Source organism: Erythrolamprus reginae, chromosome 13 (genome assembly GCF_031021105.1).
Source record: "Erythrolamprus reginae isolate rEryReg1 chromosome 13, rEryReg1.hap1, whole genome shotgun sequence".
NCBI lineage: Eukaryota > Metazoa > Chordata > Lepidosauria > Squamata > Dipsadidae > Erythrolamprus > Erythrolamprus reginae.
The window spans coordinates 11,849,452-11,965,062 of record NC_091962.1 but is presented as its reverse complement, the minus strand read 5'-3'; the positions used below and the strand labels follow the sequence as shown (position 1 = coordinate 11,965,062).

Here is a 115,611-nt window from a genome sequence, read left to right as displayed (position 1 = left end):
TTCCTCAACTGCTTCTGGCTGCTTAATTACAATTTTACAATTTTAAATTATACAATTTTACTGACTGCAAAAAAAGGGGGGGAGGTTTACAAGTGGCCGTTGGTGGACTTGTGCTGCAGGTTAAACCTGAAACACGAACCCCCGTGGGCCACCAGGAAGCAACACAATTCGCACAACCAAATTAACCCGGGTTTACAATCAAACCCGGGTAAAAAACCCAGGTAAACAATCCTATTCCCATGACTTGGATAGGTTTGCAATGGAAAATACTCCTTGTGGGTTCACCCAAAGCTGCCATTTTCCTCCTTCAAAAACTAACCAGGATGAAAAACTGAGATTCAAATGTTTAAATAGCAAATAGAGAATTTTTTTAAAGCAGTTGTATGCAGTGAGCGCCCTCTACTGGCAGGTCTGCAAACTCCAGGTTTTTGTGGACTAAAAAACATATTTATTTGTCTATTGTATATTGTAGCCAGACAACTAATCTTATGAAAGAAATCCATTTTACTAAAACCAAGTATGTAAGTTTGAAATTAACAGCATAATTTTTATATAAATTGAAATAGGGTGGGAGAGACTTTTATGTGCAAAATAAATGAATATGCATCAATTTTTCCAGTTCAATTTTCATATCATTATGTTCAGAAATGTTCAAGCTACCAATCCCACACCAATTTAGTAAAATATAATGCATTTTGCAGGCAAAATTATCAATAAAGCTAAAAAAAAATTCAGAAAAACGGGGGGGGGAGGCACATTTATGTGCAAAATAAACCAATAAGGATTAATTTTTTTCAGTTCAAGTTTCATTCCATGGTGTGCAGAAATGTTCAAACTTGTTTCCAGGTGAAAAAAGCTTTCAAAAAGACCAAATATAAGTACCTAAAATGATCAATTTGCAGTCCGGGTCAAATAGACCTGGGAACATAAGATTAGGGAGTTTTCTCAAATCAAACAGCAGGGTTAAATATGTATACTATTTGCAGAAGGAAGGGGTGGTTTAACCTGATCCCCGACAACTCCCCGTCCCAAAATGTAATGCATTTGGAATCTGAACACCGTTTGCCCACTATAGAGGAGAATTGCACTCTGCATATGCTCAGGAGTCTGCTAGTTAAAAATCCCTCAGGTTTCTTCTGCCTTTCCAATGGCAAACTTGCCAAGTAGGGAGCCTGATTCAGCCAAACAAGGAAAAGAAAAAAATCGCCAGTTGGCGATCGTTCTGCGCATGCTCAGGAGCCACTGGATAATTGTAAAACCCTGGAATAGTTTCCTGGGTGAGAATATTTAATGTTTAGAATGGGTGGCATCTGTGCCTTTGGATTGAAGATTTTCGTGCGCAGCGTCTAACACAAAAAATGGATTTATTTATTTATTTGTTTATTTATTTATTATTTAGATTTGTATGCCGCCCCTCTCCGCAGACTCGGGGCGGCTCACAACAAAGTGAAAAACAATTTACGACAAATCTAAATTACTGTTTAAAAATATTTTTAAAACCCCATTTTCTAAACAAACATACATCCAGACATACCATTCATAAATTGTATGTGCCCGGGGGAGATGTCTCAGTTCCCCCATGCCTGACGACAAAGGTGGGTCTTAAGGAGCTTACGGAAGGCAAGGAGAGTAGGGGCGGTTCTAATCTCCGGAGGGAGTTGGTTCCAGAGGGCCGGGGCTGCCACAGAGAAGGCTCTTCCCCTGGGGCCCGCCAACCGACATTGTTTAGTTGACGGGACCCGGAGAAGGCCCACTCTGTGGGACCTAATCGGTCGCTGGGATTCGTGCGGCAGCAGGCGGTCTCGGAGATATTCTGGTCCAATGCCATGAAGGGCTTTAAAGGTCATAACCAACACTTTGAATTGTGACCGGAAATTGATCGGCAACCAATGCAGATTTGCACTTGTATTACAGCTAGTCCTCAAGATACATAAGTCGAGTACATGTAGAGTATTAAAAAAAACCTTTTGTGTGATTTTGCGCTGCGTTTCTTTTACAATAAGCACAAAAACCGTTCGTGGATTTTTTTTTAAAGCGATTTAATCTTGGAAGATATACAGAAGGAAAATTCAATCGTCAACATTCCTCATTTCCCCACAAAGACATCTTTAACTCTGATCCAAACTTCAAACTTTCGCCAACCAACAAAACAATCGACCATTTCGTCATCCACAAAATCTGAACACATTTTTCTTTCAACAAAACAATCGACCATTTCGTCATCCGCAAATCTGAACACATTTTTCTATCTCAAACACGGGACAAATGGGTCGATTTCCCGCCGTCTTTCCAAGCGTTCTCAATTATCTTTCGCCACCCGTTAAAACTTGACTTTATCTTCTCGTTTTCGACGTTCCGCTCCAGAAGGAAGAAAATGGGGCGACCCTATATAATAAAGTTAGCTACTGCGTGTTGTGAGGACGAGGGAAGGTTTTACCTTACCCCAATTTAAGAAGGTTATCAGAAGGCGGTGGGGATGAGAGCCTAAGAGATAATGATTTAGAAGATAGCATGGAAAGTACAGTGGTACCTCTACTTATGAACTTGATTCGTTCCGTGACCAGGTTCTTAAGTAGAAAGGTTTGTAAGAAGAAGCAATTTTTCCCATGGGAACCCATGTAAAAGCAAATAAGGCATGCGATTGGGGAAACCACAGGGAGGGTGGAGGCCCCGTTTACTCCCAGGAGATTCCTAGAGAGGCCCCACGGAGGCTTCTCCCCGCCTTTTCAGGCCCCGTTTCCTCCTAGGAGATTCCTAGACAGGCCCCATGGAGGCTTCTCCCCACTTTTTCCGGCCCTGCTTCCTCCCTGGAGTTTCCTAGAGAGGCCCCACGGAGGCTTCTCCCTGCCTTTTCCGGTTACAGTTTCGGAGGCTCGGTTTTGTAAGTGGAAATCTTTTTGAGAAGAGGCAAAAAAAAAGTCTAGAAAAGTTTGTAAGTAGAGGAGGTTTTAGGTAGAGGTACCACTGTTTCTAAGGATGTTCCCAACACTTACTGGCTTGCAAGCTTGTTACTTGTTACTCTCTCAGAATAAAACATTTTTTAAGCCCTTAACCAGGGGATAAAATAATGTGCGGAACCTGGCCAGACTAAAGACGCTAGCCAAATAAATACGTGGTAAGCACATTCTTTTCCCTGTTTTCCTCCCAAAAAACTAAGGCGCGTCTTATATTCCGGTGTGTCTTATACTCTGAAAAAATACGGTACTTTGGAAGTGAAGGCGGTGAGCAGGGAGCCCCTGAAAAGCTCCGGGCGAACAGAAATTTAGTTTCTTTGCCTCTCCGAATAAACTACGTTGTGCGATCTTACAACCCTCCTGCATTGCGTTGTTATTTTCTCCCTACAAACCGCTTCATCTCGGGGCGTTCAGCAGCACTTCCAGCCAACAGGGGCAAGAGGTGATGAATCGGCGGGTGTAGGAAGGACCCCAACCTTTCCCGAAACTGATCCGGATCGTGTGCCCATCGTGAGGCCCCTCGGCGGTGCCCGGGTGACCGGATGCTAGATGCCCGGCCCTCTCGTAGTCAAAGACCTTGATGGAGTAACCGGGTGGGATTTTGTGAACCGACGGGGCGAAGCTTCCGGCCGGCCCGAGAGTAGGGGAACAGACAAAAAGGGGGTGCTCGCTTCGGTTGTAGGCCCAAACGCCGCTAGCTTCTTGGCTGAGTAGCAAACCCCGTCCGATTTTAGCCTGCGTTCTCCGGACGGCCTGGCTGCGGTTTCGGGATGCCAGTAGGCCCAGGCAGAACCCGTTGCCGTTGGGGAGGTTGGAGAAGACGCAGATGTGGTTTTCGTGGACCGGGTAGAGTCTCCCCACCCGGAGGCGATACTCCCAGTAAGCCAGTTTGCACCAGTAGCCGTCTCTCAAGGAGCAGCGGGAAAGGGTCGTGTCTGCGGAAGAGAAAAGTAAAGAAAATTGTGTTTTATAATGTTTTTATAATGATGCGCGCAGATCCGAGTACGGCGGCTTTTTGCAACCGACAGATTGTGATTTTGTCCATGTTTCGTGTTTTCAAGTGCCGGCTGTGGTCTTTTGGCACAGCACCCAGTGTGTTGATTGCTACTGGGACCCCCTGTACTGGTTGATGCCGGAGTCGTCGTAGTTCGATGTTAAGATCCTGTTATTGCTTTGGAACACAAGACGCCATGTTGTCGTGACTGTTTTATCATAGAAACATAGAAGTCTGACGGCAGAAAAAGACCTCACGGTCCATCTAGTCTGCCCTTATACTATTTCCTTTATTTTATCTTACAATGGATATATGTTTATCCCATGCATGTTTAAATTCAGTGACTGTGGATTGACCAACCACGTCTGCTGGAAGCTTGTTCCAAGCATCTACTACTCTTTCAGTGAAATAATATTTTCTCACGTTGCTTTTGATCTTTCCCCCAACTAACTTCAGATTGTGTCCCCTTGTTCTTATGTTCACTTTCCTATTAAAAACACTTCCCTCTTGAACCTTATTTAACCCTCTAACATATTTAAATGTTTCGATCATGTCCCCCCTTTTCCTTCTGTCCTCCAGACTATACAGATGGAGTCAATGACGTCTTTCCTGATACGTTTTATGCTTAAGACCTTCCACTATTTTTGTAGCCCGTCTTTGGACCCCTTCAATTTTGTCAATATCTTTTTGTAAGTGAGGCCTCCAGAACTGGACACAGTATTATTCCAAATGTGGTCTCACCAGCACTCTATATAAGGGGATCACAATCTCCCTCTTCCTGCTTGTTATACCTCTAGCTATGTAGCCAAGCATCCTCGTGGTTTTTTAATGAGGGTTTTATTGTTTTAGATTATATAATCAACTTCTTTTTTATTGTTTTTGTATTTATACTGTTTATTGTAAGGCACCCTGAGTCCTTCAGGATTGGGTGGTATACAAGTCAAATAATAATGATAATGATAATGATAATATACAAAATGCGACATACAAATCTTGTTTCCTGTAATAATAATAATAATAATAATAATAATAATAATGTGATACAAAATCCGACATACAAATCTTGTTTAATGTGTATTACTTTTTTGTGAATGATAATAATAATAATAATAATATACAAAATCCGACATACAAATCTTATTTCCTGTAATAATAATTTATTATTTTATTTATTATTATTTATTATTTAGATTTGTATGCCGCCCCTCTCCGCATAATAATAATAATAATCATAATAATACTCTTTAAAGGTCTTCTCTGGTCTCTTTCCAGAGCCTCAACATCTACTTTATATCGTAGCGGCCAAAACCAGGCATCATATTTATTGGGGGCCCCTGGGGAGAGGCACCCTCGAGACATGCGGCCAAGTTTCGAGGCGCCACGTAGCCGTGGGACTTTCTTGGTGGGGGAGCCCCCTCTCTGGTTGAGGGGGAGCAAGAAAAACAGACCAGGCGCCCAGGAACTGCTTGGAGGCGCCTGGATGGCCAGGCGCCAACATTCAACCCCGGTTTGTACGTCAAGAGAGTCTATTGAGTGTCTCTCTCTCTTTTTCTATCCGGGCGCCACTTCCTCTGGCTAGAAATAAACAAGCCGTCGGCCCGTCTATGAGAAGGGAAGAGGAAAGTCGCCTCCGACGTGGCCTTCCGGGTGGTTTCCTTTCCGTCTCTGGGACAATCCACCAGAGGGGGAACGCCCAGACAAACAGACGCTGCCTTTAAGTTTTCTCTCCTGTGTCGTTCCCCCCCCCCAGCATGGTTGTGGGTTGGGGAGAGGATGGAGTGGGGAGGGGAGGAAGCTGGGGTCCCTTTGGAAATAGAAAAATAAAATTTGAACGGGGGGTTGTTTGGATCCCGCCTAACGGGCCTGTGTGGATAATAATAATAAGGGAATAAGAGAGTTGGAAGGGACCTTGGAGGTCTAGTCCAACCCCCCTCCTTCCTTTTTCCTTCCTTCCTTCCTTTCTCCTTCCTTTCTCTGTCTCTCTTTTTCTTTCAACAGAATAAGAGTTGGAAGGGACCTTGGAGGTCTTCTAGTCCAACCCTTCTTTCTTTCTTTCTTTCTTTCTTTCTTTCTTTCTTTCTTTCTTTCTTTCTCTTTCTTCCTCCATTCTTCCCTCTTTCTCTCTCTCTCTTTATTTTTTCAGAATAACAGAGTTGGAAGGGACCTTGGAGGTCTTCTAGCCCAGCCTTTCTTTCTTTCTTTCTTTCTTTCTTTCTTTCTTTCTTTCTCTCTTTCTCTCTTTTTCCCTCCATTCTTCCCTCTTTCTCTCTCTCTCTTTCTTTTTTCAGAATAACAGAGTTGGAAGGGACCTTGGAGGTCTTCTAAGCTAACCCTCCTTTCTTTCTCTCTCTTTCTTTCTTTCTTTCATTCATTCTTTTTCTTTCTCTTTTTTTCTCCGTTCTTCCCTCTTTCTCTCTCTCTTTTTTCAGAATAACAGAGTTGGAAGGGACCTTGGAAGTCTTCTAGCCCAGCCCTTCTTTCTTTCTTTCTTTCTTTCTTTCTTTCTTTCTTTCTTTCTTTCTCTCTCTCTTTTTCCCTCCATTCTTCCCTCTTTCTCTCTCTCTCTTTCTTTTTTCAGAATAACAGAGTTGGAAGGGACCTTGGAGGTCTTCTAGTCCAACCCTCCTCTCTCTCTCTCTCTTTCTTTCTTTCCCTCTCTCTCTTTCAGAATAACAAAATTGGAAGCGACCTTGGAGGTCTTCTAGCCCAACCCCCTCCTCAAGCAGGAGATCCTACATTATTTCTGACAAATAATGGAGCACCCACCACTTCCAGTGGCAAGTGGTCCCGCTGTTTAATTGTCCTTGCTGTCGGGAAAAGGTGAGAACCCCTCCAGCACCCTTTGTGTGTCTGCTGTGACTTAAAACCACCCCACTGCATGACCAAAAGCGCCCCCCGCCCTACACACCCACACACACACACACACAAATCACAAAACCTCCCATCCTTGTTACCTACCTTGCCATCCTTTGCAGTTGTTTTCTAAAATGTTGTTGCACTTCAGGGGTGTAGAAAAAGCCGAGAGTTTGCAATACGGCGGTGGGGGGGTCTCTGTGAAAAGGCAGATGGAGAAACCCCGTCAGAAGCTTTGACAGGCAGGTGGTTGTAAGTGTGGGAAATGGTCGCAAGTCTCTTTCTTTCTCTCTCTCTCTCTCTCATACACACACATATATATACACGCACACATAAATACACATAAATACACATCGGAAATATATAAAGAGAGACAGAGAGAGAGAGATTAGATGCAAATTTTATTTATTTGGTTTTTTTTTATAATAAGGGTTTTTTAGTTGTTTTTATTAATTGGATTGTTCATGTTGTTTTACCACTGTTGTTAGCCGCCCCGAGTCTGCGGAGAGGGGCGGCATACAAGTCCAATAAATAATAATAATAATAATAATAATAATAATAATAATAATAATAATAATAATAATAATAGAGATATAGATAGATAGATAGGTAGGTAGGTAGGTAGGTAGGTAGGTAGGTAGGCAGGCAGGCAGGCAGGCAGGCAGGCAGGCAGATAGATAGGTGATAGATAGATAGATAGATAGATAGATAGATAGATAGATAGATAGATAGATTAGATACATAGAGAGGATAAATAGATAGGTAGAGATATAGATGACAAAAGATAGATGGATGGGTAGATAGATATTAGATCGAGATACATGATAAATAGAAAGACAGACAGACAGATATTAGATGGTTAATAGAGATAGATAGATAGATTGATAGATTGATAGATAGATAGATAGATGTAGATAGATAGATAGATAGGTAGGTAGGTAGGTAGGTATGTTAGTAGATATTAGATGGATAATAGAGATAGATAATAAATAGAAAGACAGATATTAGATGGATAATAGAGATAGACAGACAGACAGACAGACAGACAGACAGGTGGTAGATATAGATGATAAATAGATGGATGGGTAGATAGATATAAGATGGATAATAGAGATACTGTAGATGATAAATAGATAGATGGATGGATAATGCAGGCAGACAAGACAGATAGATAGACAGACAGAGAGGTGATCGATAGATAAAGATAGATGATAAATAGATAGATGGATGGGTAGATAGATATTAGATGGATAGTAGAGATAGATGTAGAAATAGAGATAGACAGACAGACAGATGGGTTGATACGAGATAGATATACAGATAAATCCATTTGCTGATCTTTTATTTAAACTAAATTTGTACATCAACGGTTTGATGACCTCTCTAGATGCCATGCATTAAATAATTTAAAAAACCCCCAAACAACCCAATGGCCTTTTCCCACAGTGGCTGCCTAATGAGGCCTCCCTAGACCCAATCCACACAACTGGGGCTCACTCGTGCCCCAATTCCGAGCGAAGGCTCCCCTCCGCTTGATTCCTAGCACTGTGGGGATGGGGGGGGGCATTACTGCCAGATTCCCTTGCCCTTCCACCCCCCCTATACTCACCGGGGAGAGCCATCCGGCTAAGGTGGTGTGGGTTGCAGCACTGGGCATTCTCGCAGAAGCACAACCTCTTGAGCTCGTGGGGCTGGCGGAGGTCCGGCCAACGGTACAGGCGGCAGAGCAGGAGCGAAGCCGACGGGCCGGCTTTGACCCCGCGGGGCTCGACCCAAAGGCAGCCCGATTCCCCAGCCCCCTGTCCCTCCACCGCCTGCAGCAGGAGCTCCAGTTCTTTATCCTTCAGCTTCTTGAAGAGGGCGTGGGCTGCCGGTTTGAGGGCGCCCTGGTGGTCCTCCGAGCCGGCCGGCCCGCAGCGCGATCTCCAGAGCCGTTGCACCAAGCTGGCTCGCCGAGACCGGAACATCAGGCTGAAGGGGGGTGGAGAGAGAGAGAGAAGGAACGTCAAACAGATTAAACAGAGTCGGAAAGGACCTCGGAAGTCATCTAGACCAACCCCTCCCTGCCTCCCCCCCAGGCGTCTATAAATTAGAAAAATAAAAATTAGATAAATTAGACAGATTATCTATCTATCTATCTATCTATCTATCTATCTATCTATCATCTTTCTTTCTTTCTATTAGCTCTTTTATCTCCTGCCTGTCTGTCTGTCTATCCATTCCCCCTCTCATCTTTCTTTTTTTCTTTCTTTCTTTCTTTCTATTATCTCTCTTTTATCTCCTGCCTGTCTGTCTGTCTATCCATCCCCCCTCTCATCTTTCTTTTTCTTTCTTTTATCTTTCTTTTATCTATCTGTCTTCTGTCTATCTGTATGTCTGCCTATCTATCCATCCATTACTCTCTCATCTCATCTTTCTTTCTTTCTACTATCTTTCTAATATATCCTATCTATCCGTCTATCTATCTATCTCTCCCCCTATCTCTATCATTTTTCTTTCTTTCTCTTATTTTTCTATATTTTATCTCCTATCTATCTATCTATCTATCTATCTATCTATCTATCTATCTATCTATCTATCTATCTATCTAGAAACAAAGAAACATAGAAGTCTGACGGCAGAAAAAGACCTCCTGGTCCATCTAGTCTGCCCTTATACTATTTCCTGTGTTTTATCTTAGGATGGATATATGTTTATCCCAGGCATGTTTAAATTCAGTTACTGTGGATTTACTGAATTTAAACAAGCCTGGGATAAACATGTATCCATCCTAAGATAAAACACAGGAAATAGTATAAGGGCAGACTAGATGGACCAGGAGGTCTTTTTCTGCCATCAGTCTTCTATGTTTCTAGATAGATAGATAGATAGATAGATAGATAGATAGATAGATAGATAGATAGATAGATAGATAGATAGATAGATAGATAGATAGATAGATAACAATAGATAGATAGATAGATAGATAGATAGATAGATAGATAGATAGATAGATAGGAGATAAAATATAGAAAGAATATCTATCTATCTATCCACCCCTCTTTCTCTCTATCTGTCACGCTGAGAATTGCCAGCCAACAGAGATTCAAAGTAAAATTCCATCCATCCCAACACTATCATCTCATTCTTTTTTCTTCCTCTCTTTCTTCCTATTATCTTTCTTTCTTTTATCTTCTATCTATCCACCCATCCATCCATTATCTTTCTGTCTATCTTCCGTCTACCTACCTACGTGCTTACCACCTGTCTGTCTTAATGAGATAACTGTAGCTAGCTGCAGTTCAGCAGTTCAAATCTCACCACCGGCTCCAGGTTGACTCAGCCTTCCGCCCTTCCGAGGTGGGTCAAATGAGGACCCAGATTGTTGGAGGGGGGACGGGGGGGGGCGAGAGGCTGACTCTGTAAAACTGCTTAGAGAGTCTAAATGCTCTGTTGCTGTTTGCTATTTGCGAAGTTAAGAGCGGTAGAATGAAAGGGCTGGCCGGGTTTGAGCACCCCAACCTCCCAAGAAACACTCACTGTGTAAGAGGAGAGGGCTTAGGTGTCCTCTGGATGCTGCCCCACGGGCTGGAGAACCACCGATTTCCTGCCCCGATCTTTTCTTTGCTGGCTGTTCCCTCCTCCTCCTTCCCTAAGCCGGCCTTTGGGGCAGGGAGAGGAAACGGGGAGGGGGTTGTTGGAGTAACCTTGCCCCGGGCGTGGGTGGGTGGGACGGTGACTTGGGTTGGTCAGGTAGAAACATAGAAACATAGAAGATTGACGGCAGAAAAAGACCTCCTGGTCCATCTAGTCTGCCCTTATACTACTTCCTGTATTTGATCTCAGGATGGATCTATGTTTATCCCAGGCATGTTTACATTCAGTGACTGTGGATTGACCAACCACGTCTGCTGGAAGTTTGTTCCAAGCATCTACGACTCTTTCAGTGAAATCATATTTTCTCACGTTGCTTTTGATCTTTCCCCCCAACTCACTTCAGATTGTGTCCCCCTTGTTCTTGGGTTCACTTTCCTATGAAAAACACTTCCCTCCTGTGTTGTAATCATAGGTTCAAGTTTGTTCCAAGCATCTACTACTTTCAGTCAAATCATATTTTCTCACGTTGCTTTTGATCTTTCCCCCCAACTCACTTCAGATTGTGCCCCCCTTGTTCTTGGGTTCACTTTCCTATGAAAAACACTTCCCTCCTGTGTTGTAATCATAGGTTCAAGTTTGTTCCAAGCATCTACTACTCTTTCAGTCAAATCATATTTTCTCACGTTGCTTTTGATCTTTCCCCCCAACTCACTTCAGATTGTGTCCCCCTTGTTCTTGGGTTCACTTTCCTATGAAAAACACTTCCCTCCTGTGTTGTAATCATAGGTTCAAGTTTGTTCCAAGCATCTACTACTCTTTCAGTCAAATCATATTTTCTCACATTGCTTTTGATCTTTCCCCCCAACTCACTTCAGATTGTGTCCCCCTTGTTCTTGGGTTCACTTTCCTATGAAAAACACTTCCCTCCTGTGTTGTAATCATAGGTTCAAGTTTGTTCCAAGCATCTACTACTTTCAGTCAAATCATATTTTCTCACGTTGCTTTTGATCTTTTCCCCCAACTCACTTCAGATTGTGTCCCCCTTGTTCTTGGGTTCACTTTCCTATGAAAAACACTTCCCCCCTGTGTTGTAATCATAGGTTCAAGTTTGTTCCAAGCATCTACTACTTTCAGTCAAATCATATTTTCTCACGTTGCTTTTGATCTTTCCCCCCAACTCACTTCAGATTGTGTCCCCCTTGTTCTTGGGTTCACTTTCCTATGAAAAACACTTCCCTCCTGTGTTGTAATCATAGGTTCAAGTTTGTTCCAAGCATCTACTACTTTCAGTCAAATCATATTTTCTCACGTTGCTTTTGATCTTTCCCCCAACTAACTTCAGATTGTGCCCCCTTGTTCTTGGGTTCACTTTCCTATTAAAAACACTTCCCTCCTGGACCTTATTTAACCCTTTCACATATTTCAATGTTTCGATCATGTCCCCCCTTTCCCTTCTGTCCTCTAGACTCTACAGACTGAGTTCATGAAGTCTTTCCTGATACGTTTTATGCTTCAGACCTTCCACCATTCTTGTAGCCCGTCTTTGGACCCCTTCAATTTTGTCCATATCTTTTTGTGGGTGAGGTCTCCAGAACTGGACACAGTATTATTCCAAATGGGGTCTCACCAGCGCTCTATATAGCAGGATCAGAATTGGAGGAGGCCAATTTGAGGTTTGGCACCCCAAACAAATGGGGGGCGTTTTCCCCCGACTTTGGTCAGACGGGGCCAACCGGACCCTCAATTCCTTGGGGTGAAGGGATGGAACAGTTAGCAGAGGGAAGGGTCTTCCAAGGGGCAAGGGTATGTTGGGGGCCCCTCCTCTCCTTCCCTTTGCACCCCCAGACTTTGAAGTTGCAATTTCCTGGTGCTGGGTTCGAGTCCATCCTTGCTCCGCTGAGCTGATGCCAGGGCTGGATGAAAGGAATATCCCTCCTCCTTTCTGGATTTTGCACCGAGAAACAAACTGGGTTGTTCCCCTAAAGTTTCCCCCTTCCTCCACCCCCCCCCCCGCGGATCCCCCCATGTCTTAATTCTGGGGTACAGGACTGAGTTCGCTGCAGCAAGTCTTTCACAAAAGGAACAAGCAAGCAAACCTTATGTTCCCCGGCTTGTTAGCAAGCCTAAGTTTTCTCTTTATCCTGGTTGGGGTCACACTTCGCCGCTCCGACGCTCCCCACCCCTCCCAGGAAGGGGAAGAATCAAAGCCCGCACCCCATATTGGGCAACCCCAAAAGATGCACCCCCATTTCCTCTTATTAGAGATATGGATGGATGGGGGTGGCGCAGACCTCCTGTTCCATACCTTTCCAACCTCTTTTGGAACCCCTGAAGTCAGCCGAGCCAGGTTTCTAGTCCTCAAGGTCCCCCCGTTTCTGCGTTGACACCCCGTTCCCAGTAGAACCAAAGGATCTTTTGCGGGTGGGGGGTGGGGGCAGCACCTGCCGCGGTTTTCCCCCTTTCCGCAGGGAGACGTGGATTCCAACCGAGTTTGCAAGGGGTTTTCTCTCTTCTCAACGTGGGAACTTCTAGAGGGGGCGGGTGTCTCTCCTGTCAAATGGGGAAAGGGGGGGGGGGGGGCTTTCAAAAGAAACTGTCCCTTTAAGAAGCCAGGGCGTTCGCTCCGCGGCTGCGACCCCGCGCTATCTCGCCGACTTCCTCTTCCAAACTTCCCCCAAGAGATAACGAGAGATTGCGCTGGCGCCGCGCGCCTTCTGGATCTCAGGACTTCAGCCAGTGGCGCTTGGCGCCGACGAGCCAAGGCTGGGAAGTCGCTTCCCACCCCCACAGCCACGTCCTGCTAGCAAGAATCACCCCCCCCCTCCCCATTGCCAAAGCCAACATCTCAAAGAGAATGTGTCTTTTCCCTCCTGCGTGCGCCCAAGCTCACCAAAGCGCACGGCGCGCGCCCGGAGCATCCCAAGGTATGCCAGCCCTCCAGATTTGATCTGAAACCCACCACCACCAACGTTACAGAGAAAGCTGCCTCTCGGGGGGGCAGGAGGGGAGAGAAAAGTGGGAATTCCCCCCCCCACCCTTGTGCCAAAAAAAAGCAGCATTTCAAAAGGGAATACCCTTCCCCTGCGAGCGCTCCAGAGCTCTCCAAAACGCGCCTAGAGTCTCCAAAGGAGATGCCTCCCACCCACCCAGATCTGATCTGAGCCCCCCCCCCTCCGGAAAAATCTGGCTCCTGGGGGGCAAGAGGGGAAGAAAGTAGGAGGTTCCCCCCCCTATTGCCAAAACCAGCGTTTCAATCGCCCCTTTATTCCCCCCCCCCCTGCATGAGCTGTGCGCCCCAGCTCTCCAAAACGCACGAAAACAGAAAAGTGTGGGGGCTGGAGAAGTGGGAAAGTGAGGGAGGGGCTCCCCGGCTTGGCTCCGTCCTTAGCAGCCGGGGGGGTGGGAAGGGGAGTGTGCTGCCCCCCCCTGGCGCCGGCCCCAGTCGGGCTGCGCTTTGGTGGAGGCCGACAGGATCTTATCGAGGGAAGCAGGAAACTGCTTGCAAAAAAGAATAATTAAAAAAAACACACACAACACAACGGACACGAGAGGAGCCGGGACGCCGGAGCCAGGAATGGGGAAGCGGCTTTGCAAATGGGGCCGGGATATGGGATGATTTGGGAAGGAGGGGCGGGTGTGTGTGGAGGGAGAGAGGGAACAACCCCCGCAGAAAACCTCGAAAGGAAGCCCAGCATCCTGTTTCCAACAGCCGCAAGCCGCCCTACCCCGAGTCGCCTAAGGATTGCCTGGGCTTCCTCACCCTGGTAGACTGCTCTTGGACAGGGAGGCTCTGTCTGCTCTCATATCTCCCAATATCATATATATACTGTATGTTTTGTTTTGTTTTTTGCTGAAAATTAAGGGAGACTAGGATAGATCTATTTTTGCCTTATTTTGGCCTCATCAGCTAGCCATACCCACTGGGACTTGAACCTGCAACCTTTGCCTTGTAAGAATTATCCTCTAGGCTACAGTATCCAATCCCTTCAGCTCTGCACCAGGGAAGGGTTACATATTTTTGTGTCGAATCACCCTGGTGTATTGAAGGAACATCACAGCTCCTTATTTGCCTCATATAAATATATATATGTTTTCGTAGATTTTCACGGGTATATGTATGTAGATTGTTCTGAGTTCGGGTTTTGCCCCGTGTAAAACCCGAACTCAGAACAATCTACATACATATACCCGTGCAAATCTATGAAAACATATATATATAATATATATATATATAAAAAAATTAGGCTCTTGTCCAGTGAGTCCTTCCTTCCCATTGGTTAGAATTTGAACTGTTAAAAGTTTTTAAGCAGTCCGAGACTGTGAATCAAATTGACGATTAAACAAACAAACAACAAACATTTTTAAATGTTCAGTTCACTGAGTTTCATGTTTAATGAATAAAAGAGACCATAATAATCTTTTTGACTTGTTTCAATCGCAATAAAATGAGGACAAAAGAAGGCCGGTGAGAATTGGGTGGAAAAAACCCCCTATTTTTTAAAAAATTCCAATGCAGAAAAATCGAGAATATCAGAAAGAAAATACAAGATTGTATTTTGGCGCCAATATTTAAATGGGCGTCATGATCCGTTCGAAAGACGCCAATCCAAGGATGGTCCTCACCTGTGCATTCCATTTTATGAGACTCATAAAACCTGCCGTGAAAAGTTACTTGGTTTTTTTTCTTCTTATTCTGGGCTTTGCTTATAAACCAGCATTGCTGGCTAGGGGCGTGATCTGTGACTCAACAGCGCGAGATGCGTTCTTCTTTTTCATCTTCCAACTCGTGAGCCGGCCGGTAGGACTCCTGTCCTTGGGCGTTTGTGTAACGCAACGCTTGGTTTTTTTGCGTGTTGGTCATGCATCCCAGCGAGGTGTAACTGCCGAAACATGAAGCCAGCATGAAAACCAAATGAACAAAAAACCCACGTTTTCAATCCGGTGGAGCTCAGGAGGCTGGGAGTTCGATCCTAGATAGAGGATCTCTCTCTGGGCACAATGAGAATATTATCCATGGAACAAAACTCCATATTGGCGACAGGGACAGCAATGGGCCAGTAAAAACACTCCGCTAGCTCCATTCAGTGGCCCGAATTCTATCCCGCAGGGAATTATGGGATATTTAAGTGACGATGATTTATCCTTCAAATAATATCTAATAATGTCACTTCTCTCTCTCTTACCCTCAAATTTTAAACCTGTCTGGCCTTTTAAAAGCTTTCTGGAATACGATGGTGAACCTTTTTCTGGTTCGTGTGTGAAAAGGGTGTGTGAGTGAGTGCTAGCGTACCCACACCCATTCCTCCCCCATTTATGGTCACAGCCCCCCACTCGCGCAGGTCTCACCGAAGCCCAGGAGTGTGAAAAATGGCCCAACGGGCAAAACGGAAGTTTGGAAAAATGGATTTCCTGTTTGCCTCTTGGGTTGATTTTTGTACTCCAGAGCCTTCCGGGAAGCTTCCTGAATCTCGGAATGCAAAAAACGGCCCAACGGGCAACCCGGAAGTTCAGAAAAACAGACTTCCGGTTTGCCAATTGGGTTGATTTTTGTACTCCAGAGCCTTCCGGGAAGCTTCCTGAATCTCGGAATGCAAAAAACGGCCGGATGGGCAAACCAGAAGTTCGGAAAAATAGACTTCTGGTTTGCCTGTTGGGTTGTTTTTTGCACTTTGGAGTTTTCAGGGAAGCTTCCTGAAGCCCTGGAGTGCGAAAAACGGCCCAACATGCAAACCGGAAGTTTGGAAAAACGGACTTCCGGTTTGCTGGTTGGGCCGTTTTTCGCACTCCGGGCCTTCACGAAGCTTCCCCGAAGCCTCTGGAGGGCAAAAATGGCCTTCTCGAAGGCAGAAAATCAGCTGGCCAGCGCTGGCATAGAGCGATGCCTCGCGTGCCTTCCAATACGGCTCCACATGCGCGTCACAGGTTCGCCATCGCTGTCCTAGTGCAAATACACCGAATTAGATAACAATTCATGAGTTAGATAATTAGAACTAGATAAATTCGATAAAAATTCATTGTCGCACTCACCCCTTGTCGTACAGGATGCAGTAAGGGATATAAAGGTTGCGAAGGAAACACCATATATCGTGGTAAGTCCAGTCCTAAGCGCCAATCAAGAAAGGGGGGGAGAGAGGAGAATTTTGTACGCTCTGGTTAGTAGTGTTGATCCAATTTAACATTGATGGGGTTCTGTTTAATTTCCAACTTTGAGCATAGGACAACCTAGACGCTGTTATTATATGCAGGATTAAGTTATCTATCTTCTTTAGTTAGTTTTTGTTTAAATATTCCCAATAAAAATTTTAGCAGGTTTAAGTGGAATTTGTTTGGTAGCAATTTGTTCCAAGCGGGTTTTTTTTTATTTTAATGCAAAAACTTTTTGCGCTTGGACACGTCCACCATAAAATGTAACTAGCCAATTTTAATGGAATTGTGCAAAAAAAAAAAAAAATTCTACGGAAAAAGCTCACCAACAGAGGGCTGACCCGCATGTACTGCGGCCATTCGGGATCCGTGATACAAAAGGGCTTCAGGCCGCAGGAGTAGGGGTCCGTCCGGCGGGTGCCCATCAAAACGGCCTCCACATCTGGCTGCTGACACTTTAGGATTCCCAAAGCTTCCTTGATATTCCCTTGGACCACGTGGATACGAAGGTTGTACCTGTCGGAAAAACCATGGGAAGAGTCAAAAGGAGGAATCATCAAATTCCGTCTTTCGAACCCGCTCCCTGCATTGAGCTTGGCTGTCGACGAGTGGGATTAATGGACCATTTTTTTAAAATGGGGTCAAATAATAAGAACAACAACAAGGATAATAAATAATAATAATAATAACAACAGCAAAACAATAAAACAACAATAACTATTATTATCGTTATTATCGTTACTATTGTTGTTGTTGTTGTTGTTATTATTATTATTATTATTATTATTATTATTATTATTACAACAACAACAGAGTTGGAAGGGACTTTGGAGGTCTTCTAGTCCAACCCCGTGCTTAGGCAAGAAACCCTACACTACTTCAGACAGATGGTTATCCAACATCTTCTTTAAAACTTCCAGTGTTGGAGCATTCACAATTTCTCGTGGCAGGCTGTTCCACTGATTAACTGTTCTGAGACTGTCAGGAAATTTCTCCTTAGTTTTAAGTTGCTTCTCTCCTTGTTTAGTTTCCACCCATTGCTCCTTGTTCTACCCTCAGGTGCTTTGGAGAATAGATTGACTCCTCCTTCTTTGGGGCAACCCCTGAGATGTGGGAAGGCTGCTATCCTGTCTCCCCTGGTCCTTCTTTTCATTAAACTAGACATAAACCCAGTTCCTGCAACCGTTCTTCGTATGTTTTAGCCTCCAGTCCCCTAGTCCTCTTTGTGGCTCTTCTCTGCACTTTTTCTAGAGTCTCAACATCCTTTTTGCATGATGGTGACCAAAACTGAAAGCAGGATTTCAGGTGTGACCTTATAAAGTAGTATTAACCCTTCATCTGATCTTGATTCTCTCCCTCTGTTGATGCGTTAGCTTTTTTGACAGCTGCTACATACAGCTGGTTCCTATTTAAATGCTTGTCCAGTAGGACTCCAAGACCCCTCTCACAGTTACTCCTGTTGAGCAAAGTACCACCTATATTGCCCTCCCTAAAGCTCATAGGTAATAAAGTGAGGGCAAATCAAGTGAAATATTTCTTCACCCAGAGGGTCCTTGGTTTATCAAATTCACTTCCAGAAGAGGTCATGACAGCTGTCAGCCTTGATAGCTTCAAGGCAGGATTAGACAGATTCATGGATGCCAAGCATATAGATGGTTATTGAAACGGATGTCCATGTGCCACCTCTATGTTGGTTGAGGCAGGCAGGGTTCCCTTGGGTCCCATTTGTTGGGGGTCAAGGGAAAGGGAGGGTCTTGCCTTCTCCTTCTGCTCAAGATCCCCCTGGACAATTGGTGGGCCACTGTGGGACACAGAATGCTGGACTCAATGGGCTTTGGCCTGATTCAGCAGGGCTCTTCTTAGGTTCTTATATTATATTTGTGCATTTTATTTTTCTTGCCTAAATGTGGAACCTGACTTTTTGGCAAGAAAAGCAAAAAGCACAGGTACAGTATATGTGGACATTGGACCAAATCTTGGACACTGCATGGGTGAGTCCTCCTAACCATTTTTCCCCACCCAGAAGGGATTTTTGCCATTGCTTCCTTCTTAGGGTTGAGAGAAAGTGGCTGGCACAAATCAATTTTGCATTGATTTTCACCCCACGGCTTTGGGATGGAAATCAAGGCGGCGGCAGCATTGCCAAAGGGATAGAATTGGTGCCTACCTCCGAACTGTATCTTGAATAAATTCTTCCATCTCCGGGAAGGGGAGAACGGTACGTATGTACAGCGCTTGGAGCTGGCCCAACTTTTCTGGGTAGCGCCTGCGGAGAAGTGAAAAAAATGTTGTTTTAAAAAGGAAAAATGAGGAACAGTCTTTTCCGAGAGCCAGCTTGGCTTTTCAAGGGGCCTCTAATCCGAGAAAAACTCATTTGGACGGTCGCTAAATTATTATTATTATTTTTATTTTTACTTATTTACTTACTTATTTACTTACTTATTTACTTACTTATTTACTTACTTACTTACTTACTTACTTACTTACTTACTTACTTACTTACTTACTTACTTACTTACTTACTTACTTATTTATCAGATTTGTATGCCACCCATCTCCGAAGATTATTATATGTCAATACAACACAGCAAACGAGATTTCGTATTTCATCACTAGTCGGGCGCTTCCCAAGCACCTAGGACTGCGTGATGTAGCGGCAAATTATGTTTGCCGATCCCAGTAAAGCGGCCTTTTGCAATTGACAGATGGAGATTTTGTCAATTCCGATGGTTTTCAAATGTCCGCTGAGTATTATTATTATTATTATTATTATTATTATTATTTATTAGATTTGTATGCCGTCCCTCTCCGAAGAATCAAGAGTGTTAAAAGTTAACTTCCAGGTTATCTTTTAACTTCCCCTTTTAACTTCAGTGACTGAACTAGGCAGCTTTGCAAGGCACTATTAGGTCTTGACATCAACAATGAGGACTAGAAACATACATCTCATTCTTAAAGCATATCGAAATTTTAATTAATTTTTTTTAAAAGTGCAACTATAGGGGGGAGCTGGTTTTGCATCGGTGTGTGATGTTGCCAAAGCAGTACCTCTGCACGGCGGCGTAAGAAAGGTGCAACAAAGCCGTGCAGTCTTTCCCGCCGTTGAACCCAACGCAGATCTGGGAGAGACTGTAGTTATCCAAGCCTTCTTCGATGGTCCTCAGCGACGCTGCCACCTTCTGGCCAAGAGGAGAGCCTGCAGGGTAGGAGGAAAGGAGGCATCATTGGGTGAGCAAAGTCTTGGATTGATGAACTTAATTTAATCAGTAAACCACTACTAATAACTGGCTTAGAAGGGGAGACACACACAGACAAATCTAAAACAATCTTTCCTTGCAAAAAAACCCTCAGCTGCTAATTAATTAATCATAATTAACAGCTGGCCATAAGTTCAGAAAGTTTCAAATAACAGAAATTAGTCTTTGATAGCTCATCAAGTTTGGCAAAAAAAGCCCAGAAATTGTCCTCAATAGTGCCAGAGCAGTAATAGTTTTAGGTTGGAAGGATGCAACAAAATGGACAATACAAAATTGGTACCGGTACATTATTTATTATTATTATTTATTAAATTTGTACGCCGCCCCTCTCCGTAGACTCGGGGTGGAACACATTCAGTTTGAAATTATGAAAGTGAAAGAATTGGTGGGAAGATAGGACAGGGTTAGAGGTTTTGTGGTTAGGCCAAGGTATAAAGAGTAAACTGGAATCACTCTATAATTTGCAAATATTGTAATGTGCTTGGTTTCAAATGATATAGGAAAAGCAAGTAGGATGCTTGGCTGCATAGCTAAAGGTATAACAAGCAGGAAGAGGGAGATTGTGGTCCCCTTATATAGAGCGCTGGTGAGACCACATTTGGAATACTGTGTTCAGTTCTGGAGACCTCACCTACAAAAAGATATTGACAAAATTGAACGGGTCCAAAGACAAGAATAGTGGAAGGTCTTAAGCATAAAACATATCAGGAAAGACTGAATGAACTCAATCTGTATAGTCTGGAGGATGGAAGGGAAAGGGGGGACATGATTGAAACATTTAAATATGCTAAAGGGTTAAATAAGGTCCAGGAGGGAAGTGTTTTTATTTGGAAAGTGAACACAAGAACAAGGGGACACAATTTGAAGTTAGTTGGGGGAAAGATCAAAAGCAACGTGAGAAAATATTATTTGACTGAAAGAGTAGTAGATCCTTGGAACAAACATCCAGCAGACGTGGTTGGTAAATCCACAGTAACTGAATTTAAACATGCCTGGGAGAGACATAGATACATCCTAAGATAAAACACAGGAAATAGTATAAGGGCAGATGGACCATGAGGTCTTTTTCTGCCGTCAGTCTTCTATATTTCTATATAAAAGGGGTACACCTTCATTTTGGTGGAAGGGTCTCAATGAATAACGTTGGGTGGTAGAAGCACACATCACTGTGCCCTGTATTTCATGTAGGGTGTATCTGCTATTATTTAAAAATTAATACAATTTATTTCTTTAAAAAGAAATTGTCCTCCATAAACAAACCGAAGCAGATAAGCTGAGATTTTCCAGAAATGGGGCAAATTTCAAACTTAGTTTCCTGCAGAGATTAAGTTGCCTCTGTTGTTCTTAAGTAAACTAGGGGAGTGGCCAATTAGCCCCAGGTTTTACTCTCGAGGAGACCTACTCTAGAGTAACCATGCCTGCCTTTTGGCAGCTCTGCTGTGCTCCACTGGCGGGCCATAATAGGAGGGGTTGGCGGCCAACGGGCAACAAAAGGTGGATAGGGCTACTTATCAAACTTGAGATAATCCATACGGCGGACAAGGCTACCTACCGGACTCAGACAATCCGTAGACATCCGTAGCGGCCTGGGAGACGGGATCGGCTATCAGAGGCACCACTAGCCCCTGGGGTAACTTCTCCATCAGGAAAGTGTGCGCCTCATTGAGATGGGCCTCCGAATCTGAGTCCAAGATCAGCTTCACGCGGTGGTAATTGCTGACCCAATCCGGGTACGAGCCAATGTTGGTGCGAGGCCAGAACCGGGCGTTGGCTTCATTAAGCACCGACGCGATCCGCGTTTCTTCGACGTTCACGTAGATCTCCCGGGTGTAAAACTGAGTTTTCTCGTTGCGGAATAGATGTTCGAGGCCGTCCAAGGCCCGTCTCATCAACGAGGGGATTCCAGGGAAAATGTAGACATTATGGACGCTGATCAACGGATACGGGAAGGTACATCCCGTCTTCTCGTCCACCCCGTAGTTGAGAAGAGACGATTTGGGGACGCGCGCCAGCTTCATCTTAGGGCTTTCGGGGCTGGATTCCTGGCCGAAAAATTTCTTGACAAGTTCCACCATCTCCGGGTGGGGTTCGATTTTCTCCCCGAAGGCTTTGGCGACCGCTTCGAAGGTGACGTCGTCGTGCGTGGGGCCGATGCCGCCCGACGTCAAGACATAAGTGAACCTCTTGGCGAAAGATTTTACCTCAGTGGCTATGGCCTCTACCTCATCCGGCACAATGGAGATCTTGCCTACCTTCACCCCTAGTGAGCGGAGTTTACGGCACATAAAAAAAGAGTTGGTATCTTGTGTGTATCCCTGAAAAAAGACCCCCCAAAAATATTATTAGAAGGATAATCATCATTGGTTAACTACCTTATAATTCCTTGCGGGGTGGAGTATGGGCAACCAAACGAACTAGCAGAGTGTTTTTACTGGCCCACTGCTCTTCCCAGTCGCCAATACGGAGTTTTCTTCAGCAGATATATTCTCAATATACACTGCTCAAAAAAATAAAGGGAACCTTTAAAGAGCACATCCTAGATCTGAATGAATTAAATACTCTCATTGAATACTTTGTTCTGTACAAAGTTGAAAGTGCTGACAACAAAATGAAATTGACTGTCAATCAACTGACTGTCAATTGCTTCCTAAGTGGAATGTTTGATTTCACAGAAGTTTGATTTACTTGGAGTTATATTCTGTTGTTTAAGTCTTCCCTTTATTTTTTTTTGAGCAGTATATATTCAGCAGATATATTCTTAGTATATATTCAGCAGATATGTTCTTAGTATACCATATTCAGCAGATAAGTTCTCACCGCCCTGAGTCTGTAAGGAGTTGGGCGGCTTATAAATTTGATAAATAAATAAATTTGACAAATAAAATTTGATTTTAAAAAAAAAGGGTGCCCAGAGACAGAAATATCAACCTCTTCTTAAGATCGAAGTTAAGATCTCAGTTCTTAAATTTCCAGAATACTGTACAATATAGTGGTACCTCTACTTAAAAACGCTTCTACTTAAGAAATTTTCTAGATAAGAAACGGGTTTTCAAGATTTTTTTGCCTCTGCTTAAGAACCACTTTCTACTTAAGAACCCAAGCTCAGAAAAATGTCCCAGGAAATTTGAGAGCGGCACGAAGGCCCAGTCAGTTTCCTGACATTCCCCCTTTCATCCTGGCCATCTCGGGCTTTTCTGGGCTGCCAGAGGAGCCTTTCGGTGGCGCTTAAGGAGGCTTTGGCAGCCCAGAGAGAACGAAGCGTTTTCCTTTCTCTGGGCGCTTGGAGAGGGAATAAACCTCTGCCAGCGCCCAGAGAAAAGAAATGCTCCCTTCGCTCTGGGCAGCGACTGTCCTCCTCCTCTTCTTCCTCCTCCTCCTCCCACCCAAATTCCGAGCTTTTATTTCTTTCCTAATGGTTTTGCACGCATTACAGTGATCCCTCGAGTTTCGCGATCTCGATCTTCGCGAAACGCTATATCGCGATTTAAAAAAATATATTAATTTTTTTAAAAAACCACTTCCGCATTTGGCTTCAGGACTCAGCTGGGAAGCGGCGCGGCTGTTTTAAAAGGCCACAGCCGGCCTGGGGGGCTTCCCAGCAACCCCCGAACCCCCAACCTGGGTCTTCCCGGCCGCCCACGCAAAGGGGAAACCTCGGCTCCTCGCTGATGCCCGCCGCTCGCCCGCCCGCCAGCAAGAGGGGGAAGACCCAGGGAAGGTTCCTTCGGCCGCCCAGCAGCTGATCTGCTCGGTAGCGCAGCAGCAGCGAGGAGCTGAATCGGGGTTTCCCCTTTGCGTGGGCGGCGGGGAACGCAAACTCCACCATCTACGCATGCGCGGCCATAGAAAAAAAGGGTGCGCATGCGCAGATGGTGTTTTTACTTCCGCAACCCTACATCGCGAAAAATCGATTATCGCGAGGGGTCTTGGAATGGAACCCTCGCGATAATAGAGGGATCACTGTATTTGCTTTTACATTGATTCCTATGGGAAAAATTGCTTCTACTTACAAACTTTTCTACTTAAGAACCTGGTCACGGAACGAATGAAGTTCTTAAGTAGAGGGACCACTGCATATATTTTCACAAGAGTTTCATTGAAGACTTCAGTTAGGTGCAGTGGTTAACTATGGCTAGCTGGTGGGTCACCTTCCCTGTGCCCAAAACTCACTCTGCCCCCAACAGGTTATGGGCCCAGTAACTAAGCCCAGTTTCCAGACTAGCCAAGATTAAACCCAGTTACTAGATTAGGACCAGAACCGTTGTGCAAAGAGTTCACGTACCTTTAAGATTTCGTCTCCGATGACGATGATGCCAGCGGTCACGGCTGAGCATTGTGGGCTCCCGCTTCTATCTTTCGGAGCCTCTCCATCCACCTGAGTCGCCATGGTCCGTAGATACCGCCTGGGCCCCCCGGCTTGTACAACGTTCCTGCGGAGCCAAAATTCGCAGCGCAGGAGCGGCCGGCCCTTGGAAGCTGCCAGTTCTGAATGTAGCTTCGGCTGAGTTTTTCGAAGTGGCGTTACCTGCCAAAAAAAACCCCTTGGAAATTAATACATCCATTACAAGCCTTTTTGGTGGCAGGTATTTTATTTTCACCACGACATTCTTGCCAGGTTGTTATTATTATAAATAAAGGGGAATATTTGTAACTCGGGGTTGAATACCCTCTGTGCTTGATGGTTTCTTTTAAAAAAATATATATTTATTTTTACACAAATACAAATATTGTTCGGATTTGTCATTTACAGATCATCAACCATTCTATTACGTTCCTTATTAACCCATCTATATAGAATATTAACACATATTAATACAATATTAACGCATATTAATACAATATTAACACATCTATATATGATGTTAAAGGGTTAAATAATTGTATTATTTGTACTACCAAATATCCCTTCTCTTCTCATTTATTACCTTTAATGATGTTTATTGTCATTTATCTTTTAGTCATTGGTAGACACATAAAAAGTACGAATTACCATTTCATTATATATATGTATGTATATATGTATGTATGTATGTATGTATGTATGTATGTATGTATGTATGTAGATTGTTCTGAGTTCGGGTTTTGCCCCGTGTAATGTTGGCTTATTCAGAGAAGGAGACAGGGTGATTTTAATGATAATTATGTGGTGTGCCTTCCTGCTCAAAACCCCTCTTTCATTTCCCTCCTGAACCTTATTTAACCCTTTAACATTTAAATATGTGAAAAAGTTCAATAAGGTTCAGCAGGGAAGTGTTTTTAATAGGAAAGTGAACCCAAGAACAAGGGGGCACAATCGGAGGTTAGTTGGGGGAGAGATCAGAAGCAACGTGAGAAAATATTATTTGACTGAAAGAGTAACAAACTTCCAGCAGACGTGGTTGGTAAATCCACAGGAACTGAATTGAAACATGCCTGGGATAAACATAAATCCATCCTAAGATAAAATACAGGGAATAGTATAAGGGCAGAGTAGATGGACCTGGAGGTCTTTTTCTGCCGTCCATCTTCTATGTTTCTGTTTCTTTTTAAAAATTAATTTATTTTAATAATAAAAGACAAAACAAAACAAAAATAAACATACAAACATACTTACAAGTACCAAGTGTATTTTATCCTGTATTTTATTTTAGGATTATCCCAGGCATGTTTACATTCAGTTCCTGTGGATTGACCAACCACGTCTGCTGGAACTTTCATTGCTTGTGTTTCACGACCGAACTAAGTAACATCATAAGGCTAAAAGAGAGGTAGGGTTGTGGAGAAGAGGAGGAGGAGGAAGGTGGTCTCTGAGCATGGCACTTTCCTTGCAGTTTAATGACCTAGGTAACATCATCAGGGCTAAAAAAGAGTGGAATTTTCTCTGTATGAGACGCACAACGATACCTCGATCGGTCATGAAACATTTGCAAGCTGGAAGACCCACAGCCTTCCTCCTCCTTCCTCCTTTTCATAAACCCCACCTCCAGTCTATCACTAATGTCGTAACCTAGTTTGGTCCTGAAAGGTCTGGAAGAAAACTACCAAGCTTAGAGAGCACCAAGGATCCAGAGTCTTCCTCCTTCCTCCTCTATCTCTTTTCATCACCTCCTCCTCCTCCAACCTGCAGACCCTACCTCTAGTTTAGCTCTGATGTCGTTATCTAATTTGGTCACAAAACGTCTGCTAAGTGCACTGGTGTGCCTTTCGTCCCCTGTCCAATTGCCTTTCCTTTCTTTAACCTATCTTATATATTCTCTTCCTTTCATATATCCTCTCCTCTAAGTTCACCTTCACCCTCTTTTATATTATCACCTGTCTATTTTCTTCCTATGTATTTATGTATTGGACAAATGAATAAATAAAAATAAATAAATAACAATCCACCCCCCAAAAGCAACAAAGGCATTGTTATTGTTGTTGTTATAAACAAACTTTGGAATATTTGTTTGTTTCTGGCTGGCCGATACTATTTTATTTATGATTGTTTTCCTTGCTTTGGAAGTGCTAAATAAGGTATATGGGCACTCTCTGCCCTGTAAAATTAAAATGAAAAATGAAATTAAAGGGACTGGCTGCCATCACTTTCATTGATTGATTGGATTCATCCATTCAAAAATCAGCCTTCAAATTGTGGAGTAATAATAATAATAATAATAACAACAACAATAACAACAATAATAATAAATATAACAACAACAACAACAATAATAATAATAATTATTATTATTATTATTATTATTATTATTATTTATTAGATTTGTATGCCGCCCCTCTCCGAGGACTCGGAGGATTGGGTCCTTTCCAGAATAAATATGCATTTATTTATCTACTCCAGCTACATTGAGACATCAAACAAAGATTGAGCCATCCAGGGACTATTTCCCAAGACCACGATTTATCCTATGATAGTTTAAGGCTTGAAAAGAGAGAAGCCCTCGCTTCCGAGGCTCTCTGGCACTCTGCCCATGCTCAAGAGCCCCTTCCCCCAAATCTACAGGGTGGGAGATACCATGTGAAGCAAGACCCGGGGGATTCCCACGCACCCCCCGACTTACCCAAGCCTTGATCCAAGCAACTGATCGGGAGGCCTCGCCTACCGCTCGCCCATTGGCTGCTCGTTCCTGCCCACCCCGCTCGCCTCGCTTGCTATTGGTCCAGCGAGAAAGGGGCGGGGAGCGGAAGAAGCGCGGATTGGGTAAGAGGCGTGGGCGGTGTTGCAAGAGAGCCACGCTCTAGGTCCCGGGAAACTACATTTCCCATCATGCCCCCTGGCGCTTCCTTGAGAGTTTGGATTTATACACTGCTCAAAAAATAAAGGGAACCCTTAAACAACACAATGTAACTCCAAGTAAATCAAACTTCTGTGAAATCCAACTGTCCACTTAGGAAGCAACACTGATGGACAGTCAATTTCACCTGCTGTTGTGCAAATGGAATAGTTGTGCAAATGAAATATTCAGTGAGAATATTTCGTTCATTCAGATCTAGGATGGGTTATTCGAGTGTTCCCTTTATTCTTTTGAGCAGTATACAGTACAGTATATACATTTGGCTGAGTGACCCAAGGCACCCACTTATTTATTTTGTCCAATACACAATAATACACAATGAAGGTAATAGAGGACACCTTGGAGGAAATAGAATTAGTCTTCAGAGAGGGGCGGCATACAAATCTAATAAATTATTATTATTATTAATTAGAGAAAGAATAGAAGAGAGAATAACAATATTGGAAACTTGTCATTTCTGCTTTAAGCTGGCTTGCCAGAGAGAAATCCCTTGGGCGTCCAATCACACTTGGCTACTAAGAAAAGAATGGGAAGGATGAAGAAGGGAAGAAGGAATGAAAAATGGAAGGTAGGGAAGTAAATGAAGGGAAGGGAAAGGAAGAAAAGAGGGAAAGATGGAAGGGAAGGAAGGAAATAAATGAAGGGAAAGGAAAGAGAAAGAAGTAAATGAAGAAAGGAAATAAAAGGTGGAAGGGAAGGAAACAAATGAAGGGAAGAAAGGTAAAGAAGTAAATGGATGAATGGAAGTGAAAAATGGAAGGGAAGGGAAGAGGGAAAGAAGGAAATGAAGGAAATGAAGGGAAGTGAAAGATGGAAGGAAATAAAGGGAAGAGAAGGAAAGAAATAAATGAAGGGAAGGGAAAGATGAAAAGAAGGGAGGAAAATAAATGGATGAAGGGAAAAGGGAAGGAAATAAATGAATGAAGGGAAAGATGGAAGGAAATAAAGGGAAGAGAAGGAAAGAAATAAATGAAGGGAAGGGAAAGATGAAAAGAAGGGAGGAAAATAAATGGATGAAGGGAAAAGGGAAGGAAATAAATGAATGAAGGGAAAGATGGAAAGGAAATAAATGAAGAGAAGGGAAAGGAAGGCAAGAGGGAAAGAAGTAAATGGATGAAGAAGGAAAAGGAAGGGAAGAAGGAAGGGAAGTAGATGGATGAAGGAGGGAAGGAAAAGATGAAAGGAAGGAAATGGATTGAGGGAAATGAAGGAAAGATGGAAGGGAAGGAAGCAAATGGATGAGGAAAAAGCTCCTCTTCCCTCCCCAACCATCTTTCCTTTTACGCTCCGCTATTTTTAGCAATTTTAAATCGGCCAAGAAGGCTGGACTTTCCCCCTGCATTGCATATATGAGGCTTTACATAAACACCCCATATTAAGAAACACAACCCTACATTGTTTAAATTGGAAATTCCCCCTACAAATCATTTTCGAAAGCCCCAGGTCGATGAGCAACAATAAACGGACACAAATCCCATATAAACAATCTTTATTTGGATCAGGTTGATCGGTCAGCCGGTCAAAGAAAATCAAACAATTCATTAAGTTTAGGTTACGTGTTTTGAGTTCAGCTCTTTACACTGCTTTTAAAACCATCCCTATCCCCAGGTAACATAATAAACACAATTAAACTGCAGTTAAAACAATATTTTAGGAAAATCTGTTTCCATCTAAACACAAGTAAAAGAAAGCAATTTCATTAATATTTTAAAAAATAAAAGAAAACAAAACAAAACAAACAAACAAACAAACAGAAATATGCCTAAAAACAACAAGAAGAATATTTCTTGATACAATAATTATAATTATATGGACTCATAAACAGCAGTTACAACATGGATGTAACTACATAAAGTTGCTGCACATGTCCATTGAACCCAAAACTTAAATATTGCCTATTATTATTATTTTTAAAGAGAATCTCTTGGCCAAAATTTAAAATCCTGTCTGGGTTTCATCCTGGTTGAATTTTAATTTTTTCTACCAGTGCTCCTCAAATGTTTAAACCCAGTGTAGGTCCATCGACCCTTTAATCTTTTTTCTCCTAATTTTTGGTTAATCTGTGACACGATTCCTCTTTCCACCAACTTAATTCCAATGTCCAAGTGACCTATTATTTAAGCAGCATAGAAAACTGTGAGCGAATTGGGGGTAACACGGAGCGGTCCAGAAACGATCCTTGACGCGGTGACCCTTTATTAATCCAGCCCCCAAAAACAATCGTATCAAAAGCAATCCTATTAAAAGCTCTTAAAACAGGAATTGAAATATAAGATTAAAAAGGAAAGGCACGTTTTAAGAACAACGGAGCAGAAGAAAGTTCTGCAAGATCAGAGATTTTAAAAAACCAGAACCGGCCACGTTTTAGACCCCTCGGGGCAGTCCAAGCTTTCAGCCAGTATAAAAAAAGTATATTTTTAAAAAGTCAAGTTGTCGTAGTTTTTGAAGATGGCTTCGGCCAGATAAAATATCAGAGGCAAAAACCAGTTTTTCTCGGGTCCTTGTTTACGTCGAGCGGTGTTTTCTGGGAACAGCATATTAAAATATTTCTTGGATTTTTACTCAAAGAACCAACTGTTCTCCAAAAAAAAGGTGCTTCTATCGAAAACACAGAAGACGACGGACGGGTTGTCATTTTTCTACTTTCTTCGGCAGTGGTCTTCGGAAGAGGAGGATGTGTGGCTCTGGAAGGGGAAAGAAACAATGAAAAAGACCCCGAGAACTTGGATTTTTCCCACCACAAGGAAAGCAGTAATCAAATCCCTCCGATCAGTTTTTATGTGTGCAATAGGGTTGATATTCCTGGAGGGGTCTGTAATATGGTAAATGATTTAGCTTTACTAGATAAATGGTCAAAGCAATGGAAACTGCAGTTTAATGTTTCCAAATGTAAAATAATGCACTTGGGGGAAAGGAATCCTCAATTTGAGTATTGCATTGGCAGTTCTGTGTTAGCAAAAACTTCAGAAGAGAAGGATTGAGGGGTTGTGATTTCTGACAGTCTCAAAATGGGTGAGCAGTGCGGTCGGGCAGTAGGAAAGGCAAGTAGGATGTTTGGCTGCATAGCTAGAGGTATAACAAGCAGGAAGAGAGAGATTGTGATCCCACTATATAGAGCGCTGGTTAGACCACATTTGGAATAATACTGTGTTCAGTTCTGGAGACCTCACCTACAAAAAGATATTGACAAAATTGAACGGGGCCAAAGACGGGCTACAAAAATGGTGGAAGGTCTTAAGCATAAAACGTATCAGGAAAGACTTCATGAACTCAATCGGTAGAGTCTGGAGGACAGAAGGGAAAGGGGACATGATCGAAACATTTAAATATGTTAAAGGGTTAAATAACGTTCAGGAGGGGAGTGTTTTTAATAGGAAAGTGAACACAAGAACAAGGGGACACAATCTGAAGTTAGTTGGGGGAAAGATCAAAAGCAACGTGAGAAAATATTATTTTACTGAAAGAGTAGTAGATCCTTGGAACAAACTTCCAGCAGACGTGGTTGGTAAATCCACAATAACTGAATCTAAACATGCCTGGGATAAACATAGATCTATCCTAAGATAAAAATACAGGAAATAGTATAAGGGCAGACTAGATGGACCATGAGGTCTTTTTCTGCCGTCAGTCTTCTATGTTTCTATGTGAGGGGGGGAAGGTTCAGAAAATAACCAGATCCTGACTGACAGAGTGATCTAGGATTGCGTCATTGCTGGGCAAAGCCGAGTTTGGAAGAACGTATTTCTATTTATTTGCACGCCCTGCCTGTTTTATTTTCAAAAATAAATCAAGACTGCAAGCACATCTTTTTAACCTTATTAGGAGAACAACGGATACTGATGCTTGAAGTTGACATTTTGCATTGAGACCTTAAAGACAGGTTTGGCTCTAACCTGGTTCGTGGATCATGTAATGGACCCATCCCTGGCTCTGTTGGACGCCCAAGTTCCGCCATTCCGATTCGGACATGAGATGGGTCTTGGGCACCAGCTTGGCAATGTCTTTGGGCAGCATGACGTGCCTGCAAGAAAGGCAGCAAGAGGTCAATAAGGTTAGAACAGAAATAAAAAGGTTGGAAGGGACCTTGGAGGTCTTCTAGTCCAACCCCCTGCTTAGGCAGGAAACCCTACACCACTTCAGACAGATGGTTATCCAACATCTGCTTTAAAATAGAATACATCCGGAACCGCCTTCTACCGCACGAATCCCAGCGGCCGATAAGGTCCCACAGAGTTGGCCTTCTCCGGGTCCCGTCGACCAAACAATGTTGTTTGGCGGGCCCCAGGGGAAGAGCCTTCTCTGTGGCGGCCCCGGCCCTCTGGAATCAACTCCCCCCAGAGATTAGAACGGCCCCCACCCTCCTTGTCTTTCGCAAATTACTCAAGACCCACCTTTGTCGCCAGGCATGGGGGAGTTAGGATGTTCCTTCCCCTAGGCCATTACAAGTTATGTATGGTATGTTTATGTGTGTGTTTGGTTTTTATAATAAGGGCTTTTAGTTGTTTTATTAAATTGGATTGTTACATGTTGTTTTTTATCATTGTTGTTAGCCGCCCCGAGTCTGCGGAGAGGGGCGGCATACAAATCCAATTAATAATAATAATAATAATAATAATAATAATAATAATTCACCACTTCTGGTGGCAAGCTGTTCCACTAGTTAATTGTTCTAACTCTCAGGAAATTTCTCCATAGTTCAAAGTTGCTTCTCTCCTTGTTTAGTTTCCACCCATTGCTTCTTGTTCAGACCTCAGGTGCTTTGGAGAATAGGTTGAGTCTCTCTTCTTTGGGGCAACCCCTGAGATATTGGAAGACTGCTATCATGTCTCCCCTGGTCCTTCTTTTCATTAAACTTTCCATAAACCCAGTTCCTGCAATCGTTCTTCATATGTTTTAGCCTCCAGTCCCCTAGTCCTCCTTGTTGCTCTTCTCTGCACTTTTTAAAGAGTCTCAACATCGTTTTTATATCGTGGCGACCAAATAAAGATCAGACCAACCTACAAAATCCCACTGAGGATCATAGAGGAAAAGAAGCAAAGCCCGCCTACAGAGTGATGGGAGTTGTAGTAGTCCCACCAAATTTTTCCAGCACCTCTTGGTGGGAAACCTTTTGGGGGGTCTCTTGGGGGCCCTTTCCCCAATCTTGTCCAATCTCAGTCAGACTTGCTATCAAGGGCTCTCCTGCCCCATTCCCATCAGTCCCAGACAAAGACTGGGAACCATGGGAGGTAGACTCCATGGGAAGTAAGAGTCCGAACACACAATGGCTGTATTTTATTTCTTGTTTTTAATTTGGAGGGAAAAAAGGATTTTTCAGTCTCCTAGAACAGTGTTTCCCAACCTTGGCAACTTGAAGATATCTGGACTTCAACTCCCAGAATTCCCCAGCCATGGTTGGGAAACACTGTCCCAGAAGACTTTCCAAAGAGTTGAAGCAAGGAGGGTATAGTGATCCATCGATAAGCCAATAAAAAGTTGAGATTACCCCCCCCCTCCACCCCAAAAAAGGCAGGATTAAAAGGAGATAAAATACCTGAATCCTCTTAATTCATTTAAATGTATCCATGGCCCAATTATAGGAAATTGTGGTAGCTATTGAAAATTAGGATTTCTCCCCCACCTCTTTTTTCTTAAAAAAAGGCTAAAAATACAATGCCTAATTTTTTAAAATGCATTTTATTCATCTTTTTTTTTCTATTATAAAAACATTTTTTTTTGCTTCTTTGGGGAGCGTTTTTAATTTTCTTGAATAACAAGTTGTTTTAAAATGAATAAAAATAAACCAAAAAAAGGCCAAAATATAAACAAATGCTAGAAATAATAAGAAGTCATAGAGGTCCCTTCTGGAGCCCCGCCCCTTCCCCCCCAAACCCCGCCCCCTCACGTGTGGTCGTCGCGAAAACCACTAGCCCCGCCTCCCCCGTGCCTGCCCGTCACGCAGGGCCCCGCCCCCTCTCACCGGTACTCGAATTCCTCATCGTCGTATTTATCCGAATAGTAAATCTGCTTGTGCGTCATGATCGGGAAGACGTCGGCAGGGCGGCCGGCGGCGTCTGGCTCGTTCTCTCCGGCCGCTGCTCGGCGTTTCCCGGCGGCGTCCGAATCCCCGCGCTCGCCGGCGCCAGTTAGAAGACGACGGGAAAGGGGAGGAGCCGGCTTTCGCTGCGCATGCGCCCTTTTCTCGGCCTCGCGCGGGTTTTTCCCTCGCCTACATTCCCCCCCAACCGCCGCTTTTCAAAAGCTTCCGCCTTCGATGCTGATTGGGCCACAGGGGGGAGGATTGGTGGAACCTGATTGGCTGGGCTCGGAATTACCTCAAAGCATTGTGTCTGTCAAACTACAACTCCCATCAGTCCCCTTCTCACAACATTCGTCAGAAGGCGGGATTACAAGTCCCATTCTTCCAGTTTAGACCGCATGTTCCATCATTTTGGCTGACAGCTTTGTCTACCAACAATGCATTTTGGTTATAATAAATACTTTATTATCATTTATTTATTTATTTATTGGATTTGTATGGCGCCCCTGTCCGAGGACTTATTGTATGTATATACACAGTATATAGAAGATGACAAACAGGAGACGGTCAATAATGTTCATATTTTTTAAAGTTTTATCTTTCTTAAAAAAATACTCCCCTAATATTATTTTCTCACTCGGTTTAAAATGAACCCATTTGTTGAATTATGGACCGTACGTCAATCAAATTGGAAAAAAAAGAGGTTCGGGGTAGGCGACTCATTTTTAACCAATGAGAAGCTTCTCCCCCTGGTGTTTCTGCGTGCTAATTGGTCTTCCCCGCGCGGGGATCCCGCGCGTGCCAGCAGCCAATGAAAACTTTCAGACCATTGATGTCTCACCCAATCGGGTTCAGAGCTGTTTTGGAGGGAAAGTATAAAAGGATCGACGCTTTCAGTTAGTCCGCCGAAGGCAGAGCTGTGAAGTCATTTCTGAGGGAACTTTTTGAAGACTATAATCTTTAATATTTTTAATACAGTATCTTTAATATTTTTTATTATCTTTAATATTTTTTACCCTCTCCCCCGATAGTCTCCTTTATCCACTCGTATAATCCGGGACATGCAAAACTGGCTCTTCTAGGATTTGTGGACTTCAACTCCCAGAATTCCTGAGCAAGCACGGTTGGCTCCGGAATCCTGGGAGTTGAAGTCTACGGGTCCCACTTTTATAATCCCTGTGGAAATAAAAACTCCAGGTGACTTTCAACTGACGCGGGGAGGAGTGGCGAGAGCAAGTCCCAAGGCAAGAGCGGCACTACCGGAAGTGTGGAAAGGCTGCCAAAAGGGAGGGGAGGCGGTGGCCTGGCAAGCCTCGCCTTCAAGGCGGGACCCAACCCGGAAATGATTGTTGGAGGCGGGGAAAAGCGGGCGGGGCAGCAGCCTTCGAAGAGCCTGAGAAGTTTTACTCGGAGAGGCGCCGTCGGAGCAGCCGCTTTTGCGACCCCCCACCCAAATGGTGCGCCCCCCCCCGGTAAGAACGGCTTTCACTTCCTCTCCTCTTTCTATCATTTGCGGCTGCTCTTTCCTCGTTCGCTGCCGTCTCTATGGTACGCCCTCGGGTGGGCTTGGTTTGCGAGGGTTGCACAACAGCCCTGCGAGGGAGGCCGCGGGGATCGATCTCGCTTGGACTTTCGTGGCTCAACCCTGCAGGGTCGGTTTGATTCGCGGCTGTTTTCAATTATTTGCAAAAAAACCCGCTCTGGCTCCTGCGGCTGGAGGCTCTGCGTGTCGGGTTTGCGGGGTGTTTTTGGCCTTTTAAGGCAAAGAGAGAGTCGGGCCAGACCCGAGTGTCGAAAGAGCTGGTGGTTTTCCCGAAAAGTCGGAGTGGATGAGTGGGAATCCGCTCCCTTCGCCTTCCGAGGAAGCGGGTTTTGTCATCGAAGCGGGGTTACTAATCTCTTACTCAGAGAATGACGAGGCCAGGCTCCTCTAAGTCTCCCCCCCCCACCTTTCCTCCTATGTCTGCACGGTGGGGCCACCACCAGGGCTGGAATGTGGGATTGGGAGGAAGGCCAAGTTGGCTCTTCTGGGACAGTGTTTCCCAACCATAGCAACTTGAAGATATTTGGACTTCAACTCCCAGAATTCCCCAGCCAGCGAATGCTGGCTGAGGAATTCTGGGAGTTGAAGTCCAGATATCTTCAAGTTGCCAAGGTTGGGAAACACTGTTCTAGGACATGTGGACTTCAACTCCCAGAATCCCTGAGTGAGCATGCATTGGCTGAGGGATTCTGGGAGTTGAAGTCCACAAGTCATACTACCCCTGTAAATAACAGCTGGAAAACGCCTTGGAGGTCATCTAGTCCAACCCCCTGTTCAAGCAGGACGCAGGATCATAGAATCGAGAATTGGAAGGGACACTGGAGGTCATCTAGTCCAACCCCTCCCCCCCCTTCAAAAGCAGGAGATGCTTACAAGCACCAAAGTCAACAGAGTTGGAAGGAGGCCTTGGAGGTCATCTAGTCCAACCCCCCCCCCCCTCTGTTCAAAAGCAGGAGGTCCTTACAAGAATCAAAATCAAGAGTTGGAAGGAGGCGTTGGAGGTCATCTAGTCCAACCCCCTGTTCAAGCAGGGCACCCTTGCAGGATCATAGAATCACAAGAGCTTGGAAAGGACCAAAGAAAGAAAGATAGAAAAGCGGGTGGGGAGGAGTCTGCGATTTAAAAACATTATTATTATTATTATTATTGTTATTATTATTATTACTATTATTATTATTACTATTATTATTACTATTATTATTACTATTATTAAATTAGATTTGTATGCTACCCTTCTCTGAAGACTCGGGGCAGCTCACAGCATATATAATATAAAACAGTAAATACAAAGACAAATCTAATTAATTAAAAACTACATAAACTTTTTAGCCTTAAGAAGAACCGCTGCTGGGTGTGTCTGTCTTTTTTTCCCGGCGTTGCGAAGTTTGGGGCCCAGATTAATTTCTTGTTTTTTATGAAATGGATTTGCTGCGGGCTTCGATATTGCAAAATTGGCAAGGATGATGGGAAGCGATCGATTGTTGATGAAATGGGATTTGCTGCCAGTCTCTATATTGCAAAGCTTTGGAGCCAGGATGAATATTTATTTGTTGGTTTGTTGGTTTGAGTTGGAAGGGACCTTGGCGGTCATCTAGTCCAACCCCTTGCCCAAGCAGGAGACCCTACACCACTTGGGACAAATGGCAGTCCCATCTCCCCTTGAAAGTCCCATCTCCTTCATTAAAGTTGATTTGCTTATCCAAAGTGACACGCTTTTTTTTAAAAAAAGGTACCAGCATATATATATATATACTTGAAAAACAAAACAAAACCACTATTTTTGCCTTTCTCCGTTGCCTCAAAACCTCTGCAAATCTTAGACCCAGATCCATCATGTACACTGCTAAAAAAAAATAAAGGGAACACTTAACACAGTATAACTCCAAGTAAATCAAAACTTCTGTGAAATCAAACTGTCCACTTACGAAGCAACACTGATTGACAGTCAATTTCATTTTGTTGTCAGCACAATCAACTTTGTACAGGACAAAGTATTCAACGAGAATATTTCATTCATTCTGATCTAGGGTGGGTTCTTTGAGTGTTATTTTTCCATTTAGCCAACAATTCCTGCAAGGATTTCTCTCTGTTTAAGGAACCAATTCTTGCCTCTTTCCGCCACCGCTAACTGAAGCTTCTGTCCAAATGTTTGGTTGAGCCAGGCCATCTTTGCAGGCTCTGCTTCAAGGGTGTATGTGTGGATGTTTTGGGTGGGCGAGGGTCTCGCTATGGTGCGGCGCCAGCTTCACTTGTCGTAAGCCAGCTTTTGTGGCTTAGTTGCCAAACTGAGACCTTGATTCATCTCTTTGCCTCCACCAACTGAGGATTAAAGACCTTGGTATACTAACAACAAAAGATCTAAGTGCCGAAGCCCACTGCAACAACATAGCCAAGAAGGCTTCAAGAGTTGTAAACCGAATCCTACGTAGCTTCTGCTCTGGCAATCTCACACTACTCACCAGAGCTTACAAAACTTTCGCCAGACCCATCCTCGAATACAGCTCATCTGTTTGGAACCCATATCGCATCTCAGACATCAACACCCTTGAAAATGTCCAGAGATACTTCACCAGAAGAGCCCTTCACTCCTCCACTCGAAACAGAGACTAGACTTTCAATCCTGGGCCTAGAAAGATTAAAACTAAGACGCCTTAAACAAGATCTAAGTATTGCCCACAAGATCATATGCTGCAACGTCCTGCCTGTCGGCGACTACTTCAGCTTCAACCACAACAACACAAGAGCACACAACAGATTTAAACTTAATATTAACCGCTCCAAACTTGACTGTAAAAAATATGACTTCAGTAACCGAGTTGTCGAAGCGTGGAACTCATTACCGGACTCCATAGTGTCATCCCCAAACCCCCAACACTTTACCCTTAGATTATCTACGGTTGACCTATCCAGATTCCTAAGAGGTCAGTAAGGGGCGAGTACAAGTGCACTAGAGTGCCTTCCGTCCCCTGTCCTATTGCTCTCCTATATCTCCTATACCTTTCTTCTATTCCTATATATCTCTTCTTCTATTCTTTCATTGATATGTTCTATTACTATACCTTCTTTTCTATTATTTCTTAGATATATTTTACTATGAGTATCTCCTCTATAACCTTCATCATGTATTTTACTAAAACCCTCATTGTGTATTGGACAAAATAAATAAATAATTTTTTTAAAAAAAGATTCCAGTGCAGAGATTTTTCCCAACCCAAGTTCAGACTTTCTGCACAAAGGGAGAAAAAAAATACCTCCCGCTGTCATATTTTTTGCTCTCCAGCTGCCCCTTAAAATAAACCAATCAATAAAAATGAGAGGGTGACGAATGCAGCCCCCAAATTGGGCCCTTCTTCCCCGCCTTGGGCTGCAAACTGAGTTTCCTTTATTCCCTCCTCCTTTTTTAAGAAGGAGGGAATCTACATTCTCAAATTTCATCTGTTTGGGGGGGGGGGGAACTGGAGTGGCCCAGCAGAAAAAGGGACTTCAGCCTCCTCTTTTGCAGGTCAGTTTTTTCTTTTTTCTAAGTTTAGTTTCTTTAAGGAAAAAGAGGAAGCCTTAAAAAGCACAGGAAAGTTAAAATATATTTTTATTTTCTTTCTCACACTTCGTAGTTGGCACGCAAAAGGGTTGGGCTTTCTCAACTTTGAAATTTTTACCGGGAGGGTAAATTTGGCTTGTCGCTCAATCTATTTACTCCCCCCCCCTTCCTCACATTTCTGGGCCAAAGACCAGCAGGATGGGAACCCCCTCCTGGCTTTTAAAAATTCCTGGGCCTGGGGTGGATTTTTAAAAAAAAAATTCCAGCAGAGTGTTGGAAGAAGAAGAAAAAGTGCCACGTTTCTCCTGGCTTGCCCGATCTAGGAAATGCAATGTTGATTTCCATCCCAAAGTATGTGTATATATATATATACACATATATATACACACACACGTATATATACATACATATATACTGTATAGTATATAATATATATATATTATATTTATTTATTTATTAATCAGATTTGTATGCCGCCCCTCTCCGCAGACTCGGGGCGGCTAACAGCAATAATAATACAACGTAAACAAATCTAATATTTAAGTTAATTTAGAAACCAATCATACATACTGACATACCATGCATAAATTTTATAAGCCTAGGGGGAAGGGAAAGTCTCAGTTCCCCCATGCCTGACGACAGACGTGGGTTTTAAGGAGCTTACGAAAGGCGAGGAGGGTGGGGGCAACTCTGATATCTGGGGGGAGTTGGTTCCAGAGGGTCGGGGCCGCCACAGAGAAGGCTCTTCCCCTGTGCCCCGCCAAACGACATTGTTTAGTCGACGGGACCCGGAGAAGTCCAACTCTGTGGGACCTAACTGGTCGCTGGGATTCGTGCGGCAGAAGGCGGTCCCGGAGATATTCTGGTCCGGTGCCATGAAGGGCTTTATAGGTCATAACCAACACTTTGAATTGTGACCGGAAACTGATCGGCAACCAAGGCAGACTGCGGAATGTTTGTGTGACATGGGCGTATTTAGGAAATTTATATATATTATATATATAAACTTTTTTTCTCTCCCTCTCCCATCTTATTTGTAAGTAAATATGCCCGTTTTTTTCTGGGCAGTGGTCAGATAGAGTGTGCCTGCCTTTGGGAGCTCTGCTTAATTTCACATTTAGGGGCTGAAATTTCCCCTTTTGGAAATTGGGCTTCAAGGCCGATTCAAGCTCAATTCAAGCTGAAACTCGGTTGCAGAGCGGATTTATTTTTGGTTTTTTTAAATGGGCTTTTTTAATTTGTATTTTTAAAACTCTATTAATTCATCTAATAAACGATTCGATTTTTTCACTTTTTACACGTCATATAGGGGTTTTTTTTTAAGCAGGTCTACCCACCTTTTATACGTGTTTTTTATATTGATAATGTGAAGAAACATTATTTGACTGAAAGAGGAGTACAGGCTTGGAACAAACTTCCAGCAGACGTGGTTAGCAAATCCGCAGCGCCTGAATTGAAACCTGCCGGGGGTAAACACAGATCCATCCTAAGATAAAATACAGGGAATAGTAGAAGGGCACAATAGATGGACCAGGAGGTCTTTTTCTGCCGTCGGTCTTCTATGTTTCTATAATGTTTGCACCTTTTCTTACAGTGCTGTGTTTTCTAATTCTGCCTCGTCTTCTTGTCATCGAGCCAATTGTACCGCTCTTTTCTCCATATTATGTAACAGTCTGAATCTTTTTGTCCCTTTAAGTTCTAATTGTTAATTTTCCCCCCCATCTCCGCATGTTCAAATGTTGGGTTGGGGTTTTTTTAACCGTTAAACTCTCAATGCATAAGCGATCCTAGTTGTCAGGTGTCATTTTCGCAGATGCGAAATTTAAGATACCACTTTGGAGCCGCTGATGTTTTTTTACATCAGGATCCGTGGGAGAAAATGAAGAGAGTTGGGGGTGAGCATACAGTATTGGGCTGGTTAGCAAGAGTGCCCCATAGATGTGTAGATCAAACCAGGATTAAACTCTGTCTCCCCCCCCCCAACTTTGAATCCAGGATAGCAACGCAGGGGTCCCTTAATATTCCCCTTTTGATTGAAAAAATTCCCCAAGCCCACCCACCCATCCCGAATCACAGAGGCTTGGAAGCTGCATCCTTGCCCAGCTGGGTTTTGGAGATAGGTTACCTTAGCACATGGAGGCTCTCTGGGATCGTCCGCCTCCGATTGGTTCCCTTGGAAAGAGGGACCTGTGCTCTGAGCTGTGGAATTCTGGGAGTTGGAGTCCACTCCTCTTAAAGCATGCCTGTTTGAGGAATTCTTGAGAAGGAGGGAGGGAAGGAAGAAAGAGGAGAGAGAGAGAGAAAGACTGGGAGTTGAAGTCCATCCCTCTTAAAGCATACCGGCTGAGGAATTCAAGGGAGGGAGGGAGGAAAGAAAGAAAGAAAGAAAGAAAGAAAGAAAGGGGGAGAGAGAAAAATGCTGGCTGAGGAATTCTGGGGGGGGGGAGGGAAGGAAGGAAGAAAGAAAAAGGAAGAAAGAGAGAGAGAGAGAGAAAGAAAGAAACAGAGAAAGAAAGAGAGAAAGAAAAGAAAGAGAAAGAAAGAGAAATTCTGGGAGCTGAAATCTCCCCTTCTTAAAGCATGCTGGCTGAGGAATTCTAGGAAGGAAGGAAGGAGAAAGAGAAAAAGAAATTATGGGAATTCTGAAAGGAGAGAGGGAAGGAAGGGAGGAAGGAAAGAAAAAGAAAGAATGAAGGAAGGAAGGAAAGAAAGATGGAAAGAAAGAAAGAGAAATTCTGGGAGCTGAAATCTCCCCTTCTTAAAGCATACTGGCTGAGGAATTCTAGGAAGGAAGGAAGGAGAAAGAGAAAAAGAAATTATGGGAATTCTGAAAGGAGAGAGGGAAGGAAGGGAGGAAGGAAAGAAAAAGAAAGAATGAAGGAAGGAAGGAAAGAAAGATGGAAAGAAAGAAAGAAAAAATTCTGGGAGCTGAAATCTCCCCTTCTTAAACCATGCTGGCTGAGGAATTCTAGGAAGGAAGGAAGGAGAAAGAGAAAAAGAAATTATGGGAATTCTGAGAAGGAGGGAGGGGAGAGAGAAAGAAATTATGGGAGCTAAAATCCACTCTTCTTAAAGCTCGCTGGCTGGGGAATTCTGAGAAGGAGGGAAGGAGAAAAAGCACACAAAAAAAGGGAAATAAATAAAATCCTGGGATTGGAAGCCCACCCTTCAAAAGCCACCAAGACAGATAGAGAGAGAGAAAAAATGATTGACGGAAAGGCACAAAACGAAGGCAGTATTCTCTTCCCCCTCCTCTCCCCCATCTCTCTCCCACCTGCCCCCAAAACCCTCCAGCCCCCATTTCCACGGACGCCCCTCCCTAACTCCTTCTTTGTCACCAAAATGCAGGTTTTGGCTCCCCCGACGAACAGATCTCCGGTGCCCGGAATGGAGTATACGGTAAGGGTTGGGCACCTTCCTCTCCTACTTTGCTTTTCATACGGTGCTTGGTTCTCAACTTCTCTTCCTTTGCCTTTCGGACAGATTGGAGCATCGGCTGGACTTCAGCTCCCAGAATTCCCCCCGGCATGCACGGGCTGGGGGGAATTCTGGGAGTCGAAGTCCACGCCGCTTTTTAAAAAGTTTGCTGAACTTTGCTCTGTAAAATGGTGACGGCATTTAAACGGTGGGATTCTTCCCCTTCCTGTCCCCGCCCTCCGTTACTTCTTTTCAGAGAATAATTTTATTAATTAGTTTATATTTATTAATTTTATTTATTAATTAGATTTCTACGCCGGCCCTTCTCAAGGCGATTCAGGGCAGTGTACAACGTCATAAATGCAAACAATGTATGTAAAAGAAGTCTAATTATTTTATTTAAAGAATTGTATACGAAATGACTAAAAATTCTAGAAACACCCCCAGTCCATTCATCATTAAATGTAATTTAATTTATCCAACTTTTAAGGCTGCCCAACTCCTTGCCAACTCTGGATGGTGGACAATCACGGTGAAATAGTAAAATGCAAAATAAAAGACAACGATTTATTGTTTATTATTGCAACAGTAATAAAATAAACCCATTTAAATTGTGGTTTATTGTCCTTGAAGCCACAATTTAAAAAAAACATTTCAATTGTGGTTTATTTCCCTGGAAACAAACCACGGCTTAGCGCACGAGACCTATGGAAAGAGGAAAGCAAGAACTAAAATTTTCCCTGGATTTTGGAGGGTTTATGTTTTTGGAAACTGGGGCTCAAACTTTTACATCTCCAGGTTTGTATAAGCCAGGAAGCTTCACCTGTTGGAAAACAGCCAACAGCGGGAGGCAATAAAAAGGGACTTTGTAAAAGGAGGAAATAGAAGTCAAAAAAAATAATAACAACGCCCAGGAATTCAGCCGGAATATAGAACTCTGTTGCTGTATAATTATCACACCCGCTAGGACTTTTTTTTTTAGGCAAATATTTTCTTTTGCTGCGCGGTGACCCTGTTGGCTGTTTTGGTGACTTTGATTATTATTCTATAATGTTAAAACAGAATTATTCAATAACAGCAGAGTGAGATGGGAAGGATGAGGTTTTCATGAGGACTAGAGCCCTGTGGGCACGGATTTGGTGGCTTCTACCGCAAATAAATGGCGTTGGAAATAACAGTGATTCTCCAAGAGAGGTGCATTAAAATAGTGGTCAGCAAACTGGTGACAAAGATGCTGGCTGGGGGATGCTGGGAGTTGAAGTCCATCTTAAAGCAGGCTAGCTAGGCCCAGGAGATTCTGGGAGTTGAAGTCCACCCATCTTAAAGCATGTTGACTGGAGAATTCTGGGAGTCGAAGTCCACCCATCTTAAAACTTTTTAGCTCAGGGATTCTGGGAGTTGAAGTCCACCCATCTTAAAGCTTTTTAGCTCAGGGATTCTGGGAGTTGAAGTCCACCCATCTTAAAGCTTTTTAGCTCAGGGATTCTGGGAGTTGAAGTCCACCCATCTTAAAGCTTTTTAGCTCAGGGATTCTGGGAGTTGAAGTCCACCTATCTTAAAACATGCTGGCTGGGGGATTCTGGGAGTTGAAGTCCACCTATCTTAAAGCATTTTGACTTGGGGATTCTGGGAGTTGAAGTCCACCCATCTTAAAGCATGCTGGCTGGAGTTTTCTGGGACTCGAAGTCCACCCATATTAAAGCATTTTGACTTGGGGATTCTGGGAGTTGAAGTCCACCCATCTTAAAGCATGCTGGCTGGGGGATTCTGGGAGTCGAAGCCCACCCCTCTCAAAGCAGACTGGCTGGTGGTATTTTCTCGATTGCATTTCAGAATACAGTATATATACTGTATATTTTTTTAAACCCATCTGGAAAGTTGGCATTCTCGCTTCCTTCCCAGGAAAGCCTCTTTCGCACCCGCGTCCTGAGGGCGGCTGGACTTCCAGAGCTGCTGGGAATGAGGGGCTACGTAGTCCCGAATCCCAATCCCTCTGGAGAGGGCTGCTGCGATGGGGAGGCCGGATCCCCAAGCCAAAAATAATAATAAATTCAAACCTTTTGGGCAGAGGAGGTTCTAGCAATCGGACTCCCTTCTCCCCCCTCCCACGAACTGGGGGGGGGGCTGCGGTGGCGTCTCCTGGGGGGCTGATTTCCTGCCCACCCCCTCCCCATGTCCGAAAAGCGAAGTCCGAAAAGCCAGCGGAGCATCCGGTGGCTTAAGGCTTGGAGCCAAACCACCATCCCACTCCTTCCTCTCCCCTTCTGTTATCCCCCCCCCCCTCTTTCGGCTGTGCCCAGGTGGGTGTTTTCCCTGACCTTGCCCCCTCCCCAGAGGAAGGAATGAACGAGAAGGGGGGGGTCTTCATCACTGCCCACCCACAGCCGGACACCCACTGGACTGTCCAGGAAGTGGCTTTGGGTCACCAACGGATCAACCGTTGGCTGCCCACCAAAAATGAGTTGGTGCGGAAAGGCGGTTTGGGGGGGGGAGCACAGAAATGCCATAATTGGAAGGGAACCTCAGAGGTCTTCTAGTCTGACCCCCGGATCGAGACTGGGATCTTGAAGCCCATCCTTTTTTAAAGCAGGCTGGCTGGAGGATTCTGGGAGTGGAAGTCCACCCCTCTTAAAGCAGGCTGGCTGGGGCATTCTGGGAGTTGGAGTCCACCCAAATTAAAGAAGGCTGGCTGGGGGATTCTGGGAGTTAGAGTCCACCCACCCCCCTTAAATGGGGCATTCTGGGAGTTGGAGTCCACCCTAATTAAAGAAGGCTGGCTGGGGGATTCTGGGAGTTGGAGTCCACCGGAATTAAACAAGGCTGGCTGAGGCATTCTGGGAGTTGGAGTCCACCCATCTTAAACCAGGTTGGCTGAGGGATTGTGGGAGTGAAAGTCCACTCCTCTTAAATGGGGCATTCTGGGAGTGGAAGTCCACCCCTCTTAAAGCAGGTTAACTGGGGGATTCTGGGAGTGGGAGTCCACCCCTCTTAAAGCAGGTTAACTGGGGCATTCTGGGAGTGGAAGTCCACCCCTCTTAAAGCAGGTTAACTGGGGGATTCTGGGAGTGGGAGTCCACCCGTCTTAAGGTCTTTTGAGGTCGCGAAAGGCTGAATGAGACAAATCAGGGGGCTCTTGTGTAACCTTCCCAGCCTTGGAGAAGGGCCAAAACCTGAGTCTTTCGGGGTGGCAATCACAACTTCGGGAAAAGTTTGCAGACAAAGGGTTTGGGGGGGGGTTTTTTGCAACGTTTGCCCTGCCCTGCAAACGCTCTGGGAGGGGGAGAAGGGAGGAAGTCACACATTTTTCAGTCCCCTTGAGAAAATCGGTGTGAACTTTGCGCCCCTTTTTCCTCCTCCTCCTCTTCTTCCTCGTCTCCACCTCCAATGTGGTTTTCGTCTCTTTTTTCTTCCGCGCCCGATGCAAAAAAAAAAAAAGCAGACCTTGGCCTTAAGTCAACAAACCCTTAAGCAAACCACAGCTTCGCAGGCTGTTTGCAAGGGTGGTGGATCTTTGCAATCACAACAACAACAGCACAAAACTTTGCAAGTGCAGCCCAAGGCAAAATTTTGTACGGGGTAGTCCTGGATTACAGCCGTTGCCTGACCTGAGTTATGACGGCATTGGAAAGGTTGAGGACCGGTTTTTACGCTTAACAAGGGTTGCAGCATCAGAGTTGCGATGCTTCTTATTGTCTCCTTTCTCTCTCTCTTTCTTTCTTTCTTTGTTTTTTCCTTCCTTCCTTTCTCTACCACTCAACCTTCCTCCTCACTTTTTCCAGCCTTTCTTTCTTTCTTTCCTTCCTTCTTTCTTTTTTCTTCCCTTTCTTTCTTTCTTTCTTTCTTTCGCTCCCACTCAACCTTCCTCACTCTTTCCAGCATTTCTTTCTTTCTTTCTTTCTTTCTTTCTTTCTTTCTTTCTTTCTTCCCTTTCTTTCTTTCTCTCCCACTCAACCTTCCTCCTCATTCTCTTTCCTTCTTTCCTTCTTTCTTTTTCTTTTTCTTCTTTTTCTTTCCCTCCCTCCCAACCTTCATCCTCACTTCTTCTTTCTTTCCCTCACACCCAACCATTCTCCACTCTTTCCTTCCTTCCTTCTTTCCCTTTTTCTTTTTCTTCTTTTCCTTTCCCTCCCTCCCACTCTTCATTCTTACTCCTTTTTCCCTTTTTCTTTTTTCCTTCTTTCTTTCTTTCCCTCCCACCCAACCTTCCTCCTCGCTCTCTTTCCCTCCTCCCTCATTCCATCATTATTTCCGTTTATCTATCCTCTCACCTATCTTCTTTCTTTCTTTCTTTCTTTCCTTCCTTCTTTCTTTCTTTCTTTCTTTCCTTCTTTCTTTCTTTCCTTCTTTCCTTTTTGCTTTTTTTCCCTCCACCCTCCTTCCCCGGGCTCATTCCCTCCTTTATGTTTGCCTTTATCTCTTCCCCCTCTCTCTCTTTTGTTCTTTCTTCTTTCATTTTTTCCTGCCCCCCCCCCACCCTGCTTCCTTATCCCCTCCCTCTCTTCTTTCCTCCCTCCCTCCTGCAGCCCTTCTCTCTTTCTACCCCCCCCCCTCCAAAGAAGTGAGCAGCTCCGCCAGGCCATCCTCGCAGGGTCGTCGCACACACACCCTCTCCCTCGATTGCAAAGGGAACGGAGACCCAGGATTGACTCTGCCCCCCCCCCAAATACACACTTGTGCAAAATGGCTTTTGCACAAACCTTGTTGGGCATCCCCCTCCTCCTACCTCCCCCCCCCCCTCCGCCCTCCCCTCTTTCCTCACTGGTGTGAGTCAGCAACCCTGCCCTTCCCTCTTGGTAGCAGCCAGTGACCAGGCCTGGAAGAGGAGAGGGAGGGGGGAGGGAGAGAAAAATGGAAAGGGAGGGGGGAGGGCTTGGCCTCTCGCCTCTGCCCTTCCCCTCCGCCTTTCCGGGCTGGAGAGGAATTTTTTTTTCCCCAGCCAGAACTGAGCAAAGTCAGGAATTGCAAACTCAGAGGAAGGGGGTCTCGCCCCCCCCCCCCACTCCCAAGACTGATCCAAGAAGGGGGGGGGTCAGATATCTCTTGCAAGCCTTAACCTCCACATCCTTCCTGGGCTTTGAAAGGCGCGTCCATCCACCGGTCCTCTCCGTCCAGCATCATCAGCGTCATTATCGCCAAGGCTGCTGCGGCTTCTCTCCATCCGCGGATGGGTCCCTGGGCCGCCCTGCTTTGACGGGGAGCGTCGTGAGCTGGCTGAGGGGGGGGGGAGGCTGCCGGGGCTCCCTCCTTGACGCCAACCCCCTTCTGCCTTTCGGTGTCGGCGGTTTGATGCCGTCCGCCACCTTGGCACGAGTATCGATCCTCCGATCCAGAGGAAACGACGCATCCGCCGGAGTTGAGCACATCTCCTGGGCTCATCCCCCATCCTCACTGCAGGAAGAAGAGGAGGAAGGCTAGCCGGGCATTGGACAGGCAGAAGTTCAACAGGGGGTGCACTGCAGCTGGAGGGGGGAAGAGGCAGGAAGCTGGCTTATAGCGGAGTGAGGACAGAGCTGAGACCTGGCACAGTCTTCCTCTCCCGAGGCTGTGCACAGGCAGCCAAGACAGGCAGAAGTTCAACAGGTGGTCCCGGAGTCCGAAGGGAAGAGCCAGGAACTTCTCCCACCGGCCTATAGTGGAGTAACACGCCGGTGATGGAGTAGGGACCTAGCATACTATTCCTCGCCCAAGGCTCTTCACAGGCAGCCCACGACAGGCAGAGGTTCAACAGGTGGTCCTGTAGTAGGAGAGGAAGAGCCAGGATTCTTCTCCAACGGGCTTATGCGCCAGTGAACAGAGTAGGGACCTTGAACTCTTCCTCTCTCCGAGGCTTTGCACAAGACGGGCAGAAGTTCAACAGGGGCCGCTGCAGTTGGCGGGGAAGAGCCAGGAATCTTCTCCAACCGTCTTATAGTGAAGTAACACGCCGTTGATGGAGTAGGGACCTCGCATACTCTTCCTCTCCCGAGGCTGTGTGCAAGGCAGGCAGAAATTCAACGGGCGGTGGCGCAGCCGGAGAGGAAGGGCCCAGAACGTCTAAAACAGCCCTATGATTGTGTTGGGGGGGATGTAAGCATCGGCAACAGAGCACAAACCCGCTCTGTTGTTGTTTTTCGGGTGCAGCCGAGGCAGGCGGAGGTTCAACAGGGGGAGTTGCCGCAGCCGGAGGGGAAAGGGCCAGGGAGTTTTAAACCAGCAGGGCGTAACGTTGACAACGGACAGGAAAACCTCTTCCTCTCCAGTGCCGCGCGGGATCACCGGTCGTCAGGCTACGGGGACGTTTCCTGTTGGATCGGCAAAATGACTGGCTGAATTTTGGGGGGCGGGGCGGGGGCTCCAGATTTGGGCCCAAGAGGGACGTAGAAGAGGTTCCTGGATGCCGATGCGCCAACCGGGATTGCTGGGATCGGTTTGGGACTTTGGGGAGAGTCCATACGTCGCCGCCGCAGCCGTCTCTCGCTTCGCCGCCAGCCCGAAATGGATCTGGGCCTCCCGCGCGGCAAATACACCCACTTGCAGGACGAGTCTTCTCCGCCGTCGTCGGACGGAGGGACCCCCGGAGACGAGGGGGACCCTTTGACCGACGTTCCTCCGTTGTCCCGCGGAACCGTGCCGTCGCTCACCGCCTCGGGCTCCTCGTCCTCCCTCACCCCCATGCTTCCCGCTGGGGAGCCCGAATCGGAGGGCAGCCCCACCACGCTGTGTTCCTTCTTCCCCAAAATGGCGAACCTGAAACTCTCGAACCCGGCCCTTTTGCCGAGTCTCCGGGCTTTTTCCCGAGAGGCGGGAGGATCAGCCGGAGAGCCTCTAGCCGCCGTGTCCTCCTCAACGGAGCTTGTTGGTCTCTGTTCCCAGGATATGAACAAACTGAGTTGCGGGAAGAAGATGCGGGTCGAAGGCGGTCAGCTGGGCGGCGAGGAGTGGACGCGGCACGGGAGCTTCGTCAACAAACCCACCCGGGGTTGGCTCCACCGGGACGACAAGGTCATGGGTTCCGGCGTCTCCTACGTGGTCCGGGTGAGTTGAGGAGGCGGGTGGTTGTGCGAGCTTTGCACCCTTGGGAGGATCCTGGGCGGAGAAGGGGCGAAGTGTGGTTGCGACTGTGTTCAAGAAAGTAGGTTCACCAGGGGACTGGGAGTTCTAGTCCTGCCTTAGTCGTGATACCCCATTGGGTGACTTTGACCCAATCACCAGGAGACTGGGAGTTCTAGTCCCGCTTTAGCCATAATAACCAATTGGGTGACTTTGACCCAGTCACCAGGAGACGGGGATTTCTAGTTGAGACTTAGGCATGAAAACCAGCTGGGTGACTTTGGGCCTATCACCAGGAGACGGGGAGTTCTAGTCCCTCTTTCTTTCTTTCTTTCCTTCCTTCCTTCCCACCCAACCTTCCTCCTCACTCTTTCTTCCTGCCTGACTTTCTTTTTCTTTCTTTCTTTCCTTCCTTCCTTCTTTCTCTCTCTCCCCCTCCCTGCCTCCCTCCATCATTCGTTCCTTTTCCCCCTTTCTCTCTCTCTCTCTTTCTTTCTTTCTTTCTTTCTTTTTCTTTCTCTCTCTCTCTCTCCCTCCCTCATTCTTTTCTTTCTTTCTTTCTTTCTCTCTCTCTCTCCCTCCCTCATTCTTTTCTTTCTTTCTTTCTTTCTCTCTCTCTCTTTCTCTCCCTCCCTCCCTCATTCCTTCCTTTTTTCCCTTTTTCTCTCTCTTTTTCTTTCTCTCCCTCCCTCATTCCTCCCTTTTTCCCTTTCTTTCTTTCTTTCTTTCTTTTCTTTTCCTTTCTTTCTTTCTTTCTTTCCAACCCACCCAAACTTTCCTCCTCACTGTTCTGGGTAAAACGAGGAGGGGGAGGAAGGGGTATCGGACACATTTGCCCTCTTTGAAATTCCTTGTTAAAAAACGAATCAAAATCAGAATACAAATCCTTAGAGATGGGATCGAAGGGCGGGAGAGACCCCCGATTTCCTTGGGGTTTCTTACCCTCTGCTTTCTTTCCCCCCTGCAGTACATGGGTTGCGTGGAAGTCCTACAGTCCATGCGGGCCCTCGATTTCAGCACCAGGACTCAAGTCACCAGGTGAGCAGGTGGGAGCAGGGGGTGGGTGGGAGAAGGAGCCCCCTCCCCTCCATTTACCTACACGAATGGTGTTTCTGGGACTTGCCATTCGGTTCCTGCCTGTAATTCCCAAATTCCCGGCCCAGATCGTCATTCTGCTCAAAAGTTGTATGCAAAAATAAAATAAAACCAACAAATTGGCCGACGGGTGTAGTACGTCTTGCTGTGTGAATGATTTTAAATGTTACTAGCGTTTTAAAAGTTTTTTTTAAGCTGTATTAATTGGATTTTTTTTTTTTAGATATGTATGATTTTGTATATTGTTTTGATATGCTGTGAGCTGCCCTGAGTCCTCAGATTATAAATAAACAAACAAATAAATAAAATTCTGGGTTTCATGAGGACTAGCACCATGCAGCCAGGGATTTGCTGCCTCAAAGAGCAAATTGGGGGGGGGGGGGCTGAAAATAGACCGGCTCCCCTGAAGGGAGGTGCATTAAATAGAATGTGTCTCCAGACAGTGGTGAAAAGAATTCTGGGAGTCGAAGTCCTTCCATTTTAAAACATGCAGGCTGGGGGATTCTGGGAATCGAAGTCCACCCCTCTTGAATTTGCCAACCACATTCTTCGTCTATTGTTAATAGAAGCCCGACTTCGATTTATACCAAGCAGGAGGCTGGAAAACATTGCTTTTGACTTGGGAGGGCCCAACCCAAGGCAGACTTAAAAGGGAAGGAAGATAGGTGTGTGTTTGTGTGTCTTTGTGTGCGTTTCCCCTTCCAGTCCATTAATGGAGCTCCTGTCCCCAGGGGCGACATCTGGCCCCCTCCCCGGTTAATTCCCCGACAACAGGAAGCATTGATCCAGCATCATCCAATATTTAAAGGGTCTCTTTGTCCATTCCCTTCTCACCATTTCCTGCTCTCGGAGGGGGCGACAGGCGGATTTCTCTTGCGTGTTTAGGAATTGTGACACATACACACACACGGGTCAAATATCGGGTCCCCCCTCCCACCGGATTTCTTCGGATTCACGCCAAAGCTCAGGACTTCCTTCAATCCTCTCCGAGCTGCGCTTCTCAACCGGGGTTTAAAGAAGGACTTCAACTCCCAGAATTCCCCGGGGGGGGACGGGAGGGAGGGGCTAGGCGAGGGGATTCTGGGAGTTGAAGTCCACCTGTCTCTCGAACCTCTGTCTGTTTGTGCTTGCTGAGAGTCCAGGGGTCTTGGAGACCACCCCACCCCAAGGATTGACCTCCGTTGCAAGCAGGGTGGCTCTACAGGGGCATCGCTCTGTTTTGAAATGGCGGCCTGTTTAAGAGGGCGGCCCTGGGTTTTTAACATGCTCTGATGCCCTCCCTCTTCTTCCTCCTCTTCCTCTCGTGCAGGGAGGCTATAGGCCTGGTTTGTGAGGCTGTGCCCAGCACCAAAGGAGCCGTGCGCAGGAGGAAGGTAAGACCAGATTAGGCAGCCATTGTCTGTCTGAAAATGGGATTGGGTTGGGCTAGAAGACCTCGCAAGGTCCCTTCCAGCTCTGTTATTCTGCTTTCCTTCCTTCCTTCCTTCCTTCCTTTCTTCTTTCTTTCTTTCTTTTCCTTTCTTCCTTCTTTCTTTCTTTTCCTCCCTTCCTCTTTCTCAGACAAATTTCCTTCCTTCCTTCTTTCCTTCTTCCCTCCCTCCCTCCCTTCCTCTTTCTCATACAAATTTCCTTCCTTCCCTCCCTCTTTCCCTCCCTCCTTCCTTCCTTCCTTCTTTCTCACACAAATTTCCTTCCTCCCTTCTTTCCTTCCTTCTTCTCTCCCTCCCTCCCTTCCTCTTTCTCATACAAATTTCCTTCCTTCCCTCCCTCTTTCCCTCCCTCCTTCCTTCCTTCCTTCTTTCTCACACAAATTTCTTTCCTCCCTTCTTTCCTTCCTTCTTCTCTCCCTCCCTCCCTTCCTCTTTCTCATACAAATTTCCTTCCTTCCCTCCCTCTTTCCCTCCCTCCTTCCTTCCTTCTTTCTCACACAAATTTCCTTCCTTCCTTCTTTCCTTCCTTCTTCTCTCCCTCCCTCACTTCCTCTTTCTCATACAAATTTCCTTCCTCCCTTCTTTCCTTCCTTCTTCCCTCCCTCCCTTCCTTCCTCTTTCTCATACAAATTTCCTTCCTCCCTTCTTTCCTTCCTTCTTCCCTCCCTCCCTTCCTCTTTCTCATACAAATTTCCTTCCTCCCTTCTTTCCTTCCTTCTTCTCTCCCTCCCTTCCTCTTTCTCATACAAATTTCCTTCCTCCCTTCTTTCCTTCCTTCTTCTCTCCCTCCCTCCCTTCCTCTTTCTCATACAAATTTCCTTCCTCCCTTCTTTCCTTCCTTCTTCCCTCCCTCCCTTCCTCTTTCTCATACAAATTTCCTTCCTTCCTTCCTTTTTTCCTTCCTTCTTTCTTTCCTTTCCTCCCTCTCTCTTTCTCACACAAATTTTCTTCCTTCTTTCCTTCCTTCCTTCTTTCTTTCCTTTCCTTTCCTCCCTCTCTCTTTCTCACACAAATTTCCTTCCTTCCTTCTTTCCTTTCCTCCCTTCCTCTTTCTCACACAAATTTCCTCCCTCCCTTCCTTCCTCTCTCTTTCTCACACAAATTTCCTCCCTTCCTTCCTTCCTTCCGCCGGAGGTTGGACTAGAAGACCTCCAAGGTCCCTTCCAATTCTGTTTTCCTTCCTCACGTAGCCTGAATTTTGAGCCTCTAATGCAGAGAGAAGTTGCAATGCTGTAAGAATGAGGACTGTTCATAGGGCCCCCATGTGGTCGCTAAACGAATGGTCGTCATAAATTGAGGACTCCCTGTACATGCCGGCCTGCCGAGCGTCCCAAGTTCATTGTTCATAATTTATTTGCCAATGTCCCGCTTAGCCACCTCCAAGTGGGAGCCCACACTGTAAGCGGCCTGAATTGATTTGTTCACAATTGGTTCGCAAACATCCTGCTTAGTGACCTAAACTGGGGTCGTTCCATCACGGTCATAAGTCAAGGACTTGCCTGAATTTTTTTTCTCCCCCCCCCCCCCTTCGGCAGCCTCTCGGCCGGGCGCTCAACTCCATCCTCGGCAAGACCAACCTGAAATTCGCCGCTATGCCCATCACACTGACCATCTCTACCAGCAGCCTCAACCTCATGGCGTCCGACTGTAAACAGGTGAGGCCCCCTTATATTCCCCCTCCCAGGCCTTAGGTCTCGTTTTGTCAATTTTTCCGTATTAAAATGTTTTTTATTTATAAAACATTTAAAAAAACATAATCTACACCAGTGTTTCCCAACCTTGGCAACTTGAAGAGCTCTGGACTTCAACTCCCAGAATTCCCCAGCCAGCATTCGCTGGCTGGGGAATTCTGGGAGTTGAAGTCCAAATGTCTGCGAGTTGCCAAGGTTGGGAAACACTGATGTACACATCACAATAACAGATGGATAACAAGAACCAAGCTTCGCCCTGTTTTACAACTATTCTTGCCCAGGTTGTTAAGTGAATCGTATAGTCGTTAAGTGACTCCAGCTTCCCCCTTGATAGTGCTTGGCAGAAGGTCTCCAAAGGAACTCCTGGAGACTGGAACCGTCATAAATACGAGTCGCAGAGCCGATCCTTTGTTCTTTTGTATGTGTGTGTGGGGGGGAAGAGCTATGACCGTCGTTAAGCGTGAAAAAGGGCCCTAAGTCCCTTTTCTTCAAGGCCGCTGTAGCTTCGAACGACCACTAAGCGAACGGTCGTAACCCGAGGACCGTCCGTGTTGTGTTTCTCTGGCTCGACGTCCCGTCTCAAATTTTTATCCTGCTTTTCCAATTTTGCAGATCATCGCCAATCACCATATGCAGTCGATCTCGTTCGCTTCCGGAGGGGATCCGGTCAGTATTGCCAGATTTATGCGCGGGTGCAGTTTTATTTTATTTTTAACCCTTTATCCAAATCCTGGCCGCCACTGACTTATTTTGCTTTTTTTCCCCCCCACCAGGATACAGCGGAATACGTCGCTTACGTTGCCAAAGACCCCGTCAATCAAAGAGGTAATTTTTTTCCCCGTCATCTCGGCTTGGATCTGCTGATGCTGGCTTAATCCTGGCTTCTTTTCCTGCAGCCCATTTCATTCGTTTATTTATTTTATTTATTTATTCAATTTTTATGCCGCCCTTCTCCTTAGATTCAGGGCGGCTTACAACATGTTAGCAATAGCACTTTTTTTTAAAAACAGAGCTAGGCTATTGCCCCCACAATCTGGGTCCTCATCATCTTTTTCTCCAGCCCCCAATTCAGCTTGGAAACAACGATTTCCTTACTTTATTTATATATGTATGTATGTATTTATTTGGAATGGAAACTGCAGTTTAATGTTTCCAAATGTAAAATAATGCACTTGGGGAAAAGGAATCCTCAATCTGAGTATTGTATTGGCAGTTTCAATTCAATTCAATTTATTAGATTTGTATGCCGCCCCTCTCCAAAGACTTGGGGCGGCTCACAACAATAATAAAAACAATATTATAGTAGAACAAATCTAATATTAAAAAAGCATATAAAACCCTATCATGTTTTTTCAAAAAGCCAAGCAACACATTCATACCAAACATAAAACAAAGTATAAAAAGAGCCTGGGGGAAAGGTGTCTCAACTCCCCCATGCCTGGCGGTATAAGTGAGTCTTGAGTAGTTTACGAAAGACAGGGAGGGTGGGGGCAATTCTAATCTCCGGGGGAAGTTGATTCCAGAGGGCCAGGGCCGCCACAGAGAAGGCTCTTCCCCTGGGTCCCGCCAAACGATATTGTTTAGTCGACGGGAGCCGGAGAAGGCCAACTCTGTGAGACCTTATCGATCGCTGGGATTCGTGCGGTAGCAGGCGGTTCCGGAGGTACTCTGGTCCAATGCCATGTAGGACTTTAAAGGTCATAACCAACACTTTGAATTGTGAACACCGTTCTGTGTTAGCAAAAACTTCAGAAGAGAAGGATTTAGGGGTCGTGATTTCTGACAGTCTCCAAATGGGTGAACAGTGCAGTCAGGCGGTAGGGAAAGCAAGTAGGATGCTTGGCTGCATAGCTAGAGGTATAACAAGCAGGAAGAGGGAGATTGTGATCCCGCTGCATAGAGCGCTGGTGAGACCCCATTTGGAATAATACTGTGTCCAGTTCTGGAGACCTCACCTACAGAAAGAGATGGATCAAACTGAACGAGTCCATAGACGGGCTACAAAAATAGTGGAAGGTCTTAAGCATAAAACATATCAGGAAAGACTTCATGAACTCCATCTGTCTAGTCTGGAGGACAGAAGGGAAAGGGGGGACATGATCGAAACATTGATTAATCAATACTCCAAAAAATCCATAATCCATAAATCAATCCTCAATCAAATAATTCATAATCAATCAAATAAGGTTCAGGAGGGAAAGTGAACCCAAGAACAAGGGGACACAATCGGAAGTTAGTTGGGGGGAAGATCAAAGGCAACATGAGAAAATATTATTTTACTGAAAGAGTAGTAGATCCTTGGAACCAACTTCCAACAGACGTGGTTGGTCAATCCACAGTGACTGAATTGAAACATGCCTGGGATAAACATAGATCCACCCTAAGATAAAAATACAGGGAATAGTATAAGGGCAGACTAGATGGACCATGAGGTCTTTTTCTGCCGTCAGTCTTCTATGTTTCTATGTTTCTATAATCAAATAATCCATAATCCATTAATCAATAAAGGCCACCCCTTTTTCTTATGGGTCTATCTGTAGCTTGCCACCTCCTGGAACATCCTGAAATAATCTATAAAACAATAATTAAAAAATCCATAATCCATAAATCATCAATCAATTAATCCATAACCAATCAAATAATCCATTAATCAATGATCAATCAACCAAAGCCACCCCTTTTTCTTTGGGGTCCATCTGCAGCTTGCCACATCCTGGAGTGTCCTGAAGGGCTGTCGCAAGATGTCATCAGCACCATCGGACAAGCGTTCGAATTGCGCTTCAAGCAGTACCTTAAGAATCCTCCGAAACTCGTCACGCCGCACGACAGGTAGGGCAAGTCAGGATTGGAACCCGCTGCCCGGGCGGGGTTGTGCGTGAAGGTATCCCTCGACCTAACCACAGTTCGTAGAGTGTCTGTTCGCTTAGCAATTGTCTTGCTTAGCAACGTAAATTTTGCGTTCCGCTGTGGTCGTAAGTCCAGGATTTCTGTGGTTGTAAGTCGAGGATGACATTTTGCATAATGAATAAAGTTATTATTCACTTAACCATTGTAAGACGGGTCTCGGGACAAAATTCACGGAAGTGTCTCACTTAGCGACCTAAATGTGTGGCCGTAAACCGAGGACCGCCGTCTGATGTGCTTCTCTCTCTCTTGACCAGGATGGCTGGGTTCGACGGCTCCGCTTGGGACGAAGAGGAAGAGCCGCCCCCTCCCGACCACCAATACTACAACGATTTCCCGGGAAAGGAACCTCCCTTAGGAGGAGTAGTTGACCTGCGTTTGCGGGAAGGGGCCACTGCAGCTCAGACCCCCAACAATTTGGGAGCCACCTTGGTAAGTCCCCCTCCCAACTGACCACTGTACAAGGTGTAAGCCATTTGTAAGCGCAGACGCCCACGCGCGCCGTCTATTTCCACCACTTGTTCTCAGTCTTTCCTCTTAATATTCTGTGAAATGGGTTCGTTCAGACCCCTGAGTCTTTCTTCAAGTCCTTTCTAGCCACTCCCCGAAATTTGACCTCCTCAGCCAGACACAATTCTTAATTCTTAAAACTCAAATAAATTATATCATATTATTATATTATGTTATATTATATTATATTATATTTATTATATTGTATTGTATTGTATTTATTATATATTATATTATTTATATTATATTATATTTATGATATTATATTATATTATATTAATTGTATTGTATTTATTATATATTATATTTATTATATTATATTTATTATATTATATTATATTATATTAATTATATCCATACCATTGCCAGGGACATATACCGTATTTGTCAGAGTATAAGATGCACCCTTTCCCCCCCAAAAAGATGCTGAAAATTTGGATGTATCTTATACTCCGAATGTCACTTTTTGGAGCTTTTTTCCAGCCCTAACGAGGCGCTAACGATCTTCTCAGCTTGCAGGCTTTTTTTTCATTGCTAATTGCTCCACAAGGAAGTTTTTTTTCCAGCCCTCTGTTTTTGGAGGCTTGTTTTCGTTGCTACTCCCTCCAAAAAAGGTTTGGTTCTTTTCCCCAACACTAACACTGTGCTAACCATCTTCCTGGCTTGCAGGATTTTTTTTTTTGTATTGCTACTCTCTCCAAAGAAGGTTTTTCCCCCCAGCCTTTTGCAGGCTTTGATTCATTGCTACTCGCTCACAATAAGGTCTTTCTTCAGCCCTAACCAGAGGATAAAATAATGTGCTTACCAGGCTAAAGATACCAGACAGGTGAATACCTGGTAGGCAGATTTTGTTCCCTTATTTTCCTCCCCAAAAACTAATGTGGGTCTTATACTCCGAAAAATACGGTATGTGCTGGAAAAAACCTCCACATTGGTGACAGGAAGGGCATCCTGCGAGTAAACACTCAGTTCCAATCAGTTGCCCAGACTGCATCCTTCAAAGGGGTTATGAGGTCATTAAAAAAATGGGAGTTAAAATTTTCATTTAAACCTTCAATTAAACTTCCTTCTGTCCTTCCTCCCTGTAGCCTGTCGGGCAAGTGATTGCTGGGGACTACGAATCCAAGAAGCCACATCCAGTCACACAAAGTAGGTGATCCAGCAATGAAGTGGGTGCCTTTAAGTTAAATCTTGCCTGGATGGGTTTGGGGGATTCTGGGAGTTGAAGTCCACCTATCATAAAAGTTGCAAAGTTTGGAAAAACACCAGGTTAGGCTATTTTATTTTATTTATTTTATTTTATTTTATTTATTAGATTTGTGTGCCGCCCCTCTCCATAGAAAGTTAATAGTTTTGCTTTTTTTTCCACTTTGACTTTTTTCTCAATCATGGGAACGTTAAGGTGGGTGGACTTCAACTCCCAGAATTCCTCAGCCAGCAATGTCAGCTGGGGAATTCTGGGAGTTGAAGTCCACTTGTCTTTTTAAAAGTATGCAATTCTACAATTTCTGAATTTCCTGCACAGACCAGCTAGACGGTCTTATTGAATCTCGTTATTCTTCTCGAAGATGTGTAAACAAAAAAAACCATGGATGGATTTCATAAGGACTAGCACCCTAAGGAGGATTTGCAGAGCAAATAGATGGGTGCCGAAAATAGACGGACACAATATAAATAGACTGACACAATATAAGTGTGTCTCCAACAGTGGCTTTTGGGGAAAAGAATATTGGCTAGGGAATTGAAGTCTGTCCCTATTAAAGCCGGTTGACTGGGGAATTCTGGGAGTTGAAGTCCACCTCTCTTAAAGCATGCTGGCTGGGGGATTCTGGGAGTTGAAGTCCTCCCCTCTTAAAGTTGGTGAATTTGATAAACACTGGTTTAGGATATTGTAACAGAAACTTGAAAGCTCAGGTGGGTAGCCAAAGAATTAGATAAATAAAATAAAGCCGTTTTTACGTTCCCCGATGGCTAGCCAAGTCAAGGCAGAGAGAAAGTTTTTACATTTTTAAAAAATAAAGCTTTATTTATTCGATTTTTCATTTTTTTAAAAAAACATCACAATAATTTTACACCGATCAATACCGATCTCTTATTTCCATTCTATAATCTACTATTGTTATTTAATTTTTTTTATATATACAGTAGTCCCTCACCTATCGCTGGTGTTACTTTCCAGACCTGGCCGCGATAGGTGAAATCCGCGATGGGGAATCTATCGACTGATAGTACTTATTTAAGTATTTATATTGTAATTGTTTGGTACGTTTTCATTGTTTTAAGTGTTTCGTTTATAAACCCTTCCCACACAGTATTTATTTTAGATACAGTATTTAAATACACTATTTACAATTTTAGTTTGGTTTTTTTTGGAAAACCTGCCGATCAAATTCGGCGGGCTGTTTAAATCTGTCGATCGACTTCCTCAGAAACCCGCGAACCAGCGAAGATCCGCGAATGATTTTTCTCATTGATATTTCTTGAAAACCCGCGATGAAGTGAAGCCGCAGTAGGTGAAGCGTGGTATAGCGAGGGACTACTATATAGTTTTTTTCTAATTGCTGCATTGCCACCCGCAGTCCAGAAGGAGTTGGGCGGTGTACAAATTTAATAACTTAAATTAAAATTAAAGGAGGAGGCTGTGGATTATCTTCTACGGCGTTGATCAAACGGTGGGGACGTTTTAAGAGGCGTGGACTTCAACTCCAAGAATCTCCCAGGTCCAAAGCTGTTTCTAGAAGCTGGTGCTTTGTTTCGGGGGGCAGAAGTCTTCTTAACCCGTCCTGTTTCTCCCTTAGCAGGCAGGGATCGGGGCCCTCCTGGCCGCACGGAATTCGTGGTGGACCCTTCCTACGTTAACGTGCAGAATTTAGAAAAACTGCAGCAGCTGGGCATCCAGAACGTGACGTCCAACGGCAGCGTCCAAAGAGACCTCTTTGACATGAGTGAGTAGCAGAAGGGAGCACAAGAGAGGGTCAGATGTCACCAACGTTGACAAATGTCTCTTTTGTGTTATGTTACACTGAGAGCATCTGCACCAAAGACAAATTCCTTGTGTGTCCAATCAAACTGGGCCAATAAAGAATTCTATTCTGTTCTGTTATGTTTGATTCTATTCTATTCTATTCTTCTCCCTCTCCCTTCCTCTTTTTCTTCTTCATTCTATTCTACTCTACTCCACTCTATTCTTACTCCTCTCCCTCTTCTATTCTTCCTCTTTCCCTTCCTCTTCCTCATTCTATTCTACTCTATTCTATTCTTCCTCTCCCTTTCCCTCTTCTTCCTCTTTCCTTTCCTCATTCTATTCTATTCTATTCTTCTTTTTTCCCTTCCTCTTTTTCTTCCTCATTCTATTTACTCTATTCTTCCTCTCCCTCTTCTATTCTATTTTTCCTCTTTCCCTTCCTCTTCCTCATTCTATTCTACTCTACTCTATTCTATTCTTCCTCTTCCTCTCCCTCTTCTCTTCCTCATTCTATTCTATTCTATTCTACTGTATTCAATTCTATTTATGGATTTCTGCCGTCAATCTTCTATGTTTTTATGTTTCCACTTTATTCCTCCTTTTCCCCTTCCTCTTCCTTTTTTTCTTCCTCATTCTATTTACTCTATTCTTCCTCTCCCTCTCCCTTTTCTATTCTATTCTTCCTCTTTCCCTTCCTCATTCTATTCTGTTCTATTCTATTCTTCCTCTTCTATTCTTCTTCCTTTTCCCCTTCCTCTTCCTTTTTTTCTTCCTCATTCTATTTACTCTATTCTTCCTCTTCCTCTCCCTTTTCTATTCTATTCTTCCTCTTTCCCTTCCTTATTCTATTCCATTCCATTCCATTCTATTCTTCCTCTTTCCCTTCCTCATTCTATTCCATTCCATTCTATTCTGCCTCTTCTATTCTTCTTCCTTTTCCCCTTCCTCTTCCTCTTTTTCTTCCTCATTCTATTCTACTCTACTCTATTCCTAACAACGTCTTTTGTCCCCAGAGCCTTTTGAGGATGCCTTGCGGGCGCCCCCGCCACCCCCTGCTCCTCCGTCCCACCCGCCAGCGACCATGGAGGAGCAACTCCGGCGGGAACCTTGGTATCACGGACAAATGAGCCGCAAAGAATCCGAGAAGCTGTTGCAAGCCAACGGGGATTTCCTAGTGCGGGAAAGCACCAGCACGCCGGGACAGTATGTCTTGACCGGACTTCAGGGTGGACAGCCCAAACACCTTCTTCTCGTCGATCCGGAGGGAGTGGTAAGTGGGGTTCGGGGGGGATTACGGTATTATGCAGGGGAGTGGGAAGAAGGGATTGTCTGGTTGACAGGACACCTGTGAAGAAAAATAGGGTGGAATATTTATCATCGATATTGAGGCTCCTTTGCGGCAAAGGCATTCAAGGATGATCTACTTTGGCCAACCTCTCTGATCTGTTTCCCCCCACTCAGGTTCGGACGAAGGATCACCGCTTTGAAAGTGTGAGCCACTTAATCAGCCACCATATGGACAATCGGTTGCCGATCATCTCGGCCGGCAGCGAGCTGTGCCTACAGCAGCCCGTCGAGCGGAGACAGTGAGCACGACAACCGGAGTCGCATCACTACAAACGGCCTTCTAGGGAGGGCTTCTCCGTGTCTCTCTTCTCCCCAGTTGAATGGACTTCTCTGACAGCTGCTAGGAGGGCCTGTCTCCTCTGCCAAAGCATTTCCTAAGGTTGAAGGGACTCGGATGAGCACCAAAACCCATCGTGCCAGTCCCAGATCACCTCTTTTGTACGTCTTGCCACGGCCCGGTTTTTCCTGGTTGGAGCAAAACGCCGTCTAGCCAACATTCTAGTCCTCGGTGAGAGCAGCCCAGCTTCAGTTTTGTCGACGGACTAGAGAGAGAAAGAGAGAGTCCTCCTTGCCTTGGACAATTTTTGTCTCCTCCGCTAACTGTTCAGAATAGGCGGGCGATCTTGTGTGCACTACACACAGCCCTCATTGTGTCTTCTGCCAGGTGCGACCGATGCCAAAGTCCCTGTGAAGGGTTTCTTTTCGGGGAGATTTTTTTTTGCTTAAAGCACAAAAAAAAAAGAAAAGGGAAATAATGGGCAACTCGTTTGGGCCCGGAAGGCGGAATCCTCTCTTTCGCTGCCCACAGAGCCCGCTCACGCATTTTTATATATGTTCTGTGTGTGCCTTGAACCTTTTTCAGGTCAGATTTTATGCAAAGTTCCTCGTACCCTGGAGATTGTCATAACGCTGCCTGGTTTTTTGGGGGAGGGGGCTGCAGGATGGAGAAAGGGGCAGTTGTTTCTCATTTGCCCCCTTCCGATCCATCACGGTTGCCCCATAATTTATCCCCTTCTTTTTCTCTCCCCACCCGCAAAAGCCCAGGCTAAGCACCCCTCTCTGGATTAAGGGATGTTTTCCTGAATTTTGGGTTAGTGTCCAAAACTGAGGTGAGGGTCCCCCCAAAAAAGCTGAAAAAAGAAGGGAAAAAAATTGGGTTTGACTTCCAGGATCGAGGCTGGTTCGCTTCCCAGTTTCTTCCCGGGATGTGTACATACGTTTGATAATTTGGTGTTGCATGTATATTGTTATACTCTGAGGCCAATATGTAGCTTTACTTTCAATCACTGTGCCTATTCCAGCCATTCTGCGGGACCCCCCCAAACCCACCTCAGCCCCCCCCCCTTCTGTCCTTCTCTGTGTCCTTTATACACACTTTGTATCAGTTTGATTTTCTCGCGATTATACCAAAGAAAATCAAAAATATTAAAGGTTGGTATTTCTTTAGCTTGTGCCTACTGGATGCCTTTTTTTTCCCCCTCTTTGGGGAAGGAGAAAGGGAAGGAAGGAAAAGGGAAGAGAGGAAAAAGGAGGAGAAAAGGATTTGAAAGGAGAAGGAAGAGAAAAAAAGAAGGGAAGGAAGGACTAAACGAGAAGGGGAAACGGATACAAGGAATAAAGGAGAAGGAGAAATGAGAGGCAAAGTAGGAAGGGAGAAAGGAGAGAGAGAAAAGCTAGGAAAAGGAGAAAACAAAGAAGAGATTAAAAATAAGGAAGGGAAAGGGGAATGAGAAAGAAAAAAAAGAATGGTGGGAGGAGTGAAAGGAAGAAAGAAATAGGAAAAAGGAAGGAAAGAGAATGAAGAAAAAGGAAAAAAGAAGAGAGAAAAAGGGAAGGAAAGGAAAGGAGAGAAAGAGGACGAAAGAAAGATAAAAAGGGGGAAAAACCACTAGAGACTCAAGATGGTTGAATCTGTGTTTATTCCTGCCATAAGCTACTATTCAGAAACATCATCATTACTGGACACAAAACGGCGCCGGAGAGTGATGTCGCCGCCGCCGTTCTGACGCTCCATCCGCTTTCCGAAAGGCGCTTTTTTTTCTCGAACCATAGAGAAAAACGGGAGGCCGGCGCCCAGAACAAGTAGACGGGGATGCCGCCTCAAACATGTCTCCCGCCACCGGAAGCAAGGCTTTATCTCCCCCCCTTCTCCCCTCTCCTATCAGCTTCCGCTTCCGGCTCGCGTCGCGATGGCGCGGCCTGGGCCTGCGGGCCCCTCGTAGCCGCCTCGCCCTCCGCGCCCGCCTGGCTTCTTATGGCGGCCCCGCACCCCGACAAGCTGGAGGGGGGAGTAGGCCTCGCTCCGCCTGCTCCAGGTCCGCCGCCTCCGCCTCCCCCGCTGCCTCCGCCACCGGGGAACCTCGCCACGGGCCCAGGCCGCAAGCAGGGCAAGGCCGGTAAGGGAGGAGCGCGAGGGGGGGTGCTAGTTGCCATGGAGACCGGAGACGGCGTTGCTGGGGAAACGGGGTCCCGTCTGACTGGGGGTGAGGGAGGGGGGCTTCAATTGGTCTTGCCTGTGAAAGAAAACCCTTTGTGGATGATGGGCGTTGTGGCCCACCCATTGAGGGTGATGGGCGTTGTAGTCCACTCATTGGGGATGGTGGGCGTTGTAGTCCACCCAATAGGGATGATGGGCATTGTAGTCCACCCTTTGGGGATCATGGGTATTGTGGTCCACCCGCAGGGAGCCTCTTTCCTTCCTCCCATATGTGGGACACTCCCTCCCATCACCCCCAGCTGGGGTGGGGTGGGGGTCAGCTCCTGCCCAGAAGCCCCTCCCACTCCCAAATATCCTCGACACCCCTACAAACTAGGCTTTCCCCCCCTTCCATCAAACTGCCCCTTTTCCCCTCCCCTGTAACAACAACCCTGTGAAGTAGGAAGGCTGGCTGGAAAGAGAGGAGGGACCTTCTGTGGCTCTGGATGGTCATTTTGGCTTTTGTTTTATTTTTTTTAATTATAATGACTGGTTATGGCCCAGCCAAGCATTGGGACTGTGGCAACTTGGCACAGTGGTGAAAACCATCCCAATTGCTCCAGTGGGGCAGATTTTCACTCTTAACTCACCTAACTACAGTCCACCCTCCCAGTAGCATCTTAGGCCTTAGAACCATGTTTATAGGGAGGGAAAGAAGGAATAAGGAGAAGTAGGTAAAGAAGGAAAGAGAGGAGAAGAGGAGGAAGAAAAGAAGGGAAGAAGGAAGAAAAATGGTGGATTGGGAGGTGAGAAGAAGGGAAGAAGGACAGAAGGCAAAGGGGGGACACAAAATGTTTAAATATGTGAAAGGGTTCAATAAAGTTCAGGAGGGAAGGTTTTTTTAATAGGAAAGTGAACTCAAGAACAAGGGGACACAGCCTGAGGTGAGTTGGGGGAAAGATCAGAAGCAATATGAGAAAATATTATTTGACTGAAAGAGTCATAGATGCTTGGAACGAACTTCCAGTAGACGTGGTTGGTAAATCCACAGTAACTGAATTGAAACATGCCTGGGATAAATATAGATCCATCCTAAGATAAAATACAGGAAATAGTATAAGGGCTTCAATCTTCTGTTTCTAAGAAAGAGAAGATATGGAAGGAAGGAAAGAAAAGAGTGGATAAGGAGGAGTGACTGACAAGGAAAAAGAAGAGAAGATGAGGTAGGGAAAGAAAGAATGGTGTGTTCAGGAAGGAATGAGGAAAGAGAGGCTTGGACCAGTATTCTAAATTTTGCCTTTTCCACCTTGCTCAGGTCTTCAAATGAAGAGTCCCGAGAAGAAACGTCGCAAATCCAACACGCAGGTAATTTGGGGGGTTTGGGGTTTGGCGGTATGTGTGTGTGTGTGTTTCACATGCCCTGGGTTTGAGACCCTTCCCTCATCATGTGTTCCTTTTATTTTATTTATTTATTACTTAGATTTGTATGCCGCCCCTCTCCGAAGACTCGGGGCGGCTCACAACATGCCTTTTAAAAAAAATTATGGCCATTTAGAAAGAATGGGTTTGCGTTTACAACCGTTGCTGAATACAGAATGGCTTAATGTCCAGTGATTCACTTAATGCCCACTGCAAAAGAAAAAAAGTCATGAAGTCGGATTTGGTCCCAGGGTGCCTTGAACTTAAGACGGTGACCCGACTGGAAACCTTGTCTCCATTGTGGGGAATTGAGGGTGACCTGTACGTGAACCCACATAAGTTAGTTTAATCAGGCATCCTGGTTATAGCTTTTTTGTATAGCCTGGAGGACAGAAGGGAAAGTGCGGACATTATCAAAACATTTAAATACGTTAAGGGACTAAATAAGGTTCAGGAGGAAAGTGAACACAAGAACAATCTGACGTTAGTTGGGGGAAAGATCAGAAGCAACCTGAGAAAATGCGAGTAGTAGATGCTTGGAACAAACTTCCAGCAGCTGTGAGTTGGTCAATCCACAGTCACTGAATTTAAACATGCCTGGGATAAACATATATCCATTGTAAGATAAAATACAGGAAATAGTAGAAGGGCAGACTAGATGGACCAGGAGGTCTTTTTCTGCCATCAATCTTCTGTGTTTCTATGTTTGGACTGTCTCACCTCTAATCTTCTTCCCCCCCCCCCACACACACACTTGGTACCTTCCAGATCTATTAGCCTCCTAGCGCCCCCTGCGATTGTAAGGCAGCCCCTCTGGCCCATAACAAGAATGCCAGTCCGCTTATTTGCCTCTCTCCTCTTCTTGCAGGGCCCCTCCTATTCCCACCTCTCGGAGTTTGCCCCCCCTCCCACCCCGATGGTTGATCACCTGGTGGCCTCCAACCCGTTTGAAGATGACTTTGCCATCCCCAAGGTCGGCTCCTCCGCGCCCTTCCTCGGCAACCCGGGCCCCTTCGGGAACTTCCGCATGCAAGGAGCTATGGGTCCCCAGGGGCCGCCCAGCTACGGCGGGGGTCCCCAGCCCATGCGGAGGCAGCCGCCCCCCTTCGGACCGAACCAGATGGGCCCAGCTTTCAACATGCCCCCGCAAAACCCCGGCTACGTCCAGCCCGGCGGGATGGGCTTCGGCGGGCAACCTTTCGGGCAGCCCCTGGGACAGAACTTCAGCCCCCCCGGCGGTCAAATCATGCAGGGTCCCATGGGGGCGTTTGGCCCCATGATGTCGCCAACCATGGGGCAGCCCCCTCGCGGGGCGGACATGGGCTCCGGGCCGGCCCTCAACCCCCCAGGCGGGCCGCCCATGGCCCAGCGCTTCAGCCAGCCCGCCAACCTCTTTGGACAGTCTCCCCTGCAGCGCCCCAACGCCAACCTCTCCAGCCTTCCCCCTAACCCCAGCCCCTTCCCGGGCCCCGACCCCGGCTTCCCCCCGTCGGCCGAAGAGAGCGGGCCCGGCAAGCCCCTCCACCCGCCTCCCAACAGCTTCAACCAGGAGCAGCACGCCGGCTCGCCGGCGGCCGTCAATGGCACCCAGCCTGCCTTCCCACCCAACAGCGCCGGCCACGGTGGCAGCGGCGGGACCTCCGAAGGCAACCCCTTGCCTCCCACCAGCAAGGCACCTGGCAACTCGGGCCACCAGCCTCCGCCCGGCTTGGTCTACCCTTGCGGGGCTTGCCGGAGCGAAGTGAACGACGACCAAGACGCCATCCTGTGCGAGGCCTCGTGCCAGAAGTGGTTCCACCGGGAGTGTACGGGGATGACGGAGAACGCCTACGGGCTGCTGACCACCGAGGCCTCGGCCGTCTGGGCCTGCGACTTCTGCCTCAAGACCAAGGAGATCCAGTCGGTCTACATCCGGGAGAGCATGGGGCAGCTGGTGGCCGCCAACGACGGCTGAGGCCTTCCCCTTCCTCTCTCTCTGGCCATCCGCACCCTCTCCGGCCAGTCCGCTTTGTACCACTACAAGAGACCCCTGGCTGAGGAGAGGGACACACAAATGCATTAAAAACGCTGGAGAATTCTGGGAGCTGAGAGGGAATTGGCTGAGAGAGAGATCTGTCTGGGTTTATTTTTAAATTTTTTAACTTTTTTTTTTTAATTTTTAAAGAACCCCTCGGGCTGTGAGTCCTCATCCTGGATTTGTTGGGCACAGCAATTGGGGACCGAGGCGGATGGACGCAGAGGTGCCCGCCGACTCGTTTTATACGGCTTCGTCCACTCGCGAAGTGTCTCCGTCCCTCCTGTGTTTTTCTCTCTCCCTCTTTCCTTCCCTGATTCACGACTCTGTGTAAAAAGACTGCCGAGCCCTGGACGATTGGCTGGTCAATATAATAATAATAATTGGGGGGGGATGCAGAGGGGGTGTTTTCACAGTCTCCCCTTCTCTCTTCCATTCCTCTTCTCTGGCGCCATTCCAGTTCTTGGCTCAGCCCGGCCCTCCGTTGGGTCACTCGGACGTGATCGGGAATTTCCCCGAATGCAATTAATATACCTCTTCTTCGGAGGGTGGCAGTGGTGGGTGGGGGCTGGAATTTGGCAGGAAGAGAGACCCCCCCCTCCCCAAATCCTACGGAGCACAACCGAGGACGGTCTGGGTGGTGCGCCTGATTTTGGAGCTTAAAATTTTGCGAGTCGCCATCTTCTTGAAGGAAAAAAAAAAGAAGGGGAAAGAAACTTGATAAAAGGACAAAACTGCGGCCCCTTTTTCCCTCCAGAAAGAAGACTTTAAAATAAAACAAAAAAAGAGAGAAGAAAATACCAACTTGGGACCTGTTTTTTATTTTTATTATTATTATTATTATTGTTATTATTATTATTATTACGTTCGCCTTCCGGTAATTTTCCCGACTTTGAACCTTTTTTGTCGCTCTGTCCGTTTCACTTTTCTTTTCGGTCAAGTGCTGAACTGACGTGAGTTTGATCGTCGTTTCTATCCTGCTGGACATTTCAAACGGGGAGAGAACTTGGGGAGGGGGGGGGCGAGGAAAAAAAAAGGGGAGGGGGGAGGCAAGGTTATAGCTGGATTCTCACACAACTCCTCCCTCGTGTTTTAATGTGGCGAACATTAAAAACAAGGAATTTTGTATGAATTTTTCTGCTGACGTTAACTGGAAAGCCTCTCGTCTAAGTGGCGGTGACATTTCAGGGGGGTTTTTTGGGGGGGGTGTCTCCACACCGATGTGTTTGTGTATCTCGAGGTCTCTGTTTTGTGAAACAACACACAAGTGGAGAAAATGACAAGGAAACAGCCGTTGGGGGTGATTGTGGCTGAGCCAGTTTTGGTCTATAGTGGTCAGGACACCATTTTAGAAACCAGGAGACTGTAAGTTCTAGTTCTGACTTTGGGGTGAACATTGGCTGGGTGGCTTTAGGCCCATCGCCAGGAGACCGTGAATTCCAGTCCTGCCTTAGGCACAAAAGCCAGCTGGATGACTTGGACATCACTAGGAGACTGAGTTGTAGTCCTGCCTTAGCCATGAAGTTAGGTAACCTTGGTCCAAATCACCAGGAGATGGTGAATTCTAGTCCTACCTTGAGCATGAAAGGCAGCGGCATCGCTTTCAACCAATCACCAGGAGGAGATGAGTTCTAGCTCTACCTTAAGTACAAGAGCCAACTAGGTGACTTGGGCCAAATCACCAGGAGACCGGGAGTTCTAGTCCTGAATTAGACACTGCTTAAAACAGAAACAAAGGGAACACTTAAAAACACAATATAACTCCCAAATAAATCAAACTTCTGTGAAATCAAACTTGCAACACTGATCAACAAATCAATTTCACCTGCTGTTGTGCACATTCAACTTTATACAGAACAAAGTGTATTTCATTCAGATCTAGGATGGGTTCTTTGAGTATATACACTACTCAAAAAAATAAAGGGAACACTTAAACAACACAATATAACTCCAATTAAATCAAACTGTCCAGTTAGGATGCAACCCTGATTGACAGTCAATTTCACCTGCTGTTATGCAAATGGAATAGTTGTGCAAATGAAATATTCAATGAGAATATTCATTCAGATCTAGGATGGGTTATTTGAGTGTTCCCTTTATTTTTTTGAGCAGTATATAAGAAATCTAAAATTAGATCTAAAACCCCAATTAGATTAAAAACAATTCCCCACATCCATCCCATATACATTCCAGTCGATGGCCCCCAAGCCTGCGGGCAAAGGTGAGTTTTTAAAGCCCAGCGGAAGGCCAGGAGGGTGGGAGCAGCATGAATCCCCAGAGGGAGTTGATTCCAGAGGGCTGGAGCCACCACAGAGAAGGCTCTTCCCGTAGGCCCAAAGGCGCTCTCCCAGCTGGGGGAATTCTGGGAGTTCAGGTCCACCAGTCCCAAAGTTGCCAGGTTTGGAGACCCTCCCCAAATTCAGGCGCCCTCCTTATCCCAGTCCTCTGCGTATACCAATGCCGCGAGCAGGAGGGAAGGAAGTAAGTAAACTGTGGTCGAGAATATTCGGTCCAAGGAAAGGGCAAAAAAACCAGCACAGTGTACTGGCCCCTTTTTTCCCCCTTTCTTTTAAAAGCACCCTGTGTTCCTGCATCTCTCCTGACCCCTTTCCAACAGATTTATGCCTTTCATCCTGTCCGTCCTTTGGAGAAGGTGCCGCCACCGCCAAGGAACCGGTGTTCTGTGCCAGGACGGCTGGGTTGCCAGAAGGGATTGCAAAGCGCCTGGCACCGGATCCGAAGGGAAGAGGCTTTTCGTTCTTATAGCCAAGGATGAGAAGTTGGATCCAAACAGGATGAGAAAAAAAATATTCCTGGCTCCAACCAGAGAAAATTGACTTTCTGGCAGGAAGGGGAGGCCGGTGTGTGAATCCGTGCCGCGAATTTCAATCGTTTCTTTTTGGCTAACCCTCCGAAAATCTCTTAATTCCAACCTGGCTAATGTAATTTTGGGAGACCTTGACGGCCACTGATCAGCAAAGTTGAGTTTTTGCACACCCTGAGTTGGTGTCTCGTTTCTCTTTTTGGGGAGTGTTATTTTTTTTTATTTTTTCTCCAACTCGAAACAGACATAACGCTAAACACCATCAATGCTTAACAATATTATAAGCAATTATAAAATCTCTTACATGAAAAAAGATATCCTTTTGTTGTATAAAAGATTTTTATTTTTATTATCATACCGTTTTCCCATATTCCATCATCTCATGTCTCGTGCCATTCTTTTAACAAAATCTTTAAAAAAATAATTATATTACTGCTTTATTAGTTCAAGGTTGCTTTTTTTTTAACCAGCCTCTCTATCTCATACGGCCCTTCCTTCCTTCCTTCCTTCCTTCTCTCCTTTCCCCTCCTTTCTTTCTCTCTCTCTCTCTTTCTTTTGTTCTGTTTTTTCTTTCTTTTTTCTTTCTCTTCTTTTTCTTTCTATTTCTCTTTCTTTTTTCTATTTTTCTTTCTCTCTTATTTCTTTCCCATTCTATTTCTCTCTTTCTCTGTTTCTCTCTTCTTTCTTTTTCTTTCTTCCCTGTTCTCTTTCTAAACCTAGTTCCCTCTCTGTTCCTCCTCTCCCCTATGTCCCCTCCTACCTTCTCTCCTGATTTATCTAACCTGCCAAGGCTTGGATCAAGATATAGCGATGTTGGGACAGACTTCACCCTACAGATTTCTGCCTGTGACAACAGGAGGTTCTCTCTCCACATAGCAATAGCGTTTAGACTTATATACCGCTTCCTAGTGCTTTGACAACCCTCTCTAATCAGCATATTAGCCCCCAACAATCCGGGTCCTCATTTCACCCCCCTCAGAAGGAGGGAAGGCTGAGTCAACCTTGAGCCGGCGGTGAGATTTGAACCGCTGAACTACAGCTAGCCGTTGGCTGAAGTAACATACAGCGCTGCGTTCTAACCACTGCATCACCAAGGCTCCCTACCCACATTGTAGGTGCACCTGCTTTTTCCTGCAACCTGTTGTCCAGTGGAGTAGCCTAGTTTGGTCTGGGGGCTTCGTGCAACCTGGCGAACAGGAAGGACTGGTAAAGGAGAACATTTGGGGTTTGAAACGAGGGGTCCTCGGTGGTCTCGGAGCTTGGTGGTCTTCTTGCAAGATGGTTCATGGCCCAACCAGCTAACATCATCAGTGCTAGAAGGGAGGAGGAAGAGGAGGAGGAAGAAAGGAAAGAAGAAAACAAGGAAGGGAAGAGAGTGGGGAAATCGGGGGTCCTTTAGGAGCTTGGTGGTCTTGCAGATGTTTTGTGACCCAGCGAGGTAACATCATCAGTGCTAGAAGAGGAATGAGAAAGAGAAAGAAAGAAAGAAAAAGGAAAGAAAGAAAGAAAATAAGTTTTTTGATGCCCTCTGAGCTGGCCTGTTTATAGATATTTCTTGAATCAACCTAAGTAACAACATCAGTGCTAGAAGAGGAATGAGAAAGAAAGAAAGAGAGAGAAAAAAGAAAGGAAGGAAAGAAAAAGAAAGAAAGAAAATAAATAAGTTTTTTGATGCCCTCTGAGCTGGCCTGTTTATAGATGTTTCCTGAATCAACCTAGGTGACAACATCACTGCTAGAAGAGGAATGAGAAAGAAAGAGAGAGAGAGAAAAAAGAAAGAAAAAATAAATAATTTTTGATGCCCTCTGAGCTGGCTTGTTTATAGATGTTTCCTGAACCAACGAGGTAACAACATCAATGCTAGAAGAGGAATGAGAAGAAGGAAAGAGGAAAGAAAGAAAAGGAAATAAGGGTTTTTTAAGGCTCTCTGATCTGGGGTTGTTTCATTGTCGACATTTCCTGACCCAACTAGACAACATCATCAGCGTTTAGGGGGAACCATTACCCAAGCTATCCTCCTTCCCAGCATTTTGGAGCTTTTTCCTGCCAGTTTATTTTTTGAAGAGGGGGGAACGGACCCTTTGAATATCTGTAAAAAAAAACCAGCTTCTTTCCTGGGTACGAATCCTATTGGGGGGGGCTTAGCTTGTGCAGAACCCCCACTCGCTCCCCCCCCCAAACAGCTGTCAGAGGCAGAGGCTGTGGAATACTTGAAGGCTGAGCTGTTTGAAAGGGAAATATTTTCTTTTTTGAAAAGAAAAAAAAAACCCAGCTGTCGCTGTCTCTCTCCAGCTCTGTCCAGCTTAGTCATTCTTGAGACCCACAGCTTAATTCTTTTTTTGTTGTTGTGGTTTAAATTTCAAGGTTCTGCCTCCTTCGGGAAAATTATTATTATTATTATTATTATTATTATTATTATTATTATTATTATTATTATTATATTATTTTCACAAAAACAGTAATACACAGCAAATAAGATTTATAAGCAGAATTTCGTATTGCAGTATTGCAAGTCGAATACTTCCCAAGCATCTAGGACTGTGTGATGTATTTTCATATGATGCAGGCAGATCTAAATACGGTGGCCTTTCGCAACTGACAGGTCGTGATTTGGTCAATGTTGATTGTTTTCAAATGCTGGGCGAGGTCTTTTGGCACAGCAACCAGTGTGCCAATTACTACTGGGACCACCCAGTACTGGTTTATGCCAGAGTTGTTTATTATTATTATTATTATTATTATTATTATTATTATTATTATTGATATTATTATTGATATTATTATTGACATTAATAATGGTGATAATAATGATGATGATAATAATAATAATAATAATAATAATAATAATATTTTCACAAAACCAGTAATACATAGCAAATGAGATTTATATGCTGGATTTCATATCACAATATCACAAGTCGAACACTTCCCAAGCCTCTAGGACTGTGTAATATATTACTATAATATAACATAACATAATATATAATATATATTATATAATATATATATATATATATAATTTATTATTATTATTAATATTAATATTATTTTCACAAAACCAGTAATACACAGCAAATGAGATTTCTATGCTGGGTTTCGTATCACAATATCACAAGTCGAACACTTCCCAAGCGTCTAGGACTGTGTGATATATTAATATAATATAATATATATTTTTTATTTTTTTATTTTGTCCAATACACAATACACAGCGAAGGTTATAGAGGATATAGTAGAGAAGAAATATGAGATATAGGAGAGATGGGACGGAAGGCACTCTTGTATAATATAATTTATTATTTATTATTATTATTATTATCATTATTATCATCATTATTATTATTATCATCAGCAGCATCTTGATTTCTGTGCTACCCTTCTCCACAAACTCAGGGCGGCTCACAGCAGATTAAATGCAAAAATACGAAACATAAAAATATAAAAAAATAAGAAATCTAAACATTAAAAATAGAATCCAAAACCCCAGTTCATTAAAAACAATCATGCATACAATGTTCCCGGCCTGTGTTTTTCTGGAGGGGGGCGACCCCTTCTTTGTCCCCATCCCACCCCAAGTCCCCAACCCCCTTCTCCCCTTTCCTCCCCGCCCCCCGCCCAATACTCTCAAACTTTTCCCCAACTTTTGAGCAACTTTTCTCAGCCTCGCGTCTCTCATTGGCCGACCGGCTCCGCGTCCTTCTTCCCCATTGGCTGCCGAGCTTTCTTTCCCCCCCCCCCCCCCGTGCACGCCCCCTCCCTCTTCCCTCCCCTTTCCACCCCGAGGAAGTTTCTGCAATGCGAAAGTTTGCAAGACGCGTCCGGATTGCGGCGCAAAAGACGGGGAGCCCCCTGGATTAAGGTAAACCGTGGGGTGGGGGCGGTGGAGGGGGGCAAGAGGGGAAGGGGGAGGAACAAAGCCCCCCTCCCCCCTTAGAGCCGTTCCCCCCTCCCTTCTGGGAAATAAAAAAAAACCCTTTCCCCAAGCCTTAGAAATGAAATTTTTGGTCCAGCCGGGGGGGGGGGGGGGGGGGCGACGACCGTTTTGCAGGGTCTCCATGGCAACCGCCCGGGGGGATGCTGCGGTTCCTGCATCCCGGAGCGCTTCGATACAACTTTACAGTATTTTTATTTTTATTTATCTGGCTATGCTACTACTGTATTTTCATTTTGTTTGTTTGTTTCTTCCTTCCCCTCCTCCGGCTGAGAAAGTCTGAAAAAAGTTTATTATTTTGTTTTCGGTGGAGTTTAATTTAGTTTCGGTGGGGTTTTTTTGCATCTGGGGGGATGGTTGGACATCCAGCTTTGCCCATCCTTTTCCTTCTGGTTATTTGAAACAGGGACTCCCCCCCCCCTGTTTTAGGGTGTGTGGGTGGGGGCTTTGCAAAGGAGACCCCTCCTCGCCCATCCATCCCATGTTTGCAAAGTGGCTTGTTTATTTATTTATTCAATTTGTATGCAAACCCCCCCCCCAACTCCCTAGGCAGCCTAGGGGGCTCAAAACCAAAAATAAAATATACAAATAACATTAAAACCTCTAAAAACAATTTAAAAACAACCCAACAGTTGAAAACCACGCATGCAATTTATGACCGGATCTTGATGGTTACACCATCAGATCAACAGCACCAGGCCTGCTGGAAAAGTCAGGTCTTTACAGGCTTCTATTATTATTATTATTATTATTATTATTATTATTATTATTATTATTATTATTATTATTATTATCATCATCATTATCATCATCATCATCCTTATTCTTATTATCATTATTATTATTATTATTATTATTATTATTATTATTATTATTATCATTACAGTAAACCCTTGCTACTTCGCGGTTCATCTTTTGCAGATCTGCTATTTCACTGGTTTTCAAAGGGGGCTGAAATCCATTAAATCCATTGAAAATTTTAAGTCCATTAAAATTCATAAAATCCTTCTACAGCACTACTGTACTCTATTAAAGAAACCGGTAGGATATCACATGTAGTTCCAGCTGAGAAACATTATAGAATGACTGTTTCATGCAAAGGGTGGGTTTTAAAAGTCCAAAATACTCATTAAATACATAAAAAACTATATTTCCTCTACTTCACGGAAATTCGTTTTTCACAGGTGGTCTTGGAACGCATCCCCCGTGAAAAATGAGGGATCATTATTATTATTATTATTATTATTATTATTATTATTATTATTATTATTATAGAAACATAGAAGACTGACGGCAGAAAAAGACCTCATGGTCCATCTAGTTGTTGTTGTTGTTGTTGTTGTTGTTGTTATTATTATTATTATTATTATTAATTTATTAGATTTGTATGTCACCCTTCTCCGAAGACTCGGGGGCGGCCCACAAGATACAACACAAACAATGCAACAACAAATCTAATGAATTAAAAAACTACAAACTAAAATCCCAATATATGAAATTCATCCACAACCGCTCGTCACATTTAGTCACTAAGTGACTTCTTCCCAGTCTGAAATATCACCGCTTGGTGACGTTTCCCTTCTCTGCATTTCTCCGGAAATTTGCCCTACCGCGAACCAAAGGCAGCAGCTTTATTTTGAGTTTTCACCCTCACTTCCTGCCGCCTATTTGCATTGCCTTCCTTTTAAATGCAATGAATTTTGCATATATATATATATATATATATATATATATATATATATATATATATATATATATTTTTATCACCGCAACAGCTTCTTCCTAAGTGGACTTTGTAAGAGGCAAAAAGCCTGTTTAATCAGTAGCGGCAAGAACACAGGAAACCTAAGCAGGTTTTCTCCAAGGCATCGGCTGCAGCTCTCCAAAGCTTATTTTTAGTTTTTAAAATGTGTTGGGGAAAAAAATAATGATAGCCTTCGGCCTGCCTCTCTTCCCTTTGATTGTGTCGCCGGCTGTGAAAATAATAATAATAATATTGCAATCAAATCGTGATTGCTCGGCAGGCGGGCACAGCGGAGGTGCAATTTCTCCCCGACCGACCATTCTCTTTGCTGCCAAGACTCGTCGAGTGTCTTGAAATTCAACTTTTTTCCAAAAAATAAAATAAAATTCTGATGGTGGAAAAAATTCCTCCCCCCCCTCTTTTCTTTAACCGTTGGGATGTAGGTTTGCAAGCAAATTGTGCCAAGCCCCAGACCGTAGAGAAATTTTAACATCCACGTGGTTATAACAGATTCGGAAGGGACCGTTGGAGGTCTTCTAGTCCAACCCCTTGCTCGCGCAGGGGACGATTGGGTTGGTTGACTGTTTTTAATATAGTGGGAACAGCCTTCTCTGTGGCGGCCCCGGCCCTCTGGAACCAACTCCCCCCGGAGATCAGAACTGCCCCCACCCTCCCTGTCTTTCGTAAACTACTCAAGACTCATTTATGCCGCCAGGCATGGGGGAGTTAAGATATTCCTTCCCCCTAGGCCATTACAAGTTATGCATGGTATGTTTGTGTGTATGTTTGGTTTTATTATAAGGGTTTTTAGTTGTTTTATTAATTGGATTTCTACATGCTGTTTTTATCATTGTTGTTAGCCGCCACGAATCTGCAGAGAGGGGCGGCATACAAATCCAATAAATAAATAAATATAGTTTTAATTAATTAGATTTGTGTACACATTGTTTTATATTGTACCCTGTGAGCCGCCCCGAGTCTTCGGAGAAGGGCGGCATACAAGTATAATAATAATAATAATAATAATAATAACAACAACAACAATAATAATAATTCAGAGTCTCAGAGTCTTCGGAGAGAGGTGGCATACAAATCTAATAAATTATTATTATTATTAATATTAATAATAATAATGATATGCCATTCCAGGCAGATGGTTGTCTAATCGCCACCTTTTCTGCAGTGGCCCCTGGGCACAAAGCAACCTTAAGAATTACCACCAAGTTTATATTCGTTTATTACATTTTCCATGCAGAGTTGGTCTCCTAGGCTGCCTGTTTAAGGCTATTTGCACCTTAAAATATCCAGATTTCTCGCTTCCGGATTCTGGATCTCTCTCTCTCTTCCTCTCCTTCTCTCTCTCACTCTTTCTATTTCTCTCTCTCTTTCTCTCTCTCTCTCACACACATATATACACATACATTCTTTATTTTTCTTTCTATTCTTTCACTCTTTCTATTTCTCTATTTCTCTCTCTCTCATGCACATTACACACACATTCTTTCTATTTTCTATTTGTTCTATCAGTCTTTCTATTTCTCTCTCTCACACGTTCAATTTCTCACTTTCTTTTCTTTCTCTATTTCTATTTCTCCCCCTTTCTATTTCTCTCTACTTCTTTCTCACGCTTTATTTCTCTCTCACTTTCTATTTCTTTCTCTTTCAATTACTCTATCTCTCATTTTATTTCTCTCCCTCTTTCTATTTCTCTCCCTCTTTCAATCTCTCTCTATTTCTATTTCTCTCACTCTATTTCTCTCTCACTTTCTATTTCTTTCTCTCTTTCAATCACTCTCTCTCTTTCTATTTCTCTCTCTTTCTCTCTCTCACTCTTTCTTTCTATTTCTCTCTATTTCTCTGTTTCAGTCACTCTTTCTAGTTCTCTCACTCTTTATCTTTCAGTCTTTATTTCTCTCTTTCTATTTCTCTCTCACTTTCTATTTTTCTCTCTTTTAATCACTCTATTTCTATTTCTCTCTTTCTATCTCGCACTCTTTCTTTCTATTTCTCTCTCTTTCTATTTCTCTCTCTTTTAATCACTCTCTATTTCTATTTCTCTCTCTTTCTATCTCGCACTCTTTCTATTTCTTTCAATCACTCTATCTCTCATTTTATTTCTCTCACTCTTTCTATTTCTCTCCCTCTTTCTATTTCTCTCCCTCTTTCAATCTCTCTCTATTTCTATTTCTCTCACTCTATTTCTCTCTCACTTTCTATTTCTTTCTCTCTTTCAATCACTCTCTCTCTTTCTATTTCTCTCTCTTTCTCTCTCTCACTCTTTCTTTCTATTTCTCTCTCTCTTTCTCTGTTTCAATCACTCTTTCTAGTTCTCTCACTCTTTATCTTTCAGTCTTTATTTCTCTCTTTCTATTTCTCTCTTTCTATTTCTCTCTCTTTTAATCACTCTATTTCTATTTCTCTCTTTCTATCTCGCACTCTTTCTTTCTATTTCTCTCTCTCTTTCTATTTCTCTCTCTTTTAATCACTCTATTTCTATTTCTCTCTCTTTCTCTCTCGCACTCTTTCTATTTCTTTCAATCACTCTCTCTTTCTAGTTCTCTCTCACTCTTTATCTTTCAGTCTTTATTTCTCTCTTTCTATTCCTCCCTCACTTTCTCTTTCTCTCTCTTTCTCTCCCCCCTTGTTTTCCTGCTCTGCTCAGCAAAGCCATTTCCACCTGTTAAGTTGCCTTCAGCAAAGCTAAAAATATACCACTTTCCTATTCCCGCCCTCTTCCACCCTGTCTCTTGCTCCGGCAGCTGTTCTTGGGAAGAGTGGGGCGTCTCCTGGTAAGAATTCCTGGAGAGAAACTTAACTTTTTAATAGGGGAGCTCCCCTTTTTTTGCCTTTTTTGGGGGGGGTATTTTATTTTTATTTCATTTCATTTTATTTTTGCTTGCTTTTCCTCCCATTCAAAGCTGCTGGGCTCGAACGAGTCTCTGAGTTGGGGGTCGCCTCTACCCCCCCCCCGACACGCAACCACACGCTCACAACTACGCAGTGTGGCTCCTTATAACTTCGTCCAGCTCTGCTTCCCCGAAGGGTTGGGTAACTGACCGCCTGTCTCTGGTGACCAGCATAATTTAGATGCTTGGCATTTTCTCTTGAATTAGAATAGCTCAGCCAGGGTGGCCTTCAAAAACACCCTCGACCCTTCTTAAAGTCTTTGGGGGGGGAGGGAGGGAGGGAGAAGGAGAGAGGGAAAGAGAAAGGGAGGGAGGGAGCAAGGAAGAGAGAAGGTGGGAGAGAGAGGGAGAGAGAAAGGGACAGGGAGGGAGGGATGGAAAAGGAGAGGGAGAGAAAGAGGGAGGGAGAAGGAGAGAGAAAGGGAGTGAGGGAGCAAGAAAGAGAGAAGGTGGGATAGGGAGAGAGGAAGGGAGAGGGAGGGAAGGATGGAAAAGGAGAGAGGGAGAGAGAGGAAGGAAGAAGGAGAAAAAGGGAAAGAGAAAGGGAGATAGAGGGAGGGAGAAGGAGAGGGAGGGATGGAAAAAGAGAGGGAGAGAAAGAGGAAGGGAGAAGGAGAGGGAGAGAGAAGGTGGGAGAGAGAAAGGGAGAGGGAGGGAAGGATGGAAAAGGAGAGAGTGAGGAATGGAAAAAGAGAGGGAGAGAAAGAGGAAGGGAGAGAGAACGGGAGGGAGAAGGAGAGAGGGAGAGAAAAAGGGAGAGAGAGGGATGGAAAAGGAGAGAGGGAGAGAAAGAGGAAGGGAGAAGGAGAGAGGGAGAGAAAAAGGGAGGAAGAGAGAAGGTGGGAGAGAGAGGGAGGGATGGAGAAGGAAAGAAGAGAGGGAGGGAGAGAAAGAAGAAGGAGAGAGGGAGGGAAAGGGAGGGAGAGAGCAAGGAAGAGGGAAGGAAGGAGATAGAGAGGGATGGATGCTACAGACAGGATCTCACTTTTGCCTCCTATTTTGTGTGTGTGTATTTATTTATTGGTTTATTTTTGGAAATCACCCAGCAGCTGGGCGCATCGGCTTCGAAGGGGCCTAACTTCCTAAACTCGCACAGGCTATTCTGGGGCCAGCCGAGGAGGCACGGGATTAAAATAAAACGTTATTTTAATGTCTGTTTTTAATCTCCTCGCTTCCACTCGCTCAGGAACCAGCCCAGAGCCGCCTCTTGGATTGAATGAGCCATTGGATGAATCAATTAAAAATTAAATTTAGCTGCTTCTATTCGTATCTCATTCTTTTTTTAATGGATAATGCCGCCCGTCTCGGTACCGAGCGGCTTTTCCGAGCGAGACAGGTGGCAAATAAATTTAATCCAATCATTCGACAATCAGATAAATCAATCAATAAAACAATCTAATCGCTACATTCCAAAAGGGCCATTTTGTTACCTCTGTCGTTCACGTCATAGCTCGTGGCAATAAATTTAATAAGCCCCAGGACCTGAGGGTTTTAATTTCCGCCTCTTCTTCCCTTGTGTGCTGTTGTATTTATTATTCCTATTACTATTGTTGTTGTTGCTGTTATTATTTACAATTGTATTACAGTGGCCAGTTGTTCCACCGGATTTGGCATTAGTTACTAGTCGAGACCCATTCAGGGTCCTAGGATGTCATAATATATTTTTGAAGTACCGTATATAACAGTAATAATAATAATAATAATAATAATAATAATATTTACTAGTCGAGACCCACTCAGGATCCTAGGATGTTGGAATGTATTTTTGAAGTATATAATAATAATAATAATAATAATAATAATAATAATAATAATAGTTGTTACTAGTTGAGACCCACTCAGGGTCCTAGGATGTCATAATAATAATAATAACAACAACAAAGTCGTTAGTGTGAGTATTGAATGAATGCAAATGAAAGTTTTAAAGTAGAATTTTTAATAATCTTTTTAGTATATTAATTGGATAAACTGTATTGTTATGTTTTGGGTATAAGCTGTAAGCCACCCCAAGTCCACGGAGAGGGGCGGCATACAAGTCCAATTAATAAAATAAATAAAGTGAGAGCTTTTTAACAGCAGTGGAAGAAACTTACTGGGGCCGTCTGTCACCATCAAAGTAAAACAATCGTCCCTTATTCAATTTCCAAATAAACTTTGTTCCCAGTTTGGAGCCACCTGTGTTTGTCGAGCTGAAGCTAATTTCCCAGTCAAATTTTTTTTTTACTTTCCCTTTTACAATTTTGATGTCGGTTCAGCTGCCCCGAGTCTTTGGAGAGGGGCAGCATACAAGTCTAATATATTATTATTATTATTATTATTATTATTATTATTATTATTATAATAATAAACCTACTCCGCTTTATAATGGTGGGATTTTGAAGGGATTTAGATTCTCCAAAACCGTTACCTCTCCTCTTTTTTTCTTCCTTCCTTAACTTTTCCAGGTGGATATTTTAGTATTTCAGGGCATGAGAAACGATGGCTGAACGTTCAAATTCCCAGGAGCTGGAAAACAACAGCTGGGTGATCACGGGAGCAGAGGTGAGACCAAATCCAGGAAGATTAGATTAGATTACTTTAGATTGCTAGAGTTGGAAGGGACCTTGTAGATTATCTAGTCCAACCCCTGCTCAAGCAGGAGTCCCTACAGCATTTTAGACAAATGTCAGTCCAATCTCCTCTTGTCTCAACTGTTAGAAAATGTATTTCAGGTCAGAAAAGAGCTCCAGAGCATGTCAAGAAATCTCCCACAACGGTTTTCACATCCCTTCCATTTACCGGTCTTAGTTCTCTGCCCAAACAGTTGGGTTGGCAATATATAAACAAGCCAACAGTGTACGGTTGTATGTATCGATGTAATATAGCTTTAAAACATGTCCGATGTTATGATTGGCTGTAGTATTGCAAGTGGCCATAAGAGGGAGCTAGAGACCATGGCTTATGCTCTCTCTGTTGTTTCATTCTGACTTTTTGACTTGATAGCGATTTCTGTGGTTATGCTCTGTTATTCTATCCGATATTCTGATGCGTTTGTAAGAAGTAATATCTTTGTTGAACGTATATGACAAAGACAAACTGGTAAGAAGATTATTGTACTTCTAGAGATTGACTGATTTGAACGCGTATGGCCTGGACTGGTTTTTTGGACTGTGCTGTTTCTTAAAGTACCGTATTTTTGGTGTATAAGACACACTGGATTATAAGACGCAGCTTAGTTTTGGGGGAGGAAAATAGAGAAAATAATCTGTTTACCAAGTATTCATCTGGCTAGCGTCCTTAGCCAGCACATTATTTTATCCCTTGGCTAGGGCTTTAAAAAAACTTTATTCGGAGAGAGTAACAATGAAAGAGCTTGCAAGCCGGTAAAAACTGGGAACATTGCTAGCACCTGGTTAGGGCTGGAAAGAAACTCACTCGGAGCAAGTTGGAGCAATGAAAAAAACCCTGCAAAGACTTAGGGCTTGGGAAACATTCTTCGCAGAGAGTAACAGTGAAAGAACTTGCAAGACGGTAAAAACTGGGAACATTGCTAGCACCTGCTTAGGGCTGGAAAGAAACTTACTCGGAGCAAGTTGGAGCAATGAAAAAAACCCTGCAAAGGGTTAGGGCTTGGAAAACATTCTTAGCAGAGAGTAACAATGAAAGAGCTTGCAAGCTGGTAAAAACTGGGAAAATTGCTAGCACCGGCTTAGGGCTGGAAAGAAACTTACTCGGAGCAAGTTGGAGCAATGAAAAAACCCTGCAAAGGGTTAGGGCTTGGAAAACATTCTTAGCAGAGAGTAACAATGAAAGAGCTTGCAAGACGGTAAAAACTGGGAACATTGCTAGCACCGGCTTAGGGCTGGAAAGAAACTTACTCGGAGCAAATTGCAGCAATGAAAAAAACCCTGTAAAGACTTAGGGCTTGGGAAACATTCTTCGCAGAGAGTAACAATGAAAGAGCTTGCGAGCTGGTAAAAACTGGGAACATTGCTAGCACCTGCTTAGGGCTGGAAAGAAACTTACTCGGAGCAAGTTAGAGCAATGAAAAAACCCTGCAAAGATTTAGGGCTTGGAAAACATTCTTCACAGAGAGTAACAATGAAAGAACCTGCAAGATAAGAGCTGGGAAGATTGTTAGCAACTAGTTAGGACTGGGGGAAAAAAGCTACATTCAGAGTATAAGGCACACCCAAATTATCAGCTTCTTTTAGGGAGCAAAATACAGTGATCCCTCGATTATCGCGAGGGTTCCGTTCCAAGACCCCTCGCGATAATCGATTTTTCGCGATGTAGGGTTGCGGAAGTAAATACACCATCTGCGCATGCGCGCCTTTTTTTTTCATGGCCACGCATGCGCAGATGGTGGAGTTTGCGTGGGTGGCGGGGGAGACCCAGGGAAGGTTCCTTCGGCCGCCCAGCAGCTGATCTGCTCGGCAGCAGCAGCAGCAGCGAGCAGACGAAGATCGGGGTTTCCCCGCCGCCCACGCAAAGGGGAAACCCCGATTCGGCTCCTCGCTGCGCTGCCGAGCAGATCAGCTGCTGGGCGGCCGAAGGAACCTTCCCTTGGTCTTCCTCGCTGATGCCCCCGCTCGCCCGCCCGCCCGCCGCCCGCCAGCAAGAGGGGGAGAGATAGAGAAAGAGAGAGAAGGAAAGAAAGAGATGAGAGAGGGAGGAAGAGAGTGTGAGAGAGGAAGAAGCAAGATAGAGAAAGAGAGAGAGAAAGAAAGATGAGAAAGGAAGGAAGAGAGTGACGTCATCGGGTGGGAAAAATCGCGATATAGCGTTTCGCGAAGAACGAGATCGCGAAAATCGAGGGATCACTGTACTCCGAAAAATACAGTAAACACCATATGCACTTTAACATATCTCTGTGTGCATGTGATAATTTGGATAATTTCTCATATCTATTGCGATATCCCGTCTCTATGTGCACGCCCTTGATAACTCGAGGGTTGCTTTGCACATACTGTAACAACTGGCTTGTTAGTAACCCACCTTTCCCCTCCCTCTAGGCCGCCCCTGTGGAGGATCTCGGCTTCGAAGCTTCCGAAGAAACCCAGTTGGAAGGCGAGTTAACCATGATTTAACACCGGTGGGAGCGGGGAGCCACCGGAAGAGGAGGTTTCCCCCACGTTGCCAGTCGTCCAGATATTAACCCCCTTCTGCACTCTTCCTGCAAAACCCACGTTTGCAAAGCTCGATGGGTTAAAAATTGAATTGATGGGTTAAAAATGAAGAAAGAGGAATGTGAAAAGATTCTGGAGTTTAAAAATAAATCCGTTTTGTTTGTGTTTCCCACCCGCAACAGCTTCTTCGCCCGAGAGCGAGCTTTTCGTGGAAAGTTCAGACCAGGAAGAAGAGAAATCAAAGGTTGGACCCTGAAATTGATGTGTGTGTGTGTGAAGCCACAACTCTGTAGCATTTGAAGACATGTTGAAAAGCTCCCCGAGAGGCACTGCTTATCCATCCTTTAAATTAATCCAATTATTCCAATTATTCTTTGGACAGGCTAACCCTTGTTCCTGGGAAGGGAATCGGCAGCTGGGATTTCATTAATTAGGGCATAAACAAACGGAAACATATTTTACATCTTTTATATGTAAAATAAAAGAGGTGGCCACCACCCCTTTCTTGCCAGATGTTTTAACGTTTTGAAACTTGATCCAACCGTTCTTTCTTTCTTTCTCTTTCTCCCTTCCTTCCTTTCCCCTCCCTTCCTTTTATTCTTCCTTCCCTCTCCTCAAATTTCCTTCCCTTCTCTTCCTTTTCTTTTCCTCTTTGTTCCTTTCCTTCCTTCCTCCATTCCCCTCCTTTCATCTTTTTCCCTTCCTTCCTTTCCTTCTAATTTCCTTCCTTCCCCCAATTTTTTTCCTTCTCTTCCTTTACTTTTCCTCCTTGTTCCTTTCCTTCCTTCCTTCCTTCTAATTTCCTTCCTTCCCTCCTTCCATTCCTTCCATCTTCTTTCCTTCCTTCCTTTCCTTCTAATTTCCTTCCTTCCTTCCCCTCCAATTTATCTCCCTTTTCTTCCTTTACTTTTCCTCCTTGTTCCCTTCCTTCCTTCCTCCCTCCTTCCCTCCTTCTTTCCTTTCTTCCTCCATTCCATTCCTTTCATCTTCTTCCCTTCCTTCCTTTCTTTCTAATTTCCTTCCTTCCTTCCCTTCCAATTTATCTCCCTTTTCTTCAATTTCTTTTCCTCCTTGTTCCTTTCCTTCCTTCCTCCATTCCCTTCCTTTCATCTTCTTCCCTTCCTTCCTTCTAATTTCCTTCCCTCCTTCCTTCCTTCCTTCCTTCCATTCCTTCCATCTTCTTCCCTTCCTTCCTTCTAATTTCCTTCCTTCCTTCCTTCCTTCCTTCCTCCATTCCCTTCCTTTCATCTTCTTCCCTTCCTTCCTTCTAATTTCCTTCCTTCCCTCCTTCCTTCCTTCCTTCCATTCCTTCCATCTTCTTCCCTTCCTTCCTTCCCTCCAATTTATCTCCCTTTTCTTCCTTTACTTTTCCACCTTGTTCCCTCCCTCCCTCCTTCTTTCCTTCCTTCCTTCCCTTCCTTTCATCTTTTTCCCTTCCTTCCTTCCCTTCTAATTTCCTTCCTTCCTTCCCTTCCAATTTATCTCCCTTCTCTTCCTTTCCTTTTCCTCCTTCTTCCTTTCCTTCCTTTCCTTCCTTTCCTTCCTTCCTCCATTTCCTTCCTTTCATCTTCTTCCCTTCCTTTCCTTTCCTTCCTTCCCTTCCAATTTATCTCCCTTCTCTTCCTTTCCTTTTCCTCCTTGTTCCTTCCTCCCTCCCCTCCCTTCATCTGCTTCCCTTCTTTCCTTCTTTTCCTTCTAATTCCCATTCCTTCCTTCCTTCCCTCCCTCCCTGCTTCCTTCCTCCCTCCCTCCCCTCCCCATCCCATCTGAAGTGGGAATTTTGCAGGGTTGCTCTATCTATCCCTAGACAAAAAGACATCCCGTATTTCCCCGAAAACAATACCCTGTCTCATAAGCACTGCTCAAATAAAGGAGACACTCAAAGAACCCATCCTAGATCTGAATGAATGGAATGTTCCCATGGAATCCTTTGTTCTGTCCAAAGTTGAAGGTGCACAACAGCAGGTGAAATTGATGGTCAATCAGTGTTGCTTCTTAAGTGGACAGTTGGATTTCACAGAAGTCTGATTTACTGAGTTATATTGTGTTGTTTAAGTGTTCCCTTTATTTCTTTGAGCAGTGTACATAGCTGTTTCAGATAGCTTTATAATGTTGCATAATAAATAATAAATAATAGCCAACAGGATGATTGACGTTCGGGTTAATCGTTAAGTACTTAAGTTTTAATACAGATTTGTAAATAAGAAATTTCTTTCTTATGCGTGTATGTTTTGTATGTCATACGTTGTTTTCGTTTGTTATTTTTAAGGTAAATATTTAATATTTTTTAAAATAAAATAAAATTGGCCAGTTACATTTTAAATTTTAATCGGCCCTTTTAAGTTTACGAGGACCCTATCCAAAATAATAATGATAATAAAGCAAACCAAATATTGTCCTCGACTTAACAGACACAATTTGGATAGGAACATCCATCCTGGCTAACAAGGCGGGAAGTTATATTGTGTTGTTTAAGTGTTCCCTTCATATTTTTTTTTGAGCAATACAGCGTTCCCTCGATTTTCGCGGGTTCGAAATTCGCGAAAAGTCTACACCACGGTTTTTCAAAAATATTAATTAAAAAATAATTCGCTGTTTTTTCCCCTATACCACAGTTTTTCCCACCCGATGACGTCATATGTCATCGCCAAACTTTCGTCTGCCTTTAATAAATATTTTTTTAATAAACTTTAATAAATAAACATGGTGAGTAATAATCTAAATGGTTGCTAAGGGAATGGGAAATTGTAATTTAGAGGTTTAAAGTGTTAAGGGAAGGCTTGTGATACTGTTCATAGCCAAAAATAGTGTATTTACTTCCGCATCTCTACTTCGCGGAAATTCGACTTTCGCGGGCGGTCTCAGAACGCATCCCCCGCGAAAATCGAGGGAATACTGTATATCTATATCTATTGAACTCTGAAATAAGCTCTCGGCTTTATTGCCTTGTATACAAAAGCTCAATTGGGCTTATTTTCAGGAGAGGTCTTAATTTTGGAGGGAAAGAAGGTAGGAAAAAAAATCACTTCTCAGTCGGGACAAATTTCCAAACTATTTTTTTCCATCCAGAGTCAGGAGCCAGAAGATCACCGGATTTCCAGAGATCCTCCCAGTCAGGAATCTACTCTCTTATTGCTGGATGAAAAATTGACGGACAGCCCACATCCCGAAGAAGGAGAATTCCCGCTCCCACCATCACCTCCCACAGGTGAGTTTACGTTTTCAAAGCGGGAATCAATTTTCCGGCTGAGAAACAACCTGCATAAGTCTAACATGGGCAAGTCCTCGATTTACAGACCGTTCGTTTAGTGACCGTCCAAAGTTACAACGGCAATGGAAAAAACCCAGGGACTTAGTACCGTTGTTTCGCCCTTCGACCGTTGCAGCGTTCCCCATTTTGATCACGCTGTCACGCCTTTTCTCAAATCAACGGGGGCAAGCCAGATTCGCACAACGGCCGTGTTCCTAACTTAACCGTTGTGGGGATTCGCGTTACCACCGCAGAGAGAAAGACCGTGAAAATGCGCTGAAATTCAATTTCATGATGGTTTTGCTTAGCAAATGGGATTTTTGGGGTTCTCGGTTGTGGTCGTAAGTCGAGGATTTTCCTAAATGAACAAATGTAGATATGACAGTCTCCAAATGGGTGAACTGTGCGGTCAGGCGGTAGGGAAAGCAAGTAGAATGCTTGGCTGCATAGCTGGAGGTATCACAAGCAGGCTGAGGGAGATTGTGGTCCCGCTGTATAGAGTGCTGGTGAGACCCCATTTGGAATAATACCGTGTCCAGTTCTGGAGGCCTCACCTACAAATTGATTGAGATTGATCAAATTGAAAGGGTCCAAAGACGGGCTACAAAAATGGTGGAAAGTCTTAAGCATAAAACTGATCAGGAAAGACTTAACGAACTCCATCTGTCTAGTCTGGAGGACGGAAGGGAAAGGGGGGATATGATCGAAACATTTAAATATGTTAAAGGGTTAAATAAGGTTCAGGAGGGAAGTGTTTTTAATAGGAAAGTGAACACAAGAACTAGGGGGCACAATCTGAGGTCAGTTGGGGGAAAGATCAAAGGCAACATGAGAAAATATTATTTTACTGAAAGAGTAGTAGATGCTTAGGACAAACTTCCAGCAGATGTGGTTGGTCAATCCACAGGAACTGAATTTAAACATGGCTGGGATAAACGTAGATCCATCCTAAGATAAAATACAGGAAATAATATCAGGGCAGACTAGATGGACCAGGAGGTCTTTTTCTGCCATCAATCTTCTATGTTTATATGTTGTTACGGGCTCGGGAAGGAAAGCTACATTCTTGAACAAAGGGGGGATGGGACACAAAGCAACTTTTTTAAAAAATAAATAAATTGTAATTTCATAATTGGATTGCTGAGTTGTGGGTTTTAACTGGGGTTATTGTTTTAATCTCTACTTTGTAAACTGCCCTGAGTCCTTTGGAATTGGGCTGCATAGAAATCAAATAGATAGACAGACAGACAGACAGACAGACAGACAGACAGATAGATTAATAGATAGATTGATAGATAGATTGATAGATAGATAGATTGATAGATAGATAGATAGATAAATAGATAGATAAATAGATAGATAAATAGATAGATAGATAAATAGATAGATAGATTAATAGATAGATTGATTGATAGATAGATAGATAGATAGATAAATTAATAGATAGATAAATTAATAGATAGATAGATTAATAGATAGATAGATAGATTAATAGATAGATAGATAGATAAATAGATAGATAGATTAATAGATAGATTGATAGATAGATAGATAAATTAATAGATAGATAGATTAATAGATAGATAGATAGATAGATTAATAGATAGATTAATAGATAGATAGATAGATTAATAGATAGATAGATAGATAGATAGATAGATAGATTAATAGATAGATAGATAGATTAGATAGATAGATAGATAGATAGATAGATAGATTAATAGATAGATAGATTGATAGATAGATAGATAGATGAAAGATAGATTAATAGATAGATAGATAGATAGATAGATTAGATAGATAGATAGATAGATAGATTAATAGATAGATAGATTAATAGATATAGATAGATAGATAGATAGATAGATAGATTAATAGATATAGATAGATAGATAGATAGATAGATAGATAGATAGATAGATAGATAGATTAGATAGATAGATTAGATAGATAGATAGATAGATAGATAGATAGATAGAAAAAGAAAGAAAGAAAGAGAAAGGAAGGAAGGGAGGGAGGCAAGTATAATTTAATTTAACTTAGTTGGAAGGGACCTTGGAGGTCTTCTAGTCCCACCCCCTGCTTAGGCTGGAAACCCTACACACCATTTCAGACAATTGGTTTACCAACCTCTTCTTAAAAACTTCCCTTGTTGGAGCATTCACAACTTCTGGAGGCAAGGAGTTCCACTGGTTAACTTGTACGGTCGCCACAGGTGACCTTCAAGCCAGGTGTGTGAGCCAGAACCTCTTGTAGGTCCCTCCAAAGATGAACCGAAGCCGCCTCCCAGCATCGGGGAAGAGGCGGCGTCCCCAGAAGCCGACATTGAGGGTCTGCGCCGACGGAAAGGCCGTCTTGAGGACGTCCATCAGGTGGGGCCGGAGCTGACCCACGACCAAGCTAAGGAGGCTCCCGAGGACGAGAACGATGGGCTTTCCAGGGTGAAGTGGCTGCTGGCCGTTTTAGCCGTCGTGGGTTTTGGAGTCTTGGCCACGTTGGGTAAGCAAGAACCACAGTGGGTGGAGGGGTATATTTTCTAAATTATGTATCATTGATCTCCCTCCTTCCCTCCCTCTCCTGTATCTATATATGTATTATCTATTTATCCATCTAGCTGTCCATCTATGAGCTATCTATTTTGTATTTATCTATATCTGCCATCCATCCATCTTATATCTATGTGCATACCTATGCTATCATCTTATTATCTATCCATCTGTCTGTTTGGCTATTGTCTATTATGTATTTATATCCATCTGTCATCCATATATCTCTGTATGTATGTATGTACTGTATGTATGTATATATTGCTCAAAAAAATTAAGGGAACACTTAAACAACAGAATATAACTCCAGGTAAATCAAACTTCTGTGAAATCAAACTGTCCACTTAGGAAGCAACACTGATTGACAATCAATTTCATTTTGTTTTCAGCACATTCAACTTTGTACAGAACAAAGGATTCCATGAGAATATTTCATTCATTCAGATCTAGGATGGGTTATTGGAGTGTTTCCTCTATTTTTTTGAGCAGTGTATATACATACAAACACAAACACACTCACATATATAATCTATCATATATCTATTATCTATCTATCTTATGTATTTATATGTCCGTCTATCCGTTCGTCCACCCCTCTATCTATCTTTATAACCTATCTATCATGTATCTATCATCTATTATCTATCCACCCATCTATTATCTATTATGTATTTATCTATATCTGCCATCCATCCATCTGTATCTATCTATCTATCTATCTATCTATCTATCTATCTATCTATCTATCTATCTATCATTAGGCTCTAAAATCTATCATATCTATCTATTATCTATCCATCCATCTCTCTGTCTATTATCTGTTAGGTTATGTATTTATATGTCATCTGTTTTTCCATCCATCCATCTATCCATCCATCTGTATATATCATGTATCTTATCCTATATCTATTATCTATCCGTCTCTATCTTTCTATTATGTATTTATATCTGTCATCCACCCTCACATCCATCCATGTATCTATGTATCCATCTGTACATAATCTATTTATCCATCTCTTTGTCTATTATCTATATACTCTATTAGGTATTTATATCTGTCATCTGTCTGTCCATCCATCTCTATCTCTATCTCTCCATATCACCCCTCTATCTCTCTGTCTCTCTCTATCTATCTATCTATCTATCTATCTATCTATCTACCTACCTAATCTCTATCTTTCTCTTATCTATCTATCTATCTATCTAATCTATCTATCTATCTAATCTATCTATCTAATCTATCTATCTATCTATCTATCTATCTATCTATCTATCTATCTACCTACCTAATCTCTCTCTCTTATCTATCTATCTATCTATCTATCTATCTATCTAATCTCTCTCTCTCTTATCTATCTATCTAATATATCTATCTACCTATCTAATCTATCTAATCTATCTATCTATCTAATCTATCTATCTATCTATCTATCTATCTATCTATCTATCTATCTACCTAATCTCTCTCTCTCTTATCTATCTATCTATCTATCTATCTATCTATCTATCTATCTATCTAATCTCTCTCTCTTATCTATCTATCTAATATATCTAATATATCTAATATATCTAATATATCTATCTATCTATCTAATCTCTCTTTCTCTCTCTTATCTATCTATCTAATATATCTATCTATCTAATCTATCTATCTATCTATCTATCTATCTATCTATCTACCTAATCTCTCTCTCTCTCTTATCTATCTAATCTATCTATCTATCTATCTATCTAATCTATCTATCTATCTACCTAATCTCTCTCTCTCTCTTATCTATCTATCTATCTATCTAATCTCTCTCTCTTATCTATCTATCTATCTATCTATCTATCTAATATATCTAATATATCTAATATATCTAATATATCTAATATATCTAATATATCTAATATATCTATCTATCTATCTATCTATCTATCTATCTATCTATCTATCTATCTATCTATCTATCTAATCTCCTAAACCCTTCTTTGCCTCTCTCTACAGGGGTCTTCCTTGACACGGAGGACGGTGAGTTTGGTGCAAACCTTTCCATGCTTTTCCATGCACGTAGAATTTCACTTTGGGCCACAGGTGGGAAACAGAATGTCTGTTGCTAAAAAAGTGAGTTTATTAACTGAGTCGCAGTCTTTTTCTGCCACGTTCTTAAGTGAACCGCTGCCCTTAAGAAGCATAAGACCTCATTCACTGAGTGACGTTTGCAGAATATTTTTAAAACCCGCTCCGCCCATGGGACACCCCAATTTAAGGATTTGCAGCCATAATTCCAGGTCCAATTCCAGTCCTAAATCGAGGACTACCCATGTTTTTCAAACTTTTTATTTTTCCCCTCCCACTTCCACCTTCAGGAGGCTTAGACATACTCAACCTGGGCCTGGGTTCTGATAGAGAAGAGCCGTATCCTGCCAAGGATGGACAGGTAAGGAAAATAATGGTCCCAGAAAATTTAATTTAATTTAATTTAATTTATTGGATTTGTATGCCGCCCCTCTCCGCAGATGGACAAAATTTACAGATGTGCTGAGATAGTTAGGCTGACCTTGGTGCTTAAAGGAGAGAGGCGGCATACAAATCTAATAAATTATTATTATTATTATTATTATTATTATTATTATTAAATAACACAATGGATAAGGATTTAACATTGAAGCGAAGGGATGAAATTGGATATTGAGTAAAAATATCAATGTTTTAGTATATACTGCTCAAAAAAAATAATAAAAGGGAACACTTGAAGAACCCATCCTAAATCTGAATGAATGAAATATTCTCATGGAATCCTTTGTTCTGTACAAAGTTGAAGGTGCACAACAGCAGGTGAAATTGATTTGTCAATCAGTGTTGCTTCCTAAGTGGACAGTTTGATTTCACAGAAGTTTGATTGACTTGGAGTTATGTTGTGTTGTTTAAGTGTTCCCTTTATTTTTTTGAGCAGTGTAGATATATAGATTATATGCACATACATACATACATACATACATACATACATACATGGCTCAGAAAAATAAAGGGAACACTCAAATAACCAATCCTAGATCTGAATGAATGCAATATTCAAGCATGGGGGAATTGAGATACTCTTTCCCCCTAGGCCTTTACAATTTTATGCATGGTATGTCTGTATGTATGTTTGGTTTTATAATAGGGGTTTTTAACTGTTTTAATATTGGATTGTTATATGCTGTTTTTATTACTGTTGTTAGCCGTCCGAAGTCTACAGAGAGGGGCGGCATACAAATCCAATTAAATAAATAAATAAATATTCTCATTGAATCCTTTGTTCTGTACAAAGTTGAATGTGTAGACAACAGCAGGTGTAGTTGATTGTCAATCAGCGTTGCTTCCTAAGGGGACAGGTTGATTTCACAGAAGTTTGATTTACTTGGAGTTATGTTGTGTTGTTTAAGTGTTCCCTTTATTTTTTTGAGCAGTGTAGATAGAAAAAGGGAGATAAGGGAATAGATGTTATAATATTGTTATTATGATATATGTTTGATGAGCAGTTAACTTTAATTTAGCAGAGAAGTACAAATTACTTTAGTAAAAAATGTATTTTAGATATTTGTTTAATGTAGCAAAGAAATATGTATTATTACTTTGGGCATTGACTGTGTGGTTTTTTTTTAATTGCATATGTTGTTTCTTTATTGTATGTTGGAGAAAAATAAAATGTTATAACCCCCCCCCCCTCAAAAGAACTAAATAACTCAGAATATTATGAAACATGGAACAGATGGTAAAACTGTACTAGGGAAATAAAAGAAAGGACTGTGAAACAAATATTAAACGACTGATGAAAATATAGAATTTTGTTTATTTAAAAAAATATATTGAAAATATAGAATTTTGTAAATATGCGGTGTAAAGTATATTACTAAGTAGAGACAATGTAAGAAAACGGGGGCAGATCTGTGCGAAAATATTGTGATGTTCTAAAAGTGAAAAAAATATTAAAAAAGGGAAAAGATCAAACCAACGTGATTATGGCCAAGAGGTCACCTCTGTCCATTTTTTCTTCCCCCTCTGCCCCCCCCAGGACTGGTCACCCTCCCTGGATTCTGTAAACAGTGGTCAACTCCATGAAAACAAGGAAACTTTTCCCGAAGATTCAAAGAACTTGGATGCCATGGGAGTCTTGCTGGACAAATTAGCCAAGGAAAATCAGGATATCCGATTGATGCAGGCCGAACTTCAGGTAATGGGGTCTTTTTGACCCAATGGGTGGGCAACGGGGAATCTGGCTTCACTTAACAGCCGCAGGGGTTTGCTCAAAAAAATGTGCCAAAAATTAATTAATTGATTAATTGATTAATTAATTGATTGATTGATTCATTGATTCATTCATTCATTCATTGGATTTGTATGCCGCCCCTTTCTGCAGACTCGGGACGGCTAACAACAGCAATAAAACAGTATATAACAAAATCCAATACTAAAAACAGTTAAAAACCCATTATATAAAAACCAATCATACATACAAAACATACCATGCATAACATTGTAAAGGCCTAGGGGGAAAGAGGATCTCAATTCCCCCATGCCTGGCGGCAGAGGTGGGTTTTAAGAAGCTTTCTAAAGGCAAGGAGGGTGGGGGCAATTCTAAACTCTGGGGGGAGTTGGTTCCAGAGGGCCGGGGCCGCCACAGAGAAGGCTCTTCCCCTGGGTCCCGCCAAACGACATTGTTTGGTTGATGGGACCCGGAGAAGGCCAACTCTGTGGGACCTAACTGGTCGCTGGGATTCGTGCAGCAGAAGGCGGTCCCTGAGATATTCTGGTCCGGTGCCATGAAGGGCTTTATAGGTCATAACCAACACTTTGAATTGTGACCGGAAACTGATCGGCAACCAAAGCAGACTGCAGAGTGTTGGTGTAACATGGGCATATTTGGGAAAGCCCATGATTGCTCTTGCAGCTGCATTCTGCACAATCTGAAGTTTCCGAACACTTTTCATAGGTAGCCCCATGTAGGGAGCGTTACAGTAGTCGAACCTCGAGGTGATGAGGGCTTGAGTGACTGTGAGCAGTGACTCCTGGTCCAGATAGGGCCGCAACTGGTGCACCAGGCGAACCTGGGCAAACGCCCCCCTCGCCACAGCTGAAAGATGGTTCTCTAATGTTAGCTGTGGATCGAGGAGGACGCCCAAGTTGCGGTCCCTCTCTGAGGGGGTCAATGATTCTCCCCCCAGGGTAATGGACGGACAGATGGAATTGTCCTTGGGAGGCAAGACCCACAGCCACTCCGTCTTGTCTGGGTTGAGTTTGAGTTTCTTGACATGGCTGTAAAAATCAGGGTTGACTCACTTAAGGACCACATTGGGAAGTTCTGGTTCTGATTTGTGGTCCTAAGTCGAGCACTATCTCGTATCCCTTCCAAAAGTTTCAGTTCTGGCATATAATGATCTTTTGCCTTGAGGTGTAGAGCCTGGGGCAGTTTTTAAACCACACCTGCTAAAAATAAAGAGGTAGAAATATAACACCTTTTCAATTGGAAAGGTATAAGACCCTTTGTGATTGCAAGAATAAAATCTTTGTGATTGTAAAAAATAAAGAACTTTCGGATTGCAAAAATGAGAATTTTTTTTGATTGCAAAAATAAGTTGTTGTTTTGGTTTGCAAAAAGAAAAATGTTTTGACTGCACAACTAAGAACTTTTTGCCACCAAAAGTAAGAAATTTATTTGCCGGCAAAAATAAGATATTTATGCTTGGAAAAATAAAAGGTTTTTGACTGCAAAAATAAAAAATTTCGCCTGCGAAGAATGACGAAAAGAATTGCTGGCAAAAAATACGATCTTTGTGAAAATTAAGAACTTTCGCATTACAAAAATAAAAACAGTTGGATTGCAAAACGAAAACCTTTCAGAATGCATGAGATTTCAGATCGCAAAGGTAACTGTTTTGTACTGCAAAAATAAGACCTTGATGGCTGTAAAAATAAGTTCTTAGTGCTTGAAAAAATATAGCCTTTTTGACTGCAAAAAATAAAAAAAAATTGACTGCAAAAGCGAAACCTTTTCGACTGCAAAAATAAGAATTTTTTAAATGTTTAATACATTTATTAAGAATTATTTTGATTAGGTGAAACGCTTTTGGACTGCAAAAGGAAGATCTGGAGCAAAATCTCTCTCTCTCTTTTTATTATTATTATTATTATTATTATTATTATTATTATTATTTTTGCTTGATTCACAGGCCCAGAAAGAAGAACTAGAGATTTTGCTGCAGAAATCCGAGGACAAGACGTTGGCTGTTGATTCCCTGCAGCAGAATTTGGCTGCTGAAAACCAACGATTGGCAGAAACCTTGAAGAAGGAGACAGCCGCCCTGTCGGCAGCCCAGGGCGAACTGCAGCTCCTTCGGGAAAAAGTGCGTAGGCTGGACGCGACGGGCGATGCCAAATCCCGCCAGCATCCGGGAGAAGACCCTCTCGTCTCTCGACGCTCTCCGGGCAAACTCGATTTTCAAGAGAAAGAACTCCACCGTCTACGTTCCTTGCTGAGTTCGGTCCGTCAGGATTTGGGAAAGCTGGTGCAAAAAACCCCCCTGGAGGAATTGAAGAACCTGGAGCAGAGGCTCGGCAAGCAGCTAGACCCCAGTGAGGCCGAGAAAGGACCCCGGATGCCGCCGTGGAAAGAGAGCGCCAAAACTAGGCAGGGCAAAGCGAAACCCTGGCTGAAGAAACACCAAGCAGAGGAGAAATTTCAGCAAAAGGATGGTGGGGACCCCAAAGCCGCCAACGAGAAGGGGACTCACCCCTCCAAGAAGCACCCAGCGAAGAGCCCGAAAGGAGGAGGAGACCACCAGCGGGGCCCCCGCAAACCCGCCAGAAAACCGATGGAACCCCAGGAATTGTGGGCGATGCTAGCCAAGCATCCTTTCTCTGCCCCGCAAGGTTGTTTGGGGGTCGCCGAATGCGCCCAGCGAGAGGGGCTGGAACCCGTTCAGAAAGCCCCCTTCCTCAAGCTGGTGCAGAATTACCTCTCCGGTTTGGGCTGGGGGAGATACTCCAGCGAGTTGGTCCCGGTTCTGGAAGGCTTTTTCGGCAGCGACGGGGTCTTCGCCCACGAGCGGGTCGGCTTCGCGGACTTTCTGGATAAAACCGAAGACGCCCTGGAGGAGCTGGCGCGCTACTTGGGGGTGAGCGAAGACGGGGTGGACGATTTCGAAGACATCATGCTGAAGCAGCTGGGGGCGGCCCCCGGACGGAGGTGAGGTGGAGAGGGGGCGGGGACAGGAAGCCTAGTGGGCGGGAAAGTGTGACCCTGTCGTATGTTAGGGCAGTTTTTCTCAAATAGGGGGGGGGGGCGCCTGTGACCCCGGGAAACATGTGTGGTCCCTCTCAATCGATTCCCCAGGAGGGGGGGAGTGTTTTCCCAGTTGCCCGCTGCTCCGAGCCCGGAAGAGAAGACGGCGCTCCCCTAAGCATTCAGGTAGCGCGTATGACAGCGCGCACTTCGCACTCGGAGGGAAACGGAATGAGGACGCTCATCTCTAACCTTCCCCAAAAGGCCACTCGATGATCTACCGACCACGGGCACTGCTCTTCCGCTGGCTCCTCTCTACACAATAGTCGTACCAACTTCTCCCGCGAACATTCCCTGCGAGAACTATGGGCCTTGTAATCTTACCTTCCGGATAACCTTTGTATATTCCAGATTCTTAGGCTAGCGGTGCTTTTTCTAGGATTATTATGTACTGCTCAAAAAAAATAAAATAAAGGGAACACTTAAACAACAGAATATATAACTCCAAGTAAATCAAAGTTCCCGTGAAATCAAACTGTCCACTTAGGAAGCAACACTGATTGACAGTCAATTTCACCTGCTGTTGTGCACATTCAATTTTGTACAGAACAAAGGATTCAATGAGAACATTTCATTCATTCAGACCTAGTATGGGTTATTTGGGTGTTCCCTTTTATTTTTTTAGCAGTGTATTTATATCATTTCTATATAAATGTTTAGTCTACCTATGTCTTAACAATCTTATGCTGCTTCTTAAACCCAGTTTTTGTCTCCTGGGTCTACCTGCAATTTGTTTCAATTTCTTCTAAATTCCAAATTCATTACTAGGCCTTAACGTTCAGAAATAGTTATAGTTCTAAACTCGATTCTCACGATCGCCTAAAATCCCACACGAGATCCCCGGGGGATCCCTGCGGACCGGTAACCCTTTCCCCCCCCTTTCTTGCAGATCCACTCGGAGAGACAGCGCCAAAGAACGGAGCCACGCTAAGAACCGGTCGTACGGTTAGCCCGTCTTCGGGCCAGCGTTGGGCAAGGGTCGTACGGACATTGGTGGAAGGCCCAAGGGAAGAACACTTTTTCATTCTCTAGCCAAGTTTTTCCCCTTCGAACGTTGTATCCCATTTTATAGGTCCGGGAGTGATGTCCAACGAGTTATTAGTGGATGTGTTTGAGATCTTCCCTCGATTTTTCGTGTTTTGAAATGCCGTCCGTCCTGGAGTTACGACCATGATTTCTGTCGTTCAGCGAGACATCGGTGGAGTGAGCTTCCCACCCCCACCTCCCGACATTTGCCTACCTTCTTCGCCGCTGTCGTTAAAAGCAAATTGTTGCGGTTGTTGCGTTAGTAACAAAAGTGATTCAGTGAACCCAGCTCCCCTCCTCCCACTCATCAAAACGGTCGCAAAGAAAAAGGAGATCGCCCAGCGGACATCGTGAGTGCGTGTCTGAAATTTTGACCATGCGACCACTACAGGGGATGTTACAGAGGTCGTTTAATAGTGTGGGGGGGGGGAAACCGGTCCTCCAACTGCCGTTGGCGACGTCGGTCACTAAATGAACTGTCGTAAGTCCAGGACTGCCGGAAACTAAATTATTTCTTCTTTGGACGTCTGCGCACACATTTTTCTCTTCCTTTCCTTTCCAAAAATTCACCCTGCGGAGGAATGATCCAGCTTGCTTTGCACAACACCACAATTTGTCTCGTCGGTGGGTTAGCCACACGATAAAAGGTCCTGCATGTTTTTAGCGGAAGAGCGGTTCAAAGACAACAAGCCAGAGATCTGCCCAACTTTTTCTACGCGTGGCTTCTCTGTCCGTAATAATTTCCCCCCGAATCTCATCTGTTGTTACCACGCTGCGTGTCCAAACAACCAATAAAATCACCGATTTAGAACCAAAAAACACCCGTCCTACGAACCACTCTGGGAAAACAAAAGGTCTCGCTTTGTACGAGCTCTGGATGAGTTTGTGGGCAGCTAAAGAGAAGCTTTGGGCCGGCCTCTGTTCTCGGAGCCTGGCCTGCTCTGCAGGGCTGTTGTGCGACAAAGTAGGCGTGTGTCCCAGCTCCACTTCGCCGCTTTGGAATTTGCTCCGAAAAGAAGAGGACCAATTGAATTTCATAATAGTAAAGATTCTTGAGGAGTGGAGAAAGTAGCAAATTCTGTCTCCAAGGTAGGACGGGTGTTGTTTTACGGCAGTGGTCTTCCAACTTGGCAACTTTAAGACTTGCGGACTTCAACTCCCAGGATCCCAGAAGAGCTGGCTGGAGGATTCTGGGAGTTGAAGTCCACAAGTCTTAAAAGTTGCCAAGTTTGAAGATCTCTGGTGTAAACAATTCCCTGTTGGCTGGGGGATTCTGGGAGTTGAAGTCCACAAGTCTTAAAAGTTGCCAAGTTTGAAGATCTCTGGTGTAAACAATTCCCTGTTGGCTGGGGGATTCTGGGAGTTGAAGTCCACAAGTCTTAAAAGTTGCCAAGTTTGAAAATCCCTGTTTTACGGATACCAGGGGTGAAATTGGCGTCGGACCCCAATGGCTTTACAGCCTTGAAGGCCCACCGGGCAGCTTGATTCAGGCCTCTGGCAAGTGCAGGCCCCTAAGTAGATCCATGATCCTTTGCAATATGGTCTTCAAAACCTACAAGGGATCCCTCTGTTAGACGACAGCTTGCAAGCTGCAAAAAGGAGACGGGCTGTATTTTTCTATCACCACCCCCTGACTCCTTTCCCCCATCTCTAGCGTTTGGACTACAATCCCTATCATTCACCCCTGGCTGTGCTTGATGGGTAGTGTAGTCTAGCCCTTCCTTTCTAGGCCTCTTAGCTGGGAAAGAGCTTTTCAAGGGAAGATGCAGCCAGAAAGAAAGAAAGAAAGAAAGAAAGAAAGAAAGAAAGACGGAAGGAGAAAGGAAGAAGAAAGAAAAGGAAGGAGGATGGAAGGATGGACAGAAGGAAGGAAAGGGAGAAGGGATGGGAATTGGAAGGGAGGGAAGAGAATTGAGGAAGGAAGGAAAGGCGCAAAAGAAAGGAACGAGGAAAAGAAAAAGAAGGAAATCGAAGGGGAAGGAAAGAGAAAAGGAAAGAAGGAAGGGGAAAGAAAGAGTGGAAGGAAAGGAAGAAGGGATGGGAAGGAAAGATGAAGGGAAGGGAATTGAGGAAGGAAAGACGCAAAAGAGGAAGAAGGAGGAAAAGAAAAAAGAAGAGAAGGAAAGAAAGGAAGAAAAAGATTTCTATTGCTATTTCAATCAGAAACAATCTGGGCGGGTCTCCACTAATAGGCCCCTCCCCTTCAGAGCCCGCTGCGCCTCCTCCCGTGATTCAGGCTAATTTCACTCTTCCATACGCAGCAGGGACGCTTCGATTCGCGGGTTCCTTTCTCGCTTCCCTTCCTTTCCCCCCCCTCTCCTTCCGAAATGGTCGCGCTCTCTGCGCGCGGCGGAGGCCGGGCCGTTTCCAATTGGCGCGCGGCGAAGGAGCCGGAAGCCGCGCGCATCGGGGGCGTCCGGGCGAGACCATCCGGGCCGAGCGAAAGGGGGGGAGCGGGCGCGGGGGTGTGTGTGAAAAAAGTTGCTGCTGGTTAACGCCATGGCGCTGTGTCCGAAGCTAGTGCTGCTTTTCAGCGGGAAACGGAAATCGGGCAAAGATTTCGTCGCCGAAGAAATCCAAAGCCGGTAAAAATAATAAAAATAATCATAATCATAATAAAAGAAATGGAAAGGGAGGAAGGAAGGAAGTGGCGCATGTGCAAACAAAAACATGGTGGGGTATTGCACTTAGGGAGGAAGGGGGCGGGCGCTTTGCATGATGGACAGGACGGGTGGGCTGCCTACCAAGACACCCCCCCCAACTCCACCTGCATTTGCCCCCTCCCCTATCCAGGCTTTGCGGTTGCCCCCCTGCCCCCCCTCCCACAGTTTGCACGGTGCAGACGTGCATCCAACACGCGTTTCCCAAAACCCTCGGGCGGGTGACAGGGAGAACGCTTCGCCAGGGGAACTCCCCGCCACCAGAAGTTGCGGTTGTTCCCGGGCACTGAGATTTAGACCGGTCTTTGGTCCGAAATGGTATATAAAGGCTGCCCTGCCTGATCAGGGGGTTGGGCTAGATGACCTCCGAGGCTCCCTCCCAATTCTGTTACTCTGCTATTCCTTCCTTCCTTGCCTATCAGTGCGGTGTTGTTGTTTTTTTGTGTTTAAGCGAGTGGAAAGGTCTTTGAAATGGTATACTGTATAGGGCCTGATCAGGGGGTTGGACTAGATGACCTCTGGCTCTGAGGTCCTTTCCAATTCTGTTATTCTCTTATTCTGCTCCTTCCTTCCTTCTTGTCTTCCTCTCTCCCTCCATTCTTCCTTCTGTCCATCTTTCCTTCCTTCCCCATCACGGGTTTTTTTAAAGAAGCAACTGGACTGTCTGATATTGTATACGTTCTCCTGCCTGATGGGGTGGGGTTGGACTAGATGACCTCCGAGGTGCCTTCCAACTATGTTATTCTCTTATTCAGCTTATTCCTTCCTTCCTTCCATTGTTCTTTCCTTCCTTCCATTCTTCCTTCCTTTCTTCCATTCTTTTCTTCCTTCCATTTTTCCTTCCTTCCTTCCTTCCCCTCCTCCCTTCCTTCCTTTCTTTCTTCCTCCCTCCCTCCCCATCACTGGGTTTTTTTTTTAAAGAAGCAACTGGACTGTCTGAAATTGTATAGGTTCTCCTGCCCGATTTGGGGCAGGTGGGGGGTTGGACTAGATGACCTCCAGGGTCCCTTTCAACTCTATAACATTCTTTCTCAGTTCTTTCAAACTTGGCAACTTTTCAAGATGTTTTTGTTGGACTCCGGAATCGAAAGCCAATAACAATAAACAGTGGTGCAAATCTAATATTAGTAAAACTGAAGTTAAAATCCCTTAATATTAAAAAACAATCAATACTACACAATCATAAATATTAAAAAAACAATACTACACTATAAATACATGGGATATGAATATATATGATAATATTTAAGGGAAGAAATGTTAACTTCTATTGCCAGCCCGTGTGTGATATGCTCTATTCTAAATAAAGAAATAGATTGAGATTTGTGCCGAGAGAGATAGAAAAACCCAAAGGCGAGGAAAGGGTTAACGCCGACTTCCGGCTGGTGGACGCGGCCGCCACTCAAATCTTCATAAGTCCCGCCCCTCGCGCCGCCGACCCCCATTTTGCCGCTCGGTTTGTAGCTGAACGGACGTCTCTTTCTTTCTTTTTTTTCTCCCCCTCGCGAACCAACGGATAATAATTCAAATTTCAGAGCCGGATTTAAAGTAGGAAAAAAAGAAAAGCTCCCGTTAATTCATTCGGATTGAAAAGCCGGGCTCCGATTTAAGGCCTGCGGAGGAGGAAGAAAGGGAGGGGGGTGGACTCGAGTCACTGCCCGGGCCTCCGGTGCAAACTGCTTTGCAGGTCTTTTTGGATCCCAACGGCCACCGTCGTCGTCTTGCCAGCATCCCGCTGCCGGAAATGGAGCCTTCCCAGGAAACCGTGAGTGAGGGCGGCGTCAAATTACCAGGCCCCAAGCCCCGGGTTTCCAAGAAAGGCTTAGCCGCGCCCAAATTGGTCACCACGCGGACGGCGGCTAAGATTAGAGCCAAGGCCATCCTCTCCTGCAGGAAGGCCCCTAAGGCCGAGGAGAAGGCCCCGAAGGGCGGAGAGGCGGCCAAGGCCCAAACGGGGGAGGCGGAGCCTGAGAGCACCCTAGCGGACAAAGCTGGTACTTCCTGCGCTTTGCCGTTAGAGCCTCCGGCGGAGGAGGCCCCTCAGACGCTTAGCCCGACTCGGCCACCAGGGGACGCGGGAGAAAAATTATTACCTCAGCTCCCCGCCCTAGAAGGTGAGGACATTTTGGGCCTCCCTTCGGATTTGAATCCATTGCTATCCAAAAACCTATGGGGGGAGCCGGCTCGGAAGAAGGCCAAAATTAACCCCGAGGCCACCTTTACTCCCACGGCGGCGGGGCTCCGCCCGAACGAGGCCCAAGAGGAGCCAGAAATGACCCCAGAAATGAAACTCATAATTTCCCAGGCCATTGCTCAGGGCATTGCCGCTGCCATAGGCCAAAACCAGCAGGCCGCCCTTCTGACAGGGCCCGACCATGATGATGCCTCACAACAGGAGGAGCCTGTTGCCTCTGATGACCCGAAGGACGTTCAGGGTCTTCCCGAGCCCCCTTCCCCTGCCACTTCCACGCATGTCCAAGAATCCCACGCAGGCACTGAGGAACCTTCAAGACCGTCAGAGGAGGAAGCAGTGATGCCTATAGACCCCCTGTCTATGCCGGGGAGTCTCTTCCGCCCCGACATGTTTAAGACGCTTCTCCAGAGAGCCAAGGCCACCACTCGGCTAGGAGTGGGTCCGTCCGCTTCAGAACCATCCGACTCTGCTAATTCGTCCTCGGAGCTCCCCGCCGAGATGGAGGATATCCCCTCCCCGAAATTGTTCCTGGATGTGGTCCAGCGACCGTGGACCCACCCAGGGGGGTACTTAAACCCAAGCACGAATGAGAGACGGTTCTACAATGTGGACCCTGACCTCAAGGCGGCGTTAGAAATCCCAGTAACCGACGGGCCCGTGGTGGCCTTGGCCTCCTCCACCATTGTGTTCAACAACACGGAGGATGCTTTGAAGCCAGGGAACAAGAAAGCGGAACTGACACTCCGCAAAGCCCACGAGTCAGCTGCCTGGGCGGTGAAGGCGGCTCTGACGGCTTCCTTCTTCAATAGGGTGTCGTTGCTCTGGCTCCGAGAGATGAAAGCGAGGATCCCGGCCACTGACATCCGCACTCACCAGGACCTCGACAACCTGGTAGCGGCGGCAGAATTCTCTGCGGATGCCACCATGGGCACCGCCAGGTTCGCTTCCAGGGCCATCGCCTCGTGCGTGGCGGCCCGGCGGCTGCTGTGGCTTCGTCACTGGAAGGCGACCATGAAATCGAAGTGGAAGTTGGCCGCCGCCCCCTACAAAGGCGAGAAGCTCTTCGGAGAGGCCTTGGAGATTATGAACACCCAAAAGACCCAAGAGAAAAAGAAAGACGGGGCCACGCACGCTGAACGGCGGACCGCGGCCTTCGTTAAGAAGGCTGCTGCCAAATCGGCGGGCAATGCACAAAACGCACAAAATGTCCCGCAACCACAGAAGGCCCAACAACCTGGCCCAGCCAATAACAATAAACCCGGCTTTAAAAACCAGAACAGGCAGCAGTTCCAATCTAAACAGCCACTTCAAGGCAAAGGAAGTCAACCCGGCAAAAACTCCACAGATTTTCAGAGAAAAGGCACCCGGTGGGGGCCACCTCTCCCCGACTCAAGGGGAAGAAATGACCAGGGCTGGAATGATGACATTCCTCCATACTATCCAACTAGGCCTCGCTCTCATTTTGCTCATGACACCCGCCCAGTTTGTTATCCCCTGCCCCAGGCCTCAAACAGCCCTTACAGAAGCTACAGTCCAACGCCTGTTGGACAGTCAAGCTACCATTCGAGCGATTTCCATCCTGGAATGCAAGGGAATCAAATGGCGGCCCGTGCCGAAGAGCGCCCGAGGAGGCAACCTCCCGACAATAGACCCCAGGGAAGCGGGCCCTATATCCCCGACTCCCCAACGAGCCCTCCGCATATGATGTGCGAACCATCCTTGCCTCCTTGGTCTGGCTACAACAATCCGAATGTTCACGAAGAGACTAGCTACCCTCTCAGCTCACCTTCGGATTATCCCTACACGCGCCAAATGCTGCCGGAACGACCTGGCGATTCGATGCGTCACCCATCTCGGTCCCACCGAGGGCCGACGCTTCACGAGCTGGCTCTGTCGGAATCGCGGATTCTCAATCAACTCCGACAGGACCTGCTTCTCTCCTTCCAACAGGAGGGTGGAGCGCCTAGGAGCGGATATAATAGACACGACGAATATAGTCTCCCGGGAGAGCACCAGAGCTCTGGCGAGCTGGATCCGGTCAGGCCGACGAAGGGTGCCTCCAGTCCTCCTCACGCAGCTGTTAGGCACGACTGCCCCCTGCACGGCCACCGTTCCCACGGCTCGTCTTCGTGCCAGGGCTGTTCGGAGGGTCCTCCGGATTTACCAGAAACCTGGCAGGAGCCGTACAACTACCGGAATCCAGCTCCCAGCAGAAGTGGCCCTGGGATGGATGTCCCCAGGGATGGATGGATGCACAACCAAGAGAGCGAATCCTACCGCGGTCGCTACGAGCGTCAAATTCTTTGGCCTGAGAGAGAATATTTTGAAGACCCATGTGACATGAGGTCAGATGTCGAAGATGATGACTGGAGGGCCTATGGAGGGCATACAAAACAATACCAACCACTTAGACCTCCAAGGAGCCCGCCTAGCCCTCAGAGGGATCCGGAATACCATTTCCGGACATCACGTACTTCTCCCGACAGGCGACGTAGCCAAGAAGACTCATATCAATCCCCAAGGGAGTACCCACCCCAGGCCCCTTATGTAAGAACCCAGCCACTGGGCAGGACATCATCTTCTGCCCCTCCACGCAGAACATAACTCTGCAACATCCAGTGTAGGCTGGCTCGGCTGAGCTACAGTCGAACACGCAGAAACCCTCCCCACCCCCAATGCCCCGTTTTGGGCCTAGCAGCTCTCCTGCAGCCTCCTGGGACCAAAAACGGACCATCGGGTGGCACACCACACCCTTTCCCCTCCCTGTGCCCTGTTTTGGGCCTTGCAGGCCTCCTGAGGACCAAAAATGGACCGCTTCTTTCCCGCCCCCGCCCGCCATGTTTTTGGGCCTGACAGGCCTCCCCACAGCTTTTTGAGGACCAAAAACGGACCATTGGGGGGGGGGCGCACTGCACCCACCCCATGTCCCGTTTTGGGCCTTGCAGGGACCAAAAATGGACCGCTTTCTCCCCCTCCCCTTTTTGGGCCTAACAGGCCTCTCCACAGCCTCCTGAGGACCAAAAGCGGACCATTGGGGGGAGGGGCACTGCACCCACCCCATGTCCCATTTTGGGCCTAACAGCCCTCCCTGCTGCTTCACATGTTACGTTTGCCTTCTAAGCAGCTTTATTCCTTTTTAGCATGCGTCCCCGTTGCTTTGGGACCCATTTCCCGCCTCTCTAGGATTTACCTCTTGTTTGTTCCTATAAAGGAGCACTTCCCCATTCCAGCTGTATATAAGTTGCTTATATTCTCCAGGGCTTCTATAGCGTTTTTAGCTGCATTTTTGATTTTGAGACTTACTGGAAGGCCTGCAGCTCCCTGGGACCAAATGTGGGAGGTGGGGCGCCCCCCTCCTGCGTTCCCTCCACCCAGGCTCGTATGTCTCCCACATGCGCCCTACTCTCCCCGGAAACCAGGAGGCAGGCGCGCAGCGGAGCCGAGCTGGGCGAAGGCTCGCATGCCCGCAGAAAGGGCTCTGCTTGCTAGCTGTGGCACTCATACCATAGGTCCCACCGTCACGGCTCTAGGAGGCCATCTACAGACAGGATTTAGGATTGCGCCCGAAACCCTTCTGGGTCTGGTGCAACCTGGCCTCCGTTGATCCCTTCTCAGTATCTGTGGCCCGGTTCCTGGACTTACTACAGGCCGGGCTAGAGAAGGGCTTATCACCTAGTACAATATGGAGACTGGGGGGGGGGAGGGCCCTCCTTGTCATCCATGTTACCTTGTGGGGAACTGGAGTCCCACAACACCCTATTGTGTGCACCTTCGTCAGGGGCGTGACTTAACTTACAGCCTTCCGACGGCACACTCAAATCCTACCTACAACCCTCCAAATCCCTTATTTTCTGCACCCTCAGGACCTTTTCACTCCACCAGCCTTTTGTTTCCTCACCTGCATGGCCTCCTTTCGTGTGGCTCCACCTCGGCGAGACCCATCCCCGAGTTGGCAGCCCTCTCGGATCAGAAAGGAGGCTCTATGCCTCTCTTCCATCCCAACAGAGTCCTTCTAGGCTTGGACCCCCTTCATCCCCCACCCCCCAAAGGTCAGTTCCTTAATTTGCAGGACAGTCAAGAACTGATTTTACCAGACTCTAGTCCAACCCACGCCCTAGGGTGGGAATGGCACATTTTGGACGCCAGGAGGGACCTCTGCGTCCGTATCAAGTGGGCACAGCTTCCTTTCCGGAGATGGGACTCCCCTGTTTGTGCCGTTTTCAACCCTCCACGTTGAGTATTACTGACAGTAGCGCCCGGTGGATATGGGCACGCACCGCCAAAAATCACATGAACCTCGGGCTCTTCCGTTGCCTTGGCAAGCCCACTCCGCTAGCAGCGTGGGCCCTGCAGGACCTCCATTGAGATAATGCTAGGACATGGTCGTCTAAATTCCCGTTTGATACGGCGGCATAAGATGGATGCCTTCGCTTCCTCTCAAGCGGCTTTCGGCAGACGAGCCTTCCGGAAGGTGTGCGCAGACTTGGCAGCTCGGGACCAGACTGCGACCCCCGTCCTTAGGATCTTCCGGCTTTGGTAGGTTGCATTCTCCTCGGCACGCTCTTGAGGAGGGCCGTTGGTTTTACCTAATACGCTAATAGAATAGAAATAGAAATAATAGGAATGAAAGAGAAAAAATAGAATAGGGATAGAATGGAATTGGAATAGAATAGAAATAATGGAATGGGATAGAGAATAGAAGAAGAATAGGAATAGAATAGAGAAGAGAGAATAGAATAGAAAAGGAATAGAATAGAATGCAGGAGAGAATAGAATAGAGAATAGAGGAAAGAATTGAAAAGGAATAGAATATGTAGGAAAGAAGAGAATATAGAATAAAGAATAGAAAAAGAATAGAATAGAATGCAGGAAAGAATAGAATAGAAAAGAGTAGAGAATAGAATTAAATATAGAATAGAATGCAGGAAAGAATAGAATAGAAAAGAGAGTAGAGAATAGAATTGAATATAGAATAGAATAGAATACAGGAAGTAAGAAGAGAATAGTACAGAAATAGAAAAGAATAGAAATTAGAATAGTATAGAAATAGAACAGAACAGTTATACAAATAGAATAGTGTAGAAATAAAAATAGAACAGAGAGGAATCGAATACCCTCTTTCCCCCCAAATAAAACATCCCCTGATAAATCCAGTTGGGCTTTTGAGCGCATGGCAATAAAAGCGATGCGCTTATTTCAGGGTTCAAAAAAACCCCAGTGTTAAGTTTGGGGGAAATACGATCGAATTGAATAGAATTCTCTCTTGGCCTAGGGCAGGGGTAGGCAAAGCGGGCTCTTCTGTGACTTGTGGGCTTCAACTCCCAGAATTCCTCCAGCCGATCAGGCTAGCTCAGGAATTCTGGGAGTTGAAGTCCACAAGTCACAGAAGAGCCAACTTTGCCTACCCCTGGCCTAGGGTGATTGGACACACAAAGGATTTGCTCTCAATGTACATAAGGAGAACGAGCATGGCCGATAACACTTAACGCACCTTGTCTTCTAAAAAATCCCCAATATAGCCACACACATTTTTGCAAGGGTGTGTGTGTGTCTGAAGATTGCGGTAAGGGTGGGCTATCTAGAAAGACTTCTGCTTGCCCTAGAGGTGCGTGTCCAACCCATTAAGATTAAATTAAAATCCAGATTAAATTCAATCTTGATTCGATCTCAACTCCGGCAGATCTAAATTTAATTTGGAATCCAAGTGTGTTTTGTGTCCCTTTTTAGCTGTAATCTATAGTTATATATAGAAATCAGACTAGAATACCTCCGGAACCGCCTTCTACCGCACGAATCCCAGCGGCCAATAAAGGTCCCACAGAGTTGGCCTTCTCCGGGTCCCGTCGACCAAACAATGTCGTTTGGCGGGCCCCAGGGGAAGAGCCTTCTCTGTGGCGGCCCCGGCCCTCTGGAATCAACTCCCCCCCGAGATTAGAACGGCCCCCACCCTCCTTGTCTTTCGCAAATTACTCAAGACCCATCTATACCGCCAGGCATGGGGGAACAGAGACATCCTCCCCCAGGCTTTTATATTTTATGTTTGGTATGTATGTGTTGTATGGTTTTAAATTGCTGGGGTTTTAGATATGTTTTATTTTAATATTATATTTGTCTCACTGTTATATTGTTTCTATTACTGTTGTGAGCCGCCCCGAGTCTTCAGAGGGACGGCATACAAATCTAATAAATAAAATAAATATATGTCAGTTGCTGGGTGGGGTGGGGCTGTTGCAATGCCTTAACTGAGCGGGGGACGACAACAAAAAATACCAAAACAAAACCGGGAGCCCTTAATGGATGTAATTTGGGTGGTAAACAACTCTTGCCCCTGGAAGCTCTACCACACTCGTTCCAAACTAAACGGGGCAGAAAAAGATCAAACTCCATGGGACATAGGACCGGATGGCTCCTAACTTCCAGCATCTTTCCGGAGTTTGAGGAGAGTTTGGTCTGTTTTGGGGTATATGGGGAGGTAGACTGCTGCTGAGTAGAGAGGCTTTCTTCTGACCTTTTTTTTTTGGTGTCTTTTTGTTGGCAGATTGGGCTTGGATGTTTGCACCATTCTCCGGTTATCCGGGCCTCTGAAAGAGCAATACGCAAAGGTAATTTTGATTTAACTGATTTATTGTACCCACCCATCATCATCATTATTATTATTATTATTATTATTATTATTACCCGGGGCTTTGGGGGGTAGAGTGGATTTACACTGCTCAAAAAAAATAAAGGGAACACTTAAACAACACAATATAACTCCAAGTAAATCAAACTTCTGTGAAATCCAACTGTCCACCTAAGAAGCAACATTGACTGACAGTCAATTTCACCTGCTGTTGTGCACATTCAACTTTGGACAGAACAAAAGTATTCCGTGAGAATATTTCATTCATTCAGATCTAGGATGGGTTCTTTGAGTGTCTCCTTTATTTTTTTGAACAGTATATTTGAGAATGACACTCTTATCAAATAGGTAATTTAATTTAAAACATTGGGTTATTTGTTATCTGGAGGTTTTTTGGGGGGGGAGGGAGGCTAGAATCTGATTTTATTTGAGCCAATAGGTAAATTAGATTTAAAACAGTTTTGACTGTTTTTATATGTAGAAATTTAATAAAGATTATTATTTTTTAGACTTAAAACAGGTTTTTTGGGGGGGGTAATTTTGATTACTATTATTTTTTATATCTGCATATATCCTCAGCCTACTTAAAAACAATAAAATTAAAGGAACATTTGTGCTCCCTAGAGCGGGGCAATTTGCCTGTTCTCACTTGGTTTTTTTTTTCATGTGGTAGTGAGTTCCACAGGTGAATTAGGATCTTTTGGGAATTTTAGGCAGTTGAATTTGGAGAATTGCAGAGGATATGTTGGATTTTATTTATTTATTTATTTTTGGCACGCAGGAACACGGCCTGGATTTCCAGCGGCTTCTAGACTCCACCGATTACAAGGAGCTTTACCGGGAAGACATGATCCACTGGGGGGAAGAACGCCGCCAGAACGACCCCGGTTTCTTTTGCCGCATTGTGGTGGAAAGCGTGAAGCAGCCCATCTGGGTAAGGCCGGGGCGGATAGACAGGCAGACCCCAAATTACTAAGCGAGTTTAGCCCCGTTCTACAACCTTCCCTGCGTCCGTTGTGAAAGGGAATCGGGGCAAACCGTTAAACTAATCCGAGGGAAGTCTCCTTTTTTCAGATCCATAACTTCAAACGGTCACTCGGCGAACCGTCGTAAGTCGAGGACTGTTCCTAGTTGCCCTCTAAACGCCAACTCCAAACGCCCATCTTGGGTTTCGGTGGGCAGAGCTAATCGGTTTAACAACAGGGGAAAAGAGCACACAGGTGGCCAGAATTCGAACTCTAGTCCCTCCCAATTTTTTATTTTTTTTTGCCAACGCAGATCGTGAGTGACACCCGGCGGTCCTCGGACGTGGAGTGGTTCCGTGACGTGTACGGGGACCTGGTTCAAGTCGTGCGGGTGATCGCCACGGAGGAGACCCGGAGGAGACGGAACTGGGTGTTTGTGGCAGGTAAGATGAGCTTACCTGAATGTGTTCGGGTGCGTGCGTGGCAGGGCGGATAAAGCTGCCCTCTTCCTATGTAGCTGGTACACAACAAAATCAGAATGTGGAATGGAATAGTTGCTGTTCTATAAAGAGAGTAGAATAGAATAAATATTAGAGAAGAGAATATAGAATAGAAATACAGAAGTTACAGTTCAGAATAGAATAAATATTGGAATATAGAATAGAAAATATTAGAGAAGAGAATATAGAATAGAAATAGAGAATTTACAGTTTAGAATAGAATAAATATTGGAATATAGAATAGAAAATATTAGAGAAGAGAATATAGAATAGAAATAGAGAATTTACAGTTTAGAATAGAATAAATATTGGAATATAGAATAGAAAATATTAGAGAAGAGAATATAGAATAGAAATAGAGAATTTACAGTTTAGAATAGAATAAATATTGGAATATAGAATAGAAAATATTAGAGAAGAGAATATAGAATAGAAATACAGAAGTTACAGTTCAGAATAGAATAAATATTGGAATATAGAATAGAAAATATTGGAGAAGAGAATATAGAATAGAAATAGAGAATTTACAGTTTAGAATAGAATAAATATTGGAATATAGAATAGAAAATATTAGAGAAGAGAATATAGAATAGAAATAGAGAATTTACAGTTTAGAATAGAATAAATATTGGGATATAGAATAGAATAAATATTAGAGAAGAGAATATAGAATAGAAATAGAGAATTTACAGTTTAGAATAGAATAAATATTGGAATATAGAATAGAAAATAAATATTGGAGAAGAGAATATAGAATAGAAATAGAGAATTTACAGTTTAGAATAGAATAAATATTGGAATATAGAATAGAAAATAAATATTGGAGAAGAGAATATAGAATAGAAATAGAGAATTTACAATTTAGAATAGAATAAATATTAGAGAGGAGAATAGAATAGAAAAAAATAGAATTGAATTACTAGGGGAGGAGGGAGAAGACACCAGGAGACTAGAGAATGGACAGAATAGAATAAAATTAAAATTAATTAGAATATAGTTAGAATAAGAATAGAATATTTTATTTTTATTTGGCCAAGAAATTTATCTCCAGGGCAGAATCTGTCTGTGTAGGAGTTGTACATAAAAGAGATCAGGTTTCTGCGATATTTAATCAGGGAAGGCATTAACAATGCTCGTGTCCCAAAATCTTTTATTTGGGGGGGTGCTAAGTTTCTAGTCCTTAACAAGCTCCCTGGAGGCCAACCTCTTTCCAGCCTTGTGTGTCTGTGTGTTTGCAAAAGCCACTCGGGAGAGCGGACATTAAATCTCTTTCTCCTCCCTGTCTCCTCCCCCCCCCCCCCCACCTTCCACTCCCCAGGAATTGACGACGCGGACTCCGAGTGCGGGTTAGACCAAGGCATCCCCTACGACTGGGTGATCACCAACGACGGGGACCCGCTCTCCCTGGACGCCCAGCTGGAGGAGCTGCTCCAGTCTATCCAGACCAGACTTTAGGGGGGCGGCTGGGATTCCCCGGTCTCTCTCTCTTTCGCGCGTGCTCTGTCTCCCCCCCCCCCACTCCGTAGCTCTTTCGAGGAGGGGGGGGCAAGTGGGCAAGGGGCTCAGGCTGGGGGGGGGGGTTCGGCTGAAGGACCAAAGAAGGGTGAAGACGGAGGAGGAGGAGGAGGTCAAGGTCCTTCCCATAGAGGAGAACGCCAGGGAAGGGACGTCCACCTTAAACTTTGCTGTACCGCTTCCTTCCTAGAATGGAGACTCCGTTCCAGAAAGTGCCACAATCCAGTGCCGGTTTTTTTTCCTTCCTTCCTTCCTTCCTCCTTCCTTTCTACCTTCCTTCCTTTCCTCCATCTTTCTTTCGTTCTCTCCCTTTCCCACATTCCTCTTTCCTTCCCGCTCTCCTTCCTTCCTTCCCTCCCAGTACCGCTTCCCGCCACCAGGGGGCAGAGCAAGCCCAGCTTTTTTTGCTTACAGCTTTTGCTGCTTTCCAAAGGGAGGAAATATTATATATATATCTATATCCTGATCCATTTAATTTTGCCCGGAGGTTGAATTTTTATGCAAGTTTATTTTTTTTCCTCCTGATTTGATCCGCCGGGGGGCAAAGAAACCGAGAAAGAACCCCATTGGGGATGGGGAGTCTCCCCACTCGAAAGTTCCCACTTGGGAATGGAAATAATTCCCAATGCTCTGGTTGCCGGGGGTGGGGGGGGAACCCCACCGCTCCCCCCCTCCGAACAGGTGTGGAAGACACACTTGTCATGCCTTATTCTGGAAGAGCTCCCCGTCTCGTCCCTCCTTCCCCTTCGCTTGGCTCCTCCCCAAATCCCCCCTTGTCATTTGGCTGCCGTTGGGGGGGGGGCGACAGTGGGGTTTCATTCCAGAGGGGGAAAGACCTCCCCAAATTGCATCGGGAGGGGGGGTGAGAAGCCCGTGAAAGAAGCGTCCAAAATGCACCCGGAAAGGCGTAAACTCCCGAGTTTAATCCCCACTGAGTGTATTTTAGCACCGGAGCCCTGGGGGAATTAAAACGAGTTGGCCGCTAAGTAAATCGGACTCCTTAGAAGTTGGCAGGGAGGTTTACAAACGGTTTGCAAAAGGTGAGCAGTTTTCCAAGGGCTGCTGCACTTTTGGGGGGGGGGGGGAAGGAAGGTGGAGAAATTTGGGGAGGGGGCTGCTTTTTAAACCCCCCCCCCCCCTGTGTTTTGAATGGGAAAGATTCACCCGGCTGTTTGCGACACCCCCGTTTCCTGCCTCTGTTGCTGTGTATACCTGTGTTACCTGCTAGTTTTAAACAAAAACGCCCGCCTTCTCTCCCTCTCTCTCTCGTCCTATCTAGTAGAGAGGCTGCGGGGTAAATGTTCCAATAAAGCCCATTGATTGGTTAAAGCCCCCGCCTCTCTTTTATTGCCTCTTCTGGGGTCCAATCCGAGCGATGGATTGCAAGCAGGGCAGCCACTATAAAGGGGAGGGGGTTAAGAGGGAGGTTTGGTGCAAATGTGTTTGCTAGCCACTTTTAACTATCCACCAAACGAGGGGTGAGCAATTGAGGGGGGCGGTCTCTTCTGGAAACCCCCCCCCCCTTTTTCCCCCCCCCCTCCATTTCTGGGCCTTTGCAGTTCACAAGGAATTCTTTGAAAAGTAGGCCGTCCTTAAGATACATCAGTTCATTTAGTGACCGAAGTTGCAACCGTGCTGGGATAAAAAAGCAACTCGGGGCCATTTTTCACACTAAATTTTTCACATAATCCAAAATTCAAAAAAGGTCGTAAGGTGGGAGAAGGTTCCTTTAGCGTGTGGGGACGTTGCAAAGGCTACCTTGTCGGGTCGTAAAATTGGCAAACTGCACAAAGGATCCCACAGACCTCTCCCCAATTTCCCCCCTCCCCTAGCACTGGTGGTGTTACCTAGTTGGGTGAAGAGAGGTCTACAAGGACACCACCAAAATCTGACAGCACCAAGGACCCCTAATTTTTCTTTCCACCCCCCCTTCTCTTCTTACTCCGTACGCCCCACTACACACACCTGGCCAATTTTATTTATTTTTTGGAAAAAATAAAAACATGAGATAATTTACATTTCTATGCCACTGGACTGGAACAACAATGCTTGGAGAAGTATTTGAAGATACAAATATTCATATTGCAGTTTATAATTAGTATGGTTGTCCTTTCCGTTTGTTATCCTTGTACTTTAGTTGACATAGGCAGATAGAATTATCTTCATTCCAGTATCCACAATTTTTTAAGTCATCTGCTCTACTCTTCTTTTTTTTTAAGTCAAAATTGACCATTCTAGTGTTCAGATACTTTATTTATCTCCTATTTAGTAAAGAAAAACACTGAATAGAACTGAAAATTTTGATCTAAATTGTTATCCTTGTACTTTAGTTGACATAGGCAGATAGAATTATCTTCATTCCAGTATCCACAATTTTTTAAGTCATCTCTACTCAATTTTTTTTAAAGTCAAAATTGACCATTCTAGTGTTCAGATACTTTATCTCCTATTTAGAAGGTGTTTTAAGAAAAACACTGAATAGAACTGAAATTTTTTATCTAAATTGGCAATCGTGGAAGAGATTAGAATAAGGTGGAAAGTTACAAAGGTTTAAATGTTTACCCAAAAAAAATCAGATGTTCACATATATAAATAAAAGTTTTTCACAAAAAAAAATATGGAAAAAATCAGATATTTCATGCAAGGCAGACTGGCCTGGGGCCTTTGGCAATAAAGGGATTTTCCCGTCCTTTGAAAAATCCCTTCCGCCTGTCCATTTATATCTGGAAAGAGGGAAGGCAAGATTTATATTTGGATAGAAGAGAATATTTATAGCGCAGGGTTGAGCTTCCTGGTGGTTTTCTTAAACGTTTTAATAACCTGCCAAGGTAACTTCATCAGTGCTGGAGGGCAGTGGAGTTTGCAGGGAGAGGAGGAGGAGGAGATGAGGATTTAAGATGATAAAAGAGGGGTTTTCTTGCAAATACACTGCTCGGGGGAAAAAATAAAGGGAACACTTAAAAAAAACCCACAATATAACTTCAAACTTCTGTGGAATCAAACTGTCCACTTAGCAAAGGGAATAGTTGTGCAAATGAAATAGTCAATGAGAATATTTCATTCATTCAGATCTAGGATATGTTATTTGAGAGTTCCCTTTATTTTGGTGGGGGGCAGTATATTTTACTCAGTGTTGGAAGACTGGAGTTTGTATGCAGAGAGAAAGAGGAGGGAAAGATGAGAAGGAGAAATCCTTGTTGCTTTCTAAGCTTGTTTGTTATAACTTATTTTTATTCGATTTTTATGCCACCCACTCCCTAGGGACTCCCGTGTTTTTTTTCTGACGTCTCAAGACCCCACTAGGTAACATTGTCAGTGTTGGAAGGCAAGTGAGGTGGGGGGGGTATGGAAGGAAGGGAGAAATGAGGGGAGTTTTCGGTGCTCTTTAAACTTCTGTGATTTCCTGGCAGGCGTTTCATGACCAAGCTAGGTTATATCATCAGTTTGGGAAACAACAGCGTTTACATTTTTTTTAAAAAAAGGGCTTTGATGTGTTCAGGACACCTGTCAGTCAATTTGCCCTTTTGCTCAAGTGGCCTGAAGTCCTGCCTGGGTTGTTTCCATGCCTCCTCCCCCCCCAAAGAAAAAATCTCGGGCAAAATTATACCAATGCCAGCCAGCCCACATTGTCCTCTTCAAGGGACTCCATTCCAAAAAAACCCTCCCTTTTTCTGGGGGGGGGGCGCAATTAACTCAAATTTAGAATAGCCCACAGCAGACCCACGGTGGCCACGAAAGGTGGCTCTTTTGCCTCCCAATCAGGAGGTGGTGAGTTCAATCCTAGGTAGAGACAGAGGGGTCTCCTGCTCGGGCAAGGGGTTGAGCTAGATGACCTTGCAAGGTCCCTTCCAACTGTTAATCTGGTTTTTTTAAAAAATGTTTTTAAAAATGACTTCAATTTTTTTTAATCTGTTTTTTTAATGTAAAAATATATACTGTATTTTGATTTTTTATCTCCTTTTTAAATAGAATAAAATAAACCAGGCAGCCCTGCAACAGGTACAACAGCTCAAGCCGCTTTTGAGGATTTCGGGTGGAAACGAACCCGCGAAATCCTCAAAAGCGGCTTGAGCTGTACCTGTTGCAGGGCCGCCTGTTTTGTTTTTGTTTTTAACAGATCAACAGAGTTGAAA

The 115,611-nt window shown here is 44.6% G+C and overlaps 7 protein-coding genes and 1 pseudogene across 19 annotated transcripts; 5 read left to right on the top strand and 3 right to left on the bottom strand.

The window, feature by feature from the left end:
* Positions 1-1,363: 1,363 nt before the first annotated feature.
* Positions 1,364-13,063, bottom strand: LOC139175183 (mothers against decapentaplegic homolog 6-like). Of its 2 annotated transcripts, none has more exons than XM_070766093.1 (4): positions 10,321-10,428; positions 8,411-8,772; positions 6,907-6,999; positions 1,364-3,889 (listed from the first exon to the last, which is right to left on the bottom strand). In XM_070766093.1, the coding sequence occupies exons 2-4, from the start codon at positions 8,766-8,768 to the stop codon at positions 3,351-3,353; spliced, it is 990 nt and encodes a 329-aa protein (XP_070622194.1). In that variant the 5' UTR covers positions 8,769-8,772; positions 10,321-10,428; the 3' UTR covers positions 1,364-3,350. The 2 variants fall into 2 exon arrangements, with proteins under 2 accessions (XP_070622194.1, XP_070622193.1); XM_070766092.1 differs by lacking the exon at positions 10,321-10,428 and adding an exon at positions 12,683-13,063 and having other exon boundaries at positions 2,023-3,889.
* A 1,672-nt stretch (positions 13,064-14,735) lies between these two features.
* FLAD1 (flavin adenine dinucleotide synthetase 1) lies at positions 14,736-26,879 on the bottom strand. Of its 2 annotated transcripts, none has more exons than XM_070766588.1 (8): positions 26,813-26,879; positions 24,061-24,303; positions 21,331-22,093; positions 19,570-19,717; positions 18,689-18,787; positions 16,848-17,037; positions 16,405-16,478; positions 14,736-15,257 (listed from the first exon to the last, which is right to left on the bottom strand). In XM_070766588.1, exons 2-8 carry the CDS (start codon positions 24,163-24,165, stop codon positions 15,122-15,124), a joined length of 1,515 nt encoding a protein of 504 aa, XP_070622689.1. In that variant the 5' UTR covers positions 24,166-24,303; positions 26,813-26,879; the 3' UTR covers positions 14,736-15,121. The 2 variants fall into 2 exon arrangements, with proteins under 2 accessions (XP_070622689.1, XP_070622688.1); XM_070766587.1 differs by lacking the exon at positions 26,813-26,879 and adding an exon at positions 26,767-26,808.
* A 1,639-nt stretch (positions 26,880-28,518) lies between these two features.
* On the bottom strand, positions 28,519-33,259 carry CKS1B (CDC28 protein kinase regulatory subunit 1B). The gene is made up of 3 exons (XM_070766618.1): positions 33,006-33,259; positions 30,940-31,067; positions 28,519-29,730 (listed from the first exon to the last, which is right to left on the bottom strand). Exons 1-3 carry the CDS (start codon positions 33,062-33,064, stop codon positions 29,678-29,680), a joined length of 240 nt encoding a protein of 79 aa, XP_070622719.1. The 5' UTR covers positions 33,065-33,259; the 3' UTR covers positions 28,519-29,677.
* A 710-nt stretch (positions 33,260-33,969) lies between these two features.
* Positions 33,970-61,980, top strand: SHC1 (SHC adaptor protein 1). Of its 8 annotated transcripts, none has more exons than XM_070766402.1 (14): positions 33,970-34,537; positions 41,495-41,545; positions 48,416-48,577; positions 49,560-49,630; positions 50,997-51,060; positions 52,653-52,772; positions 53,421-53,474; positions 53,582-53,633; positions 55,511-55,637; positions 55,970-56,144; positions 57,311-57,371; positions 59,021-59,167; positions 60,201-60,457; positions 60,649-61,980. In XM_070766402.1, the coding sequence occupies exons 1-14, from the start codon at positions 34,520-34,522 to the stop codon at positions 60,775-60,777; spliced, it is 1,488 nt and encodes a 495-aa protein (XP_070622503.1). In that variant the 5' UTR covers positions 33,970-34,519; the 3' UTR covers positions 60,778-61,980. The 8 variants fall into 8 exon arrangements, with proteins under 8 accessions (XP_070622503.1, XP_070622506.1, XP_070622504.1 ...); XM_070766403.1 differs by having other exon boundaries at positions 33,973-34,537; positions 59,024-59,167; XM_070766407.1 differs by lacking the exon at positions 33,970-34,537 and adding an exon at positions 38,059-38,110.
* A 645-nt stretch (positions 61,981-62,625) lies between these two features.
* Positions 62,626-67,515, top strand: PYGO2 (pygopus family PHD finger 2). Its single transcript, XM_070766702.1, is given in 4 exon segments — positions 62,626-62,693; positions 62,695-62,930; positions 64,266-64,315; positions 65,238-67,515. Coding segments are annotated over 4 exon segments (1,425 nt in total). The 5' UTR covers positions 62,626-62,640; the 3' UTR covers positions 66,324-67,515.
* Positions 67,516-72,975: 5,460 nt separating this feature from the next.
* PBXIP1 (PBX homeobox interacting protein 1) lies at positions 72,976-97,841 on the top strand. Of its 2 annotated transcripts, none has more exons than XM_070766700.1 (11): positions 72,976-73,066; positions 80,233-80,329; positions 82,783-82,837; positions 83,079-83,140; positions 85,966-86,104; positions 88,403-88,645; positions 90,680-90,703; positions 91,042-91,112; positions 92,730-92,888; positions 94,885-95,900; positions 96,886-97,841. In XM_070766700.1, exons 2-11 carry the CDS (start codon positions 80,267-80,269, stop codon positions 96,944-96,946), a joined length of 1,893 nt encoding a protein of 630 aa, XP_070622801.1. In that variant the 5' UTR covers positions 72,976-73,066; positions 80,233-80,266; the 3' UTR covers positions 96,947-97,841. The 2 variants fall into 2 exon arrangements, with proteins under 2 accessions (XP_070622801.1, XP_070622802.1); XM_070766701.1 differs by lacking the exon at positions 72,976-73,066 and adding an exon at positions 77,637-77,671.
* On the top strand, positions 89,258-90,516 carry LOC139175272 (NADH-quinone oxidoreductase subunit N-like; annotated as a pseudogene).
* A 1,554-nt stretch (positions 97,842-99,395) lies between the features above and the next one.
* PMVK (phosphomevalonate kinase) lies at positions 99,396-112,807 on the top strand. 3 transcript variants are annotated; one of them, XM_070766431.1, is made up of 5 exons: positions 99,396-99,607; positions 108,415-108,478; positions 109,280-109,432; positions 109,777-109,906; positions 111,282-112,807. In XM_070766431.1, the coding sequence occupies exons 1-5, from the start codon at positions 99,522-99,524 to the stop codon at positions 111,416-111,418; spliced, it is 570 nt and encodes a 189-aa protein (XP_070622532.1). In that variant the 5' UTR covers positions 99,396-99,521; the 3' UTR covers positions 111,419-112,807. The 3 variants fall into 3 exon arrangements, 2 of the variants coding, with proteins under 2 accessions (XP_070622532.1, XP_070622533.1); XR_011560516.1 differs by lacking the exon at positions 99,396-99,607 and adding an exon at positions 101,119-106,412; XM_070766432.1 differs by lacking the exon at positions 99,396-99,607 and adding an exon at positions 105,165-106,412.
* Positions 112,808-115,611: the final 2,804 nt, after the last annotated feature.

Excerpts from the sequence above, each read along its gene's own strand:
- LOC139175183 (XM_070766092.1), bottom strand. The coding sequence starts at position 8,768 with ATGTTCCGGTCTCGGCGAGCCAGCTTGGTGCAACGGCTCTGGAGATCG. Across the intron at positions 7,000-8,410 it reads TAGCCGGATGGCTCTCCCCG|AGACCCCCCCACCGCCGTAT; the intron begins GTGAGTATAGGG and ends GCCTTTTCACAG. Across the intron at positions 3,890-6,906 it reads CAACTGCAAAGGATGGCAAG|ACACGACCCTTTCCCGCTGC; the intron begins GTAGGTAACAAG and ends TCTCTTCCGCAG.
- FLAD1 (XM_070766587.1), bottom strand. Across the intron at positions 22,094-24,060 it reads TCGGAGACGAAATCTTAAAG|GGATACACACAAGATACCAA; the intron begins GTACGTGAACTC and ends GTCTTTTTTCAG. Across the intron at positions 19,718-21,330 it reads CTACGGATTGTCTGAGTCCG|GCTCTCCTCTTGGCCAGAAG; the intron begins GTAGGTAGCCTT and ends CCTACCCTGCAG.
- CKS1B (XM_070766618.1), bottom strand. The coding sequence starts at position 33,064 with ATGACGCACAAGCAGATTTACTATTCGGATAAATACGACGATGAGGAA. Across the intron at positions 31,068-33,005 it reads GATGAGGAATTCGAGTACCG|GCACGTCATGCTGCCCAAAG; the intron begins GTGAGAGGGGGC and ends CCTTTCTTGCAG. Across the intron at positions 29,731-30,939 it reads TTACATGATCCACGAACCAG|AGCCACACATCCTCCTCTTC; the intron begins GTTAGAGCCAAA and ends TTCCCCTTCCAG.
- SHC1 (XM_070766400.1), top strand. The coding sequence starts at position 48,038 with ATGGATCTGGGCCTCCCGCGCGGCAAATACACCCACTTGCAGGACGAG. Across the intron at positions 52,773-53,420 it reads TGGCGTCCGACTGTAAACAG|ATCATCGCCAATCACCATAT; the intron begins GTGAGGCCCCCT and ends CCAATTTTGCAG. Across the intron at positions 53,634-55,510 it reads AGACCCCGTCAATCAAAGAG|CTTGCCACATCCTGGAGTGT; the intron begins GTAATTTTTTTC and ends GTCCATCTGCAG.
- PBXIP1 (XM_070766700.1), top strand. The coding sequence starts at position 80,267 with ATGGCTGAACGTTCAAATTCCCAGGAGCTGGAAAACAACAGCTGGGTG. Across the intron at positions 82,838-83,078 it reads CGAAGAAACCCAGTTGGAAG|CTTCTTCGCCCGAGAGCGAG; the intron begins GCGAGTTAACCA and ends CACCCGCAACAG. Across the intron at positions 86,105-88,402 it reads CCCACCATCACCTCCCACAG|GTCCCTCCAAAGATGAACCG; the intron begins GTGAGTTTACGT and ends AACCTCTTGTAG.
- PMVK (XM_070766431.1), top strand. The coding sequence starts at position 99,522 with ATGGCGCTGTGTCCGAAGCTAGTGCTGCTTTTCAGCGGGAAACGGAAA. Across the intron at positions 108,479-109,279 it reads TGAAAGAGCAATACGCAAAG|GAACACGGCCTGGATTTCCA; the intron begins GTAATTTTGATT and ends TTTGGCACGCAG. Across the intron at positions 109,907-111,281 it reads GAACTGGGTGTTTGTGGCAG|GAATTGACGACGCGGACTCC; the intron begins GTAAGATGAGCT and ends TCCACTCCCCAG.